The 141,926-nt window shown below is 54.8% G+C and overlaps 1 protein-coding gene, 1 long non-coding RNA gene and 1 pseudogene across 8 annotated transcripts; 2 read left to right on the forward strand and 1 right to left on the reverse strand.

Annotated features, from left to right (window-relative positions):
* Positions 1-13,320: 13,320 nt before the first annotated feature.
* PHF21B (PHD finger protein 21B) lies at positions 13,321-101,781 on the reverse strand. Of its 7 annotated transcripts, none has more exons than XM_055395696.2 (14): positions 101,306-101,781; positions 100,375-100,440; positions 43,428-43,493; positions 30,973-31,065; positions 29,496-29,846; positions 27,946-28,086; positions 24,161-24,212; positions 21,802-21,878; positions 19,559-19,613; positions 18,369-18,391; positions 17,181-17,339; positions 15,617-15,692; positions 15,154-15,257; positions 13,321-14,147 (listed from the first exon to the last, which is right to left on the reverse strand). In XM_055395696.2, the coding sequence occupies exons 1-14, from the start codon at positions 101,357-101,359 to the stop codon at positions 13,929-13,931; spliced, it is 1,536 nt and encodes a 511-aa protein (XP_055251671.2). In that variant the 5' UTR covers positions 101,360-101,781; the 3' UTR covers positions 13,321-13,928. The 7 variants fall into 7 exon arrangements, with proteins under 7 accessions (XP_055251671.2, XP_088693687.1, XP_055251673.2 ...); XM_088837561.1 differs by lacking the exon at positions 101,306-101,781 and adding an exon at positions 100,600-100,761; XM_055395698.2 differs by lacking the exon at positions 43,428-43,493.
* On the forward strand, positions 84,643-86,287 carry LOC148777747 (uncharacterized). Its single transcript, XR_016037725.1, has 3 exons — positions 84,643-84,768; positions 85,469-85,525; positions 86,150-86,287. It is a non-coding gene; the product is annotated as an uncharacterized LOC148777747 (long non-coding RNA).
* Positions 101,782-123,787: 22,006 nt separating the features above from the next.
* Positions 123,788-123,897, forward strand: LOC129537330 (small nucleolar RNA SNORA11; annotated as a pseudogene).
* The last annotated feature ends 18,029 nt before the right edge of the window (positions 123,898-141,926 follow it).

Below are 141,926 nucleotides of genomic sequence, written 5' to 3' on the forward strand. Positions count from 1 at the left end.
ACACAGACCCGCCAACGAAGGAGAGCTGGTGCCTGATGGGTCAGTGTGGGCAGGCCCCCACAACATACACCGCAGGCCAGGGTTTCAACAGCGGGCCCTTGTTTTCTTGCCATTGTGGAGGCTGGAAGCCCAGGGTCAGCGTGACAGCAGGCTTTATTTCTGGCAAGGGTGCTCCCCATGACATGCAGATGGCCATCTCCTCTCTGTCCTCAGGAGACAGAAGGGCCAGCTCTCTGGTGTCTCTTCTCATAAGGACACACGACCTGTCAGGTCCAGGCCCCACACTCATGACCTCATTTAACTGTACTCTGTAAGGAGGGCTTCCTTGGTGGCTCAGATGGTAAAGAATCTGCCTACAATATAGGAGACCTGCGTTCAATCCCTGGGTTGGGAAGATCCCCCGGAGAAGGGAATGGAAACCCACCCCCGTATTCTTGCCTGGAGAATCCCATGGACAGTAGAGCATGGTGGGCTACTGCTTATGGGATCGCAAAGACTTGGACTCAAGTGAGCAACTAACACTTTCACTTTATCTTCCCAGGTGGCGCTAGTGGTAATGAGCCTTCCTGCCAATGCAGGTGACACAAGAGAGATGCGGGTTCAATCCCTGGGTCGGGAAGTTCCCCTGGAGGAGGGCATGGCAACCTGCTCTAGTATTCTTGCCTGGAGAATCCCGTGGACACCTGGGGCTACTTCCCGAATATGGAGGGTGTGGGCGCCATGCTCACCTCCTGCTTCTTCTACCTCCACGTTCACTCCACTCCCACCTATGGCTGTGGTCGCCTGCCTGCCTCGTCTCTGTAAGGGAGGGGACATGTGCCCACTGAGCCGTCTCCCAGCGCCCGGCAGTGAGTGGGTGACACTTCGTTTCAAGGACTCAGCAGACTGAGAGCGGGGGAGCATCCTCTCGTTTCTCTGATGCGGTTCCGTGTCATGTCCAGGCCAGAGCACAGCGTCCCCAAGTCCCGGCCATTCAGGTGGTGAGGACATTGGTCCTCCTGTGACTTCTAGGGTGGAGGAGTGGGAGCTGGTGGCAGGTGCTGGAGAGGAGACCTTCCCGCTGACACAGCACGTCCTCCTGGGGAGAGGCAGGCCCAGCCCCAGCAGGGTGGGCTGTGGAGCCCCAGTCCAAGGTCACAGGTGCGAGGCCTTGCACCAAGGCCACAGACACAGAGCCCAGAACCAAGGTCACCTCTAGAACTGACTGAGACCCTTTGTAACTGCTGCCAAAAGCCCCCCGATCATCACCAGCCAGGTTCCTGACCCCAAGTTAGGCAAAAATGCCCACCCTGTGCTCACCCTATAGCCCCTAACCAATCACCTAATAACACCCGTCCAGCAGGAATTTTCTTTGTCTTGAGGCTATAAAAATTGGCTACTAACCCACAAAAGCTGTGACAAACCTAGACAGTGTATTTAAAAGCAGAGACATCACTTTGCCAACAAAGGTCCATCTAGTCAAGGCTATGGTTTTTCCATTAGTCATGTATGGATGTGACAGTGTGACTATAAAGTTGAGTACTGAAGAATTGATGCTTTTGAACTGTGGTGTTGGAGAAGACTCTTGAGAGTCCTTTGGACTGCAAGGAGATCCAGCCAATCCATCCTAAAGGAGATCAGTCCTGAGTGTTCATTGAAAGGACTGATGCTAAAGCTGAAACTCCAACACTTTGGCCACCTGATGCGAAGAGCCGACTCATTGGAAAAGACCCTGATGCTGGGTAAGATTGAGGGCAGGAGGAGAAGGGGACGATAGAGGATGAGAAGGTTGAGTAGCATCACCAATTCAATGGACATGAGTTTGAGCAAACTCAGCAAGATAGTGAATGACAGGGAAGCCTGGCGTGCTGCAGTCCATGGATCGCAAAGAGTCGGACACGACTTAGTGACTAAACAACAACTCATGAAAGTGTCGGCTCTCCCTGGAGCCAGCCCGCTGTTCCAACAGCATCCTGTCAGCTCTCCCTGATAGGTCAAGAGCTCGGCCTACCATTCTCCCAGTGCCCACATTGACTCTGTTCTTTGTTCTTAATGAACTCACTCCCTTCTGCAATGCTCTGTGTCTGGAAGTTCTTTTCTGACCTGTGCTGGGATGGCCACCACACAGACACGGTCGGAGGTTGAGCCGGGTCCCTCCCATGGGGCTCTGAGGATGACACACGGCCACGCGGGCCACACGCCAGGAGGAGACTTTGCCGTCCTCACTGGTCCCTGCGGTATGGGGGCTGCTGCAGAAACACCTCCCACCTGCCTCTGCCTCCTGGAGCCCAGCCAGGTGGGCGTTCACGATTGGGGTTTGAGCGGCTTTAAGTAACAGCCCTCTCCCTGCCCGGACTGAGAACATTGAGGAAAAGGCACTCAGGAGCCCCTCTGGGGGTCAAAGTGTCTGCTTTGAGCTGGCCAGGGCCCTTCCTGCCTGCGCTCTGTCTGTGGCCAAGGGTGCTCGCTAACTAGTCACCCTGATTTCGACAAGCACCGCCTGATCGCTGGCCCGGGCAAGTTGCGGGCCAGAGTCCATGTGTTCTGCAGGCAGTTGGCTCCAGACCTCCAAGTTCCATCATCATAATATTCCCTCCTCTTCCCACGGGAGGGGTGAGGGGGTGTGGAGAGAGGCCAGGAGGATTAGTCCTCCCTGGTGAAGTCACTCCCCAACCCGGGGCAGGTGGGACTACATGTCTACTCCAGTCATCTCATTTCTGATATACAGACGGGGACCTGGAGGACCAGAGAGGTAAAGGAACTTACCCTAAGTCACACAGCTTGCATGTGGCAGAGCAGGGATTCGGATCCATGCAGCCCTGTGCTGTGGGGGCTAAAGAGAGCGGCCAGGGCCTCAATCTCCCCACCTTACAGTGGAGGCGGTGTTCACGCTCCTCACTGCCCTCCAGCTGCCAGGACACCGGCCCAGAAACCACGAGACCTCAGACTGAATCAGCTCCACCGCAAGTCTGACCAGATCCAACCTCCTGGCCCGGCTTCCTGGACATCGGGGTTTGTCTGCCCAGTGTTGGCGACAGCCAAGACTTGGAAACAACCTACGTGTTCCTTGGTGGATGAATGGACCAAGAAGATGTGATTATGTATACAGTGGAAGATTATTTAGCCATAGAAACAAGGAAATCCTACCACTTTTGACAACATGGATGGACGTTAAGGATGCTATGCTAAGTGAAGTAAGTCAGGCAAAGGGAAAAAAAACAACCCTATGATCCCATTTAATATGGAGAACAAAAACCAAACAAAAACCACCACTGTCATAGAAAAAAGAGATCAGATTTGTGGTTACCAGAGACAGGAGGTGGGGAAGGAGGAATTGGAAGACAGTGATCAAAAGTTACAAACGTCAGCCATAAGATAAGTAATACTAGGAATATAACTAACAATTTGATGACGGTAGCTACTCCTGCTGCCTGATACACAGGAAAGATGTTAAGAGGGCAAAGTGTTCTCATTACAAGCAGAAATTGTTTTATTTTTATTGTATCTATATGAGATGATGAATGTCAACTGAACCTATTAGGATAGTCATTTCACGAGACACGTACATCAGACCCAAATGCTACATGCCTTAAACTCACCCAGTGGGTGGGAGGGGGTTTCAAGAGGTAGGGGACATATGTATACCTGTGGCCGATTCCTGCTGATGTATGGCAGAAATCATCACAAGAGTGTGAAGTAATTATCCTCAAGGGCTTCCCTGGTGGCTCAGCTGGTAAAGAATCCGCCCGCAGTGCGGGAGACCTGGGTTCGATCCCTGGGTTGGGAAGTTCCCCTGGAGAAAGGAGTGGCTACCCACTCCAGTATTCTGGCCTGGAGAATTCCATGGACAGTACAGTCCATGGGGTTGCAAAGGGTCGGACACGACTAAGCGACATTTACACGCACAATAATCCTCGACTAAGCGACATTTACACGCACAATAATCCTCTAGTTAAAAATGAAATTTAAAAAAGGAAAAGAAAAAAAGCTTCGTGATGTACATCAATTAGTTCTCGATAAAACCAGAGAGAAGAAAGGTTTGTCTGCTGCCAAACTGTATTTTGGACACTTCCTGGTTGGAAGTGTCATCTACAGCTTTGGGCTTAAAACAGGTCTTGGTCACCCAGGTGGCTCTCCACGCTCCTCCCCACCCCCCACCCAGCCCTGGGCACACCTCTTCAGCAGCCGCAGTCACCCTAAGTAGATGGCAAATGTTCACAAAAGCCATGGGAGCTCAGACCTTCCGAGCCCGGCAGCCTTCCACTCGGGATGGACTCCAGAGGCTGCAGCCCGTGCTTGCTCCATGCCAGCCTCCCCGAGCTGGGCGGCCACAGACTGTGCCCTCATGGCTCCGGGTTCCAGCCCCATGCCCTGGGCTCCAGGAGCCCCCGCAGGGCCCACAGATCTGAGCAGCATAGCCTGTCTCCTCCCAGCCCCTCTTTCTCACCTGTCTCTCCACATCCCCCGTCCTGGTTCCGGTCTGGCCCCCCACTCCCTCGTGGCTCAGACGGTAAAGCCTCTGCCTTTAGTGCGGGAGACCCGGGTTCAAACCCTGGGTCGGGCAGATCCCCTGGAGAAGGGAGTGGCTACCCACTCCACTACTCTTCCCTGGAGAGGTCCGTGGAGAGGGGAGCCTGGTCTACATGCAGTCCATAGGGTCGCAAAGAGTCAGACTCCACTGAGTGACTTTCACTTTCTCTTTTTCTTTCCCTCCATCCTTCTTTATCCGTCTTTGCTGTTCCTTCCAGCTTTCCCTCTCTCACATTGCCAAGTGCAGCCAGAATGATGCTCTTGGACAACTTGAAAAGTACCACTGTTTCTTTTCTACTCCCCTACAAAGCTCTGTTTCTTTTCTTGTACATCCTTGTTTTCTTTTTTTTAAAACACAACCTTCCAGATCCAGCCAACCACAGTCAGGCACGGGGACGGGGGGTGGGGCTGGGACCAGCCTGAGTGGGCTCCCTGCCCCCGAAGGGCCGGCCCCCCCCCACCCCCGGCCTCTGGAAGTGCGGCTGGCATCTGCGAAGCTCGCCCCCAGGAAGGCGTCTTGTTCTCAAACACTTCAGGACAACCCGAAAACAGCCTCAAGAGTTGTGCTGCCAGAAAAAGAAAAAGAAGTCTGAAATTAAAAAACTGATGGCTCCCTTAAGAGCACGCCACTGTGAACACCAGAATTAACAATGACATTAAATCAAATCTCATGCATTATGCAGAAAGGTTTACAGTGCGGAGCGCATTTGCGAAATATATGTTTCAAATTTTCTGACTCCGAGAGGTGGCCCCAAGACGCTCTCCCGTGGCTGCTTTGATAGCGGCCTCCCTTTCACAAGCGATAATTGTGGAATCCCAGCGCCAGCACTGCATGGTCCTGTCACCCTTCCCTTGTATCAAAGTACCATTTCCACGGCAAGAGAAAGCGATTACGGTGATAATGTGCTGGAGACCCACACGGCGCGTATCAGCCTGAAACAATGAAACATGATGCTGGAACTAGGGCCCCGGAGTGTCTCTACTGACAAGGACGTGTGAGATAAATCGCCCAAACATTCACTTTTGCAGAAATGACAGAGATTTTAAGTGACTCCAGAGATTAGGCAGGCTGCCCAGGACTTGGAGCTGACATCTACCAGGAATTAATGAACCCTGCCCCGAGGAGAAGCATCTGTAGGCAGAGCAAGTGGCCAGTCCATTCCAAAGAGCCAGACTGCCATCACGGGGGGAGCAGGCATTGGGTTCCCCGATTCTGGTACAGCTCAGACTCACAGACCTGTGACCCTAAGTGAGTCCTGTTGCCTAGCAAGGGGGGTTCAAAGTGAGGAGGTTCCAACTTGGGTTTCTGTCCTCCACGTGGGAGTGTGGTTGGGGTTAGTTCTTGGAGCTTTTTCTCGTTTGCCTAATGGGAAGAGCAGTCTCCACTCTGCGGGGCTCTGTGTGCTTTGCTGAATCTGTTTTGTGCCAGGAGTAACAGTTTCACAATTATAGAGGTTGGGTGTGTGTGTGTGGGGGGGGTACACTTCCTGCCTTCATGGGGCTTGCAGAAGAGCTGGGGAGAAAAGCAAATAAAAGCACAAATTATGCCTTTTTTTAAAATTATTTTTCACTTATCTTTTTTCTTCCAGTACCTTAAAACATTTATTTACTTAATTTTTTCCATTTTACTTATTTGGCTGCCCTGGGTCTTAGCTGTAGCAAGTGGGAGCTCTAGCTGTAGCATGTGAGCTCTTAGTTATGGCTTGTGGGATCTAATTCCCTGACCTGGGATCGAACTGGGGCCCCTGGCATTGGAAGCTCAAGGTATTAGCCACTGGACCGCCAAGGAAGTCCCCAGATATGTCTTTCTAGAGCTACTGCAATATGAACAGGACTCAGGCAGGTGCGGGAGAGAGGTGGGAGACAGGGGAGGGTCCTGGCAGCTCCCAGGCTTGAGTGATTTGGGCCCTGAAGTGGGGTCCTCCCCAGATATAGTCAGGGTGGAAGAGGCAGGGCAGGCCCTGCTGTTGGTTTGATAACAAAAAGCTTTCCTGTTCTGTTATCAGAAAAATAATTGCTCAGGGGAAAAAAAAAAATTCACTGACAGAAAGTGCAAACAAAGGCAGTGAGCATCATCTAAAATTTTACCTCCCGGAGAGAAGCAGTGCTAATATTTCGAGGAACTGGCACTTTCCTACACTACTGGTGGAGATGTAAATTGGGACAATCACAATTTAGCAAGCTGGTGAAGTTAAAGCTGATCCAGCAATTGTGAGCCGAGAGAAATAAACCAAAAAAGCGAGGTACAGAGCGTTACTGCAGGGCTGTTGCAGAACAGACAATCAGATGCGACCTGAGTGTGTCCATCAATAGAAGAAAAGGCAGATGAAGGAAAGTTACTTCCATGAGAGTGAACAGCATCCTGCAGGTAAAATGAATAAACTGGGTCTGTACGTTTCCATGTGGCTGAATCTCTGAGTATTATGTGGAGAGGGGGAGAAGTTGCAGGATGATAAATACAGGGTGCTATCACTTGTGTAAAGTTTTAAAATGCCCCAATCATATATGTAGTTTATTAATTGAAAATACTACACGTCTGTAACAGTATACGGAAGGCATTTTCAGATTTTATTTAATTTTTGACTGCACTGGGTTTCTGTTGCTGGGCTCAGGCTTTCTCTGGTTGTGGCGAGTCGGGCTACTAGTCTCTAGTTGTGGGGCACGGGCCTCTCACTGCGGTGCCTTCTCTTGTTTTGGAGCACAGGCGTTAACGCGCGTGGGGTTCTACAACTACAGCACATGTGGGATCTTCCCAGAGCAGGGATCGAACTGGTGTGCCCTGCATTGGCAGGTCGATTCTTAACCACCGGACCACCAGAGAAGTCCCAGAAGGAATTTTTTAAAATTGAGTAGGAAGGTGGTCTTTAACTTTTACTTTGGTCTAAGTTTTTCTAAGGGGCTTCCCAGGTGGCTCAGCGGTAAAGAATCCACCTGCCGAAGCAGGAGATGCAAGAGACAAGTGTTCGATCCTTGGGTCAGGAAAGATCCCCAGGAAGAGGACATGGCAACCCACTCCAGCATCCTTGCCTGGAAAATCTCCATGGACAGAGGAACCTGGTGGGCTACAGTCCACGGGGTCACAGAGAGCTGGACACAACTGAGCCACTGAGCACGCACACACATGCCTTTCTAAGGATTCTTAGTGTAGATAAGGGCTCTGCTTCCAGGACGGCTGCATAACTCTCTTGGGACTTGACTTTTCCACAACAACATCTGTAAACTCTAGACAAAGTACAAAAGAACACGGGTAAGCAAACAGAAAATCAATGATGTGAAGGCCCTGGAGGATGAGTGAGGACAGACTCTGGAGGGAGGTCTACTGGCACGGGATGAGCTTCCTTTGTGTGGCTTTTAATCTGATCTGGGCCAAAGTTGGCAATTCTGCTAGAATGGCTGTATCAACAGTAGGAAACAACAGTCTTTTTGGCTTAAAGAGCAGAGGATAGAGTTTGGGACAGTCACTAGAAGGTGGGTAGGAAATTCTGGACAGGAGAGAACCAGACAGGGAGAGTCTATATTTTGAGCATTTAAACTCCGTTTAAAGTTCTGCCTGATCGCTGAGCTACAAATGTAGGATAAACACCAGCTAATGATGAAAGAACTGAACTGGGGTTTGAGCCACCAACTGACAGAGTTCGCAGTTAGGGCCCACCCAAGTTCAATGCCTGCTAAAGCAAGCAAAAACCAGCACTCTTCAAAGGAGTATCACAGAACCCAGGGTCTCTAAAACATAATATCCACAACATCCAAGATGTAATTAGAAATTATTCATCATACATAAGAAACAGGAAAATGCAATCCAGTCTAAAACAATCAATGGTGCATGCACGGTAAGTCACTTCAATCGTGTCTGACTCTTTGTGACCCCATGAACTGTAGCCCGCCAGTTTCCTCTGTTCATGGGATTCTCCAGGCAAGAATACCTGAGTGGGTTGCCATACCCTCCTCCAGGGGATCTTCCTGACCCAGGGATCGAACCCATGTCTCTTATGTCTCCTGCATTGGCAGGCGGGTTCTTTACCAGTAGCGCCACCTCGAGAAACAATCAATAGAGACCGACCTGAAAATAACGCAGGTGTTGAAAACAGCAGTCAAGTTGTTAGAGCAGCTTTACACACACCCGCAAGTTCAGAAAGGAAAATACACTTAAAGGAAAAGAGAGGAATCACACCGCAAAGCAAAAATAGAAATCTTTAAAAACATGGAAATTCTGTAAGAGTGAAATACAGTATTTAAAACTACTTTTTACAAACAGAAAAGAAAAAGAAGCCCATTGGTTATGTTTAACAGGAGAATGGAGATGATCATACAGGAAATTTTATTATTTTTTTATTTGAGCAACTTCCCTGGCAGTCCCCTGATTAGAACTCCGTGCTTCCTCTGCAGAGGGTACAAGTTCTACCCCCGGTTAGAGAACCAGGTCCTGCATGCCACGTAGCCAGGTCAGGAAATAAACATGAAGTCAGTGACTGTGGATTTGGAAGTGACACAACGATTCTCTGGGGCTGGTGCAAGCCTGCTCTGACACCAGTGCCATGCTTCCAGAGGCGGCCCACCCCAGGCAGCCACCGTCCCCCTGCTTTCTGGGCAATGCTTCCACCTCGAGGAGCCCCAGCAGTGGAGGTGGTGGGGACCCCTCCTCCTTCTGACTTAACCCCGGGGGGGGTGGGAGAAGCTGGGGGTGGAAGCACCTCTGCACACACCCTCCTGGGGCCAGCCTTCCCTCGCCCGGCTTCCCGATCCCGCAGGGACCTGCCTGCTGCTACTGGAACCAGTGGGTCTCTGCCACCCGATGACAACAAGGACCCAATGAGAGCTGCCTGCGGGTAGGTGGGAGTCCTTCCGTTCTGCTTGGAAACCAGGGATTCTTGGAGTGGGTGCTGGGGCCTCGCCAAGCAGAAGCCATGGCCAGCACCTGGCTCTCTCTTCGGCCTGGTGTGGGGTCCTCCCAGGGGACTAGAGGCAGCGGGTGGGGGTAGGGTGAGCAGCAGCTGCCCAAAGCAGGACAGGTTGAGGGTGGGGTGGCCTGGCAGGGTGGTCTCACAGTCTCAGATTGCAGCCACCTGCTCAGACTTCTCCGTGGGGCATGCCTGGGGGTCCCTGGGGAGCCCCCCAGCCACAGCCTGCTGCTCAGGGGAAGGCAGGACATTGAGGTGGGGACCAGGAATCCCCGAGCGGCATTGCCAGACCTTGCAGGTGCTCTTCTCGGGGAGCCCTGGGGGGTCTGGGAGATGGGTGGGGGCACAGCAGAGTGTAGTTTAAGGAGCACTGCCCACCACCATGGGACCCGCAGTCTGGGCTGAAAGTGCAGGGAGGGCAGCATGTGGTCAGGAGCACTTGGCCAGCCTGTGCCCCTTCGTCTGGCCCCTCACGCTCGGTGGAATCACCCGAGAGCCAGGTCACCATCTGCAGCCCCCGACTGGCCAGCTAGCCAGGTCCGGAGGGCAAGTGCCTGCGACTTGGTTGGGGCGGCTTCCAGCCATCCACACGGGCCCCACATGACCGTGTCCAGCTTCCAGAGAGGCAGAGTGTCTGGGAACCACGGACTGGGATAAAGCCACCTGCTGGCTGTGTGCCTGGGTGTGTCCCCCTTTAGGTCCTAGCACTTCAAGTCCCCTGGGAGGGGCTGACGAGTCAGAGCAGGTCCCAGGAAGGAACCAGCTGGAGCGGGCACACAGTCGGCCGTCAGGGAACGGTGGCTTGGGCAGGACACCACTACGAGGGCTGTGTGGAGGTAGACAAGGCCAGGGGGGCAGCCCTGGGTGGTCCTGTGGGGAGAAACCTCCGAGAAGCAGATCTCAGAGGACCCATGGGAGGTGTCTGTTATGGATTGTGTCCCCCACAAATGACGCTGAAGTCCCTAGCCCCCAGTGTCTGTGAACGTGACCTGATTCTGAAGTAGGATGACACAGTTTATGTGTGATCACCAGGGTGGAGCCTCATCCTGTACAACTTGTCCTGATAAAAAGGGAAGATTCGGACAGACACCCACAGGGAGAAGTGTCAGGCGGAGCAGGGGACGGGTGATGAGTTTACAGCGGCCAGAAGCAGAGTCTGTCCTGTAGTCTCAGGAGCAACCAGCCCTGCCGCTGACACCTTCATCTCGGACATCCATTTCCGAATTCCCTGCCTCCATGAAGCGGACAAAAACCATATGAAGGTGACTCATGGCAGGTCATGAACATCCCAGGAAGGGGAGGAAATGCTGGGTCTTGGTCAGGGGGCCTGGGGACGGCTGTCCTGGGAGGGAACTGTGGTCAAGACCCCAAGTGGGGGAGATGCTTAGGGAGACCGTGGGGGGAAGGGGCACGCGGGTGAGCACATCGCATGTGCAAAGGCCCTGTGGCAGGAGCAGGTCCCGTGGGTTCCAGGCGGTTCACAGAGGCCAAGTGGCCAGAACAGAGCCGTGGAAGTGGAGTGGAGAGGGAGGGGACAGTGAAGGGGCCAGAGGAGGCGGGACCTGCGGCCTTGAGGACTTGAGCTTTTGCTGAGCGAGGAGGGAAAGCCAGGGTCTAACGGAGGTGCTGTCATACCGGCCACACGGGATGGAGGAGGTGACTGTGCGGAGGCAGTGGTCCAGGATGAGGATGGTGAGACCAAGGCAGCGGTATGGGTGGTGAGATATTAATCAGCACATCCTGCTAAAATTCTGAAAGCACGCCTGACAGATGGCCACTGACCGTGGTGGAGGGCCAGCCCACGTTATTAGGAAGGCTGAACTCCCCCGGGACAGAGGGGCTGGCCTGGTGGAGACCAGGCTGTCTGAGATGCCCGCTGACGTCAGTGGGGCTGGCGGTGGGCAGTCCAGTCCAGGGCAGAGGTCTGGGCTGGAGCGACGAAGGCTGCGGAGATGCCAGCACAGACACGGAAAGCCAGGAGGTGGGATGAGGCCCGTGAGAACTCAGGAGTGGGGGCCACACACACAGACCCGGGGCCCACAGTGTTCAGTGATTACCCAAAAGCAGAGCCAAAGCGGTCTGACCGGTCTGGGCCCGGGCAGGGGAGCGGGAAGCAGGAGGCGCTGGCTGCAGCAGACCGCACTGGGGACTCCAGTGGACAGTCACTTTGTCCTCCACCCCATGCTCTGGCCACAGCTGACTATCTGTCGATGGGCTCCTCACCCAGCTGGACCAACCAGAGGCCTCTACATCACATCTGGAGCAAAGATGCAGGCAGTCTGGCTTCCCAGTGTGACTGAGACCCAGGGCAGTGGTGGGACCCTGGGGCCACGCTGCCCAGGAGGCAGAGACAGCGGTCCTGTGGATCCTGAGAGGAGGAGGGGGAGGAGGGAGGGAACAGTGTGCACATGGCCCCTGGCTCCTCAGGGAGCCTGGTCTGAGCTTCTGTTACTTGCGATTGTCAATCCTGGCCCTAAAAGGGGTGCCTGCACCCCCCGGAGTTGGGGGATCTGGGCATGGTAGCCGCCCCCCGGGTTCTCTCTTCCCTCCTTCCCTTGAGGTAGGCTGAGGGCAGGACCCTGACCTTTACCCCCTCCAACCCCCACCTCCCTGCCCCCCCACCCCATGCTGCCCGAGGCCTCTCTATTGAAGGCAAGGAAACAAACCACAGGGCTCCGAAACCATCCATCGAGTTTAATGCATCGCACAGAAGGAAACTACATCGGCTTATTTAAGACAAACACTGCTTCTCTAGCCTCACTAGCCATTGGACGGTCCTTCCTGCTCCAAAAAAACTAAGTCTCAAGACACATTGGCAGCCACCCTCCCGGGTCCAACCTTTCACATCCTCCCATTAACAATTTTTTTTAAAAACATAATTCAATCCATCCAAGAAGAAAAACCAACCAACTAAATAAAAAAAAGGAACCTGAAGACATTTACATCGCAAGCCGCGCGGTAATGCATAATTGGCATCTAGAGTAACCAATATATAAGACGTGTGTCTCACAGTTCACTTTGTTCATCAATAAAAGAATATAAAAATCTTGTTCAACCCAGTGTTAAGTGTATTAAAATAGATCTGTATCGTACAGCACAGTTTCTCCCGGAGTCGTGGAAATGACAGGAGGGACCGTTGGTGGGCTGTGTGGGGTGCCGGCCAGCCTCCCTGCTGTGGACCTGGCATCGTGCGTGCCGAGTGTGCGTGTCTGGGGCCGCGTGTGCGTGCACTGCAATCGGCACCGTGTGATATGCTGGGGGTGGGAGCCCTGTGGCTCCCAGATGCTCATCCTGTTGTGCTAAGTTCTAAGTCCCTCGGGGACTGGAGAAGCTGCAAGGCTTGACAAGCCTGCACAGCCCACCCCAGATGCAGGAGCCCTTTGACGACGGCGGGCACCCTCCCTCCGCTTTTGGGGAGACTGCAAGAAGAGGGACCCTCCAGTCTCCCGAGGCCACTGGTCTCTCCCTCCCCCCTCCCCCCACTTCTTAAAAGCCCTCTGGGTCCCTCTGGTTTGGCAGCCTCCCCCTCCGCCCGAGGGGGCTTCTGTTCATCCCTGGCAGCGGAGACCCCGGTGAGCGGGAAGCGAAGTCACCAAGTCCCCTTCACATTAAATTATCTCACAATAAAAACGCCATACAAAAATGTAAAGTTATTTTTTTGGCATAGTGTCTGTACTGGCAAGAAAAGAGGAATGGAATACCTTATCGGCTCTTCGAAAGGAGAAAAGAAAAGGCTTCGGTCGTTAAATTGAACAATTCAACCTTAGATGGAAAACCTGCCAAAGGCCTCCCCAGCAGGGCTGCAGCTCCATCTTGCCCAGAAACTCCATGAGAAAAAGACACCAAGGGCAAGATGAATCCAAAAAGTCAGCAGAGGCAGGGAGGAGGCATGGCCAACAGCAGCGTCCAACCCCCGAGATCAGGGGCCAGACAGAGGCCCGGCCAACAGCAGCGTCCAACCCCTCGGGAGCATCCTTCAGGTTAAACAGCTGCGACTCTGAAGGCTAATAACACTGATGATGGGGGCCGGGCATCCGGAAGGCCGGGCGTGCCTGGCGGCCCCATGAGGCCAGGCAAGTGGCAGAGTCCACCTAGATTTGATACCCACCCTTCGCTCCAACTAGCTCTACTACTCAGCTACATCGTGTCCTCGGCTCCCCTCCCACAAGCACGTAGGGTGCCTCGGCCCTTCTCTCGGGCGCAGGGCTGACTCGAGGCTGAGGAGACTGCTGTGCCCAGAAACCCGAGGCCTGGAAAAGGCCCCCAGCAGCGGGGAGCTGACTCTGCGCCCCCAGCTGGCTTCCGGGCGTCCTGTCTGACGGGCAGCGGGCAGGACTCCATCCCCAGAGTCCTGGCTCTGGGGCTCTCATTCAGCTCCTCCTCCCTTCTTTCCTGTCTCCATCTGGTTCTAGGTGTGTCTGAAGTTCATAGTGCGTATGAATTAAGGCTGACAGAACCCTCAGGTCTGGTGAGCAGGGTCCCAGTGACTTTCCGCAGGTGTGAAGGCGGCTCCCTTGGGGGTCAGTTGTGCCCCTGGGGGTGCTGGAGGGCAGAGTGAATGGCCGCTGTTGAGGGCTTGGTCCAGGGCCCTGTCAGCAGTGGGGCGGGGCTGGTGGTCGTCATGGTGACCTGGAGCATCTGATCACCCTGTATCAGTCTCAGGAGGGCCCGTAGGCGGTCCAAGGATGACTGGGTGCCCCTCTGCCGGGCCAGCAGGTTCGTCTTGAGCTCCAGGCATTTCTGTTTGGGGAAGGTGTCAGAGAGAAAGGTCTCAGCATATAGCAATGCATGCCACCCGAGGCAGCCCCTTCTCCCAAAGTCCCTCCCTTCCCTCGCAGAGGCTGAAAGAAACCAGGAAGAGGGCCTCACACACCAGCCAGAAGCGAAAAATAGAATAAAATGACAGTCAGATCCACAGGAGAAGTTGGTTTAAAATTCGGGGCTGGAAATGGTGTGTGTGTGCAGGGACGTGGGGGTGTGCTCCCTTGTGGTTGGGGGTCTCTCGGCTGACCAGACCATTCCCTCCTCCTGCTGGAGGAAGCTCGGAGCCTGCTCTGGCTCAACTGCAGCCCCTCAGAAAGACCTTGAGCTTGCTGGCCAGTTCTCTGCTCTTTCTCTTGCCTGCTGTGTTCATGGCTTTTTCTAGCCTTTTAGGTTTCACGGCATCACAGTAAAGTGGTTAAGGATCGATGCCTCAAGTTAGAATCTGAATCATTTGCTGCTTGGGCAAATAACTTCAACTTCCTGAGACTTTGTCCAAAGCTCCAAGATAGGGATAATCACAGGGCCTCTTCATAGAGTTATTGAGAGGATTAAATGAAATGTGACATTCAAGGAGTTTTTACCAGGGCCTGACATTGCTGTCACCATCATCACTACCAAATTCATCACCATCCCCATCATCGCCACCACCACCACCACCATCAAAATCTTCATCACCACCAGTATCTCCACCACCATTCACCACCACTCTACAGAGAAGAAACCGTCGTGTTCCCTTTCTATAAGAAGAAACTGAGGTTCAGAGACAGGACCTTGCTGAGGTCACAGAGCTGAGGAGGGGCAGAGCAGATGTCCAGCGGCTTGCTAACTACGTGTCTACTGAGTCACTGAGCTGCCCTCTCTGCCTGCTGACTCCCTGAATGGCGCTGGTGAGTCCGTCCTCTCCTGGGGCCTCAGCAGCCAGAGAGTGCCGCTGTGCTCTGCAGCACCCGTGGCCCCAGGGCGGCCCCGCCACCCCGCGCACCTTCACGGCTGAGGCCAGGCGCCGGCCTCGCTCTTCCAGCTGCTGGTGCTCGCCCTGCAGCTCACCACCCCTCTGCAGCAGCTTCTGCTTCTCCTCTTCTTTGCCTAGGAAAGAGGAAGGACTAGGAAAGGGTCTGCGTCCCAGGACCCGCTGGGAACGGCAGGTAAGCCGGGGTGGGCCGTGGCTGAGCGGGAGAGGCAAGAAGGATCCTAGGTCCATCCCTGGGGGTCACTCTGGCTACATCCTCCTGCAGGAGCCAGAGGCTCTTGCCAGATGCTCAGAGGCTGAAATTCCACCTCTGCAGGAACTCCCCTGCACTCAGGATTAGTCCCAGGCTCCCTCCCTCTTTCCAGAGCTTTGGATCAGAACAGCCTCTGCTGGGCCCAAAGTGAGTCCAGCCGTCCTAGGGCAGGGTTGAACAGAAGGGCGTCTCTGCCCCTTCCCAGTTGCCCTGATGTCTCACCTGTCTTGTGGGTGACGTAGGAGTGCACGATGGCCAGCATCCCAGTCCAGGGCACACCTCCGTCTTTCTTTAAGGCCTGGAGGGCAGATAGGGGACTGAGCCAGCGGACAGCCCAGGGCCTGCCACGCTCTGGTTGAGGAAGCTGGGGCGGGGGACGGGGGCGACAGGGGCTCCGGCACGAGCTCTCTGGGCCGCCACACCCCCTCTCATCAGGTCCCCCATGAAACCTGGTATGATGGGAACTCAACGAGAGTGTTTTCTAAAATAAAGAGGATTCCCCATGGAAATAAAGAGGATTCCCCAATGATTTTACAAGTAACACATTCTATAGAAAAGTGTACTTTGAGAACATCGTTGAAACTTCCCACCACCCAGCCACACACAATGTTAACACTTGCAAGTTTTTTCACCCAGGTTTTCTATTCTGCACCCTGTTTTTCTCAGTCAGATGGCTGATGGTCAAACTAAACAGCAGCTACAAAACCTGTTTTTTTAATTTTTATTTTTTAAAAACGTAATCCCACATAGTGAACAAGTCCCAAAGAATTCCAAAATCCTTGTTAAAAAAAATCATTTTCAGTGACCCCATAATATCTCACTGAGTAAACTGCTGGAATCTATTTCACCAACTCTTTGTGGGGAAGTCAGGCTGTTCCTATTTTCTTTCCTTTTATAAAGAAGAGCTGAAGGACTTCTTTCTGCACAGAACTTTACCTGTATTGAACTATTCTGTAGGTTCTATTCCTCAAAGCGAGACACTAGATTTAAGAGGTGTACACATTTTTAAGGCAACGTCTAAGAGTGCTCATTTCACCACATCATTGCCAGAAGGGAATGTTATCATTTTTGCTAATTGGATGGTTTTTCATTTGCATGTTGCTATCAGTGAGAACTGGGTTTCCCTTGTGGCTCAGCTGGTGAAGAATCCGCCTGCAATGCGGGAGACCTGCATTTGATCCCTGGGTTGGGAAGATTCCCTGGAGAAGGGAAAAGTTACCCACTCCAGTATCCTGACTTGGAGAATTCCACGGACTGTATAGTCCATGAGGTCGCAAAGAGTTGGACACGACTGAGCGACTTTCTAACATGTGAACTGGTGCTATTTTTTCTGGTTTGTATTATTAGCACACGAAGCTGGAATCGCTAAATCAGCTGCAGAGGGACACCTCTGCTCGCTCGACACCCATGGTCGTCAACCGGCAGTGTCTGAGATGCCCACGACGGGGGCTGTGATTGGCATCTACTGGGCGGAGGCCAGGGACACCATTGAACACCCTAGAGGGCACAGGACAGCCCCCCACCCAACAGATTATCCTGTCCCAAAGGTCAGTTGTGCTGAGGTTGTGAAGCCCGGTTCTCCACCCAGCCCATCTTCTCGCCCCTCTGCCCCTCACCCCGCTCCAGCCTGGCCCTCCCCACCTCTGCTCACGGCGGGAATGACCCAGGAAGCAGGGATGGTTTCAGCAGACTCAGATGTTGTGCCCGGTGAGGAAGGGCCCTGCAGTTCAGGGAGAGTGTGAAGGTGAGGGTTGGGTCGCCCACACACGGACACAGCCTCCCGTACCTTCTGCTGGCATTTGGGGCACACCCACACGCCCTTGGGCGCTGTCTTGAGGGGTGGGTCTAGGCAGCTGAGGTGGTAGGCCCCCGGGCAAGTGCCGCAGGGCTGCAGGTTGGCCCCTCGCTTGCAGGCAGCACAGAGCTCATCGTGGGTGATCTCGTTCTGGAAGAGACGGGGCGGTGGGAGGAGGGTCAGCAGGCTGGGAGTAGGGGCGGGGGGCAGGCAGCTGCCATCCTGACCTGCCTGGGACCCAGCTCTTCCGCCAGGGTTTTCAGCAGCTCTGGAAGACAGGACTAAGCCCCGAGGACGGAGGATAATGAAGTGAGCACGGGCCTGCAAACCAGGAGGAGCATCCCAGTCTCCTGCCTCAAAGCTAAGGCCCCCCAGGCCTGTGGGCTCCAGGCAGCAGGACTCGGGCTCAAGGCACCTCTTATCCCCACACCCTGGCTGGCCAGGCACAGGGTGGCTGTGGACAAACGCTACCCCCGCTAGCATGGACCAGTGACACCACAGGGTTAGGGCTGCAAACAACACAGTCTAATGGAAATGTCATCACATGTTGCTTTTTAGTGACTTGACTGTGGCATGAAGCGACTGGAAATTTAGAATTAGGTCTGAAACTGAGTAAAGAAAAGCAATGAATAAACCCTGAAGACGTGCCCACAAGTAAGGTTGTGACCAGCAAGCATCCTGAGAAGCAGGGACGTAGTGTGTGCTTGCTGGGGGAGGGTTTCACAGGGTCACGGAAATGTAGGTATGTGGGGTGGGGCCCTGAGACCCGAGTCCAGTCCCTGATGAGGTGGGGAATGAGGCTCAGAGACGGCCGGCTCTGCCCAAGGTCACACCACAGGGCCAGACAGCCCACTGGCGCTCAGCATCAGCTGCTTCCACATGGGCTGTCACGGCGCCAGGGGTCCCTGTGTCCGGAGGGCTCCTGCCTGAACTGTGGGCTGAGCCCTGCCTGAACTGTGGGCTGAGCCCTGTGGGGTGATGCCCGACTCTGTGGGGCAGGCTGGAAAGTGGACTGGTGCTGTACAAAGCCCTCAGCACTAAGGGTGGAGCCCAAGGTCCTCTGCTCCATCTCACAGCAGAGGACATTGGGGCCCTGGCCCCTTGCCAGGAGTGACCCTACCTGGACTCTGTGGAAAGCATGTCCCACCCACCCAGGTGTGAAGACCAAGGGACACGTACCTTCCAGCAGGGGTCCTCATTGGCTAGCACAGGGAAGAAGGGCGGAGAACACGTTAGTGGCCACGGGGAGCACCGGTCAGGACTAGAGTCCACAAAGCCCAGTGTGTAAGTGGTGTGATGGGAGCCTGGGTCCTCACCTGGGGCATGCTGGGAGTATCTCGGGTCCCAGTGACTCCTGGATCCTCACCCTGGGCATACTGGGAGTATCTCAGGTCCAGGTGACTCCTGAATCCCCACCAGGGGCATGCTGGGAGTATCTCAGGTCCCATTGACTCCTGGATCCTCACCCTGGGCATGCTGGGAGTATCTCAGGTCCCAGTGACTCCTGGGTCCTCACCCTGGGCATGCTGGGAGTATCTCAGGTCCAGGTGACTCTTGAATCCTCACCCTGGGCATGCTGGGAGTATCACAGGCCCTAGTGACTCCTGGGTCTTCATCAGGGGCATGCTGGGAGTATCTCAGGCCCCATTGACTCCTGGGTCCTCTGGGCATTCTGGGAGTATCACAGGCCCTAATGACTCCTGGATCCTCACCAGGGGCATGCTGGGAGTATCTCAGGCCCCACCGACTCCTGGGTCCTCACCCAGGGCATCACGGAAATAAACATCTCTGCCCTGGTCCTGGCCAGAACCCATCAAGAAAGAGGTTCATCGTGGCCCCTAAGTTCCCTCAGGAGCATGGCAGCAGTGAGCTGTCCAGTGGAGAAAACATTGTTCCAGGGATCCCTCAAAGTGGCTCACTGTCAATTAATTTTCAACCATAGCCCACTTCCATTCCAGTGAGGGATGGCCAAACCACGTAATTTAATGATCACAAAAATAGTTTTCCTTCTAATTTCTGGAAGTTATATTAGTTAAGTGGGAAGAACAGCTCCTGTGTGTGCACCGCACTCCATAGTTACACAGAGCTGTCACGTTCACCCTGCTGTCCCCGGCCCAGCTTGGAGAGGCCGGCACTGTCACAGGCCGGTTTTATACAAACCGGCAAACCGAGGCTCAGGGAGGTAACATGCCAGGGAAGGGTGAGAGCAGCGGTGCGCAGAGGGCCCAGGGAGCGTGATGCGCTGCCCACGGAGAGCAGCTGTTTGGCCACAGCTGCAGATGGGGCAGGCCGGGTAGCCGGGCGGCGGCCAGCGGAGTGAGGTGTGGCCCAGCCCAGCCCCACAGCAGCCCTGCAGGAGAAGCACTTACCTCTTGCTGTGAGGAACAGGGGTGTGTTGAGATAGTTGGACGCCAGTCGCTTCCTCTGCAGAGACAGAAAACCAAACCGAATCACAGGGGGCCCTCCTCGGTTGACACAGACCCAGCCCAGGACTCACTCGAGATGGGGTCCCCACCCTGGGCTCTGGAATCCAGCTGGACACCCGAGACCAGGGGCAGAAACGGGGACAGACGTGGGCGTGGGGGAGGGGAGAGGCAGGTCAGTCAGGGCAAAAGCCAGCAGAGGCTCTGCCCGACAGGGCCATCCCGGCTCCCGTGGGCACTCCTGCCTCACTCAGGAAGGACAGCTAGAGATGTCCAGGTGGGGCAAATCAGTAATAAAGCAGACATCTGGCCTTCCATCTGTCTGCCTCCTGAGTCTTTCTCAGCAGCTTCTGGGCTCAGGTGGGGAAATGAGGCATATTAGGGACTGGCTCCCCAAATTCTACTTCTTAGCATGAGGTCCAGGAACCTGACAACAAAGAGTGACCCTTGGCTCATCACTTGTAAATGGAGGAAGTTTCCAGTACGTTCCAGAAGGTGACTTTAGTCCTGGGCTTTAGGAACTACAGGCCACGTGGGTTCAGACCTTGGTGGTTCAAGGTGGCTTTGGCTGTGGCAAGACGATGGCTGTAGACTTGAATGGGTTGTAAACCCATCTCTCTCAACATGGCTGGACCATGTTCAGAGTTGAGAGAGACCCACAGAACTACATGCTGTCAGGGCTCAAGGTCACAAGGCTTTGCATTAGCTCCTGATTCGCTAATCAGGTCATTTCTGGTCAAGGCCACAGACTTCGGAGACGAGGGTATGGCCTGGCCCGCAGAGCAGGGGGCGCGTCCATCGCAAGCACAACTAAGGGGACGGTGCCCGTCCTGTACAGAGGACACGCCGCTTCTGTGGCTGGAGCTGGAGCAACAGCTCGGTGCCTCTCACAAACAGGGCCCAGCGCTCAGAAAGTCGGGGAGGGAGGGAGCGGGTGTGAGCATGTGCTCTGAGCGGGAGGCAGGAGGGTGCCAGCAAGGACAGGCAGGTGGGCTGGAAGCAGGTGACAGGGACATAGGGCGCTCTCCCCACATGGCACCCACGGGCATCCCCTCCCGGCGAGGCCCAGCTGGCGAACCACAGGTGTGGGACAACTGGCCCTGATGCAAGAATTCCCCGGGGAGGTGAGCGCAGCATCTTCCTGTCCTCCTCCAGGCCCAGCAGGGCCTTACTGGCCTCCGCGACGTGCCAGGGCCTGGGGCTCTGCAGACCTGGTTCCACTTCAGGGGTCCGCCCCACTCCAGGGCCCTCATGAAACGGCTTCCCTTTCAGGGCAAGATTCCAGGGCCTCTTTCCCAGGAAAGCCCAGAGCATCTGCAGCCCCGGCAGACCTGGCTTCTGGGAGATGACATCTGGATTCAAGCCAAGAATTCTGGACTCTGATGTGCATGGGCAAGGCGATCCCACTCTGGATTCAGTTCCTCCCTGGGAATGTGATGCTGGGAGGGGCTGGGTGCTCCCTGGGCTGCCATTAAACGGCATCGCTGACTGGGGTTTGGTGACTCTCATCACCTCCTAGCAGGGATGCAGCCGACCTCGGGTTGGGGGTGGGTGGTGTGTTGGATCGGATTTGGATGAAGGGGGCAATCCCTCCTTTGGAGTTAACTGACACACCCTATTTGACCAGTTTCAGCTATCTGAGGGGAGTGCGCGCTGCCCACCATTAAGAAGCAGTCTTAGAGCTGGGGTGCCGCTACATGAAAGGAACTGGGGCTCAGGGGGTTAGGGGGAAGGGAAGGTGGGCACTCTCCTTGCTGGCCTCGTGTCTCCTTGCTGGCCTCGTGTCTCCACCCAGAGGGAACTCAGTGAAGTCACGGCCGCTCCCTCTCCTCCTCCAGCCAACCCTTCTCCCCAGCCTCGCTTGGCCCAGCCCCTCCTCTCTGTGGCCTCTCTTGAGTCAGGAGCTTGGGCTGAGTCCACTGGGGTCCGGTTGGGTCCGAGGGGTCCCAGGACGACCAGGGGCCAGCATTGCCTGCAACCAGACCTCATGCCAGATCACCGGGTCGAAGAATCAGGGAGCCGGCTACGACCTGCATCCAGCCCCAGCCCCGGGGCAGCCCTCCTGAGAACCTACGGTCCTCTGCCTCTCTCAGTAGATTCTGAACTGTTCACTGTCACGCCCTGAGCTCTAATCAGGAGGGGCAGTGAGGAGGCCGGCCCCGCGGAGCCGCCCTCTACCCCTCGCTCACCTCTGTCTCCAGGAGGCCGCTGTAGGCGGGGTTGGCTGTGCTTCTCCGCTTTCGCTCCTGGCGTTTGCTCTGGATCTCTGGAAAGGCCCAGATGCAGCGGTTATGGGAAGTCTTCCTGCCCTGGGAACCCTGGATGCTTCCTCTACAAACCCTGGGCACTGCCTCCTGCCCCGTAGCCCCTCTGCCCAGCATCTGGGCCCCAGAGTGGCCCTGAGTGGGCTGGGGGCCCCGGAATCGTTCGCTCTGAGGCAAGACAGAGCTGCTGGCCTCAGGGTGAAGGGCCGACTGGGTGGAGGGTGGGAAATACCCAGAGTCCAGGCATCTGCTCTCAGCACGGCCCCATGTGCTATCCTCCGGCCTGGGGAAGTCTCTCTTGGGACCCTTAGGACAGCTGGTGCCTGATGGTCAGACTGTGGCCAGACTGAGCTTCAGAGTGAGGCTAAGGGCTCCTGGGAAGGCAGGTGCCCACTCTGCTCAGCCTGCCTGGCCCTCATGACAACAAACATGGTCCTCCCTATGGGGCCTGGCGTGGCGAGCCTCCTGCAGTTAGAGAACTGGGTTCCCCCCCCCCCTTTTTCTTTTTCCCTTTTGCTTTGACTGCCAGGTGGGCCCTGTCTCTCTGTCCGTAGCTGTTTTGACATTATACCCTAGTCTCTGTTTCTTGGCTCTGATTTCTCCTTTGAAACTGTCCCAATATTATTTGTGTGTTTCCCGTAAGGCACCTCAGACCCTCTGCAGAAGAAGTTAGGATCCAAATAAACACAAATAAAAAACTGTTTGGGGTATCATGGGCAGGAGGGAGCAGAGTTTGCAAAATGAGGACTGTTTATACAAATTATAACAATTGCAAACGGATTCTCAGAGTGCTTTTAGCTCAGTTGCCATGACAACCCTGCAAAGTCCGAGGAAGTGGTTTTCCTCAAGTCGTAGATGAAGAGATTGAGGTTCCGAGTGGGGAAGGAGTTGGCCCAAGATTGCCCAGATGTAAGCAGCACAGCCAGGACTTGAACACGGGACTTCTGACATGACTGTTTGGGCCAGTTCCACCACCCCAGGCTGCCTCCACGGCCCCAAAGACAGAGCAGAAATGGCTCTCAAAGTCCACCACACACAGCCAGATTCCCTACACTCAAGTTTAAGCAGGAGGATTCAGAGATGAACAGAACTCCTTCCAAGAAGGCAAGGGGGCCATGAGAGGAGGGGTCCTCGCATGGGACATCCCCACCAGGGTCAGGTCCATGTAGCAGGGTATCTGAGTGGCTGGACCACGCCCCTGTCCCTTCCCACCACCTACACCCCAGCTGCTCCAGAGAGCAAGTCAGACCAGGGAACGCAAGGGGAGGTGGCCGTGGAAAGGCCTGGACCCACCTCCAGGACACGTTTGACTTGGTCGTGCACGGGGTGGCTTGGCCAAGGCCCTCCCCTCCCCCCGGCTTCACGTGCTGTCCTGCAGAGAACCTTCACCTGGGATGAGAGCCGGTCAGTGCCTCGGGCGCTGGGGTATTCAGTTCACTTCCTTCCGTCCCTCAATTTTAAGAAGGAAGAGCAATCTAGTTTTCCTTGCTGAATCCAGGGCTCCCTGGGGTGCACAGGTGTTCTCACCTATAGTCTTTAGCAGTGAGGTCGGAATCATGGAAAAACACTCTGGGTCACATGGATGCCATCCTGGGCCTGGTAGTGACCAGTTGTGTGACCTTGAACAAGTGAATCAGTTCCTCTGGCCTCCGCTTCCCCACGCGTGCCATGAGAAGGTTGGTTCTGTGCTTTCTAGACAGAGTCTAGACGATGCACAGAGCTCTTAGCTCGTCTGCGATCGCTCTCACCGGCAGAGCCAAACAACACCGATAGCGTCATGCTGGCCTGTCTCCTCAATGTGCTGATTTACCGACCGGTCTGGGGGCAGACATGAGTCCACAGGCCAACTTGACAGAAGGGGAGGGGGCTGCTGCTCCTCTTGGTTCTACCCAACAATCCCAGGAGGAAGAGTTAGCTATTAACCCATTTTATACATGGAGAAACTCAGGCCCAGAGGAGCTGGGTGACTTGCCCAAGCTTGAGGCGTCAGTCATGGCAGAGCTGGGCACCCCGATCTTATCACTTTATGGTGCTGCCTCCAACTGGGGGGCAGGGAACCCACAAAGTCCCTCCACTGACACACGAGGGTTCTGTGCAGAGTCAAGCCGGGAGAGCGGGTGGGCTCCTTGATCTCAGTGATAACAACCAGGCACCCAGCACCGACCTCGCAGAATGTGGGTCACATCTGGCCGGGAATCTGAGACCCACTGCTTCCATCCGATGCCACATCAGCCACCTGACCACTTGCCCGCAGCCAGGCCCACCCCACCACGAGGGTCCTCACCTTCAAGGTGCTCCGTCGTCACCAGGCCCAGCGCCACCATGAAGGCGATTTTCTGAGGGAAGGCAACAGAAGAGGGTTAACCCTCTTGGGGGTTTCCTTAGTTTTTATCTAATGCTCTTTCGCTGCTGTTCCAGGAGCCCACAGGGCACGAGTCATCCTGTCTCCTTGCTCCTCTGGGCTGTGATGGTGATCACAAACTACAAATTTCCAGTTTTACGATAAATAATGTACAGCATTGTGACTAGAGCCAACAGTACCGTACTGTCAATGTGAAGGCTGCTGAGAGTAGATTTGAAAAGTAAGTGCTCATCACACAAAAATAAATAACCATGGAGGTAACAACGGATAATACAACAATGGATAACTATGGATGCGCTAACTGTACTCACTGTGCTGCCCCTGCTGCAATATATACATATCTCAAATCACCGTGTGTGTGCACCTTAAACTTACGCAAGGTGATATGCCAATCACATCTCGATAAAGCTGGAAAGCATTTTTAAAAACAAGGCGGGGTGACTTGGTTATTTCTGGTGAATTATAGAAAGATCCTTCTAGCTGCAGAGAGGAACCATCTAGGGGCTGGGGGCCTGGGCAGAGGGGAGGCAGGGACGAGAGCTGTGGCAGCAGGGGTGGCGGAGAGGGAAGGAGCATCTGTGTGCATGGGTCTTGCCCAGAGAGGTGGTCCAAATGTGGCTGGGATGCGGCCTGGTCTGTGGCTGGGGGTGTGGCCTAGGCTGGGCCTGGGGGTGTGGCCGGAGCTGTGGTCCGGCTGGGACTGTGTCTAGGGCCAGGACTGTGGCTGTGACTGGGGTTGAGTTGTGACCAGGGCTGGGGCTATGTCTAAGGCTGGGGCTGTGGCCAGGGCTGGGGCCAGGCTGGAATGGGATCAGGACTCCTACTTTAGCTGCCATTCCATGAGGCACAGACTAATCTGAGGGTGACCAACTTGGTCAGATGCTGCCCGAGGCCAGGGAAACGAGTAGCACAGAAAAGGCCAGGCTCTGTCCTAAAGAAGCCAGGGGCTCTAGGACAGGATGGAATCCACCAAGCCTGGGGCAGGAGCCAGGCGTCCAGGGTCCGTCCCGGCTGAGTGCATAGCCCGGTGACTGCTCACACACCGACCTCTCTGAGCCCATCTCCTTGTCTTTACAGTGAACGCTGTCATTTCTGCCCCGTCCACTTTGCAGAGCGGCTGGGAGGATGCGGGCACGCAGGGGAGGAAGCGTAGTTAGTGATGGAGGGTCGCTCAGCAGGGAAGCGGGGTGTTACTGCACCGGGTCCCTTCGATGCCTTGTGTGGGTGCTGTCGCGTCATGTGCCTGAGCCCAGCTCATCTCAGAGGCAGCCATGGGTTCCAAAGAAAGTGTGTGTGCGGGTGTACAGACGCTGGTACCTCAACAGCCACTGCCCCGGAAGCCACCACATAGCTGAGCCTCACCAGCCCCAGTCGGTATCTCTTTAGCCCCAATCCACGCCCACCCCCGGCCCCCCGAGTCCGCGACTGGTGCATCTGGGGACATTTCTGGGGCAGCTGCTGTTCTGGCCTCCTGCGCTCTTGACTTTGGTTCTTCACAAACAGGTTCAAAGGCCACTGGGAAGCCTGCGTCTCTGCAACACAACAGCTCCCAGCGTTCTTCTAAAAGCAACTTTAATAAGGATTTTTACACCAGGACGTGTTGTAATTACAAGTTCTATTTAAGTCATTACATGTATTTACGCTAATTATGTAGTTAGATGTAATTATACTAATTGTATAAATGCACAATAATTGACTAAGATATACTTTGAAAGAACAAAGAGAAGCCACCCAGAAAACCTTCCTGAATATTAAGGGTGAAGAGAACCCCATCGGAGGACAGAAGGGTGCTCATGGGAGCTTGAGCTGGGCTGGCCCCTCAGCTCCACCTCGAATACAGGAGGTGCTCATTCATTACCACCAAATGGAGCGGACTGTCTCTCCTGAGACAAGATTGGTCCTGAAGCCACAGAGCAGACTGGCTGCATCTCAACCTTGGTAAGCAGTCCACTCTACCAATTCCCAGCAGGCTTTCTGGATGTGTCAAAGGACAATAACCAAGTCACTCTCCTGCTCAAAGACATTCCATGGCTCCCTACTACCCAAGGAATGAAGTTTCTCCTTGGCCACCTGCATCCGGGTCTTCCAGAATCAGCCTCCGATGTCCATCTTTAATCCCATGTGGAGAAGTTCTCAGTAGCATCACTGACTCAGTGGACACGAGTTTGAGCAAAATCTTGGAGGTAGTGAAGGACAGGGGAGTCTGGCGTGCTGCAGTCCATGGGGTCACAAAGAGTCGGACACGACTGAGCGACTAAAGAACAACGTCTAGAAATTCTCACCCACACGTGCTGCCCAGGGTCCCAAGAGACCGGCTGATTTTCCAGGGTGTGCTGAGTCTTTTTCCCATGGCCACGTGACAGCCTGGGTAGTGTCCTCCAGTTGACATGCCCTCCCCCTGCCACTCATCCTTCTCCTGAAACCCTATCTGTTCCCATCCCAGTGATCACACCCTGTGTGTTAAGTCGCTTTGGTCATGTCTGACTCTTTGCGATCCCACAGACTATAGACCACCAAGCTCCTCTGTCCATGGGATTCTCCATGCAAGAGGACTACAGTGAGTTGCTGTGCCCTCCTCCAGGGGATCTTCCTGACCCAGGGATCGAACCCACAGTTCTTGATTTCTTAAGCATTGGCAGGCGGGTTGTTTACCACTAGCAGCACCTGGACAGCTCTCCTTCTCCCTGGATCTCCCATAGCTCAGAATTTGCAATTCTCTGACGACACCTGCCATTTATTCTAACCCAGGTTCAAGTCCAAATGGCCGTGCCTGTGTCTGGTGGTAGGAGTGAGTGTCCCTCGTGCTCAGACTAACTACGTCTGCCCTGTCTCACTGTCCCCATCCTCAGCCCAGAGCCTGGCCTGCAGCAAAGGCTGAGATGTGATTGACAAATAAATGACTGGATGAATGGATGAATGACTTCTTTAGATGACAGTGCTCTGATAAAAAGAATCGACAGGAACTGGAGGAGCCCAGGGGGATCTGTTGGTGGTAGGTGGTCAGGGAAGGCTTCCTGGAGGAGATGGTTTCTGAAGGTGATCTTGTAAGACAAAGCAGTCAGTAGGGAGAGGAATGGGGGCCAGGTAGGGGCAGTCACAGAGAAAAAGGCCCAGAGAGGGTGATTTTGGCCCAGGACAGCTGAGGATGCCAGCAGAAACAAGGACGCCAGCTGCTGTGCTAAAAGTTCAATAAACAGTTGACTTTTAAGGCCTACAGGGTCCTCCTGGGCTGCCTTCAGCCGTTCAGTGAACAGTGGGGTGGCGGGAGGAGCAGTCTGCTTCAGGGTCACGTGCTGCCAAGAGCAGGGCTGCCCCCCAATGGGGGGTCCTGAGGATAGGGGGATGGGATGCGGGGACAGCCGGACTCAGGGGTATGGGGTAACAGCCAGCAGCGCCCAGGCATGCTTCCAGGACCTCAGCGGACACGGACCGCGGGATCCTCCCAACAACGCTGCCGGGAAGGCAGACTCACCCCTCCCTTCTCACAGACGAGGAAATGGACGTGATGCCCTCCCTCTATGGTACATCCGGACTGGGAGGCCAAGCCAGGCAGACCGGTCCAGGGTCAGAGCTCACCACTGCCCCACACGGCCCCTCAGCCGGTAAGTCTGGGACACGTAACAGCGGGACCTCGGCTCACGGGCCAGTCTCCACCTCAGTCCCTGCGGGGCACGTCCTACAGCGGTCCCCAGACCACCGCCACCCACCTCGGGGTTCTCCTGGCTCTGGGGCCGCTCTTCCTTCCTCTTGCTGCTGGCCTGAGCCCCCCGAGACAGCTCCTCCGTGGGCGCCCGCGACTCCGTGGTGTTCTCGGGCTGCGGCTGCACTTGAGACTGAATGATGATGACCTAAAAGATGGGGTGGAGGGGTGAGGGGGGCTGGAGGGGCCCCGCGGGCAGATTACAGGGTGGAGGGGTGAGGGGGGCTGGAGGGGCCCCGCGGGCAGATTACAGGGTGGAGGGGTGAGGGGGGCTGGAGGGGCCCCGCGGGCAGATTACAGGGTGGAGGGGTGAGGGGGGCTGGAGGGGCCCCGCGGGCAGATTACAGGGTGGAGGGGTGAGGGGGGCTGGAGGGGCCCCGCGGGCAGATTACAGGGTGGAGGGGTGAGGGGGAGCTGCCGGGCAGATTACAGGGTGGAGGGGGAGGGGGGAGCTGGAGGGGCCCCCATGGGCAGATTACAGGGTGGAGGGTTGAGGGGGAGCTGGAGGGGCCCCGCGGGAAGATTACAGTGTGGAGGGGGAGGGGGGAGCTGGAGGGGCCCCGCGGGCAGAGCTGCAGAACCGGGGGCCAGGTGTCTCCACCCACTTCGGGCACGGGGCCTGGAATTGCGGGATCATAGAGGAATGAGGACAGGAGAAGGCAATGGCACCCACTCCAGCATTCTTGCCTAGAAAATCGCATGGACAGAGGGGCCTGGTGGGCTACAGTCCGTGGGGTCGCTACTAGTCGGACACGACTGAGCAACTTCACTTTCACTTTTCACTTTCACGTATTGGAGAAGGAAATGGCAACCCACTCCAGTGTTCTTGCCTGGAGAGTCCCAGGGATAGCCGAGCCTGGTGGGCTGCCGTCTATGGGGTCGCACAGATTCGGACACGACTGAAGTGACTTAGCAGCAGCAGCAGCAGCAGCAGAGGAATGAGGAGGGGGGAATCACAGAGGAGGCAACCGGGGCCTAAAATGTCCTCTACTCCCTCCCTCCCTCAGCAGGGACCCTTCCAGCCACCCACTCGGCCACACATTTTATCAGCTAATTATTCCAACAATGAAATTCTTCATCCATCACGGCATTATTCTTTTCCCACGGGTGTTGATTCATTCGGCCACACGGTCTTTTCTTTCCTTTTTAGGGGAGGGGATGTACACCGCAAGGCGTGCGGGACCTTAGATTTTGACCAGGGATCGAACCCGTGCCGCCTGCAGCAGAGTCACGGAGTCTCGACCCCTGGCCCACCTGGAAAGTCCCTAGCCACACAGTCTCCCACTCACGCACTCACTCCCTTGCACCCCACCTTCTTCCCACACCGATTCACTCACTGGATCCCTCTCTCACGCACCATTCATCCCACCACCGACTCACTCATTCATGTATAACTCCACCCCCATTCATTCTTCTTCTGATCTGTTCAGTCTCACCGCTCACTCACTCCTCTGCTCTCACTCCATCCATTCACTTGGCCACTCGATCATTCCACCATTCGGTCACTCACGCTGCCCAGCCCCCCTTCACCTGGCCCTGCAGGGAGCCTGCCCTCACCTTGTTGTCGGCGCTGATGAGGAGGGGCTGGACTTTGACACTGTCGCTGACCACGGACACGGTGGTGCTGGGGGCCATGGCGGCGGCATTGCTGGGGGCGGTGGAGATGATGGCGTAGGCCACCCCAGCGCCGCTCAGAGGAGAGCTGACAGCGGCAGGCTCGGGCAGGGCCCGCGGCTGGCTGCCGGGCGCTGGCACATGGCTCACGGTGTTGTTGGCGGTGGGGAGCGCAGGGCTGGGGTTCTTGATACTGACCACGGTGGCCTTCTGGAATGTTGGGGGCTGCTTGGGTGGCCGGTCCCGGCCTGGGGTAATGGGGAGGCTATCTGGGATCAGAGTCTTTGGCCTAACCTGGGGAAGGGAGGGACGGGGACACGGTCAGACACACAGGCAGGGTGCTGACAGGCCCGGCCGAAAAGCAGTCCTGAGCAGAGCCAGGACTTGGGGAAGACTCCAGAGCAGGGGCAGGGATGTGACCTGGCTCAGAGACCCTCGTGTTAGAGGAGAGGGGATGGCGGTATAGAGACTGGGGACCTGCTTCCGGTACCATCTCCTCCAAGAAGCCCTCCCTGACCTTCAGGCAGGCTATGAAGTGCTATTCCCACAGCACCCCAGGAATCCTTCTAACTCAGGCCAGTCACTCTGGCTTCACAGCATCTTAACTCCTTGTCTGTCCCCCTCCTGGAGTCTGAGCGTGCTGGGGACAGGATCCTGGTGAATTCAGCACAGATGGGCATTCAGAGGGGCTGCCACGAGGACAAGAGGGCCTGGGGCCCCTGCCCCTCACTGAGCTCTGGCTGAGGGCATCTGTGCAGCCTGCAGCCCCAGGACAGGCAGGAGCCGGCATCACCTGGGCAACTGGCAGCCCCTCGCGGCTCAGCAGCAGGTGCCCCACTAAGCGAGTCCCCACCAGCAGGCTTCCGCTCCAGACCTGGCCCAGCTACAAAGGCTCTTGAGTCCCGATTCAGCCCTCGAGGCCCGGGAGGCACTGGCAACACCCCCTTTGCAGAAGAGGAGACTCCACCCAGGAAGGTCACAGGTCAGTTGACTCGTCCAAAGTGCTGAGCCCAGTCTCGGAGGCCCCAAGACTGGAACCAGGGGCACCTGGACCAGCGTCTCCCAAATGCACCTGCTCATCCAGAGTTTCTCACGCTTTTCTTAACCATGGCCCATACTCAAAAGTCTTCATTACATCGTGATCCAGTCCGGAAACAAACTCTGCCCACAGTGTTTCTGATGTGTCTGCTCTATTCTAGTCAAGCATAGTTTATTCCATTAAAAAAAAAAAATTCCTGGTCATGACCCACTAAACTGATTTCTCAGTTCTTTAGTGTGTCCAAACGTCTCCTCTGGAGGGTGGGCAGAGGAGGCAGGAGAAGAAAGGGACTCCCTTGTGGTTGCACCTAAAACCCCAGTGCTAAGGGGCTGTGGACAGACAGACAGACAGACGCCCCAGGGCCCGCCGCAGGCCGCTTACCTGAGGTAGCACCGCTGCTCCTTGCCCGGCCAACCTCTGCAAGGAGCTGACCTGAGGACCGGTGACAGGCACTGCAGTGACGGTTCCCAAAGCCTGGAAGACAGCAGAGGGCAGCACGCAGATGGGATGGGGCGCTGGGACATGACACAGGAGGAGATCTGGGGGCTGTGGGTCAGGCACAGACTCTTGGATACAACACCAAAGATACAGTCCATATAAGAAGAAATTAATCAACTGAACTTCAAAAACAACTGAAGTTGGAAAGACAGTTTTTAAGAGAATGAAAAAATGAGCCATGGACAAGGAGAAAAAAACACTCTGCCAATCACCTATCAGATAAAAAAACTTGAACACAGAATATATAAAAGAACTGCCAAACGCACTAATCAGAAAGCAAACAACCCAATTAAAAACTGATTCAAAGAGAACAGATCACTAAAGAAGATATACTAATGGCAAATAAGCTACTGAAAAGATACTAAATATCATGAGTTATTATAGAAATGAAAATTAAACGATAGTAAGATACCACTACACACCCATTCAGAGGGCGACGATAAGAAGAGCTGACCGAGTCCAGGGCTGGTGAGGACGTGACGAGGTCCGACCACCACTCTTGGGAACATAAACTGGTATAACCACACGGGAACAGTCTGACAGTTTTGTAAACAGTTGAATATATGTGTATCACTAGGGACTGAACGTCGGTGTCCCCCAGAACGTGCGCGTCAAAACACCAAGCCTCAGTGCGATGCGCTCACGGGTGGAGCCTTTGAGAGTGGCCAGGTCAGGAAGGTGGAGGCCTCTTGACGGGATTGCGCATGCTCACTGTCATATCTGACTCTCGGAGACCTCGCAGACTGCAGCCCTCCAGGATCCTCTGTCCATGGGATTCTCCAGGCAAAAGTACTGGAGAGGGTTGTGATCACCTCCTCCAGGGGATCTTTCTCAAACCCACACCTCCTGCATCGGCAGGCGGATTCTTTACCTCTGAGCTGCCTGGGAAGCCCTTCAGACAGACACAACAAGGGATCTAGCTTCTCTTCTAAACCTAGTCTTGAATCAGACGTCACAGCATAAAACTAACTGTAAATAACAATTGAAATAAGAACACTTTAAAGGCTTCGTTCCCTTTTTCCCCCTCAGCTTCAGGAATTAGAGATGGTCTAGATAAGCGCTCCAGAATTAGTGCCCTCGTAAGGAGAGATTTGAGAGGGTTTCCTTCCCCTCTCTGCCACGTGAGGACGCAGCAAGGAGTCCGCTGTGGTTTGAATGTTGAAAGTGAAAGTGTTTATCACTCCGTCGTATCTATTTGTGACCCCATGGACTGAAGCCTGGCAGGCTCCTCTGTTCACGGGATTCTCCAGGCAAGAATATGGGAGTGGGTAGCCATTCCCTTCTCCAGGGATCTTCTCAACCCAGGGATCAAACCCTGGTCTCCTGCATTGCAGGTGGATTCTTTACCATCTGAGACACCAGGGAAGACCTTGAATGTCAGCGTCCCCTTAAAATTCACTTGTTCAAATTCTAATGCTCGAAGTGATGGGGTTAGAAGGCAAGGCCTTTGGGAGGTGCTTCAGCCAGGAGGGTAGAATCCTGATGAAATGAATGGGATTTGTGCCTATAAAAGAGGTTGCAGTGACTCTAGCGCCTTCCCCCAGGCAAGAAGTCTGCAGCCGGAAAAAGCCCTCACCTGGCAATGTTGGCACGCTGCTCTCCAACTACCAACCTCTAGAACTGTGAGCAATAAGCTTTTCCTTCTTCCTTTTTTTTTAATATCATCTCTGCTGGATGTCTCAAAGGCACTTGGTGAAGTTTAATACTCATTCATTAAAAACACTTGTTTTTTTTTTTCAGGTTTGGCTGCACTGTACAGCATGTGGGATCTTACTTCTCTGACCAGACCAGGGATGGAACACAAGCCTCCCACATTGGAAGGGCAGAGTTTCACCCACCAGACCACCAAGGAAGTCCCAGTAAGTTTCCATGTGCAATAACCACCCAGTCTGTGGCATTTGGTTCTAGCAGCTGACATGGACAAAGGTAACACCCATCTGCAAATCAGGAAGAGGGTTTGCACCGCAAACCAGATCAGCCAGCACCTTGATCTTGGACTTCCCAGCCTCCAGAACTCTGAGAAATACGTGTCTGTTGTGTAAGCCCCCAAGTTGATGGTGTTTTTGTTGCAGCAGTCCCAACTAAAACATTCTGCCTCTAGACATTACTCAAGGGAAATGAAAGCACATGTCCATAGGAGGCTTGTTCAGGAACATTCCCAGCAGCTCTACTGGAAACAGCCTAGATGTTCATCAGCGGGTCCACAACAGGTCCACAGATGAGCAAACTGTGGCATATCCACCCAAAGGAATATTACTCAGCAATGAAAAAGGAACGAGGACCGAGCAACTGATATGCACAGCATGGATGAGTCTCAAAGTGGTTCTGTGAACGAAAGGAGCCAGTCAAAAAAGGGGGCACATATTATTGTATGATGTCACTTATGTGAGATTCCAGGAAATGCAAACTCAGCTAAAGGGATCAGAGACTGTATCGAGATGGGAGATGAAAGGAAGGGACTACAAAGGCCTAGGGAAACTTGGGTCAAGGGTGTATTTTCTGTCTTGATTCTAGTGGTGGTCTCACAGATGGATGTCTATGTCAAACATCTTGATTCTAGTGGTGGTTTCACAGATGGACACCTATGTCAAACATCCTGCACTTTTTAAAGATAACACTTTATTGTATATATTATTCTAACAAAGCTGCTAAAAATAAACTCCCTCCCTATTTCCCCCCTTAAAGCTCTCTGTCCCTGGAAGGAGTATCATCCTTCCCCAGATAAGACAACAGAGGCCCCACAACACACACAGCTTACTTCTCCTGGTTACGATGGGGTGGTCCCTCCCTCCTCTGGAATTTCCCACTTGCCCCAAGTGGACAAAGCTCTGAGGTTCATGTCCTTCCAGCCAGCTGCCTGCCTCTCTGCATGGAGCCAAATTATCCACATTTAACTGGAAATTCACCATGGACATTTGCTGGAATAGAGCTTTATACGCAACGCAGAGAGCATCCAAGCAAACACGGTCACTCTATGAGGGAGCGTCTCAACCCACCGTGCCGTTTTTCCCTCTCCAGCACGGTGTAGCGAGCCCTGCCCAATGCCCGTGTCTTACAAGATTCCGCCTGCCTTTTGCAGAGGGATGCACATAGAAGGTGGTGCCCTCAGCTGCCCCTGGACCTGCTGTTGCATCCAGCATCACCTGTGGAGTCTGTCTGCTGTCAACCCCTGGGCCCCAGCCCAGAGCTGCACAGGTGAGTGGCAGGCACAAAGGGAGCACCATTTGATTAAATAAACTCCCAGGCAATTCTGCCAACCTGGGGACTGTGGGCCGAGAAGAAACCAGCCTATTCCTCCAGCAGGTTCTGCAGCAAAAGGCCCAATGGGCACTTGGCTCCATCCGTGGGTGGGGCCGTGCTGCCCCCGGGAAGCGGGGGTTCCTGCACAAAGACCCCAGGGCCGCAGGACCACAAGGGCAAATCCGTGCCCAACACGCACAGAAGCCAGAGAACAGGCGCAAAGCTGCTCTCCCTGGGGACTCCCTTCTGGCTAAGATCCCCAAACAAGCCATCAGGGCGAGTGCTGCACGCCATCTGTATGCTTTTCCAGTCCAGGCATATCTGCATGGAAAGGCGTGAGGGTTGCTGTGCGTCCGATTGAGTGTGGTACTGCACCAGCTATTTGACTCTCTGGCGTCCACTTGGGCACATGCGTCCTGTGTTTTTAGATGAATCCTCTCTGGGTTCCTCTTCTGCTCTGTGTCCGTGTCTCACAGGCGCCACCGTCCATGGTTCTACGCCTTCACTGCAGGTCGGTGCTCAGCCTTCTCTCCTGACCTGAGACATACCGGTGACTTCTGTCCATGCACCGAGAAATTCACAACCAGGGAGGGGACCTGGGGGAGGGGACCCCGAGGGGGAGGCATGGGCAGAGGTGGCTGGAGGGGCAGAGTCCCCGAGGCTGGGTGAGTCTGAGGGTGAGGGAGACAGGGGGAGCTTTACTTTGACCTCACTTTCAGATACTTTCAGACTCCCCGAGTCAAAGCCCGAAGCCCTAGCCTTTGGGGAGGAGTTTATCAAACAGGCTGCTGAGCAGTTTTCCAAAAAACGCGGGTTTCCTCCAGGAACACCAAAGCCCCCTTCTTCCCCTGTCCATCCTCCCATTGCCAGGTATCTGTTCCCCTTCACTCCAAGGTTTAGCCCAGAGCGCGTTCCTCCAGGTCCTTATAAACCTTTAATTAACAAGCTGAAGAGACATTTTACCTGGCAGGGGCTGACCTTTCTGCTCCGTGTCGGAATTTATCGATAGCAGCAGAATCAATCATCTCAGGGGCTATTCCACCAGCCCTGGATAGTTTATGGCCACACTCTGGTCAAGATAAATGAGCTCCTTATGATGACAGTTACAGCCTTAAGCACTTTAATAGGGAAAAAGGGGCCATAAAAGTTAAAGATAACTTGTTTTCCTGCATCAGTGGCGTCCCCGGGGCAGCCTGGGAAACCTCGGACAAGCTCAGTCCCGGCAGAGGCAGGTCGAGGCGCCCAGCAGACAGGTGTGTCTGACGGTACCCGAGCTGGGGACAGATTGGGCTCGGCTCTGGCACCAGGTGCATGTGGCCCCCTCTCTCTCTGTGCCCAGTCTTCTCGTCCATGACGGGGAGAGTTTCTGCAGCAGGGGGCTGACGGGAGTGGGCACCCAGGGTCCATGCGAGCGCCAGGTAGAGGGAGTGGGTCAGACCTGGCTGGGTCGGTGCCTGGAACCCGGACACCAAGTGTGGGAGGGAGGTACAGCCTGGTACCCCAGCAGGGACAGCCTTGGGTCAGCCCGTCCAGGAGCCAGTCCTGCAGAGGCCCCTCTGCTTGGGCCGGCCTTCGGAAGTCCACTCTGCTCTCCAGCACCGGTCTCCGGTCTCTCCGTCTGGCACACGAGGAACACGTGCTTGTCTCCCCGCAATGACGAGAGGCAAGTACAGGAGCGTGAAGAAGCGTGAGGACGCAGAAAAGGAAACCAGAGCCTGGTGTCCCGGGCTTCCTGCTGTGTTCGCTTCAACAGCTCTTCCTCCGCGTCAGGGGACAGGCCCCAGAGTGTCTGGGACAGTCTGCATCAGGGCTCCCGCTGAACCCCAGGCAGCCTGCACGGTCTGGGAACTGGGGAGCTGGGCAGAACGGGAAGCTCTCACCCAGACCCCGACCAGATGGATCAGAACTGGCCTTTCTCAGCTCTGCGCTCCTGCTGGACAGTGGCTCCAGGAGGCCGCAGTCAGGCTGAGACCCCTATGGGTGCTAGAGTCCAGCCCTGGCCCAGCCCAGGCGCCAGCTGGCTGAGGTGTCTGATGGACGTTGTCAGATGGCCCTGCCAGGAGATACTCAGGCAGCCGCCGAGGGCCGGGGAGCAGGATCCTTCAATCCCGCACACCCAGAGCCCTCGCTCCATGAGGCAGGCCTGCGTGTACCACCCCAGGGGCAAACCTGACCCCGCCCCCTTGGCTTGGTTCGAGCTCCTGCACCAGAGTGAGTGACGCCAGACCTCACCCAGCCGCCCTCCCAGCGGGACCCTCGGTGTGGGTGCAGACAGGCCCAAGGGTGGTGAAGCGGGCTCATCCTGTCTATGTTAACGTGTTCCTGAAGAAGACAGAAAGTCAGCGTGGGGCCCGGCCCGTCTCCGGGACCGGATGGGATAACCCCACGCGGCTCCCCAGCCAGGGTCCACACTGGTCTTCATCGGCCATGTCTCCGGCACTGTCTGTGGGCCTCCGCCCGGGGCTTTCCCAACAGGTCTGCCCAGCTCCGAGTCCAAGGGCCCCGCATCCTGCATGGTGACGGCAAGGAGACTGGCAGTCCCAGCCGGTGGGACAGAGAGCGCCAGGACCAGAGGGCACGCGGGTCCCTGGGACGCGCAGCGGGGCAGGGAACTCAGTCCTCTTTCCTGGCGGCAGGTGGGCGGGAGCAGGGTGAGGGTCAACGCGAGCCCCACGGTGGGACAGAGTGCACAGCGTGGGGATGAGGGAGGGGGGCGTGCACCCTCTGAGACCCCACCCAGATGCCCTTTTCCAGAACTTTCTCCACTCACAGGACTCAGCTCAGGGCTGACCTTGACCCTGAACTCAACCTCCAACCCTGAGCACCGCAGGGTGCTCCTAAGCCCGTGTGCCTCAGTTTCCACAACTGCCAACCGAAGACAACCTCACAGACCCCCTCCCAGGGCGGCTGTCAGTGTGCACAGCGAGCAGGAAGGCACCGGCTAGACCAAGCTTAGCCCTGGACTGAGCACGCCACGCACGGCCCCTCCCGAAGCCCGCAGTGAGCATCCACCCCCAAACTGGAAATGTTCACAGGTTTCTGATTCAATGCCGGCCACACAGAGGGCTTCTCTGGAGTGTGAGTTCAGGAGGCCAGTGGGTGGGGAGGGTGGGTGCGTGGGAGGTTCCTACAGACCCTTCACATGCCTTTCCCCAGCCTGAGCCCTCAGACCCAAACCACCAACCCTCAGACGGGGCCCCAGAGATGACCCAACCCTGCCTCCGGTTGCACTCAGGACATCAGAAGCTATTTTTCAAAACTCCTCTTGCTCCCACTCAGGACCGGCAGGGCTGGCCTCACAGAGGGGCCTTCTCACGTGACAGCACCAGGGAGGGGTTGCCATAGCAATGGCTCCTGGGGATGCTATGAGGGGCGGATGGCTGTGTGAGTACACGTGTGATCTTGCACTGCCTTCTGCCGGACACTCAGCCCTCCTGCTTCCCGGGGGGCCCTGGGGTCCTGTCCAAACCTGGAGGGGGCGGAGCTCAGCGACCCCACAAGCTCCAACAGCAGTGACTGTCCTTTCCCACGGTCACCAGAGAGACACGCCTGCCCTCTGATCCCCCACCTGCATGTCAGGACCCAACCCCTGGGCACAAAGGGCCACAGGCCACCGCTCAGAGGCTGCAGGCCCAGGGTCCAGGGAGCTTTTTCTATGTTAAAAAGTCTGAACCCGGAGGAGAGAAGCTTTCCAAGTCAGTTGCTCAGGGGACTTGCAAAGGGAGCTCCGCTCTCCCTCGAGAGAACTGACCGATGTGAAGGGAATGTCTGAACCTGGCAGCGCGCAGTGTCCCCTTGGGTTACCGACGGAGCCATGCGGCCCAGAGGCTGAAGGCGTTTTCCCCTAAGGCCACGCAACTCTCAGCTGAAAGCTCATGTCTCTTCTGGGTTTTGCTGGCCCAGAGCAGGTGGTGCCCACAAGGAGAGAAGGAACGTACCTCTGCAGCAAGGCTGGGCTCTGCCCTGCCCCAAATGGGCCACGCCAGGGTGCACGACACACAGGAAGCCACGCTGGCTCCTCGCCCGCTGACCCCACTCAGACCCCGAGCGCCTGCAGACCCAGGAAGCAAGGCCTCGGGAGGCCACGATGACTGGCCCAGCGGTGGATGACTCAGGCCTCAAGCGATCAGCCAGACAAGGAGATGCTCAGGGTGGGGATGGGAGGAGCCAAGGAAGGCTGTGCAAGGCCCGCTCCCACAGGATGATCCCAGGTCCTGGACACGAGTGTTCAGCTAGGCCAGATCCCTCCTGAAGGACTCCCGCGGAGAGGGTGAAGCCTGCACTCCCGTCCCCCACCCCCAAGGGCTGCCCAGGTGACCTGGGACTCAGTTTCCCCATCACAGAAATGGAAGCATGGCCTTTCCCTCTCATCGGGCTTCTGAGGACTTGCGAGTGATAGCTGTCAGTGCTCTGAGAGGGTCCCAGGCTTCTGCGGTGGCTCAGGCGGTAAAGAACCTGCCTGGAATGCGGGAGACCTGGGTTCAATCTCAGGGTCAGGAAGATCCCCTGGAGAAGAAGTGGCCACCCACTCCAGTGTAATCTTGCCCGGAGAATCCCACAGACCGAGGAGCCTGGAGGGCGACAGCTCATGGGACTGCAAAGAGTCGGACACGACGGAGCGACTAACAGAAATGTGGGCCCCCGGGCTCCCCCGTGCCGGGGCAGTACCAGCACGAGTGTGGTGATGAAGCCACAGAAACTGGCCCCCCGGGCGTGGGGAGGGCACGGACTGGTCAGTCGGCCGCAGCTCAGCGCCCCTGGTCTCCAGAGCGCCCCACCCCAGGCCACCGCCACGGGACACTCAGGACAGCCGGATTTCTCTGCATCTGTGTGAAGACCATGCTGACATCCATACAGACATGCAGATGGAACTCTAGAAACACCGACAGGGGAGCCCTCCTAAAGAAATGACAACCACACGACGTGTTTCTTGTTGAGAACAAGGTGGACACGGCTCCTTAGAGGGTTCACCTGCCGCCACCGCGGGGTAGCCCACGGTGCATCTCTGTCCACCGAAGCCCCGAGACTGGACAGGGCACCGCGGCTCCACTGCTGACCCAGAGCATTTGCCCTTCGCCGAGGAGTTAAGAGGAGGTCCTCTGTGTCCCCAGGGTCACACCAGGATGCGGGCCCCGGTTCCTCCAGGAAAGCCTGCACTCCAGGCCAGGGAAAGCAGCCGCTGGGCTGGCCACCTTCAGTCATCCCCCCACCTAAACTTCCAGAAGCTCAGCCCCAAATCGGCAGCCGTGAGAGGTCTGCATGCTGAGTGGCTAGGCATACGGTCGTGTGCTAGGGAGCAGCTTATCAATTGCTGGGTCCAAGCAGCAGTGTTTTCGTCCAAGCTTGGCTAGGGCAGGTGCTGGGCCAGGGCTTCTGTCTCCCTGTCACCCACCAGGAAGGAGACGCACAAGCTCACTGTGGCTACAGGGAGCTGTGCAGGTGTGGCCAGGTCCCCTCCCAGTTGCCAGAACATTCCACCAGGCCTCCCCCCACCCCCACACTGAGGGATGAGATGGGGGCTGGTGTCACATGGCCAGCCTACAGTGGGACCCGGCTCTCGCCACGGCCTGAGCCCTTGGCCACCACGTGCGAAGTCAGACATCTTGCAGGGCGGGGGGTGGATTTCTGGGGCCACCGTGTCCTGAGCCCCTAAACATCCCCATAGACCCACCTGCTGGCTTCATCCTGGGGGCTGCCGCCCCTCCCTCCCATGGCCCTGCTCAGATCCCCACACACACCCTTGTGATGCGAGCTGAGTCCTGAGCTTAAACTCTGAACCAGAGGGGAGGGTTTGGGACTCGGAGTTCAGGATGTAGGAGGGGCCAGCGAGCTCGGCCTGGGAGCTGGGTGCCCACAGCCTGACCGGAAGCCGCTGGAGGGTCTCCAGGTTGGGCGGGGAGAGCCCGACCTTACGGAGCTCAGACCCCAGCACTGCAGTGGCGGTCCTCGAGGAATGCGGCTACCCTGTTTCTAAGCACACGTCTGTCTGTCTGTCCGTCCCCTCCATCTGACCTGGGTGGCTGGGCTCCAGCCAGCACCGTGGACACAGAGCAGGAGTTGCCTGAAAGCCAGGCTCCCAGCAGGAGGAGGAAGCGCCCTGTGTCCGGGCACAGTCCCTGTGACCTCGACGAACATTGTCTAGGAGGCTTGTGGGGGGTTCTCCGGACGCTCGCTGTTGGCTCTGTGGGGGCTTCGAGAACTGTGTGGAAGGGAGCATCCGCTTCCCCAGCCCCTCCTCCCGGCCGGGAAAGTGTGTGCTGAGCTGACCAGAGTGGGTGCCCCTGCTTTCTGCATCCCGTGAAGCTCCCTCCTGAAGGGGGTGCAGCAGCCCCAGGCCTCCGAGAAGCATGAAGGGTGCCCCGGAGAAGGTGGCCAACTGCCCGCTCTGTGGCAGCCAAGCGGCTTCCCAACCTGCAATTTTCCTCGCATCTTTATGGAATCGCTATGACGTGCGGCAAAGATAACAACGGAGTCCCAACACCCGTAAGTGCCAATAAACATTAACGTCACCTAAGCACCACTTTTACGGTCGTGCAAAACCACTTTGTTATTCGCAGATGAAATCCGACTGCTGCCTCCATCACCGTCGGGAATGCCGGAGACGTCCTTCCCTGTGCTGAGGCGAGCTCTGCCAGCCCCAATTAGCACCCCCGAACCCGCGGCCCACCTCCCCTAACCCCGAGCTCGCCCACACAGGATCATTAGGGGGCCTTCGGGGGTGCCTGTGAAAACCCAGGGGGAACCCCCGCCTCTGCTGTCCCATGTCTCCTCCCAGCCCACGTCCCGTGTCTCCAGCTGGGACCCAACACATACCCGGAGCTCCAGTTACTGGGGCGGGGCAGGGTGGGCAACCAACCTGCACTCGAATTCCACTCCCCTGCTGGCCTGGGTCACGTCAAGCACCCCATCCCCACCCCCGAAGCTGGGGCATCGAGGACCGCCTTTCCTGTTCCTGGGACCACTCTGTTCAGACACGGAGAGGCATCTGGCACTGAGCCGCCCGTGTGACTCACGCCGTGGGTCCCCCGGCTCACACACGCACATCAGGGACCAGGTGTGGTGACACGGAGGGGGAGGGAAGGATTGCAGGGGGACAGGGCTGGAGAGGGGACAGCGGGGACTCCTGGTGCAGTGAGGATCAGCAGGTCCCCGTCTGGGTATGCCCGGGGCCACTGGGCTCACATGCGTGGGCACCAGTCAGCGCCTTTGATGGACAAGACTGGGAAGAGCCGACAGTCGGTCTGCAGGGGACAGATGGACGGGAATGTTCAGAGGACGGGAAACCTCCCGGCTTCCCGAGTGCGTGAACCACCGCACACGTGTCTCCATGCAAGCAGGGCCTTGGATCCCCACCCGGAGCTTCGCTGTTCCCTGAGGCCAACCGGGAGCCCAGGCAAGCTCCTGGCTGGTGTAGCTGGCCAAGCAGAGCTGCTGTGTGCAGGCAGGACCTGAGGTGCCCACTGTGGGCCAGGCAGGGAGTCCTCTGGGGGTGGATTTTCACCGCCTGAGACGTGCCAACTGCCTCCTGGAGGGGCAGGGTGTCCAAGTGGCCCATGTGCCGCAGAGACCGGGTGATCTCCCCTCCTGGGGCTGGCCAAAGTCGCGAGGCTGTTGCCCACAGGCACCCACACCCGCTGGCCCCCCTGCCCTGAGCATCCTGCTCCCTCCTGGGCTCCAAGGGCCAGTCCCCAGGCACTGCAGCTCCTCAGGGAGAGGAGGCTACACCCTGGGGTCTCTCAGGAGACCACAACACCGGTTCTTTAAAACAAGAACCCAAAACCTGTGTCCTCACGCCCCATGAGGGGAGTCATTTTCTGAAGCCCTGTTGGGAGGCTCTGCAAATGCCCACCTCGAGGCAGAGCTGTTGACCGCGTACTCCTGGGGAGATCAGCTGCCGGTCCAGGTGCTCCAGCCAGGCTGGGTCCCGGTGACCCCGACCGCGCGGGGCTGGCCGAGGCGGGCTGCCCGGGGGCACTTAACCAACGCAGAGGTCTTTACAGGCAAGGCCATCCTTAACCAGAGAGCCCCAGAGAACACACGCGGCTGCTCCGTGCTGACATTTAAAACACCCTTTCAGCAGTCCCCAGCATGGCAAAGTGGTTTAATTAACTTGAAAGGGTGTAATTTTATGCTATTTAGTAGGAAATACACACGCTAAATGGCATCGTGGACTAAGTATCGGGGGCTGTGATCTTGAGAGTGCGGGAAAAGAACAGCGCCGAGTCCCTGGCAACTGCAGGTGTGGGGTGGGCGTGCGGGGTGGGGGCTACGCCGTCCGTGTCCCTGCAGACGGCAGCGTCTGAAGCCACACGGGATCCAGGGTGGGAGGCAGTGTCCACAAGGCCAGCGAGAACAGTCACCTCCCATCATCTCAACTGGGAAACCAGCGCTGTGTCTGAGAACTGAACGTGGGGGAGGCTGGAGCCGGTCAGGGCCCGTTCCCCTACTCGGGCACTCTGGGTGCTTGCACCCCCGTGCTGCCTGGCTCTGTCTGTGGACACATCCAGAGTCACGGGGAGGAGGCAGTCCTGGATGGCCGCCCCCTGGCTGGAAGCTCCCACCACCACCATCCCCAGTGAAGGGGCTGCCTCTTCTAAGGAGGCGCCTTAGGGAGGAGGCCAGACCCTCGGCCCTGAGGATGGATGGGTGAGGCAGTGTCAGTGCAGAGGACCCAGGTGCTCCGGCTGCGGCCTCGGGGACACCCTGGAAAGACCCTGCACCAGCTCTACTTCCCCCGACCGTCCCCTGGAACGATGGAGCAAATCCTGTAGGGAAGGATGTGGGCTCGTGTCCAGGACTGTAGGAGGGGCGTGGGCTCATGTCCAGCGCTGCAGGAGGGAGGCATGGGGTCACTTCCCTTCCAGCGCAGAGGGGCCGTCTCCCGGGCCGGGGGTGAGAAGTGGGCAACATGCTGGGCTCCTGCCTCCCCCGACTCCCAGCCCCCATGGACCACCCGTGCCCCTCGCCTCACGCTCCCCAGCTCCCCCTAGACTTGGGGCGCAGTAGTGTCTCTCCCCCTCAATAGGAGGCCCCAGAGCTGCTCCCCAGCCCCCGGGTCCAGAGGCCGCCACGACCCGCCGTACACCTTTAGTACCAACCTGAGTGATAGGAAGACGCCATCCACAGGTGCGTCCTAACCGCCTCCCGCCACCGACCCCGGGCCTCTGGAAAATAAACAGTCATTTAGGAAATCTAATTTCCACGTGTGATCGGCGGGCACCCGCACCCTCTGGCCCCAGCCTCATCAGCCTGCCACCTCCAACGCCCTGGAATCTAATTTAAGGGGAGCGTGTCTGCACAGCGCCCCAGGGAGCCCGCTGGCAGCCACGACACGCTCCCTATGGGGAGAAGTCCCCTGCGGTGAGCCTCCCATGGGTGGTGATGGGGAGGGGCGGGCTCCAGGACCCCAGAGGCGCCTGGCGCTCCCGAGAGGCCCCCATCCTGGGAAGACGGAGAAACAGCTGACTAACAGTGAGCACGAAACTTGAGCGTATAGCTTGATGATTGCAACACACATCTACAGCAAGGTCACCAACACCCAGGTGCAGGTACAGAGCACTCCAGCGACCCCAGAGGCTCCCAGCTCAGTTCAGTCAGTTCAGTCGCTCAGTCGTGTCCGACTCCTTGCAACCCCATGAATCACAGCACACCAGGCCTCCCTGTCCATCACCAGCTCCCGGAGTTCACTCAAACTCATGTCCATCGAGTCAGTGATGCTATCCAGCCATCTCATTCTCCGTCGTCCCCTTCTCCTCCTGCCCCCAATCCCTCCCAGCATCAGAGTCTTTTCCAGTGAGTCAACTCATTGCATGAGGTAGCCAAAGTATTGGAGTTTCAGCTTTAGTATCAGTCCTTCCAATGAACACCCAGGATTGATCTCCTTTAGGATGGACTGGTTGGATCTCCTTGCAGTCTAAGGGACTCTCAAGAGTTTTCTCCAGCACCACAGTTCAAAAGCATCAATTCTTCGGCGCTCAGCCTTCTTCACAGTCCAACTCTCACATCCATACATGAACACTGGAAAAACCATAGCCTTGATTAGACGGACCTTTGTTGGCAAAGTAATGTCTCTGCTTTTTAATATGCTATCTAAGTTGGTCATAACTTTCCTTCCAAGGAGTAAGCGTCTTTTAATTTCATGGCTGCAATCAGCATCCACAGTGATTTTGGAGCCCAAAAAATAAAGTCTGACACTGTTTCCACTGCTTCCCCATCTATTTGCCATGAAGTGATGGGACCAGATGACATGATCTTAGTTTTCTGAATGTTGAGCTTTAAGCCAACCTTTTCACGCTCCTCTTTCACTTTCATCAAGAGGCTTTCTAGTTCCTCTTCACTTTCTGCCATAAGGGTGGTGTCATCTGCATATCTGAGGTTATTGATATTTCTCCCGGCAATCTTGATTCCAGCTTGTGCTTCCTCCAGCCCAGCGTTCCTCATGATGTACTCTGCATATAAGTTAAATAAGCAGAGTGACAATATACAGCCTTGACATACTCCTTTTCGTATTTGGAACCAGTCTGCTGTTCCATGTCCAGTTCTAACTGTCGCTTCCTGACCGGCATACAGGTTTCTCAAGAGGCAGGTCAGGTGGTCTGGTATTCCCATCTCTTTCAGAATTTTCCACAGTTTATTGTGATCCACAAAGTCAAAGGCTTTGGCATAGTCAATAAACCAGAAATAGATGTTTTTCTGGAACTCTCTTGCTTTTTCCACTATCCAGCGGATGTTGGCAATTTGATCTCTGGTTCCTCTGCCTTTTCTAAAACCAGCTTGAACATCAGGACTGGAAAAGGTCAGTTTTCATTCCAATCCCAAAGAAAGGCAATGCCAAAGAATGCTCAAACTACTGCACAATTACACTCATCTCACACGCTAGTAAAGTAATGCTCAAAATTCTCCAAGCCAGGCTTCAGCAATACATGAACCATGAACTTCCAGATGTTCAAGCTGGTTTTAGAAAAGGCAGAGGCTCCCAAGAGCCCCTCAAAGAGGGTCTGGCTGGGAGAGCAGGGTCCTGCTCTTGGCAATGGGCTCCTGGCTTGATTTCCTGAACTTGTAGCCAAGAGGAAAACAGGATTAACCCCCCACTACCTTTCTGACCAGGTAATCCTAGTGGTAAAGAGCCCACCTGCCAATGAAGAAGACTTTAAGAGACCCGGGTTCGATCCCTGGGTGGGGAAGATTCCCTGGAGGAGGAAATGGCAACCCACCGCAGTAGTCTTGCCTGGAGAATCCCATGGACAGAGGAGCCTGGCGGGTTACAGTCTCTGGGGTTGCCAAGAGTTGGACACAACTGAAGCGACTTTAGCAGGCATATACTTTTCTGACCCGTGGGCAGTAACTGGGCTCAGCACTGTCTATCGAGAGCCGTTCTGTGCCAGGCCCCATGTGGACAGAAGCAAGCAAGGCAAGGTGGCTGTCCCTGTCTTTGGGGTCAGGCTCCAAGCAAGTGCCAGGCCAGGATGTGAGGATGTGAACTGGGATCTGACGCGGCTCAGACAGCAGAGACGCAGGTCCCACCAACACAGAAGGGCCAGGGGTGGAGTGCTGTCACTGACAAAGCACCACTGTGTCTAGGTGGCTTCCATGCTTCTGGGAGGTGAGTTCAGGACCCCAGCGTGGACAACGGAAGTGGCCTGCCCCAGGGGAGCAGCTGGGGAGACGCCAGCGGGCGGGGACCCGAGGGCGGCCCTGTCCTGCGGGATGAGACGCGGCAACGGGAAGGGGAAGGACACACAGAGAGGCACACCAGGTCCCCGTGGGGCTCGGCACGGCGAGCTGGGCCCTGCTGTGTCCCAGCCCACGCTGCCCAGCCCACCCGGAGCAGAGCAGAGGGGACTGCGACGCCTGGCAGTGCCTTGGGACCTGGGGGGCAGCGGCCATGGTTGGTCCCGGGGACCCCTCTTCTGCACGTAGTCCTGTGGGGAGGAACCACACTCAGCTCCGGAGGGGAGGGCCCCAGCACCAGGCAGCACCCCCTCCCGCCCACGTGCCAGAGAAACAACCCCAGACTCTGGACCAGCGCCTTCATCTCCGGACTCAGTCTCCCCACTTCTAGGACGGAGCCAACAGCAACCAGGGGGAGACGGTCAGGCAGGTCCCTAGAAGGTATCTTCAGAACTTGACGCTGAGATGACCCAGGCCCACAGCAGGGAGTGTGGAGGAGGCCACAGGAGGCTTAGCCGCAGGGCGCCCCGTGTGGCAGGCGCTGTGCCGACCCGCTCATTCTGCAGGAGAGAAACCCAGCAACGCTCAGTCTTCCCCACGAGGCTGCTGGAGGCCAGACCCACCTTATGCTGGGGGTGTGGGGTCTGAGAGCTCGCCTCTGGGAAGCGTCCCGGCCTGGCTGCGATTCGCACAGAGCACAGACGAGAGGCCATGGGCAAGGGCAGCCACGGTGGAGCCACGCGGTCGGATGCTGGCCGGCTCCCACCAGAACTCGCCTCTCCACGTCCTCAGGGTGACCGTCTGCCTGGGGCAGGTTGGTCACGTGGCCACAGGCTCAGGGTGGGAGGAGGCGCCTCTCAGGGAGCTTCACCAGGGCCAGAGGCCTTGCTGCCAAGCCTCCTCGAGGTGCTGCCTAACAGAGCCTGGCCCAAAGGGCATCCCGGGAGCACTGACGACCCTGCAGCCCTGCAGGCAGCATGAGGGGCCAAGGCCACCTCTGCGCAGAGAGACACGCGCCCAGACACAATGCGCTTTCCTGAACGGCTCCTTCCCCCACCGCCGGGTGGATGGCTGAGCAGACATTTCAGGACCTCCCCTCTGCCGTGCATACCCTGGTTCACCGTGGCCAGGCTCCACAATGCCCTCAGGGGCTGTGGTCTGCTCCATCCCGGTGTAAGTTAGTTACCTGCGTGTATAAACTGTCAAAACTCATCAAACGGTACAATGAAGACCAGTGAATTTCAACGCATGTAACTTATATCTCAAAGCAAAAAGTTATATATTAAAAAAATGCAAGAGCTGCAGCGCCAGCCCTTATGGGAAGAAAGGGAAAGGGGGGCCTCTGGAGGGGTGCCTGCGGGAGCCCAGACCCACCCCCAGAGGAGGAGAACCTGGACCAACACCCCATCCTCCTGCCACCTTTCGGCAGCGCCAGAGCCAGCGTGCTGATCTGGGACGGGGATCCGTAGTCCTGTCCACGTCGGTTAAGGCTTGAAGAGCGTGTCCCAACTCCAGGGGGCTGGGGGTTGCGGGGAAGGACTGAGATCGGGAGAGAAATCGGTATGATCTCTGGGTAGCACTGAGCCAAGTCCTGGAATGGACAAGGTCGTTTATGGAAATAAAACGGATTACAGGCCTCTCCATCGTGGACGGGCTTTGTTATTGTCCTGTTACAGACTTCTGTCCTCACATCTCTGAAAAGCACCTGAAACTGCAGGGGAGTGGTAGCCCGCTGAGGGCTACAAGGGACAGAGGACGTTCGCTCACCTCGGTCAGGCTCCTGGACCTGGGGCCACGGTGCCTGCAGCAAACGCACAGAGCTGCACCTGTCAACGGTGGTAAGCGACAGACCGGCAGCCTGGAGATTCGAGAGGGACCAGAAGTGCACCAGTGGAGGCAGGGAGGCCAGGCAGGGAGTGCAGGGGGCTCCAGGGAGGCCACGTGATGTGAGGGACAAGGCGTGAAGACAGGGACGGGGGGGTTTAATCAGGACGCGACACGAGTCATGACAAGCCCGGAGTTCACTGGCGGGGCTTCCCTGGTGACCCAGCGGTCAAGAGTCCGCCTGCAGTGCAGGGGACACATGTTCGATCCCTGGCCTGGGGAGACCTCACATGCCGCAGAGAACCTAAGCCTGTGCAAAAACCACTGAGTCCGCGTGCCTGGAGCCTCTGCTCCACAAGAGAAGCCACTTCAGTGAAGCCCGTGCACTGAGAGAGGCCCCCAGTCGCCGCAACTAGAGAAAGCCTGCCCACCGCAATTAAGACCCAGAGCCGCCAAAAACAAATAAATAAACAAACCTTTAAAAAGGAAAGAGGTGAACTCTGTGTCCTCAAAAAACACATAACCAGGGGCTGGGGGATAGAGAGCGTGGGCAAACTCCCACCCTTCTGAGGCTCAGTCTCCCCGTCTGTAAAAGGAAACCATCATGGTAAAAACGCAGATGAGTCCAAAACACTGCTCCGCCAGCCTCCACCAGGCACACTGACATAAGATCATGAGGAGATTCACAGCTCCTCATGACAACAAGCCTTGATCCTGTAGCCGGCATCCGGGCAGGCCTGCTCTAGGCCCTCTGGTAGGTTGGCTGAGTTATTTCCAAAAAGGAAACTCAGCCCTTAGAATCCAAGGGAGCCTGCGTCCCTGTGTGAGCTTAGTCACTCAGTTGTGTCTGACTCTTTGAGAGCCCGTGGACTGTGGCCCACCAGGCCCCTCTGTCCATGGGGATTCTCTAGGCAAGAATACCGGAGTGGGTTGCCATGCCCTCTTCCAGGGGATCTTCTCAACCCATGGGTCGAACCCAGGTCTCCCTCATTACAGGCAGATTCTTGATTCTTTACTGTCTGAGCCACCAGGGAAGGCCCTGCCTCCCCAGCGCAGTTCTAACTACCAGCATTACCACTGCTGATACCCGCCTGCTGCAAGTGACTTTCCAGGCTGCGTGGTCCAGGCCACACCCCTGGGTCAGTGAGCCGCAACAGTGAGGCCTTGCTGAGCAGCAGGCCCACAGGATAGAGAGATATCTAATCTCAGATGTGGGGTCTCGAGTTATGAGGGACAACCAGAGGAGCAGGACAACCCCTGGGGGCTGAAGCAGGAGGCTGAGACACTGCCAGGGTCAGTCAGGCTGCCGAGGACGGCGCAGACCAGGCTGGGATGTGGGCAGGGTCCTCAGGGTGGGGGAGGCGTTTCTGTTCAAGCCGCACAGGCATGTGGGCCTCTCACCCCACTCCTGCCCTGGGTTTGCCAGAGAGGCACGGCTCACAGGGAGCCCATCTCATGAGCCCTCACTTGGCAGGGAGAAGAAGGGCAGATTTCAGCCACGAGCCCCCACCCTTGGCCAGAAGCCCCTCTGAGTGCACCCACACCTGTCCCCAGTGCAGATGGCGGGCGCCCTGGAGTCCCCTGGAGTGCCGAGAATAAAAACAAGGAACAAGCAGCACTTGAGGAAGGAAAATGTCTGAAGGGAGACCAAGGTGGAACAGGCAGACCCCCACATGAGGCCTCCGAGCACCTGGACATCTGCTGAGGAGCCCTTGGCTGGGCAGGGGCAGCCACAGACACATGGGCTCCCTGCCCTCAGGGGTCATGGGCCTCCGCCCACCCACACCAGCCAGGCCGAGGGTGGGGTGGGACAAACCAGGGGCCGCATCCTCCAGGGAGGATGACTCATGGGTCACCCGAGGGCCACAGGCACAGAGGGGTGGGGGGTGGGGGTAGAAGGCGTCCACTAGAGCTATGAAGTGGCAGCTGGCCAGCTTACTGCCACTCGTGGAAGTTAATTTCCAGCATTACGATGTCTTCCCTGATGGCTCAGATGGTAAAGAACCTGTCTGCACTGCAGGAGAAGCAGGTTCAATCCTTGGACCAGGAAGACCTCCCTGGAGAAAGAAATAGCAACCCACTCCAGTATTCTTGCCTGGGAAATCCCATGGACAGAGGAGCCTGGCAGGCTACAGTCCATGGGGGCGGCAAAGATTTGGACACAACCGAGTCATTAACACTTTCCACTTTCACATGTCAACTTCTAAACATTCCAGCTCATTCCAGTTTTTAAAAGCTCAGCAAATATGTGTTGGATGAGTAGAGGGATTAGAGAATGATGACTCCAGCATTATCGAGCCCCTGCCACGTGCCACGTGGGCCTGACTTTAATTGACTCCTTCAGCACCCTGGACAGAGCTCACAGCTACTATTGCCTTTCAGGCAGGAGGACTGAAGGGCTGAGCGACCTGCCCAAGGTCAGTCAGCTTTGAGCCTGTGACCCACGCGAGGGAAATCCCTGAGACTTCGGTGGGGAGGAGGGGAGTCACCAGGTCCTGGCTGGGGGTTTGCTTCCTGACCACTCCCCGTGTCCCCAGCCCCAGGCCTTCCCACAAGCTGCACAGCACTGGGCTCACAGTGAGTAAGGGCCGGGACGGGCAGCGACCTCGGCTGGCAGGGGCCATCCGCCCGTGTGCACCAGACCAGCCTGCCCCCTTGTGACTCAGGCCCTGCTCCTGCAGATTCACCCCCCTCTCTCCTGCAGCTCTGCTCTTCATAACTGCTCAGAACAATGGCAGACCCAGGCGGTGGGGCCAGAAGGCCCTTAGAATTACAGATCCCATGGAAGCTGAGAATGGCCTGGTTTTTGTGACCTGTGGTAGGTGAGAGTGTAAAATGGTGAAACGTAGCCAAGTCCACCATCCAGGCTAATGCTGGGTGGGAATGTGCCTTCTAGCCTGGACTTTCAGAACCATTCTCCCAATCAAAGACCTGTACTGCCCACCTAATGTGCGTCAGACCTGGGGGTTGAAGGCGGGTCTTTGGTCCAGTCGGTGGTGACAGGCCCAGTTGAGGGCACTGGAGGCCGTATCAGGGGCAGGGAGGAGGCCGCCCCCCAGCCTTTGGAGCTGTACTCACTGCTTTATCCATTCCTTCCTTTCACCACTCAGCATTTTGTTCCAGGCATGAACCTGTGAGGCCCATCTTGGGGAGTTCGCAGTTCAGTGGGGACAGACTGTCGGCCCTGTTCGTGGACGGGGGGGTGGTACAGAGCAGGCAGGTCAGCTTCTAGAGGAGACGACCCTGAGCCTGACCACAGAAGAAGAGAGCCAGGTGAGCAAAGGCTTGGCCAGGAGGAGGGGCCTTGGGGATGGGGCCTGACGGAGCCAGAAAGGCCACACGTGTGCTTGCACAGCCCGGGGGTTCACGCCCCTTTCCCAGCTAGACTCCAGAAAGAGGCCAACGCTCACCTGAAACCTGGCCACGGGACCTGATCGCACAGAGCCAGCACCAGCCAGGAGGGGCAGCGGGCCACCCCCACGGGTGCCCTCGGCCCAGCACCATGGAACACAGAACTGGAGGCAGAACAGCCACAGGGACAGCAGCCCAACGGTGTCCACAGGGACACTCGGGCCCGCGATAAGCACAGCTGGTCTCACGCCGACAGCCCCGTGGGAACTCCTCCGCACAGATTCTGCCCCACGCGACACACAGGAAACTGGGCTGGGTGATTTGTCCAGGTTGGGAGGGGAAGGGGGCGGGGTCTGAGCCGGTGCCTGGCCACAGGGCCTGAGCTCCAACTACTGTGAGGAGTGTGGAGCCCAGAAAACACGCGGCTCACGTCTCCGCGGGCTGCCTGCAGCTCAGCCTGGCCCGGCCTTTGAGCTGAGACCTGGGCAGCAGCAGACAAGCTGCAAGGAGGGCAGGAGCGCCCAAGCTTCCGGGGAGGTTCAAGTACATCTCTGGAGAACACCCAGGGAGGAGGTAGGCATGCAGCGACCCAATTCACGTCTACCAAAGCCCTGAACGTGGCTGGACCTCAGGTCCCCTGCTTATATGATGGGTGTGGGGCTGGAGTGGCCAATGCCTGAGGTCCAACGTGAAGGCTCAACACAGGAGGAGGGTGTGCCGGGCTCCCCGTCCACCCTCTGTCCCCCAGCATTTCACCTTCGGTAGGTAACAGGCTGAGACCCTTTGAGCCCCAGTTTTCCCATCTGTGAACTGGGAATGAGTGACACCACCACCCTCTGGTAGGAATCACATGGAGATGGGGTTTGTGAGGATGTTCTGTAGCCTGTGAAGGGCTGTGTACCCAGGAAGCTTCCACTTACTGCTTGCATCACTGGGCTGCAAAAACCCAGCGAATGTGCTCAGAAACCACATCTCTGTAAGGGAAGTTCAGGGAGGAGACGGGCTTCATTTCCACGTGCATCTCACTCCAGGCCTCGGTGGCGTCAGGGACAGCCATACCGTGGCCAGCGGGGAGGTGAGGGACTCCAGCCTGTGTGTTTGCCTCTAAAATCCACTTGAAGCTGTTCTTCCTCCTCCCCAGTCACTTAAAAGGCTCTCTAGATTCTGGGAGTGGCCCTGACTTAGTGACGGCCACCAGGAGGCCCTGACATGCGCCTGGCCATCAATAACATGTTTGCGTTCTTGCCTCGGCTCAGGGACAACCTGGGGACCCACAGCAGGCACCAGCAGAGCTGGAAGACATACTGACCGCCACCCAGGAAGCCGAGCCAAACCCGGCCCCTGCCTGCCACATCGGGAAAGCGTCCTCAGGGCAGGGGAGGAAGACGTGGGCAGGGCTCCTGAGAGCGCTGACTCAGGGATGGTGCCTTCTGAAGCCAGAAATAAAGCTGTGGACCCGGAAGGAAGCGTGTGGGGAAGAGCGTGTCAGGCTCGGGGGCTCACTCTCTACCTCCCTGAGGCTCAGTTTTCCTCTGCCGTAGGTTGAAGCAGGACGCTCACCCCATAGGGTGACAGGTTTCTGCATCAAGGGCTGTCTGCGTGTCTAGAAGCTGCTTACTAGTGGCCTGCTCCCTCCTCCTGCCTTAATTCCTGTAAATTGCCAGTGACAATACTTGAATAGACATAATAAGCGCACAAGCCCTCAGTGTGTGGAAAGGGCTGCGGGAGGAGGGCTTTTATCAAGCTCCAGTTCACAAGCAAATTCTTTCATATTTCTCCCGCATCTTAGGAGGCCCGTGGGCTCCATGCTTCCCCAAGAAGAATGGGCAACCTGGCTTTCACAGGAGCCAGTAGCTAGAAGGTGAGAGAGAGACAGGGGGCTGACCTGGCTTCTTATCCCACCACCCCGTGAAACAGGGCGACTTCATTCCAGCCAGACAACGTGGTATCCGGCGCATCCCATGCAGACACACGTCTAAATCACACAGACACATGCCTAAATCATGCAGACACACACCTCAATCACGCAGACACACGTCTAAATCCACACCCTTTCCACTCCCGAGAGGGAACGCAGAGCTCGCGAAGCTTCTGCTTTCTACGAACCCCCTGCTCCATGAGTGAACGTGGGCTGGGTCCCAGGACAGCGGCCGGCAGCCTGGGTTTTTTCCTGCCCATGACCCCAGCCTCTGATCTTTGCTGTACTCAGGGTTCCTGCACCTCGGCTCCTGCCGAAGTCCCTGGGAGGGCAGGAGCAGCAGTACAGCCAGTGATGGGGGTTCCAGGCATCCTCTTGTCTCCTGCCACCCGACAAGGCTCCCCCCAAATGCCTATGGCAGGATGGGGGTGGGTAATCAGTTCTGGCTTACTGGACCTTGGCAGACAGCTGCGGGCAGGCACAGGAGGACACACCTGAACCCTGGGCTTCTACCGAGGGCTGACGGTCCAGGTGGGACCAGGACGCTCCGGGTTCCAGCAGCAAGCTTGGGGGGAGGAGATGCTGTAGCCCCCTCCAGAGTCACAGATGTCTTCTGCCCCTTCACTCCGTCCTCCCCCTCAGCCTATGTCACCCACTGATTCAATCCACGAGGTGGTGGGCTTGGTCTTGGGGACCCTGCACCTCTCAGGGCCCCCTTGGTCAGTCCTCGGGAGGACTGACCAGATAGTGCTCAGACTACTGACCTGGACCCTGCCCCCCAATTCTGGAGATCCTGGGGTTTCTTCTGTAGAAGCTCGGGGAGGCTGGGAGGTGGGTGGATTGGGTGTCAGGAGCCCACCTTCCAGGCCTGGCTCTGAGCTCTGGAAGCAGAGGAGACAGGCCCCACCTCGCCCTCCGGAGGGACCATGAGGACCCCCACTAGGGAAAGTCGCTGCTCCCCGACCCCAGACAGGAGGCACTTGCTGGTCTGGGTGTGGTTTCCCAGTTTGTTTTAAGCAGAAGCTCAACCAGTTTGACATTTCCAGTTTGACGCTGGAAACCATAAAGTGCAGCGGCTCTACCTTGGAAGCTCCGCTGGCCTGGCCCGTCACCCCCAAGTCTCTGCAGACCGGACCAGTCACATGCACCACTCGGCTTTCCTGCTGTGACCACGTCTTGCTTTCCCAAGTTCCCTTTATTTCTTCTGCTCCAATTTATGAATTAGCCTCTGCTCACAACACAATCCCAGCCCTGGAGTGGATCTTCTAACCCAGCCTTGGTCTCTGAATGTGTTCTCTTCCAGTGCGTCCTGGAGGGGGCGGGGGAGTGGAGTGGGGGTCTTCCTGCTAGGATGGAGCATCCCCAGGGAAGCCCATCTTGCTCCTGAGGCCTGCAGCTCCCAGGTGTGCAGGTTTGGTCCCAGCGGTTACACCACCTCTGAGCTCTGACTTTATTGTATCTGGTTTGGAACAAAGGCTCTAACGGTGCCCAGCCCCCATCAGCTGGGGTTCCCCACCAGAGCCGCCACCCCTGCCTCCTCCCGGGGACTGGCCCTCCTCCCAGGAGTCAGGCTGGGTGCTCCAGCTTCAGTCTATCTTCTGAAGGAGCCTCCCCAGCTCAAGACCCCACCCCAGTGGGCGTGAGCTGCAGCTTGCTCGGCACCTGGAGGGGCCCCGCTTTTGCAGGGGGGTGTGCAACAGACAAGGCTAAAGCAGCGGGCCAAGGTCTTCTCTGAGTGCACTGACAGCTACAGTTTGTTTCTCTCTTCTCAAATCCCCTTGGAAGACACTCTCACAAGTGGGCAGTGCTCATTCGGCACTTTCCAGCCCCCGGAAGAATCCGCAGCCATTATCGGCTCCCCTCCCCTGTGCCTGAACACCTTCATCTTGAGACCCCCGCTGCCTTCCTGAGCCCCTCCTCCTGTGTTCGAGCGACTCACCTTTCCCTCTGAGCCCCCCACACACTGGATTCTTGCTGAATTCTTTCCTTCCATCCTGGGAAGATGCCAGTTATACGGTGTCAGGGAACAAAGCTGCCCCCTCCCCAGCAGAGTCTCGGGGGCCTAGGATCTCTGGCACCAACCCAGCCAACCTGAGCCACTTGGGCTGTATCTCTGTGCTGGGTACCAGCTTTCCTCCAGTCACACCTGAGTCCCTGCAGGCACCCATCTGGCCTCTCTGGGGTCACACCTGTGTCCCTGAGGGCACCTGTCTGGCCTCTCTGGGGCCATGCAGGTCTTCACATGACCTGAGCAGCAAAACCACGACCCACAAAACCATCCCTGCACCAACAGCAACATCTTTCCATTGAGTTTATTCCCCAGTCAGGTTCAAACCCTCCCACAGTTCACCTGCGGACTACACCCAGGAGAGCGAGGGACCCTCAGTCTGATCTGCTCCTTCCATCTTTAACAAGAGGGTCCGGCTCCCCGGAAGGCCGGCGGGCTTCTACGGCTCACTGGCCAAATCGAGCCCATTGCCTATTTCAGTACAGCCCACCAGGAGTGGAGATCAAATAGAGTATAACATCTTGTGTCGTGTGGAAATCACATGACAGTCACACGTCAGTGTACAGGAGCGAAGTCGCACTGGAACACGGCCGCGTCCGTTCCCTCTGCACCATCCACAGCAGCCCGACGGCAGCAGCGCTGGGTGGTTACAGCAGACACCCTACGAGCCACAAAGCCCAGAAGATGCACCGTCTGGCCCTCCCAGGAAGCCTGTCGAGCCCCTAGCTAAGCAACAACAAAGGCCGTGCCCGGAACCAAGTGTATATATACATGTGTGGATGGTGTGTTTCTTCCTAGGCCTGCCGGTGCCCCCAGAGGACACTCAGAGGTCACACGAGGCCAAAGTTCATGTCACTAGAGTTCACTGTCCACCTCATGAAGGAGGAAGGGCCTTGACTGGACCAAGGGCCCCAGAAAGGGCACCCAGAGGGACAGCTCTGCCACAGTGCAGGTGCAATTACACGAAGCCCAGCTGACTCGAAACCCAGGGCGCTAGGTGTGGAGGAGGGACGTGAGGGGCGCATTTCGAAGGCAAACACCAACACGGCTGATGAAGCTGGAAGCAGAGGCGGCTCCAGAGAAGAGGAGGGTGGCGGTCTTTTCACACGACGGGGGCAGCTGGGACCAAGAGGTGCGGGGGCTCAGGGCACAGGCTAAGCATCCCACGGGCCCAGGTCTGAATCCCAGCTCTGTCCTTTGATACCTGTGAGACTCAGAGGGGGCACATACCCTCTGGACCTCATCTCCCCCAGCGTCTACTCTGAGGGCTCTGGTCAGGAAGAGAAGGTTTGCGAAGCAGCCAGGACCGACTCCAACGCGGGGCACGTGCTCAGGACGCTGTGAGCTGGGTAATTATTTGTTACCGAAACAGAACGGACACGTGACGCTCCATTAGTCTCAGGTGTACAGCAGAGTGACTCGGTGTTTGTCTGATCGTGGAGGGATCAGCAAAATGCCTACTGAACACCTGTCACTACACGGCCACAGTTTCTTTCCTTGTATCTTACAAGTTACTCCTGTCTTTCCTACTCGGCTCCTCTCCAGCCCAACTTGTGAAGCCTGGTCCTCCTCCTCCCAGGAGATGGCACCTCAGTGTTTACCTGAGAGGAGCCTGGGTCTCCGGGCCTCGGGGCCAGCCTGTTGGGACGTCGCTTCAGGACATACACGGAGCCTCTGTTCCCGTTTCCACTTTTAAGATCCACTCAACTGACATCTTTCATATATACCATACAATACCAGCATCTTTTCAAATAGACGCAGAGGGGTGGCGTGACCTGCCCGGGGCCACCCAGCAAAATGCAGCCGACCTGAACACATCTGGGCCTTCTGACACCAGATCCGTTAACGCGCTTGCCCTGGGGAGGCGGCCTTCCACCCCCACCGGACGGCTGGTGGCAGAGCCGGCCTCCTGGAGGGTGGGCACCAGATCGAGCACTTCAGTCGGGCTTTGAAGAAGGGGCCGATCTTGACAGAAGGTGCGGGGGCTACCCTCCAGGGACAGGCAGAGGAAGTCCAGAGCAAGGTGGTGTGAGCAGCACAGGGGGGACAGCAGGGTCACGGGGGTGGTGGGCAAGCAGCCGGGGTGGAGCTTCCAGCCCTGCAGCCACAGTCACACTAAGCTCAGAGCGACCCCTGAACAGACCAGCGATCCAGCTGGGGGTCAGGCTGCTTGGGCACAGGGTGGTGATGTGGTCCCTGCTCAGGAGCAGTGGTGGCTCTGGGCTTAGACGGCCTGGCACAGAGTTCTGTTCGCTCCTCCTCGGCTGTGTGACCTCGGGAAGGTCCTAAACCTCTCTGGGCTTCAGATCTGGGTAATCAAGACCGGTAGCCACTGGACGTTTGTGACCACGAAGTGCGATGATATGGGAAAGAGGAGCAGAGGCTCCGTGTATGTCCCGAAGCAATGTCCCAACAGGCTGGCCCCGAGGGCCGGAGGGGGGAACACTGAGGTACGGTCTCCGGGAGGAGGAGGACCAGGCTTCACCAGCTGGCCTGGAGAGGAGCCAAGCAGGAATGACAGCGGCCCCAGCCAGCCCAGGCACCAGATTGATGGGGCGGAGGCCTGACCCGGGGCCGCAGAGTCGGGACGTGTCAGCATCGCAAGGGCATCTTTTCCTCATCACTCAACTCCTAACGGGATGACAGCTGGGATTCAATACAAAGTCATCTCCAGCCCCATTACGGCCCCAGCAAGATGGCTCCAAATTAAATCTAACAGTCAATGAAATCATCAATATTTAATTTACCCATTGCAGGGGGCAATTCAGCCTCACAACGCTATTGTTTAATGGCAGAAATATTGGGATTTATCACGCATTACGGGACTCTGAATTGCCGGGCTCTCTCAGTGAGGCCGCCGCCCAGGGGGTGGAGCCCTGGAGGACCCTCCATGCAGGGCCACTGCTGGACCCTCCCAGGGCAGGGCTTCCCATTTCCGAATCCACTGGGCCCTTTTTTGGGAAACCAGAAACTTGGCAAGAATTAAGGGGTGGGTGGTCCCTCCTGATCATCTCACCCACCGCCCCCATCCCCTGGCCTGGTCTCCCCAGAGCTGGGAGTGATGGCAGGAAATGCCCTCCTGCGGGCAGCATCCCAGGTGCTTGTAGCATCTCTTCATCACCCCGCACTCTGCTTCTCCAGGTGGGAGCCGTACCCGGAGGCGCTGCCCCCCCGCCCGGCACCCTTCCCTACATCCTTCCTGCCCCCTCCCTCCCTGGGCTTCCTCCCGCCCTGCCCACCACCCAGGCCGCGTCCCTGGACCTACAGTCACCTCCAGGTCCATCTCTGCCTTTCTGCAGAGAGACCACATCCCACTTCCCCGGGTTGCGAGCACAACTAAGTCCCCATCAGCGCTTTCGTGGGTCAAGCACAGGACTGAGTTCTTTACAAGGATTAAAGTGAAAGTGAAGTCGCTCAGTCGTGTCCAACTCTATGCGACCCCATGGACTGTAGCCTACCAGGCTCCTCCATCCATGGGATTTTCCAGGCAAGAGTGCTGGAGTGGGTTGACATTTCCTTCTCCAGGAGATCTTCCTGACCCAGGGATCGAACCTGGGCCTCCCACATTGCTGGCAGACGCTTTACTGTCTGAGCCACCAGGGAAGTAACTCTCTAACAAGCTTTCCCCCCAGCTGCGTGCGTGGATGTTCAGTCGCTTCAGTCGTGTCGGGCTCTCATGTGACCCCATGGACTGTAGCCCGCCAGGCTCTTCTGTCCACGGGATTATCCCGGCAAGAATACTGGAGCGGGTTGTCATTTCCTCCTCCAGGATCTTCCCGACCCAGCGATCAAACCTGAGTCCCCTGTGGCTCCTGCACTGGTAGGTGGATTCTTTATCACTGAACCACCTGGGAAGCCCTTCCCCTGACTACTTGCACAAAAAACCTTATGGCCCAAAAGCAGGTTCACGCAGGGAGTGATGGGAGTCCGGGGAAGGGCTAGTGTGCAAGGCCCCAGGCACTTTGCTCCTGCTCCTCCACGCCGTCTCCAGGGGGAGTGTCTAAATTAATTTCTGTTGTGGTCTGGTCGCTAAGTGGTGTCCGACTCTTTGCCACCCCGTCGGCTGTGGCCTGTCAAGCTCCTCTGTCCATGGAATTTTCCAGACAAGAGTACTGGAGTGGGTTGCCATTTTTCCTTCTCATCTCCTGCATTGGCAAGAAGATTCTCTACCACTGAGCCACCGGGTAAGTCCCCCAAATAAACCTGTATTCGCATTTAAATAAATTGTGTCCGTAACCAACAGTCAACTCTCCCTCTGTCACAACTGCTTTTTTCTGCCTTGAGTTTTCACTGACTTGGTTTTCTATGATCCTCTTGCTACTTTTTCCTAAATTCCCTGACCAAATTAGAAAACCCTTCTCTGTACAACCAGGTGCCAGTTTCTTTTTTTTCCACCTGGAAGCTTCCATCTCCTGCTCCAACCAAATTGGGCTTCTTTCTCCCGAGATTACGGGGCCCCTCTCCTGCATGAGGAAACTGAGTTCTCTGGTTGGAAGTTGCTCACTCCAGGCCTCACCTTATCATAGAACTGAGGTTTAGCTCGAAGCCAAGCTCCCCCTCCTCGGGGACCCTCTGCCAGCCCCTGCTTCATCTGAGGACGAGAAGGGAAGGGTCATGTCAGCCTGGACGTGGCCCAGGGAGTGAGGCAGCTGCGGATGAGCAGAGGGTGGAGGTCACAAGGGGACACGGCCACGCAGGGCACTCTGGATACAGCAACTCGCTGTTCCAGCACTGATGGATTTGTTTGCATCCAGCAGGAAAGTAACTGTATGAAAGCGCCTGCAGGGAGCTGGTCTGGTGGCCCCGAGGTGGCTTGACGGGGGTTTTTCTAAGCCTTTCCTGGCAATCACAGTCATCATCACCATGGCCGCCGTCGCCCCGGGTCAAAAGGGCAGGTCAAGGAAAGACTGATACCAAGGTGCTTCCTAAGCAGCCAGGCAGAGTTCAGTCACTACCTGCTCGCAAAGCACAGACTTCACTTTAATTTCAGTGCCCAAGGCCTTTCCCTGACGTCAGGACCATCGCAGGGGGCGGGGGGACACAGAGGGGGGTTTCTGACTATGTCCCTCCAGGCCCAGGCCCCAGAAACCCTTACGAGGGCAAACACACCCAAAGTTCAAAGAGGGCCCCCCAAGCCCTCTGCTCAGGGCTTCTCTCTCCACGTGGAGTAGGACGCAGAGGGCCAGCCCCACAAGGCATTTTCAGAGATTAGTTTTGTGAACGTAAGGGTGACCTGCCCTCAGCTCAACTCTCTGGATCCCTGGTGATGGAGAAAGACCTGGCAGACCGAGGGCATCACAGTCTCTGAAAGGGCACGGGCTCCTGCCTTGAGCCCCGCCGTGTCTGGCTGTGAGTGTCAGAACCCGGAGGCCCCGGCTTCTCTTTGGCACCAGGAAGTCAACAAGGAGACATCTGGCCAGACTGCGGCCGTATTCTGCGCTTCCTGAGGCGGTCCCGGCTCCTTGTTCTCCCTACACAGTGTTTTCCATTATTTTCCTTAAAACTCAGACCCCTCCCCCCCGCCCCCGAGACACTCCCCACGGTCGAGCCCTGCTTCTAACGGGCTGCCCCCGCCCCGAGAGAAGGCGAGGACCCGATGTGGCCCACCCGCAGGCCCCATGAACCGCCCACCCTCCCCACCACCCCGGCCCTCCTCACCAGGGCTCAGGCCCGACCCTTCGGCGTTCCTCCCATAGCCGCCTCTCCAGCAGGAAGACAACACCCCCCCGCTCACAGAAGAGCCATGTTCACTGTGCCCACATTTAAACGAGCCCGTGATACTGATGTCAGCCGTGACATTTTAAATGGAGATACCTCCCAGGGTGAGATCTTTGGGGGACAGTTCTTGCCTGGAGGCAAAGTTCTAATGTGGTTTTAGACAGGAAACGGGTCTTCTTGATTTATTCATTTGTGTGGGAGTAGGGGGGTGGATCGGAGAAGGCAATGGCACCCCACGCCAGTACTCTCACCTGGAAAATCCCAAGGACGAAAGAGCCTGGTGGGCTGCAGTCCATGGGGTCGCGAAGAGTCGGACACAACTGAGCGACTTCACTTTCACTTTTCACTTTCACACATTGGAGAAGGAAACGGCAACCCTCTCCAGTGTTCTTGCCTGGAGAATCCCAGGGACGGGGGAGCATGGTGGGCTGCCGTCTATGGGGTCACACAGAGTCGGACACGACTGAAGCGACTTAGCAGCAGCAGTAGGGGGGTCGATAAGGGAGATGGCACCCCACTCTAGTACTCTTGCCTGGAAAATCCCATGGAGGAGCCTGGTAGGCTGCAGTCCATGGGGTCACACAGAGTCAGACACGACTGAGCGACTTCACTTTCACTTTTCACTTTCATGCATTGGAAAAGGAAATGGCAAACCACTTCAGTGTGCTTGCCTGGAGAATCCCAGGGACAGGGGAGCCTGGTGGGCTGCCATCTATGGGGTCACACGGAGTCGGACATGACTGAAACGACTTAGCAGCAGCAGGGGGAAATAAAAGCCTCCGGCATTCCTGGCTTTGAGCCTGAGTCATCTGTGGCCCCCAAGGAGAGACCCGCTGGGCCTTTTAGAGATGCACCGAACGCTGAGCTTGAAGTCGTCTCTCTGGACGGTTCTCACAGCACAGCCTGTAGTCTGCGCTCACTGCTTTTTGCTGTGTGAGCCTGAACAAGTGCCTTCATCTCTCTGATCTGTTTCCTTTCCGTATGCTGGAGACGAGGTGACTGGGAAAGGATGCACCCACACCCCACCCCCAGCTGCCCCCCACCCGACACACACCACTTCCTCCCATGGGAGCGGGAGCCCCAGCCAGGAATCTAATTTCCAAGGGCCTCGCTTCCACGGGCCCGTTCACCTGTCCATCAGGAAGGCAGACCTGTCTTCAATGGAGCCAAGCCGCACGGGGCCAGGCTGGGCGATTCCAGAAATAACTTCACACGGCCTTTGAGGACAACCGGGCAGGTGTTTTGGAGGAGGCTCTTTGTCTGGGGTTTGTCTGCTCTCTCTCTCCTCTTTTGATTGGGGTCCCAGGTATTGGAGGGACGAACAGAGATGAGGTGCCCTTCGCATCCCCTCCCATCAGGCACGCGCCGTCAACCTGACCCAGCTCTGTGACGCTGGCCTCGCGCACCTGGCTGAGGCGTGATTGTCCGGTGTCCGCGCTGCAGAATCAGGAAGGGTCACGACACCTAGAGCTCACACTGTTAAGGGGTGGGGGTGGGGCCCACCTCCTCCAGGGCAGAGGATCGATGTAATTTACTTGGCGTTCTTCTGCCTGGGGCAGAGTTGTCTCTTCCCGTTCATTTTTTTAATCTTTCTTTATTTGGCTGCATTGGGTCTTTGGCGTGGGGCACAAGCTTTAGAGCGTGGGTTCAAAAGCTGTGGCTCTCAGGCTTACTTGCCCCGTGGCACGTGGGATCTTCCCAGGTCGGGATCAAACCCGCGTCCCCTGCATTGGCAGGCAGATTCTTAACCACCGGACCACCAGGCCAGTCCCTCTCCTTCAGTCACTTATTTAGTCACTCCTTAACATTAGCACAGACTGACATTTATTCCACACTGAGGGTGTGAAATGGGGTTTATGATCCCAAAACCATATTTTGTTGCTCAAACTGCCCCAGCAGTAGCCCCAGGACGCTCTGAATCGGCTCCTGCATCCCCTGGACACACCCCCATCGTGACGCTGTTTCTGAGACTACACGATGCTCAGCTGCCAGGTACCCATCACCAGATGCTCTGAAGGTCAAGGAAACTTGCTGTGGTCCCAGTCACCCCCGGCTTCATGGAGGCGACGGACAAGGGTCCGAGCTACACGGGCTCCACGCAATGGCTGTGTGGTCTGGCCCGGCTCCCGTCACGTAGCAAGAGACCTCTAGACACTGGGTGTCTCCAGCACCAAGGACACCCTGCAGGCAGTGGCACCAGCTGATGACTGAGGGGTTCCTGCCCCCTTGGATCCCCCACTGCCCACAGCGCCTGTTCCGTCACAGGTCGGACATGGCACACGAGCCGTGGAGTCAGAGGGTCCAGGCTTCAACCTCCGGACCTCTGCTCACCACCAGCAAACGGAGCTGCTTGAGGCTGACAAGAGGTCAGCGTGATGGCCGGGGAGCCAGGAGGAGCCTGATGGGAGGAAAGTCCAGTGTTTGCGTGCCATGCGCACCTGTGTGGGGTGAATCTCCACCGCCTCCTTTGTTCCTTGCCACAGTCCCACAGAGCAGGGGTCCCCGACATCTGGGGTCTAACACCTGATGATCAGAGGCAGAGCTGCTGTAATAATAATAGAAATAAAGTGCACAACAAATGCAATGCACTTGAACCACCCCCAAATCAATGCCCCCCATTCCCAGTCTGTGGGAAAACTGTCTTCCGCAAAACCAGCCCCTGGTGCCAAAAGGGTTGTGGACCAATGCTGCAGAGGCCAAGTTACAGAAAAGAAGTGGAGACACAGAGAGGCTAACTAACTGGCCCAAGGACATCCCTCTACTAAACGTCACAGCTGAGACTTGAACCCTGCCTCGTGTCTCTGTGACCCCTGGAAACCGTTGGCGTCACGACTCTGTGGCCCTCACATACCCTGGCAGCACAAGCATCTCAAGGAATCGCAGGAAGTGAGCTCTGCAAAGGCCCGGAGACCAGAGCCCTCCCAGTGTCTGATACTCAGGAGCCCAGAGACATTGTGCAGCCAGCCCGAGGGCACCCAGCCAGCACGGCAGAAAGACGGCGGGCACGCCTGCCTCACCACTCGGCACACTCACCTCTAAGAGGGAAGAGTCAGTTCAGTTCAGTTCAGTCGCTCAGTTGCGTCCAACTCCTGGTAACGCCATGAATCACAGCACGCCAGGCCTCCCTGTCCATCACCAACTCCCGGAGTTCACTCAGACTCATGTCCATCGAGTCGGTGATGCCATCCAGCCATCTCATCCTCTGTCGTCCCCGTCTCCTCCCGCCCCCAATCCCTCCCAGCATCACAGTCTTTTTCAATGAGTCAACTCGTCACATGAGGTGGCCAAAGTATCAGAATTTCAGCTTCAGCATCAGTCCTTCCAATGAACACCCAGGATTGATCTCCTTTAGACTGGACTGGGTGGATCTCCTTGCAGTCCAAGGGACTCTCAAGAGTCTTCTCCAACACCACAGTTCAAAAGCATCAATTCTTCGGTGATCAGCTTTCTTCACAGTCCAACTCTCACATCCATACATGACCACTGGAAAAACCATAGCCTTGACTAGATGGACCTTGGTTGGCAAAGTAATGTCTCTGCTTTTTAATATGCTATCCAGGTTGGTCATAACTTTCCTTCAAAGGAGTAAGTGTCTTTTAATTTCATGGCTGCAATCAGCATCCACAGTGATTTTGGAGCCAAAAAAAATAAAGTCAACCACTGTTTCCGCTGTTTCCCCATCTATTTCCCATGAAGTGATGGGACCAGATGCCATGATCTTAGTTTTCTGAATGTTGAGCTTTAAGCCAACTTTTTCACTCTCCTCTTTCACTTTCATCAAGAGGCTTTTTAGTTCCTCTTCACTTTCTGCCATAAGGGTGGTGTCATCTGCATATCTGAGGTTATCGATATTTCTCCCAGCAATCTTGATTCCAGCTTGTGCTTCCTCCAGCCCAGCGTTCCTCATGATGTACTCTGCATATAAGTTAAATAAGCTAAGCAGGGTGACAATATACAGCCTTGACGTACTCCTTTTCCTATTTGGAACCAGCCTGTTGTTCCATATACAGTTCTAACTATTGCTTCCTGACCTGCATACAGGTTTCTCAAGAGGCAGGTCAGGTGGTCTGGTATTCCCATCTTTTGAAGAATTTTCCACAGTATATTGTGATCCACACAGTCAAAGGCTTTGGCATAGTCAATTAAGCAGAAATAGGTGTTTTTCTGGAACTCTCTTGCTTTTTCCATGATCCAGCGGATGTTGGCAGTTTGATCTCTGGTTCCTCTGTCTTTTCTAAAACCAGCTTGAACATCTGGAAGTTCATGGTTCACGTATTGCTGAAGCCTGGCTTGGAGAATTTTGAGCATATTAAAAGGGTCCTAATGGCAAAAAGATCGGCAAATCCTGACCCACCCCATGTTCAAGTCCCTGGACTCCTTTCCTGCACTCTATTTTCTCAGAATGGACTCCAGCAGTCCCCAGTCCACTCTGAAAGGCTACTGGGAAGAAGCTGGTACAACTCCAGAGTCAGCATCTGAGACAGTGAGGGCAGGGCTGGGCAGGGCCAGGTGTTTGGGGAGGCAGCTCCCCCCCCGCCTCGCCTGCTGCATAACCACCAATGACTCACCAATGCTGACCCCTCAGGTCAACTCAGGACGGCACCTGCAGGCCACATCTCGCTGCACAGACAAGCGACCTCTGCAACGTTGCCACGCTCAACAGCAGCAATTGCCCCGCTGGACTCACGCGCCCTCCCTGCAGCTGTGGACTCAACAGGTAAGGGTGGGCTGGGCACCTGTGTGGTCAAGGCTCCTCCAGACGCTCTGATCCACCCACTCTCAGAGCAGCTCTGGGGACCACGCTGGACTTCTGAGCTCCGCCTCTGCTTCAAGAGTTGCCCGCCTCGCCCTGGGGGCGAGTCAGGACGGAAGGCGCTCCTAACAGCCTGGGAGCCCTCATTCACCGCGTTCCCTCATTCAGCACCCCCACTCCGTGCCCCAAGGCCCATTCACCGTGGGTGACTCTCAAGTCCCTGGGAAATGGCTCCCCTCCCCGCACTGTGGCTGGTTTCAGGATTTCAGCCTCTTGCAGGGGCCAGTGAGGGCTGGCCGGCCTGGGGCGGCGCTGGAGGCAGTGTGTCTGAGGTACCCTGCGCCAAAGGCAGGCCCTCCGGAGTCAGGAGGATGGAAAGAAGGGGTGAGCCGCCCTGGGCGGCGAGTCCACTTGTGTCCACCACTGCCTCCCGGAGCCCTCGGGGGCCTCCAGGACCAAATATAGCCCTGATCACCTCCAGGACGCAGTGTCTTTGGGGAGTCTGCTCCCCTCTGCTGGAGAACATAGGTCCCTTGTGTTTCTGTCTCAAGAAACCCGTTCTCTGCCACCATATGCCCAGTAGACGCTCTGTTCCCTGGGTCACTGTCCCTTCCGTCTGCATTGACCCTTCCCACACAGGGGCCGGGTCTGTCTCCCTGGCTGGACCGAGGGTGCCCCAAGAGGTGCTCCATGCTACATTCCTCGCGCCCCACCTGGGCCCTGGACAGGCACCCCGCAGCTGCTGACACACAGAATCTGCGACGCTAAGCGTTGCCAGGTGAGAGTGGGGTGGGGGGCGAGGGGGACGGTCCAGTGGGCTTGCAAAGGGGGCTCCCACCCTGTGGCAATGACCGCTTTGGAGCCCCGATGCCATGGCGTTCACGTTCTCCAACTCCCTGAAGGACTGGGGCAGCCAGTGGGGTCTTAGGGGAGCCTGCAGAGCAGAAAACATTAATGAGAGAGAAAGGCTGGGCTTTGAAATTCAAATGCCTCTGCGTTCTTCATCAACTTCTTCCAAGATGACTATGATTCAGATTGCTTTTTCCAGACCTAATCGCTTTGATGCTGTTAATGAAAATATGAAAAGGTGATTAAGGAGAACTCTTTTTTTTTCTCTCGTTTTTTTTTTTTTTCTCTGGGAAAATGTATAATGAGTTCTGGATGTGGGCATATTTTGGTCTATTACGCATTTCATCATTTTGTTAAGGGGGGTAAAAAAATACAACCTTGAAAAGCCAAAGAAGTGCGGGACCTAGTCCTGGCTGGGCTGACTTTCTGAATGGAGGGAGGAGACGGGTGGGGGCTCTTAGGACCACTGAACACAAACTCCTCCACATGGCTCAGCTCAGGACTGCTCAAGCGAGTCAGGACAGAGCTGTGCAAGCCTTCAGTCAGTCAGTCAACAAACACTGAAGGAGCACTTCCTTGGTGCCCGGCCCTGGTGGAGCTGACCCCCTGGGACTAAAACGATCCCAGCCCTTTCCCTCTCCATCAGGACACACCAGAGCTGTGTGGGTGTTTGCTTGTTCCGACAGACAGGAAGCTCCTTACTCAGCAATGATGGTGTCTTTGCTCAGACAACTGGGGCCCCAGGAGAGGCTGGGCCCTGACAAGTCAAAGGATGGGGGCAGGGCACGGAGACAGGAGGCTGCCTGGACAGACAGACAGGTGGCTCCAGAGAATCACGGCTTACCAGGAACAGAAGCTGGACAATTGGTCACTGGCAGGAACACTTAAATGGTTAACTTCAACAAATTGCTGGAGTCTCAGTGGAGAAGAACTTGAGAGAGAATTCCTGGGGGCCAGCCTAAAAAGGGAGGTCCCATATTTGGGGTTCTACCTCCAGGAATCCCATCAGGTTCTCACAGTGAACCTGAAGAAAAATCCTCTCACACCTGGTGACGGGAGGGGAAAAGTAACTATCCTGAAGTACAACATATATCGAGCACCTACTAAGTTCCCAGCTTTGGCAAGGCATCTCGAGAGGGATGGAGCATCATGGGAGGATGTGGCCTCTGCTCCTAGAGCCATGCAACCAGTTGGGGAAGACCTAGCCCAGCATGGTGAAGTCAGGGAAGCCTTCTTGGAGGAGGTGCCAAAGTCAGTTTTTAAAGGGTCAGCAGGAAAGTTGGAGGAGGAAGGAAAGGGCGACACAGGCAGAACGAGCAGAAACAACACCAGGTGCGGATGTTTTGGACGCTGAGGAGCCATCCAAGGCGCCTTGGCAGGAGGAGCTGTGTCCCTGGAGCCCTGGCCTAAGCTGACCCCTTCTTGCCCAGAAGCACCAGAAGCAGTGGCTGGGGTCACAGCAGGTGTGAGAGCAGACAGGCGTGAACCATCAGCGCCATCCTTGGCCCCACAGTGTTGGTGTGCGATGGTGTAAACACACATGTGTGTAAGGACACGGGGTCTCGTGAGCATGCCCGGATGTGACCCACACTCACACTCTCCCAGACACAACCTGCACACCCAGATGTGCTGGTGCCAAGCAGGACGGACCCCCACAGCCCTGGACTCAGGTTGAGTTTTGTCGCCAGACAAACGCACTGTCCCCACAGCTGGTCACTTCTAGCCCTTGTCACCACCTCCCCAGCTTTGACTCCAGTGTATGTCACGTCAGGCTAGAAATCAAGGAGAAAGAAGGCTAGTTCTTCAAACAGCGGGAATCCTTCCACCCACGCTGGGCTCACAGTGCGAAACAGAGCTGCCCAGTGTGAATGTGACTGAGACTTAATAAGGCCAGGGTGGATATGGAGACGGAGATGCCAACCCATCTGTTTCAATTAATGGTATGTGTTCCTTGTTATCCAGAGTTTAGATCATATAACACTCCCAGTACCCAACCGCTAAACAAATAGAAAAGAAACATATGTTAACAAACGGGTGTGCCTGGGACTAGAAGCAAATGCCCCAGAATTTATTTTAACTTTTTGGCCACACCACGCAGCATGCAGGATCCTCCGACCAGGGATTGAACCCACAGCCCCTGCAGTGGAAGAGCAGAGTTTTAACCGCTAGACTACCAGGGAAGTCCCAAATGCCCCAGAATTTAAAACTGAGACAATCCTCTCCTGCACGGATGACTCCCCACACGCACCTCTGTCCTCAGACCTCCTCCCAGCCACACAGAGGACGGAGAGCTTGCTTCTTCGCTTCACTAAGAAAAAATAGAGCTTTTCAGAAGTCGTTGCCACCATCAGCACGTGCATCAAGCCACCCTCTCCAGAGTCTGAGGGTCAAGGGTCCGAGCTCTTAGCTGAGACACCTCTGCTCCCAGTACCTACCCCACACCTGGGACAAGCCTGAAGTGATGCTGCCACCTGCTTGGCCTTGCCCTCCTCTGGCCACCCTGAAGCTGGTCCTGAGCAGGAAGTGCAGGTGATGGACGGGCCATAGTGGGGTTCCTGTCTGCTCGGCCCGCTGTGCCAGCAACCTAGGAAGTGTGTGACAGGCCTGGTGACATCAGTCACCTCTCATGGCACCCGCTCCCCCCTGTGACATGAAACCCACAAGCAGGACGAATCTGGCCTCTTCTACTCTGACCTGCCCACCACAGCCCCCTTGACCATCCTGCAACCTTGACCACCCCCAGAGCACAAGCTGGGGACCACGGTAGTAGGCTCCCTGCTCAAAGCCACCTACCAGGAAGACAGGAGGGAACTGAGGCTTCAGGGCCCTGAGAATACGCCCGAGCCCACACAGCTAAGAAGTGCAAGAGGCAGGATTCCAACCCGGGTTCCCAGGCTCCAGCCTCCTCCTCCCGCAAAGCGGCCCCACCCAAAGCGGCCGCACGACGGCTGTCCGCGGTGCTGAACCAGCGCAGGCACGGCCGCCCTCCTACCGGGCTTGCAAAGGTTCCTTCTCACCTTGCCCAGGAGGGGGCGCTAATCAGTTTTGCTTCATTTCCAGAATTCCTGTTGGTTAAACGTCTAAATTGTGGACTTCATACTACTTTAGGAAAAAAAGCAAACTTATGACTTACGTACCACCACAGGGCAGGCGCCCCACAGCTGGCTTCGTACACTTTTGACCATTCTGTCTTATTTCCAAAGTTACACAGTGTTTTTCCTCTAGTAACCAAAAGCTGCCCTGTTCCCAAGGTTTCATGGCCAAGGACAGCCCTGACCCCTGTTTCCCTAAGCTCAAAATCTCACAGTGGGTTTGAGGTAGGAAGCCCCATACAGCAGTACACGTTTAGAACACGTGGGTGTTTTTATTAAGCACTGAAAAGATATTAGAAATAACAAAATGTGTGGCATTTAAACAGTATCATATGTGTACAACATCCCAGCTTTAAGAAAAGGAATACCAGTTCTGAAATACTCCTGCCTGCCTTCCCTACTTCCTCTCACATCTGAGTAACTACTATTTCATATTTATCCTTCCCTGGCTTTTCTTTAGAGTTGAACAAATACATTTATTTAAACATACATATATTGTTTTGCATGTTTTGAACTTTCTATAAATGGACTCATACCAAAGCATTTTTCTGCAACGTCCTTTCTGGACTCAAGTATAAACGTGACCTCAAGTACAAATGTATTCTTGCCTGGAGAACGCCATGGACAGAGGAGCCTGGCGGAGCCCGCTACAACCCATGGGGTCACAAAGAGTCGGACACGACTGAGCATCCGCATGCCTTAGTTCACTGTTGTCACTGATGGCCTGTGGTCCACGGGAGACAGGGAGGAGCTGCGGTCTGGGGGCTGCCTCTCTGGGTGGGTGCTGCTGCTGAGGCCAAGTCCACCTGTGATGCAAGGGAGAGGGGGCCCCACTCAAGAGGCCGCCATGGCCTCCAACATGCCTGGGTAGCCTGGAGGTATCAGGGCAGCCTCCCCGCCCGACATACAGATGGCACACACTGCCCCGCCCTGCAGTCCCTGGAGAGCAGCCAGAGGCAGACAGGAAGCATAGTCTCACCGCTGCCCACTTTCTCTCCACCTCTTCTTCACCATCCCCCAAGGGCTGCCCTGCACCCGAGCCAGGATCTTCACTTCGCCCCAGGCATCACAGACACGCCTCTCCCCTCCTCACCCTTCTGGCCCCTTCCAGCCTCAGAAGCAGACTCAGCATCCAGGATCATCTCCATTTACCAGCTCTGAGTTTTCAGAAACTTTGTCTCACTACAGAAAAACTTATTTCACTAAATTCTCTGAGATGCACCCAGTTTACAGTGTCTGGGTTTCCAAACTCTCTTAGCACTTTGCTTTTTTAAAAAACTGAGGTGAAATTGATAGAACAAAAAAATAACCATTTTAAAGTGAACAGTTCAGTGGCATTTAGTCCGTTCACAGAACTGGGCAACCACCACGTTCCTCCGGTTCTGAAACATTCTCATCATTCACCACGACGCCCTCGGCTACTCTGCAGAATGGATGCTTGTCTGGAGTTCCATCGAAGTCCGGAAACTCCTAGAGGACGGGGAGTGTCAGTCATTTCCATTCCATCCTCCAACCTTGTTCAAAGTCACGGACAACACACGCTCAAGTCAACTAACTTGCAAACACGTGGTCACACAGTTTCAAGTGTCTCCTGAGTCTATGCCAACACGGTAAGGCACTATCGGCGTACACCACTCATTAGCAAAGTACCCCGGGGGTCCCTCGCTGCAGCCCTGGCTGGGCCTGGTCTTGGGGAGAGAGGCCACAAGAAAACCTCAGTGAACAGGGCTGGGAGGGGCTGTGCTAAATCAAGGACCTGTAGACAGATGTCAGGTGTACAAGGCCAGCCACTGCTGCTGTCATCAGCCGTGCCGACTCAGGGCAGCCTAGGAGGGGCTCAGGCTCCCCAAAAGTCAAGCCCACTGCCCCCAACATCACAGAGTCGCTTTACATAGTACCAGCAGGACCCACACACACGTCTCTGTGATCCGACTACTCAAGACTTGCCGACTACCCAAGACTTGCTGACAATAGGGCTAGGGTCTCAGGCACCACTCCCCCCCTGCCCCACCTCTGCCCTGGAGCTGAGTCTCTTCACAAGGGTAAAAGTGCCCTCTCTGTCTAACCCGGGACCAGGAAGCAACATCTGTCACCCGGCACTGCCACCCAGAGTCATCAGCACAGCTAATTACCACTAATTGTAATATCGTTTCTGTCTCGCTGCTAATACATTTAGACTTGCTAATCAAATCAAACCATTCCACCTTGCCGCGCTGCTTGCCAATAAACATTTCTGCAAAGCAAGAAAGAACTCCCAAGCTTTATTCTCTCCTCTCTGTAGCCACTCTCTGCAGAGGCACGGCGGGGTAGGGGGGAGGTCATGCATCTATCTCTGGGACCAAAGGCGCGGACGGGATCGGAAGTGGAGCCAGCCTTTACTGTCCGGAGCCTCCAAAGAGAGAGGGAGACAGGGGAAGGCAAGCCTGGGGAGGTGGAAGAGCAGGCGGGAAGCAGACACTGGGGAGGTGGAAGAGCAGGCGGGAAGCAGACATGGAGACAGGGAACACGGGAGGAGAGAAACTGTCACACCGGAGTGGCACGGTCTGTTCCCACGCCACCTCCTCCCTCCGGGGACGCAGTCTCCTGCCATCCCGGACTGGACCAGTGGCTCCTTCTCAGGACCCCCTCAGATGTGTAAGCCCCCCTACTTCCACTCACCAGGCTGGGGTGCTCTGATCTGCCACCAGGCCTGCCCGTGAGTTTGTCAAGGGCAGGGGCTCTGTGCTGCGGGTCTGTTTCCCCAGGGTCTCACATCTCAGGAAACACTCAACACACGGCCTCACGAGGAGACAGGTGCCACTCTCCTTGAGGCGACCGAGGCTCAGAGGATGCTAAGCACCCGCTGAGCCCTCTGTGGCCAGTAAAAAGCACGACCTAAGAGTCAGTCCTGGGCCTGTGCTCCTCCAGGAAGCAGGCCGGGGAGGAGCCTAAACAACAGCTACACGGGCAGCCACGAGGAAATGCGCAGAACGCAGAGCTCTCCACTCAAGGACGTGCCGGAGCCAGTCAGAATTCTGGAACGGACACTGACAGGAGGTTGACCGTGAGCGCAACTTACAAACGCGTCCAGTTACTACAGCAATCACGCAGAAGAATTTCCTCGCCCTACACGCTGCCCCCGTGCCGAGAGAGGGGCTTGCTCCAGGAGGGCAGGCGATCACAAGCTCTGCCAGCCCCCTTCACCTCGGCGAACACCGACCCTGATTGCCCTGCCGGCCTCGAGAGCACAGCGGTGGGGGAGCAGCGAGGTGGAGACGACCCTCGTCCAGGTCTGCAGGCCTGGACCAAGATGCCTCCCCACCCCCAGGCCAGTGCTTCTGCCCGGATGACAAGAACTGCCTGGCGCCCCTGCCCTCTGTCTCCTGTCCGCTTCTGTTTATCTGGTGGCGGACACGACTGAAGTGACTTAGCAGCAGCAGCAGCAGTGACGGAGAGAGGGAGTGAATGATGCAACTCTGGCAAGGCTGGTTTGTGGAAGGGAGAGCGACGGGGAAGACGGAGGGAATAATAAACCCTGAGTGCTGACTTCGAGCCAGCACACCTGCACCATCATGACCAGCGATTCTGGGAGGTGGTTGTTGTTAATAAAGGGCTTTCCCGGTGGCTCCGCTGGTAGAGAACCCGCCTGCTGATGCAGGAGACACAAGAGACCTGGGTTTGATTCCTGGGTCGGGAAGATCCCCTGGAGAAGGAAAGGGCAGCCCACTCCAGTATTCTTGCCTGGAAAACTCCATGGACTGAGGAGCCTGATGGGCTACAGTCCATGGGGTCACAAAGAGTCAGATATGACTGAGTGCACACACACGCACACAGTTCAGTTCAGTCGCTCAGTCGTGTCCGACTCTTTGCGACCCCATGAACCACAGCACACCAGGTCTCCCTGTCCATTACCAACGCCCGGAGTTCACTCAAACTCATGTCCATTGAGTCAGTGATGCCATCCAGCCATCTCATCCTCTGTTATCCCCTTCTCCTCCTGCCTTCAATCTTTTCCAGCATTAAGGTCTTTTCACATGAGTCAGTTCTGTGCATCAGGTGGCCAAAGTATTGGAGTTTCAGCTTTAGCATCAGTCCTTCCAATGAACACCTAGGACTGATCTCCTTTAGGATGGACTGGTTGGATCTCTTTGCAGTCCAAGAGACTCTCAAGAGTCTTCTCCAACACCACAGTTCAAAAGCATCGATTCTTTGGCACTCAGCTTTCTTTATAGTCCCAACTCTCACATCCATACATGACTACTGGAAAAACCATAGCTTTGACTAGATGGACCTTTGCTGGCAAAGTAATGTCTTTGCTTTTTAATATTCTGTCTAGGTTGGTCATAACTTTTCTTCCAAAGAGCAAGTGTCTTTTAATTTCATGGCTGCAGTCACCATCTACAGTGATTTTAGAGCCCCCCAAAATAAAGTCTGTCACTGTTTCCCCATCTATTTACCATGAAGTGATGGGACTAGATGCCATGATCCTAGTTTTCTGAATGCTGAGTTTTAAGCCAGCTTTTTCACTCTCCTCTTTTGCTTTCATCAAGAGACTCTTTAGTTCCTCTTCGCTTTCTGCCATCTGTCATCTGCGTATCTGAGGTTATTGAGGCACAGTTACTAAACCCATTTCACACATGAGAAGCCTGAGGCTCGGAAGGTCATCCAACAACCAAAAGAGGAGGCGGGGCTGCCAGCCAGGTCAGGGCAGCTCCAACCCGCCTTCTCCCCGCTGCTGCCCAGCGTCCTCCAGCACCCCGTTCCTCCTCCCACCTGGAATCTTCGAGCCACAGCTTCGGCCCGAGCGACATCCACACACGGGCTCAGACGCATGGCTAAAACAATGAGAAGCACATCCTGCCTCCAGTGAGGCTGTCGATTTTAATTAATTTCAGACTTTGTGTGTTTCTGCAAATTATTGGTAACAAGGTTTACAGAGGGCATTTAAAATTCATTGTGATTTTTATCTAGAAATCAGTGCTGATTTTTTTAAGTAGCTCATCAGGGGTCAGTATGTATTACAGGAGCGGCAGGCTTGGTGGCAAGAAGGAGGCGCCTGGGGTGAAAGAGGGGCCGCCAGCGGGAGACACCACAGCTGCAACGACAAGATCAAAGCCGGGGGGAGCAGGAGATGAGGTTCTGGTGGACAAAACAGAATCCAATTCAGATGGGGCCAAGTGGGCGGAAACCCATTTAATAACCTAAAATGGGAAAAGAGAACCAGGCTCCTTCTACTCCGTGGCCTTGGCTGGTGATTCCTGGGCAGGTGCAGCCACCCAGGCCACTCAGCCCGGGGAGCTCGGCGACCCTGGACACCATCAGCAAGCCTGGAAGAGCCAGGACAGGGGACCAGGGACCCAGCCACAGGGCAGGTGATGAGGACTCTGAGATCATCTTCTGCCCTTTCTGGGATTTTTTTTTTAAGTTTTAAAAGAAACATGCGTTAAAATTCATCCTGAAAGGACCAATGCAGATGAAAATGTCTAAATACATCAAATATAGGTGAAAACAGCCTGACACCAGACTATTCACCAACTGTTAGCCCTCCCTCCGCCTGGACATAGAGAAGTCACAGGACTAGAATGCAGTGTCATATTCTGAGTTTAAATAGTAAAACCGCTGATATTTGCAGAGGCCTTACAGCCAGTAAAGGTATTTGCTGCTTCCACTCCGCAGGCAGGGAAAATGAGGTTCGGGAAGTTTCCGTGTCTTACCCAAGTGTGTGACGTGAGTAATTGGGGCCAGGTCTCTCCCTCCAGGCTCCAATATCCTTAATCTTTCCCTCAGGTTAGCAAGGGCTGACAACCACCACCACCAGCATCACAAAATCACTGTCACCACCACCACCATTATCTCCTCCACCATCACCACAAAGAAGAAAAGATTCAATAAGGGCTGAAGAGGTGTGCCGGCCATCCATTTCCGCTTGGTCAGGTGGCCAGGGAAAGGGTGACCTGAACTCCAGGGGCCCCAGAATCTCGCGGGGAGTGTGCCTTGGGCCCAGTGGTGGAGCTCCTGGTTCCACAAGTGTGGGTGACACCAGGTTTCTGCTGGCAAACGAGCTCCTGGGAGATGCAGACGCAGACGCAGACGGTCAAGGGGCAGCCTCTGAGGACCCTGATTGAAGGTACAAGCAGGGCCCGAGTCTCTGAAAAGTCTGAAATTACTAGTGCAGAGGAAAGGGCCACCTGAGAGTTTAAAAAAATGTATGTTACGTGGCCATTACATCCGTGCAAGTACTTCACACATACACTTATCTATCTTAAAACTTGCTCCACAATTTATCAAGCACATTTTTAAGGTGGCAGGATTACTTATCTTGTCGTTTTTCATTTAAAGTTTTAAATTCCAAGAAAAATCATGTACCATGTCCAGCACCTGTGATTTCCTTCCCGAACATCAGTGGTACCCACTGGAGGCCAACAGAACATAAGAGGAGCAGACAGCTTCCAAGAGCTGACCCGGGATGCTCAGACCTACTGAGTGACATCAGATGTCACAAAAATAACTTCCTGGGAAGATATACGTGTACGGAAACGTGGTATCTGAGCCTCACAGTTTTTAAAAGTAGTGTCAGCAGCATTTTGTGCCATCTTGTTATCAGCTCTGTACGGGTTCCCAGCTGGGACACAAGGTGCTCTGCTGTTTGGGCGCCAACTTCAGGAACTGCAAGACTTTTAAAGCTTTTTACTTCTTCTTTACACAAGCATCTTGTCTTCCCGTCTTTAGGATATAACAGTAAGAGCGTGTCCATCACATTCACAGTTTCCAAGGCACATCCCCTACCTATAACTCAAACGTTACTGCTGTGAGCCTGTGTGACACACAGACACGACTGAGCAGCACTGGCCCCGATACACGTCTCTGCTCCTCCAGGGCGTAGTGGGGAGGACGTTTCCTCACAGAGACGTGTTGTGATGGTAAGTTAAACTGGAAACACTCAGGCCTGCCAAGGAAGTGGCTGAGGGTGAAAACCACGATCATCACTGATGCCATCGTTATCACCATTACCATATCATCCCCATAATCACCACAGCCTTTACCGTCACGAGCATCATTAGCATCCTCACCACCATCACCACCCTCCCCACCATCACCCTTATCACCAGCTCCACCATCATGACTTCCATCACCACCCTCACCCTCACCTCCACCCTCACCTCCACCCTCACCCTCACCTCCACCCGCACCCTCACCCCCACCCTCACCTCCACCCGCACCCTCACCTCCACCCTCACCCTCACCTCCACCCGCACCCTCACCCCCACCCTCACCCTCACTCCCACCCGCACCCTCACCCTCACCTCCACCCTCACCCTCACCTCCACCCTCACCTCCACCCGCACCCTCACCTCCACCCGCACCCTCACCTCCACCCTCACCTCCACCCGCACCCTCACCTCCACCCGCACCCTCACCTCCACCCTCACCTCCACCCGCACCCTCACCTCCACCCTCACCTCCACCCGCACCCTCACCTCCACCCTCACCTCCACCCGCACCCTCACCCTCACCTCCACCCTCACCCTCACCTCCACCCGCACCCTCACCTCCACCCGCACCCTCACCTCCACCCTCACCCTCACCTCCACCCTCACCTCCACCCGCACCCTCACCTCCACCCGCACCCTCACCCTCACCTCCACCCTCACCCTCACCTCCACCCTCACCTCCACCCTCACCCTCACCTCCACCCGCACCCTCACCTCCACCCGCACCCTCACCCTCACCTCCACCCTCACCCTCACCTCCACCCTCACCTCCACCCGCACCCTCACCTCCACCCGCACCCTCACCCTCACCTCCACCCTCACCCTCACCTCCACCCTCACCTCCACCCTCACCCTCACCTCCACCCGCACCCTCACCTCCACCCGCACCCTCACCCTCACCTCCACCCTCACCCTCACCTCCACCCTCACCTCCACCCTCACCCTCACCTCCACCCGCACCCTCACCTCCACCCTCACCCTCACCTCCACCCGCACCCTCACCTCCACCCTCACCTCCACCCGCACCCTCACCTCCACCCGCACCCTCACCCCCACCCTCACCCTCACTCCCACCCGCACCCTCACCCTCACCTCCACCCTCACCCTCACCTCCACCCTCACCTCCACCCGCACCCTCACCTCCACCCGCACCCTCACCTCCACCCTCACCCTCACCTCCACCCTCACCCTCACCTCCACCCTCACCCTCACCTCCACCCGCACCCTCACCTCCACCCGCACCCTCACCTCCACCCTCACCCTCACCTCCACCCTCACCCTCACCTCCACCCGCACCCTCACCTCCACCCGCACCGCCATCTCTATACTTGTCACCCCTTTCTTCCCCATCATCATCCTCACCACCACCACCATTACCACTGTGACCATTACCTCCAACCTAAATGAAACCAGAGGTGTCTTTCTCAAGGGTAAGGATCTGACCTGGGCTTTGGGGGATGAGCAGTGTCTTGTTCAAGAGCAAAGCGTTAGTCCAGGCAGGAGCAATGCCCTAGGCTAAGACCAGTGACCCACAGGCACTTAGTACGTCTGGGAAACAGTCACCAGCTTTGTGTCAAGAGATGAGGTTGAAGAAGTGATCTGAACCCAGAAAATGAAAGGTCAGACTATTGACTATAAAGAATTTCTGAATCTTCTTCCTTAAGGCACGGATTTACAGAGCCCAGGTGGTGCCCAGGGTGTCTCCCACCTGCCAGTGGTCCTGGAGTTGAGGCCAGGGGGTAGACTGTAGGGTGGGGCTCCAGACCTGGCCCCAGCTTCAGCACAGCAGCTCCTCTGACTCAACTCATTGGGACAAGAGGCTAAGGCAGATGTAAAGCTCTTGCTGTGGGCGGTGGGGACTGGGAGATGGTTTTTAAGCACAGAAACGTCATGTAAGGGCTCTACTTTAAAAAGACAACGTTAGTGCTGGTATGGAAGACAGACCCTAGAGGCAGTCAGGAGGCTGCTGACAAGTGAACCAGAGGCGCAGAGGTGGAGAACAGTGAGGGAAAAATTTAGCAGGTGAAATGGGCGAGGCGATGGTAGGGAGCTGGGGTGGGGATGAGAGCTGAGGCTAGGGGCCCCCAGAGAGTTGGGTGTCTTGGAAGCTTCACAGTGGAGGATAATGGTCTGGCCTCAAGACACAGAGGGAGAACTCGCCTCTCTGGAGCCCCCACCATGCACCAAGCTCTGTGCAAAGCGCCTACCACCCTTCACTCTGCCTCATCCTTCAAGTTCTACAAGCAAGTGTTCGATTACCTCCACTTCTCAGGTGAGTAAAAAGGAAGCTGAAGGAGCATCAGTAACTCGCTCAAGATCATAGGATGAACGAGGGTCAGAGAAGGGATCTGACAGCTCAAACCACAAAGAAATTTTCAGGGTCAGAGTTACTGTAGAAAACAGAACACAGTCATCTGCACAAAAAAACAAACAAAACAAACAGAACGCTGGCAGATGTCCTTCAATATCGTTAAACTAGTCACAGCCAACTGCAGTTTTGTCCACTACTCCTTATGTCATTTTGTCCTCTGTGAGAGCCCAAACAACAAAAGTTTAAGAAATATTAATACCAATGCCAGGAGAAGTCTCACTAAGAGTCTGCGGATTACTACTCTTCTCTGCACCAAAGGAGGAACCTGGGTTGATGCTGGCAATGAGGACCTCACCCCAGGGCCAACCTAGACCAGCAAAGAATGGGAACCTAGCCCGAGGAACTACTCAAAGAGCTGTTTAATTAGCAGACTGGGGGAGCCTTTCAACAGACATCCTTGAACCGTTTTGGTCAGGGGATGAGGAAGACTCGGACATGGTGGGGGAGTGGGTGATAGTGGCTCCAAGAAGCAGCCTCCCAAGCCCACAGGACCTCCTGTCTCTGGGTTCTCATCCATGGGGCCTGTGGAAACGGCTTTTTCACCCGTGAAACATGACCTTCCAATGGGTTAACGTATGTGGCAATACCAGATACACAAAAATGCCGCTATGTAACATAAGTTGTTAATGAGTGAAAGAACTCCGGGGAATTGGTGCCACATCTGCACTGACTGGTCATCAAGAGATAAAATGGAAAATAAATCACACACTATAACACTACAAGGTCTGGACAAACTAACATAAGCAGGTTACATTGTTAATGCCCACGTTTTTAATGGCAACACAAAACTCTTGCGGGAGAAAGTCTTGCAGCTGTGCCTACCCCCTTGTAAGGGGGTATATGAAGTAGCCAACAGGCTTGGTGGATGCTTCTGCTGCGTCCACGTGACCCACACCCGTGTCCACTCACGCCCACACCCACAGGGCAGAGGTCTGTCAGGAGCTGGGAAGCCAGCAGGGATACCACAAGTTCCCTGGAAGGTGATGATGTCAAAACTAGGGATCCCAGGGTCACGGATGTCAGTCTGACGGAGGGGGCTAACCCTAGACTGTCTCCACTCGGGCATGACCTGGGATACCCCGCAGGCTTCTCTTTGCCACAGGCCTGTCTAGGGTGTAAAACAAACGTCCAACCCAGCAATCCCACTTCTGGATATGTGTTCAAAATAAGTGAAAACAAAGACTCGAACAGACACCTGTCACCCCCCTTCACAGCAGCTTTATTCACATGAGCCAAAAGGTGGAAATGACCTCACTGTTGATCAAGGGGTGAGTGGATAAGCAAGAGGAGGCGTATTCATAGGTGGGAATGTTATTCAGCCATGGAAAGGAATGAAGCCCCAACAGAGGCTGCAACATGGATGAACCTCAAGGACACTGCTCAGTGAAGTAAGTCAGGTACAAAAGCACAAGCACTGTAAGACCCCACTTAGATGAGGGACCGAGGGCCATCGGTTTCAGAGACAGTAAGTAGAGCGGTGGCTGGCAGGGGCTGGGGGAGGGAAACAAGGAGCTAGTGTTTGTTGAGTAGGGACAGAGTTTCAGTCCTGGAGAAGGGGATGATGGCTGTGCAACGTGGGACGCACCCAATGCTACTGAATCGCCCACTGAAAAATGACTGAGATGGTGAGCTTTAGGTAATACGTACTTTACCACAATAGAAGATCCAGTGTTACTTAACAAATCTGTGCTGCGTTAAGAAAAGAACAAGCAAAAGTCCTCTAACTGTTCATCCAAGAAGAGCTCTGTGTGCCCCCGAATGGAAGCTGCAACAGTCAACGGAGAGGCCAACAGAGGCTCCTGCGTCCAGGCCGGGCCGTCGCAGGGGACCTGGCCCCGCAGGCCGGGGACAGCCTCGGCCACTGTCCAGAGCAAAGCAGCCGGGCTTTACCGCAGCCAGGGCACAATTCAGTCGTGAATGCTCGAGCCTTTCCCCTCTGTGCACCGAGGAGGCGAAGTGACAATCAGCAACCCTTCCAGAGGAGAGAGCTGTCCCGGGGCTGCGTTCTGGCTGTGCTCTGCACCGCCGCTCACCGCCTCCCCCACCTCCACGACATCCGCGGCCTCCCTGACCGCCCCAGCTCCATCGCCTCCTCCACCTCCATCACCTCCTCCACCTCCATCGCCTCCTCCACCTCCATCCCTCCATCAACCCCCAGCTGCATCACCTTCCCCAGCCCCATCACCTCCTCCACCTCCATCGCCTCCTCCACCTCCATCGCCTCCTCCACCTCCATCGCCTCCTCCACCTCCATCCCTCCATCAACCCCCAGCTGCATCACCTTCCCCAGCCCCATCATCTCCTCCACCTCCATCCCTCCATCACCTTCCCCAGCTCCATCACCTCCTCCTCCACCTACATCACCTCCATCAATCCCCAGCTCCATCACCTTCCCCAGCTCCATCACTTCCTCCACCTCCATCAGCTCCATCACCTTCCCCAGCTCCATCACTTCCTCCACCTCCATCACCTCCATCAATCCCCAGCTCCATCACCTCCTCCACCTTCATCACCTCCTCCACCTCCATCAATCCCCAGCTCCATCACCTCTCCCACCCCATCACCTCTCCCACCCCCATCACCTCCTCCACCCCCATCACCTCCACCACATCCTCCCCCTCCATCACCTTCCCCAGCTCCATCACTTCTATTAACCCCCCGACCTTTACCACCTCCTCCCCCTCCTCCATTCCCTCCTCCTCCCCGCACCTCAGCTGGGCCCCATTTGGCCCCTCCTGCGGCCTGCCTCTTGGCTCTGCTGGCCTCTGCGCTGGCACACAGCAGGAGGACTCATGTGGGGAGATGGAACAGCAGCCCCATGGGTTTTTCTGAGCTGGCTAGGGGGTGGATGGGGTCTGGATGGGGAAGGGCTGCCAGAACCCTGAGCTTCACCTCCTTCAGGGCCTGCCTTCCAAAATGCCCTTCATAAACGTGTCAGTGAGCAACCTAAACGAGGGAGCTGCAGTCAGGTCACAGGACAGACTGCTGGGCCGAGCTGGAAAGGCCGACTCCTGGGCAAAGGGGACCCCACTTGGCCTGGTGTAACCCCCCACATGCAAACACCCCAGCATCCCTCACTCCCAACGGGAGCTTGTCACCTCCTGGGGCAGTGGGCTCTCTCCACACACTCTCCTGATCCTTAGAAAGTGCTGGAGGTTAAGCCAAAATTCAGCTCCATGTAACTCCCTCCAGCCCCACGCCCTCTTCGGTCTTAGGAAGGAAGCACCCACTCCAGGGGAGGATTCTGCAAGAGTTTGGACGGTGCTGCCCAGTGTCAGACTTTGTTTTTTTGGGCTCCAAAATCACTGCAGATGCTGATTGCAGCCAGGAAATTAAAAGACGCTTGCTCCTTGGAAGGAAAGTTATGACCAACCTTGATAGTATATTAAAAAGCAGAGACATTACTTTGCCAACCAAGGTCCGTCTAGTCAAGGCAATGGTTTTTCCCGTGGTCATGTATGGATGTGAGAGTTGGACTGTGAAGAAGGCTGATCGCCGAAGAGTCGATGCTTTTGAACTGTGGTGTTGGAGAAGACTCTTGAGAGTCCCTTATACTGCAAGGAGATCCAACCAGTCCATTCTAAAGGAGATCAATCCTGGATGTTCATTGGAGGGACTGATGCTAAAGCTGAAACTGCAATACTTTGGCCACCTCATGCGACGAGTTGACTCACTGGAAAAGACTCTGATGCTAGGAAAGGTTGGGGGTGGGAGGAGAAGGGGACGACAGAGAATGAGATGGCTGGATGGCATCACCGACTCTGTGGACATGAGTTTGAGTGTACTCCGGGAGTTGGTGATGGACAGGGAGGCCTGGCGTGCTGTGATTCATGGGGTCGCGGAGAGTCGGACACGACTGAGCGACTGAACTGAATTGAACTGAACTGCCCTGCCTGCTGAGTCAGAGCAAAGGCTCAGCAGGGCGGTGGCAATGGGTGCAGAGCAATGCAAATGAGCCAGGCCTGAACCGGACTCTGCGAGCTGGGGGGGTTGGGCAGTGGGAGGGGAGGGAAATAGGCAGCGGGACCCCGACCCGTAATCCGAGGAAGGCGTGACTAGCTCCCGCTGACGCCATGGGTCAGTGTCCACCCAGAACCTCGGAGTCTGACCTTCTTTGGGAATCAGGTCTCTACACATATAATTATTTTTTAGTTGAGATCATACTGGATGGAGGGACCCAAAATGTAATGAGTGGGGTCCTTGCAAAAAAGTGAAAGTTGCTCATTCGTGTCCAACTCTTCGAGACCCCATGGACTATACAGTCCATGGAATTCTCCGGGCCAGAATACTGGAGTATGGAGTCTTTTCCTTCTCCAGGGGATCTTCCCAACCCAGGGATCGAACCCAGGTCTCCCACATTGCAGGTGGACTCTTTACAGCTGAGTCACCAGGGAAGCCCCCTTGTATGAAGAAACGACACAGACTCAAAGAGAACTTGGCCACGTGGAGACAGACGCAGAGACCAGAGGGCTGCCGTTGCGTGCCCAGGAACATCTGGAGCCCCCAGAAGCCAGAGGGGCAGAAAGGATCGTCCCCTGGACTCTGGAGGGAGCACAGCCGTGCTGGCACCTTGATTTCAGACTGCTGGCCTCCACGTCGTGAGGGAGTACGTTTGACCTGCCTGCCGTAGGGCGCTGTTACAACAGTGGCTGCAGGAGTCTCACCCAGCAGACAAGAGACTCAAGACTCGGGAAGGGAGGGAGCCAGCCGAGGTCCCCGGCTCAGGAGCAGCCAGGCTGGAAGGTCCCTACCCTGGCCCTGCTTCTGCTCCTTGCTGGCCCCTCCCACCCCCAACCCACCCCCCCGCATCTAGAACACTTCCTACCTCCACTCAAGAGGCCTGCTGATTACAAGGAAAGATCTGTAAATGTCCCCACTTCCGCTGTAGCCAAATTAGTGTCATTACAGGAAAGAAGTCCAGATAAAAATACCCAAACCCAGGGCGCACCAGGGAGAGCTTCAGCCCATCCCCAGGGCAGCCTGCAGCACCCGATCAAGCTGGGCAGCCGCCCACCTTCCAGGCCGGGGCCACCGTCCCCCTCCTGCCCGCCAGCAAGGCTCCCTGCACCGGGCACCCCGTTAGCCTTTTCCATCAACTAAACAAAGCACAAGAGATGCGAACACAGCCTTGGAAAATCGGGTCAGCACATTCCTCTCTCCAGTCACCAAAGAAAGTCGGAGTGGGGGGTGGGGGAGAGCTGGGGGTGGATAAATTACTGTGCCCGAGTCCAGATGCACCAGGATGTAATAAAATGTGTTGCTAAGATACAAGTGCCAAAGAAGTTCATTAAAGGACACTTTAAACGGAGCTGCCAGACTCTTCTCCCTTTAAATGCTGCTTATTTGGTACCGTCCCTCGTGTTTATAATTAGATCCACAATATGAGAGCGTGGCCTCCATTCAGGCCCACTCAGCAGACTCATTAATAAACTAACTTCAACAAGCCACCAGCTTCGGCCAGGGCTTGGTGGGGGGGGGGGGCCGGGGTAGGGGGGGGCTGCTTTTATTTACAGAAATAGATTTGAGGGCCACTTTATCTAAATGAGAAATGAAGGCTCTTAAGGAACCTCAACGGTCCTCCAGCCCCACTATCAACTGTTTTGTTCTAACAGCGCTGGGAGCTCCAGAGTGGGAGTGTTGTGGGGAGCAGGCGGCTCAGGGCCGGGGGTTCCAGGGTGGCAGGCTTGCTGGACCTCAGGGCTCACCATCAGATGCCAACTCACCCCAGAGCTCTGAACGTCAGCATCACGCAGGAAATGACTAGGTCACGCCCCAGCCTGAGGGAGCCAGCGGCCAGACGCCAGATCCCGCTGGGAGGTCAGGACAAGTGCCTGCTTTGGCTGGGCCTGGACGATGAGGGATGAGCCACGTGTCCAGGGCCTGGGGAGGGGCCGCAGAAGGGCAATCCGAAGAGGTGGGTTTGGTCCAGCCTGTGGGAGTGTCCTTCCTGCCAGAGCACTTAGAAAAAGCCTGAATGTTCCGCCCACATCTAAACTGCAGATTTCTTCTTAGCATGGGTTTCTGCCTCTCTTGGGGAGAAGGAAATGGCAACCCACTCCAGGGTTCTTGCCTGGAGAATCCCGTGGACAGGGGAGCCTGGGGGGCTGCTGTCCATGGGGTCGCACAGAGTCGCACGCGACTGAAGCGACTTAGCATGCATGCATGTATTGGAGAAGGAAATGGCAACCCACTCCAGTGTTCTTGCCTGGAGAATCCCAGGGACAGAGGAGCCTGGTGGGCTGCCATCTATGGGGTCACACAGAGTTGGACATGATTGAAGGGACTTAGCAGCAGCAGCAGTTGCTTCTCTTGGAAAAAAAATGTAAACAGCAGGCTGCCTGGGGCCCACACCACATGACAGGGGTGCTGCTGGGCCTGGCTGTCCTTGGGCCCAGGTCGCTCACTGGCCCGCCCACAGGGTCAGGGTCTTCAGTCCTGCAAGAGTCAGGGCATCTCAGGTGGTGACTGGGCCAGGACAGAACTCCAGATGAGCCTGGGTGTTTCTGAACCATAGAACCTCAGCACCAGCCCGGCTCCCATCCAGCCACCCCCGCTTTACTATGAGGTGCTGGATGGGTGGTCGAAGGTCTCAGAACAAACAATTTGATCCTCAGGCAGAGCCCTCAAGAAGAGAATTCTCCAGCCTGGGAGTTGAAATCAGCCTTCTGAAGGTACCTTCCACGTTCTACTCTACATCCTGACCCTTGAAAGGGCCGCTTTGGGACTTCTACGGTGGTCCGGTGGCTAAGACTCCATGATCCCAGTACAGGGGGCACAGGTTCAATTCCTAGTCAGGGAACTAGATCCCACATGTTGCAACTAAGACCTGGGACAACCAAACCAACAAATATTTTTTGAAAAGAAAGAAAGAAAGAACCACTTTTTGTTCTTCGTGGTGACCAGTCGGTGTTTAAAGGCAGGGACAAGCTGTCTGGAGAGGTCAGTCCCCACCCTGTTCCATCCGCTCCGGGACCTCCTTACTTAGCTGTCACTGATTCGCCTGGCGACACTGGCCTCGACTAGAAACGCCCGGCACAACCCATCTCAAGGCCTTTGCAGAGGCTATTCCCTCTGCCTGGGACACTCTTCCTGCAGAGAATCACGAGGGTCCATCCTCCAGCTTCTTCTGTAGGCCTTGAGCCGCACCTGAGGGCCATCTCGACCACCCTATTTAAAACAGCTACCTGCCTGCCCCCCTATCTCCCCCCCGCTCCCTCTGCCGGAGCACCCATCACCTTCCCACCGACTGGGACCCGTTTATGATGTTTCCTGCCCGTTGTCTGTCTCCCTTCTAGGACTGTGAGCACGCCTCTGTCCACTGCCATGTCCCCAGCGCCCAGCACTGAGTGGGTGCCCCGTAGCACGTGCCAAACTGTCACCACCGGACCCTGAGCAGAGGCTGCTGCCCTCACCATTTGAGCTTTCTCTTCTGCACGTGCCAGTGGGCACGCCCCGGGAGAAAACGCCCACGAGCCCAAGACGCAGGGCTCTGCCCCCGTTCCCTTCCAGCCCCAGACGCCACACCTGCCTGCCCCCCAGGTCCAGCTCCTATTCTTAGCCCCAGGCAGGGGCCCCCTGCAACGTGCCCGCCACCCAGCGCCTGCGGCTGTAACAATGTCCAGGGTCCCCCTGACCTCTGTCCACAGAAACACAGGCGACTATTCTGCCCCCTCTCTTGTCCATCCAGGACAAACGAGCCCTGGGAAGGACCTTCCTGAGCCTGTGTCCCCTTCGCAGTGACAGCTGGGAGAAGGAGGTGGGTGATATAAGCAGATAAGGCTCGGTGAGGGCTGTCAAACTAGCTTAAGGAGTAATCCTGCGTTCATCTGGGTGCATTTATCACTCTGAGACACATTCATCAGAGAGGAGAGTTGGGACCACTGATTGCAGGGAAGGCGGCTTGTCTCTGGGTAACCTGCATCTCACATTAAATTCTGGATCACAGTCTCTAATATGTATATATTTTTAATTGCATTTTCAAGTTCATTTACATGTGCAGATTGGCTTTCTGCCTGAGTGACATCAAAGGGAAACACAGTGCCCTCCATTCCTCTCCCTCTCTCCCCCCGCCATTCCCTGCCTTCTTTCCTGGGGCAAAAAGCTTCTCCCCAAGTTGATGATGGCATTCCCCATGGACAGCCTGCTGGTATGCAGCCCCCAGGGAGGCCCCAAGAGACACCCCACATCTTCCATTTCAAGAAACTTTCTGCTGCCTCCACCTAAGAGATAGAAAGGCAGCCATTATTTCCCCTGAAGACTGAGCTACACCCCCCTCTCCAAACTACTCCCTTTTATCACCTTTTCTATGTTGGAGGGTGACTTGGCAGACCCTAACAGACGCTTTCCTGTCTGTGAATGCTACAACCTTGGCCGTACACATGCCCACCACCAATCTCTACTTCCAAGAGTGGAGCCACGTGCAGGCATGGACCTTTCTGCAATTTACCTCCACCTACAGATCAAAGATCAATCTGATGGAATATGTCCCATAAAACAGACCGTTCCAGAATGCACCGTGTCCTGCAGAGCAACTGCTCTGAAAGTCTGATCACCTTTTGAACACCACCGCCTGAACACCACCGCGTCAAGCACCCCTCAGCCCTGCTGCTGGCACAAGGACATCATGTGTGGGACCCCAGAACATCTCACCCAGCAGCCACTCGTGTGGGCAAGCCACCTCTGAAACAGCAGCGAACAGAATTCAATGGCTTAAACAAAAACAGTGGGCTTCCCGTGGGGCTGCGCTGCAGTCAGGAAGACGGGGGCCCTGGGGCCCCCGAGTGCCATCACCCCCCTGACTCGGGGCTGAAGTTTCAGCTGGGAGAAGGGGGCTTGGGGAGGCACCCTGCAAAGGCCCCCTGGTCTTGCCTACCCTATGCTGTACGCCGTCAGACCACGTCTGGGGGGACTCATGCCCTCAATCTCTACCAAATCCCAAGTTTCGGGCCCAGTCCCAGCTGTGGACACACACAAATCCCAGCTTTGCCCACGGAGACAAAGCGCAACTCAGGGCTTCTGTGCCAACAAAAAGACACAGGTGCTCGGTTACTTACCCAGGCAGTAGCATCTCGGGGACACCACCAGATTCCTGCTTCTCATATGACTGTTAATACCCTGTTGATAACATCTCCCTCTAACAGCTGTCCCACTACAGGCGGGAATCGCACCCAGCATGCAAGACACGTGCCCTCACGACCCTCAGAACAGCCCTGCCTGGGAAGCAGCATCACCCCCACTTTAAACCAAGGACCCAGACAACCGGCTCCTCCTAGGCTACTGGGGGCTGACGACCACTCAATTCTAAACAAAAAAAAGAAAAATATCCCCCATGGATGTACTTCTTTCTGTTGCGCTTTAACAGGACCAACAAAGGTGCCAAGCCAAAAAAAGACTAAAAGCAAAACGCAGCCCATCTGAGGCTTCAGGGACACCCGCTGGTGGCACTCAGAGGTCATCACGGGAAGGAAGCCGTATCAGCAATTTCTTACCACTCTCAGGAAACTGCAACACTCGGGAAACAATAAGTAATGAACCCAAAGCCGGGAGGACCCAACTCAAGGAAGCATGTTCATTCCCTTGGAGAAGAGAGGCCATTTCAAAACGAGAAGAAGCCTCCCCCTTAGAAAACAACAGCTATAATATTAAGAAGGAAAACGGAGGCGGCCAAGCAGGGAGGGGCTCAGGCCACAGCAGGATGAGAGGGCGAGGCCGCAGGTGCATTTGCTTCGGGGTCAGTCCGAACCTCGCGCCGTGGACTCAGTTTCTCCACTGCGGAGACCCCTCTCTGTAGCCAGCCTACCCCAGGCTCCTCACCTGGGTGCCCGGCCCCTCCAACGCTCCACGACCTTCCACCACAGTGTGAAGCTCCCACTCGTCATCACCAACAGCTGAGAACTCGCAGGCGGCTCCCTCTGATGTCCTCACCCCATTTTCTTTTACCGGGACCTGCACCCAGGCATGGCATGACTCCAAACTCTTCAAACACAGAGCCAGAAGGGCTGTCCAGCATGGGGGCTAAGACTGTGAGGCCACAGTGACTCCGAGCTGGCCTGCAGTTCCTCCACTTGCCAGCTGTGTGACCTCGACAGGACATGCAACCTCTCTGGGCTTCCGCCACCTCCCAAACAAAAAGGCAGGACCCCCCCCGACAAAGAGCGGGGCGAATAGGGACCCAGTTGGTCCCTGGAGACCACTGATAGGGCCTCATCCAGGGTCAGCATCAGATGGGAAAGCTGTGACCTGTGACGCCCAGGTCCCACTTGTTGAGGACTCGCCGTGGCCAGAGCTTCACGTCTCCTCTCATTTAATCGTGGCGGGTGCCGCGTCCCGGTTTCCGTAGAGCTCCCCACCCTCCAGCACGTGGCTGCCTCACGTGCTGCGCATTGGTTATTTCATTTTGCAGCCTTCGAAGCACGGAGCTGGGTTTACAACTCCAGCCTGCCCTGTTGTAGAGCCTGTGCTCAACCCGTTTCTTACGGGCCTCTCGGAGACAAAAGCTGAAGTAAGGACTTGCCTGGCAGCCCGGTGCTTAAGACTCCGAGCTTCCACTGCAGGGGGCACAGGTTCGATCCCTGGTTAGAGAACTAAGATACCGCAGGCCACTGGGTGGCAAAAAAAAAAAAAAAGCCTCCTTAGCGGGACTAAAGAAACTCAGAGACTGCAAGGAAAATCAAATCCAGGGTCCTATTTCCTTAAAAGCTATAAATTCCAAACGGGGTTGGGGAGGTGAACAGTAGCTGCCACCCTCCCCAGAAAGCTACCTGTATCCCCAAAGTCCTCCCGTGTCTGGGGCAAGGGTCTCGGAGCTCGAGCCAACACACCACCCTCAAGCTCCCCGTGTGTGACCAGGGCATGCCTGAGTCGCTGCCCCTGCGGAAGGGCCCCCACCATGAGTGCAGCCCCGTGACGGGTTTCAACAGGCAGATCAGGCGGCGGCCGCGTTCAGCATCACTCACGAGTGGGGTGAAAACCCGCAGCGAGCCCGCGATTCGGTCCTGGAAGGACAAAGGCGCTGGAGAAAAAAACTTGCTAAACCACAGAGCTGATCATCGTAGCCAGCAGCTCTAATGAGGCATCGTGGGATTACCAAAGTTATTATCAGAGTCATCGTGGTGAAAAAAATTCCGAGTTAACTGAAATCAATGGTACCGTTCCGACAGCAGGTGTTTTAAGAGGCTCACGCATCACAGGCGACTCCTCGGGCTGGGACAGAAGACGGAACCGCCATCGTCCACATCTATGAGGACTGACGAGCAGCAGCGCCCCGACGGGGTCCAGCAGCAGAGACGGGGCCCAGCAGCAGAGACGGGGCCCAGCAGCAGAGACGGGGCCCAGCAGCAGAGACAGGGTCCAGCAGCGCCCCGACGGGGTCCAGCAGCAGAGACGGGGCCCAGCAGCAGAGATGGGGCCCAGCAGCAGAGACGGGGTCCAGCAGCAGAGACGGGGTCCAGCAGCAGAGACGGGGTCCAGCAGCGCCCCGACGGGGTCCAGCAGCAGAGACGGGGCCCAGCAGCAGAGACGGGGTCCAGCAGCGCCCCGACGGGGCCCAGCAGCAGAGACGGGGTCCAGCAGTGCCCCGACGGGGCCCAGCAGCAGAGACGGGGTCCAGCAGCAGAGACGGGGCCCAGCAGCAGAGACGGGGTCCAGCAGCGCCCCGACGGGGCCCAGGAGCAGAGCCAAGGCTGCAGCCCCGCAGGCACAGGGTAGGTGTGGCAGGCGCGTCCTGGGGGCACCAAGGCCGCCTACGCGTCCTGAGTCATTTCAGTTGTTCCCGACTCTCTGCGACCCCCTGGACTGTAACCGCCAGCCTCCTCTGTCCATGCAATTCTCCAGGCAAGACTACTGGAGTGGGTTGCCACGCCCTCCTCCAGGGCATCTTCCTGACACAGAGATCAAACCCAGGTCTTCTGGCAAGAATACTGGAGCGAGCTGTCATTTCCTTCTCCAGGGGATCTTCCGGACCCAGAGATAGGATCTTACACCTCCCTGCATCAGCAGGTGGGTTCTTTACCACTAGCGTCACCACAGCCAACACAATTCTCTTCCAATCAACCCCTTCGCTCTGCTTGGCAGTTTAGATTTCTTGCTCATCTATGATCCGGATTCATTTCGACAACCCGGCGAGGCACACTACACCTGCTTTATAGAGGACACACAAGGACTTGCTGGAAGCTCCTCCTCCAGAGGCAGGGGGCTGGGAGAGGGCTGGTGTCACCTCCAGACCTCTGCTCTCCCAGCCACACCATGTTCTACTCCAGAGGCAGGGGGCCAACTAGAGGTGGGGCAGGGGCTGAAACAGAGGGCACCCTCTCGGGACCCCGAGCCATCTGACCTTGGGGAGCTGCCCTTCTCTGACCTGCCCCACAGGGAAGACCCACCCACCCAGCCTGAGTCAGGTCATGAGATGATCCCGACAAATCACATCTTGTGCATCAAAGAAGTGTCGGAACAGGCTCACTGGGGAACATGGGTGCTGAATACAGCCGAGTGCTGGGTATGCAATCAGACTCTTGATTCTCACAGACTCGGATGTCACCTTCTCAGGGTAACCCCAGGCACCTCATCACAGCACATCGCCGCAGGCTGAGCCTGCTGCGAAGCCTCTCCCGTGCAGCGAGCTCACGGGACAGGTCACGGGGGTTACACCTGTCTCCCCAACTACCTGTGAAACTTCGTGCGAGCAGAGACCCAGTGAAACCACTTTGGAAGGGAGAAGCCTCACACCATGAGATGTCACTGCTACTAACAACAGCACCCCCACACCCCCACCAGGCAGGGGCTCGTGAAACGCTTGTGGAATGAAACCGAGTTGTTTCCAAGAGGTGCCCAGCACATAGTGTCAAGGGTAACAAGCAAGTGTAGCGGCAGTATACTCAGGGGCCCACGAAGCGTGTTTCTCCACGTGACACACGCTGCGTGTGCACAGACCACAGCCTGAGAACGCCCGGAGCCAGTGCTGCTCTGGTCCACGGGCCCGGAGCAGGCAGAAGAGGGATCACGGTCCACCACCCTCACACCTGCGCTGTGAAGCTTTCCCCCAGCAAGCAGGTGTTGCTTTTACACTGAGAACTTTGTGAAAAAGAGAATTCTCCCTGAGCTCCTAATGTTACAGAAATGATAGGAAGAACGTTAACTGCTGCCTCCCTCAGTAAGATTCTACTTTAGCGGGAGAAAGGTAAATTATTTTTCTTCAACAAATCCTTCCTTTCATGTCCATAATATAACCCTGGACAAATGATGAACTGATTTTATACACACTGCATAGATACCGAGCATATTTACTGGCACAGATCAATATACAGTTGACCCCTGAACAATGTGCGTTTGAACCGCGCGGGTCCGCTTGCACACGTATGTTTTTCAGTAGTAAATACTGCAGTCCTACGTGATCCACGGCTGGTTGAACCCGAGGATACCGCGTCCCTGTCTTATATGGAGGACCGACTATATGCACGATGTCTGCATGGAGGGTCATCACCTCTGATGCCCCTGTTGTTCAAGGGTCAGCTATACTGTTTCTTATTATACAATTTATAAATAGTCTAAATAAGATCAGTAATAAAAGTGTAACCACGTGTTATGTACACACATGCACACTTTTCTTCCTTAAACCAACTGAGCAGAGTTGCCCCAAGTCACCTCCTAGAAGCTTCTAGAAACGTTCCCCACTCATTTCTCAGCTGTAAGGAGCTCTGTGGAAGGCAGGAGGAGAAGGGTCAGCACACTGCCCCCTGCCCTCAAGCCTGTCATGTGCCGGTCACCCAAGTCCAAGAGCCTCCTCTCCACATCACACAGGGGCGTCCCTGTCCCTGCAAGAACCTCCCACACAGGTGACAGACACCAGGGAGCGGGTCTGGCCGGCCGGACCACACAGGGAGTGAGTTCGGCCCTCCTTCACCCTCTTCCCGACTTCCCTTGGGGCTCAGATGGTGAAGTATCTGCCCACAGTGCAGGAGACCTGGGTTCGATCAGGAAGATCCCCTAGAGAAGTGATCGGCTACCCTCTCCAGTATTCTTGCCTGGAGAATCCCATGGACCGAGGAGCCCGGCGGGCTATAGTCCATAGGGTCGCAAAGAGTCAGACACAACTCAGCAAGTAACACACCTTCTCCCTCCTCCTCCTCCTAAGCTGCCCTCAACAACTAAAGCCCCAGGTCATCTCCCAGACCTGGCACAAAACCCAGGCCCTTGGCTCGGCTTTCAGCGCCTTCCTGGTTGCAGCCCCAGCCTGCCTTCTCTGCTGTCTGCCTGTCTCTCCCTCTTCCATGGTCCAACTGCTAGAAACTCACCAACCCCAGCAGGTTTTCTTGGGCCATTAGCCCTCAGCTGGGACACCAGATCCTCCCGAGCATGACCCTAGGCATCCTGGAAGCCCCTTCTCCCCAGGAAGCTGTCCCTCATCTCCAAGGGCCTGCACAGCGTGGTTTTCACAGAATTTTCCGGAATCCCCTTGACACATGGTCCTCTGTACCTCACTCCCCTGTGAGGCTTCAGAGCCCAGAGGAGCTGCTAGTCTCACCTCTGTGCTGCTCATTCCAAACGCAGGATTTTAAAAATCTGTTTACTGCCCGCCCACAGAGGACAACTCCCAGGCTCCTCTGGGCTGGCTGCTGCTCCCCGCCAACCCGCACACCCACCTTCTCAGTCATTTGCCCGCTCCACCAACACGCATCTGGCACAAGGAACTGCTCTCGGAACCCGGGGGAGGGGGTGGAGAGTGCAGCCCCCGCCCCTCAGGGAGCTTCTGGTTGAGCAGGGACAGTGGACTTCCATGAAAACGGTAATGGCCAGCGGTCTCCAGAGCAGAAGATGCTCATGGTACCTGAGGCCCCTGCTGCAGAGCAGCCGAGGAGCAGCACTGTGCAGGGGCGGGGGGCAGGTGAGGGTTCCAGCGCAGAGGCCGAGCAGGGACGCAGGGCCAGCCCCCCCACAGAGCAGTGGGAGACCACCAGAAGGGCTGCCAAAAGGAGCAGTGTGATCACGATCCGGTTTCAAGATGCTCACGCTAATGGAAGATGAACCAGAGAGGGGCAAGGAAATGTAGTACCCTGTTCCCAATGCCCGTCAGCTGGTGAATGGGTACAGGATGAGATCTCCCGTACGATGGAAGGTCACTCGGACATAAGAAGGAGCTAAGTATGACACGCTACAACTTGGGTGGACCTTGAAGCATTCTGCTCAGCGACAGCGGCCCAACAGACAAAACCACACGACACGACTCCACTCGCGGGCAAGTGCAGAATGGGTGACTGTGCAGCGACAGAGACCGAATGAGTGGACGCCCGGGGCCTGGGGCCGCGGTGGGAGCGGTGACGCCCAAAGGCTTTCTCACTGAGAGGGTGAAAATGTCCTCAACGTTTGCTCTTAATTTTTATTATAGTTGATCTACAATGTTCTGTCAGCCTCTGCTGTACAGCAAAGTGAATCAGTTATGCTGCTTTTGTGGTTTAGTCGTCGCTAAGCCGTCTCCAACTCTTGTGACCCCGTGGACTGTAGCCCACCAGGTTCCTCTGTGCAGGGGATTTCCCAGGCTAGAATACTGGAGTGAGTTGCCATTTCCTTCTCCAGGGGATCTTCCCAACACAGGGATGGAACTCACGTCTCCTGCATTGGCAGGCAGATTATTTACCAACTGGGCCACCTGGGATTCAGTTTTACACATATATATATATACTTTTTTTTATTTTCCCACATAGGTCACTACAGAGTATTGAGTTCCCTGTGCTATACGGTAGGTCCTGATTAGTTATCTATTTTATACATAGTAGTGTGTTGGAGAAGGAAATGGCAACCCACTCCAGTGTTCTTGCCTGGAGAATCCCAGGGATGGGGGAGCCTGGTGGGCTGCCATCTATGGGGTCGCACAGAGTCAGACAGGAATGAATCGACTTAGCAGCAGCAGCAGTGTGTACATGTCAGTCCCAATCTCCCAGTTTATCCCACCCCTCTGCCCCCACTTCCTTCTCTGGTAATCATAAGTTTGTTTTCTACATCTGTGACTCTATTTCTGTTTTGTAAAGAAGTTCATTTGCACCGATATTTTAGATTCCACATATAAGCAATATCATATATTTGTCTTTCGACTGATTTTTCAGTATGACGATCTCTAGGTCCATCTGCGTTACTGCCAGAGGCATTATTTTGTTCTTAGAGACATCACCTTACCAACAAAAGTCCGTCTAGTCAAAGCTATGGTTTTTCCAGCAGTCATGTACAGATGTGAGAGTTGGACCATGAAGAAGGCTGAGTGCCAAACAATCAATGAACTGTGAACTGTGGGGCTAGAGAAGACTCTTGAGAGTCCTTTGGACAGCAAGGAGATCAAACCAGTCAAACCTAAAGGAAATCAACCCTGAAAATTCACTGGAAGGACTGATGCTGAGGCTGAAGCCCCAACACTTTGGCCACCTGATGCAAAGAGGAAAAGACCCTGATGCTGGGAAAGATTGAGCGCAGGAGGAGAAGGGGATGACAGAGGATGAGATGGTTAGATGGTACCACTGACTCCATGGACATGAGTTTGAGCAAGCTCTGGGTGATGGGGATGGATAGGCAGGCCTGGCGTGCTGCTGTCTGCGGGGTCACAAAGAGTCAGATACAAGTTGGCAACAGAACAACAACAATGGCTGGGGAATACTCTGAAGCAATATTCTGGCCATGTGATACGAAGAGCCGGCTCACTGGAAAAGACCCTGATGCTGGGTAAGACTGAAGGCAAAAGGAGAAGGGGGTGGCAGAGGATAAGCTGGTTAGATAGCAACACCAACTCAATGGACATGAATTTGAGCAAACTCTGGGAGACAGTCGAGGACAGAGGAGCCCGGTGTGCTGCAGTCCATGTGGTCAAAAAGAATCTAACACAACTGAGAGACTGAACAGCAATATTCTGAAAATATTCTAAAACTGATGGTGGTGATAGGTTGCAAATATCTGTGAAGGTATAAAAAATACTTGACTGTACACTTTAAATGGGTGAAGTATGCAATATCTGAATTCTATTTCAATGATGCTTTTTAAGTGGATGGAGTGAGAAGGCTACTGCAATCTTCCAGCTAAGAGATAATGGGGGAGGGACCAGAGGGGTGGACAGATGGAGGGGAAGCGAGTCTCCAGGAAAACGTGGCTCGGATAAAAGTGTGGGTCCTAGAGACTGGCTATGGCGGGGGTAAGGGGGGGTTAGGGGTCACGGCCAAGCAGGGGGCACTTAGGGCAAGCCAGGACTGAGCCCCTGCTGTCTCAACCCTGTGCTGGTTTCCAGACTATGAAAGACGGAGAGAGCATCAGTTTTCTCCTTCCCATGTAAAGGTGCTGTTTGAAGAATGACATCTTGAACTCTAGATGAGGAAGATTGACATTTAGCCTCCTGTATTCAAGCAGACGCGGGGTCAGAGCCTGGAGAATGGAACATCCTTTAATGGAAGGACTGAAAACAACTGGGGAGCGTTCAGAATAGACCCACCCTGCGGTTCTGTTCGGTGAAGGCTTCCACTGTGGGACCCCTCGGGTGTCCACCGTAGCTAGTGAATCACAGTGAAGACGTGATTCAGCGCCTGAGCGAATGCCACATACATAATACCTTTCAAGAAGACATATTTTTATTGCTGCACTTGAGGACAGCCCCTCGGAATCCAGGGTTCATCAAATCGATGCATCAGGCAGCATGCAAGGCCCCAAGTTCACTGGGCGGTGGGGTGGGGGGAAGGGAGGTCTCTGCCAGACCAGCACGCCCTGCAGTTCATACGGGAGGTCCTCTCACTCCAAGGTGAAGCTGAACTTGCGTGAAGATGCCTGCTTCACATGGCGTTTAAGTGTTGCGCTGAGAACTCCAAAGAGGAAGAAAAAAAAAAAAAACCCTGCGGTATTTATGATGGGCCTGTTATTTACACGGAAGTGCTTGTTGCTTGACAATTTAGATAAAAAGGTTACTGCCTCTCTGCATGTGCTGCAAATTCATGGCGTAAAACCGCTGGAGCAACTAATGGAGTCTTTACACATCATATCTTGTTAAAGACGAGGGGTCCTTCTTCCATTGAGGTCACAGCCCAGTGGTGAGGGGGGGCCACCCCGGGAACACAGCCTGGCCACAGAGGGCTGCTGACCAACGACCCACAGCTCCTGCTTTTTTTAAAAAAAAGAAAAACATGAACTCTGTTTTCAAATAGCCTGGCCACTAAGGGCTACTGACCAACTCCTACAGCTTCCTCTTTAAACAAACAAACAAACAAAAAAAGGTGAACTCTGTTTTCAAACAGCAAGGTCCTACAGATGCTGGTTTCCCATTTATCCCCTAGTCCAGCAATGGTGGAAGAAACACTGGACGCTCATACACAATTTGTATCTCTCTACTTCTGACCAACAAACAACCTATCTACTCCTAGGAGTCCTGGAAAAACATCTCCAAGCCCTCGTCCCTGTTTCCAGAAGTAACTGAAAAAAATTCCAGTGCCAAGGGCACAAATGGAAAATTGATGGCTAGGCACCAGAAGATATTACTCGCTGCTATTGTATTTCTAACAAATGTGGATAATGAGGTCATCCGTCCATTTTACTATGCAGTTCATCACCTTCACGTACACTTTTAATTGAAACTTAACCTTTATATGCCATCGTCCAAGCGGCAGCAAGACAGAAACACATCTCTGGAGGGGAAGACGGTGTGAGTTTTTCCCCCAAGCAAATCTCTCAAGCAACACTACCCTTACTTTTCTGTTGAGTTGAAAGCAAACTCTGAAACACTACTGGCTTTTTCAGCTCGGATCGTCCATTCCAGCTCCTTGGGCAGGTGCTGGGATAACCAAGCAGAGCCCATCACCCCTCTTCGAGAGACCCCCGGTGCAGCCCTTAATCACCTCCAAGGGCTCATTCCTCCGACCCTTTCCCCAGCCAAGCTGCCAATCTCCACCAAACTCTCCCAAGGAGACAGAGGTGAGTAAATGTTAAGTCTACCAACTCATTTCATAGGTGACCTCTGAAAGATTCCACCGCGGAGCTCGGGAGAGCCGAGGCAGCTTTATTAGCATGCTACACCACGGCCCCAGCTCCCTCCCTCCCTTTTATGAGCCCCTGCTATATAAAATGCCACAAAGGAAAAAGGAAAAACAACACGCTCACAGTGACAAACACAAGTTCCAATGGCCAGGACAAACGCTGGCCGCTTCCCAGACGTTATTTTTAGTCATCTCAGAGAGAAATATTTTTAAAAGGTCAGGGAACAAAAGTTTCCCTTGTTCTCTTTCTTCCTTTTTTTAAACACACACTCACACACACAAAAAAGATGGAGGTACATTCCGTTCAGCAGCATCCTTCTCCGAGTTCAGATTTAAAGGCAAAGGCAGACCGGAGTAGGACGGCTCCTCCCCCCCCCACCCGCCCCCGCCAGCGGCACCCGCAACCTTCAAACACGATTTTCAAATGTTTCTCTCCCCGGCCTCATCTAAATTCAGGCATGGCGGATAATAAATAGCTACTCATTTACTATCATCATAAAAATTTAAACAGCCTGGAAATAGTTGCTACAATACAGAAAGGAGCAAACCTAAGCTCCGAAAGCCACTCCAAATAGTAAAACTATTGCCATGTATTGTAGACGCACACATAAAGAGACATTGTTGCGAGGAGAGCTGCCGGCTTAGTGGAATTTTCTCTTTTAAATCTTCTACTCGGAGCAGAAGAGTCAACAACTTGCCGTTTTACCCAGTGGGGGGAAAAGGGAGCTTAGGAACCCTCAGCTATCACACGGTACCAGATTTGGTGATGGATTTTTTTTTTTAAGTATCTGATTTGATTTCACACAGTGATTAAACATCTTTGTGCTCAGCGCAGAAGGGTCTCCCAACCCCTCCCCCTCCAAAACTGGCATCAAAGCAATCAAAATGGTAATGCCGGGCCTGGGTCCCCTCCCCCGCCCCCCCCCGCGAACTCCCCGACTTCGCCCGAGCCGCGCGCCCCCCCTCCTCCGGCGGGAATGGAAGCTTCCACTCCCGGGCGGGAGCGCGCGGCCGGGGAGGGGGGCCGCGGTACCGCGGGAAAGGGGTTAAGGCGTTCGTCCACACCCGCGCGTCCAGCCCGACGCCCCCGACTAGGCGCCGACCCGCGGCCACAGCCGTCTTTCTTTCCGCAGCCCCCGGCCCCCTCCTTCTCTTCTGCACGCCCCCCTTCCACCACTTTGCAACTTTAAAAAGACTCGAAACGCACACCCGGCCTCCGAGTTCTCCCTCGCCGGGGTCGCCGCCAACCCCCGCCAGCCACGTCCACGTCTCTCCCCTACACCGACCATTCCTCCGGGGAGGGGGGGGTGCTTCGGGTCCTCCCCGCCCCCTCCCCCGACCCGGAGTTGAGGGAGCGAGAAGGGGACCGGATCGGGGGGCGGGGGCGGGGGCGGTGCAAGTTTGAGGCTGACGCCCGCGGCCGGCATTCCGAAGGAAGCGCGATCGAAGGCCCGGGGGCCGGGAGGGGGGCTCGGCGAGGCGGGGCGGGGGGAGCGGGCCCGCGGGGCGGACGGAGGGAGGGGAGGAGGGGGCCGCGGGGACGGAGCCGGCGCCCCCGCCCCCGCCAGCCTCGGAGCCCCGAGAGCGCCATTGGCTGCGCCGCTCAAAGTTCTCCGCTTGGGGAAGGGGCGGGGGTTCGAGTGCGGGGAGGGGGCGTGGGGGGAGGGGCGGGGAGGGGGAGGGGCAGGGAGGGAGAGGGGGCGGGGCGCGCGGCCGGCCGCGCTCCGGCAGCGGCGGCGGCGGCGGCCTCTGTTCGCGGTGCTGAAACCCCTCCAGCGCTGAGCTCCGCGCAACTAAGTCACAATGGACAACTTTTCCTCGCCGAGGGAGCCGGGAGGGGTCGTTGGCCGGGCCCCCCGCCACCCGTCCCCACGGCGAGCAGCTCCTCGCGGGTCCCAGTGGACGCCCGGTGCCCGGAGACCCAAAGTTGGGCAGAACCGAGGGGTCCCGGTGGCGCCTTTCTTTTGTTCCCCGGGAGCTGGCTGGCGTCAGGTTCCGAGAATAAAAGTGATGCCGGAGAAGCGGGAGGGGAGGGGAGAGCCCGGAGGAAGAACCATTTCTTTAAATTAAGATTTGCGGCGTAAAGCCCCCCCAAAAAATCCACTTCCAAGGAGTTTGGTGTCCAGGTCCGAATGACCGACCCCTCTCTCCGCACCCTGACGTCCGCGGGAGGCCGAGGACCGGGGCGGTTGGTGGGGGGGGACACCGAGCCGGGAGAAATGTCCACATTCCAAAAACATGTCCACCAACTCAAAATGGACGCCGGGCTGCTCGCCGCCTTTTAAGGGCAGCTTCTCTCCTTCGGCCACTGCGGGAGCTGCGCTGCCCCCCGCCTCGGCCTCCAAGACCCTGGCCCCTTCTTCCCAGAAGCAGGGGGTGGGCGGGTAACTTTGAAGACCGCAGAGACTCCTTAGGGAGTCTGAGCGCGCGGCGCCGAGGTCAGCACTTTTTAGGGTGCTACCCAAGTGCCCGGCGACCCCTCCTAGTTTCCCCACCCCGCCAGCCCGTACGGGGGCCGGCTCCGGCTCGCTTACTTGTTTGTCGCTGAGCGCGGCGATCCGCGGCTGCCGCTCGTGCAGCTGTTTCTTAAGGTCGCCGTTCTGCGGAAACACGGAGACGCGGGCTCAGGCCGGCCGCCCCGGGGTGGGGGATCCAGTGCGCCCGGGGCCCCGCGGGGCCGCCGCCACCCCCCCGCCCGAGTTCCCCGGGCCGCGTCCCGCACGCGCGGCGGCCGGGCAGTGCCGCGCGGGTCCGCTTACCTGTGGCTGCCGCCTCATCGGGGCAGCTCTCGGGGCGGGGCGGGGGCCGCGGCCACCCGGCGGCGCGCCCCGAGCCGTGCAAGTTTGCAGGCCGGGGTGCGTGTGCGAGGGAGTGTGAGTGTGTGCCGGGGGGAGGGGGGAGGAACAAAGAGCCAAGTAAACACGGCGAGTCCGTGTCGAGCAAAGCTCATAAATATTCAAGTCGCGTCCTAATCTCCCCAACACATACACACACACGCGCGCGCGCGCGCACGCCGCAACACCGCCCGGGCTCCGGCCGCCGCGCCGCGGCTAGCCCAAGCAACAATCGCCAAAACTACTTTTGCAAACTGTGCAGGATTGCACCGGGGGGGGTGGGGGAGGAGGGGGTGGGCGTACACACACACACACACACACACCAGGCAAGCGCTCGCAGGGGGCCCTCTCCCGGGACTCTAGTCCTGAAGATCCTGCCCGAGAAAGAGAAGACACTGGGCTCGAGTCCCACGCGCCCCGATCCCTCAAACTGTGCAGGATTGCACGAAACGGAGGGGGCGGCGCAGAGGGGAAGCCCAAAGGGGAGTCCGTTCCTGTACACACTCCCTCCATCCCTGGGGCAGCAGGCTTAAAGGAGGGGGCGTCTCCAGCTCTGCGCGCCCTGCGACGGAGAAGAGGACGCCGGGCTCCGGACCCCGGGCCCCGGGGCCAGCAGCCCCCTACCGCCTACCTGGTGGCGCGCGAGTTCCACGGCGAGCGCCTCGGGCCGGCTCTGCAGCTCCATCTCGGCAACTTGGGCAGCACTTTGCGATCACTTTGGCCCCGGCTCCTGGAGAGTTGCGCGGTTCCACGGGGGTCGGGGCGGACGCGGGCGGATCGGGTCTCCCTAGATGGTGCGGGGGGACGCGGGGGGTGGACACGAGCCCCCTCCCCCACGGCCGAAAAGCGAAGGAGCGGGGTCTGGAGAGTGGGGGGAGAAAGACGGCCGCGCGCCCCGCCAACTCCTCAGGCAGCCCGGCAAGTTGCGCCGGGTCCCCGGGCTGCGGGAGCGGCCCGGCGCATGGCCCCTCCGACCCCCGGCCCCGGCGCCGGGAGCCCCAGCGCAGCCCTCGCGCGAGCTGCCAGGCGGCAGGGACTATATTTCCTCCGGCGCGCGCCTGGATCTCGCTGGGGCCTCGGCAAAGTTGTGCCTCGGCACGATGCTAATTCGGGCAGTGCCCGGATGCAGCGGGCCAGGGCGGCGGGGGGCGGGGCCCGAGCGCGAGCCCGCCCCGCCCCCGGCCTCGCCCCGCCCCCGGCCGCCCCGCCCCCGCCCCTCCCGCGCTTGCGCACTGCCGTCCCGCAGGGACCCGGCACCGGGAGCGCAGAACAAAAGTGGGTCCTGGCGGCTCCCCCGGTCGCTCCTCTTCCTCTCCGCCTCCACCTCCAGCCAAACCCGCGGGAAACGAATGCCCACCACGTCAGCCCGGCGTCAGGGACACTTTCCGATGGGACGGGAGACGGCCCACTTTCCCATTCCTGGTCCCCTCTGGCTCTCGCCTCACCCCTCTTTGCCCGTCTTCTTCATTGAAGTTGTCTTCCATCCACTCCTGCCCCCTGTAAACTAAGCGCTGCCACTCAGGAGATTAACTTAGTCATGTCCCCAGATTCCTCCACCGCCTGATGGCCACCGTGTTGTTTAACCAGTCTGAAAATTGATCTCTTGACTGTGCCTTTAATGATTTTTTTTTTTACACTCACAATTAAACTCGCAACAGCTGTCATTGGAATTTTTTAAGACTGGTGTTAAAAATCGTAGACGTGACCGGTCAATGTGACATGAAACTATTATAACCACAGCTGCGGAGACTGCATTTTAGAACTCCCAGCCCAGCAGCTAGGAAGTTGACGTCTCCGAGTGCATATAGTATCGTGGAGTTACCATCTTCATCAATTAACGTTGGAAAGCTTTGTGCCCGTGCTGGTAGCATCCTACTATGTTTAAGAGAAGCTGGGGAGAAATGGTGCAACCATATTACTCAAACTAAACTGTTAAACGTTTACAGTGATAAATTACTGTAGGTTCAGATTCCTCTGCAGCACACAAAATATCCCAGCAAACGCAGGCAACAAATGCGCCTTTCAGCATATGCCAATATGCCGCTCCCTTGCTTCTACTGTCAGCAGAAGTTGTTGGAATTTTTTTTCAGGTCAGGCCCTACTGTCCTTCTGGCCTCCTATTCAGGGCATTTGGCGGTGACTTCTGTGTTTGTTGGGCCTCGAAAGACTGGGGGCTTCTTCTCCCCAACCCCAGCACTAGCCTTTCAGTTCAGTTCAGTTCAGCTCAGTCGTGTCCGACTCTCCGCGACCCCATAAATCACAGCACGCCAGGCCTCCCTGTCCATCACCAACTCCCGGAGTTCACTCAAACTCATGTCCACAGAGTCAGTGATGCCATCCAGCCATCTCATTCTCCATCGTCCCCTTCTCCTCCCGCCCCGAACCTTTCCCAGCATCAGAGTCTTTTCCAGTGAGTCAACTCGTCGCATGAGGTGGCCAAAGTATTGCAGTTTCAGCTTTAGCATCAGTCCCTCCAATGAACATCCAGGATTGATCTCCTTTAAAATGGACTGGTTGGATCTCCTTGCAGTATAAGGGACTCTCAAGAGTCTTCTCCAGCACCACAGTTCAAAAGCATCAATTCTTCAGCGATCAGCCTTCTTCACAGTCCAACTCTCACATCCATACATGACCACGGGAAAAACCATTGCCTTGACTAGCCTTTAGGAGGCCCTTAAGTGAGAAGAATTGATGCTTTTGAACTGTGGTGCTGGAGAAGACTCTTGAGAGTCCCTTGGACTGCAAGGAGATCCAACCAGTCCATTCTAAAGGAGATCAATCCTGGGTGTTCATTGGAAGGACTGATGCTAAAGCTGAAACTCCAATACTTTGGCCACCTCATGCAACGAGTTGACTCACTGGAGAAGAGTCTGATGCTGGAAAGGATTGGGGGTGGGAGGAGACGGGGACAACAGAGAATGAGATGGCTGGATGGCATCGCCAACTGGATGGACATGAGTTTGAGTGAACTCCGGGAGTTGGTGATGGACAGGGAGGTCTGGCGTGCTGTGATTCATGGGGTCGCAAAGAGTCGGACATGACTGAGTGACTGAACTGAACTGAACTGAAGTGAGGAATCGCTGTGATTACTTTGTGAGCTTTGCTGAAGACTCACAAAACTATGGCCTGTCCTAAGTACCATCATGGGTTTGGTCGAGCAGGGCTCACCAAATGCAATCCAAAAAGGCTGGCTCTGGCTCCTTCCATTCCACGTTCAGCCCAGCTTGGATGGAGTCCCCTTTACCTAGCGCTTTACTTGGGCAGCCAGGTAAAGTGGACTGCCCAAGCACCTGTGTTCCCAGAGCCAGAGTGACAGGGTTCCTACTGTCATCTGTAAATGTCACTGGGTTTTAGTAAATTTCATAATAGTGCATTGGGCATGTATGTAACCAAATCAGCAGAGAGGCTGTTCACGTTGCCCGTGGCCTGCACAGACTCAGGGAGACGCTGGTCCTGTTTACAAATTCACAGTATTTAATCCAAGTTACCGTGATGATCCCGTACATGCCCCTCTGTCGTTGTCAGAGTTACCCAGGTCCTGCGCCAGCAACATATGCCAGGGGCTGGGTGCTCTCTGAGAGAGAGGAAATTGGTTACGTGGAGGGAGAGAAACTTAGCAGGAACCCTTGGCCGCTGCTACAGATGCACTTTACCTTGAAAGTGACCAGCACGCGAGCCCATCCTCCCTGGGCCCATGTTACACCCTCCATCGGAATGCCCTTTTTCTCAGAACTCGCCTTTTAAAGTCCTCTTGGTCCTCCAAGGTTGACCTCAAACGCTGCTTTTCTGGGAACTTACAATTTCTACACATCAGCTCTTTACTTCTCCCTCTAGAGACTCACCATGAAGAACTTAAGTAAAAGGGGGACTTCTGCCCCATAATCGAGGTCATGGCTTCCCTGCTGTGGCCTGAGCTGAACCTGAGCCTGGCTTGTTTGTAGAACACAGTACAATAAGCCCCTGCTTAAGAACCTCCATGATGTGAACTTTCAGTGAGGTGAACATGCGTTCCATCAGGTATGAGCAAAATTGCAGCTTGCCCTCTTCTCCTTTCCCGGGTGACTCAGTGGTAAAGAGTCCACCTGCTAATGTAAGAGACACAGGAGACTTGGGTTTGATCCCTGGGTTGGGAAGATTCCCTGGAGGAGGAAATGGCAACCCATTCCAGTGTTCTTGCCTGGGAAATCCCATGGACAGAAGAGCCTGGTGGGCAGCAGTCCATGGACTCTCAAAGAGCTGGACACAACTGAGCAGGCACACAAGCCTCTGTCTCCTATTGCTGACGATCCTTCAGTTTCACCATCTTACTCTTCTTGACTGTTCGATGCCAGCCCCTGTGTGCCAGCTGTTGTACTGTACTACTGTACTTTTCAAGGTACTGTACTGTAAGATTAAAATTGTTGTTATTTTTTGTTTGTTTTTAATGTATTATTTGTTTAATAAGTATTATCAACCTATTACAATACAGTACTATGTAGCCGATTGTGTTAATTGGGTACCTAGGCTAACTTTGTTCGACTTACTAACAAATTGGACTTACAAACATGCTCTTGGAACATAACTCATTCATGTGTAAGGGACTGACTGTATATGGATACTGAAGGGAGGAATAGAGAGTAGGGGCTAGAGTCAATTAGATGCACCTGATGAATAAGTGAGTGAGAGGATGAGTGAATGAATGAATGATGAAAGGGGGACGTGCTTAGTTGCTCAGTCATGTCTGACTCTTGCGACCCCATGGACTATAGCCAAGCAGACTCCTCCATCCACGGCATTCTCCAGGCAAGAATACTGGAGTGCGTTGCCGTTTCCTTCTCCAAAAGGGAGATTCATTTCATTTTTGTAAAGGTGGGCTATTAACCATGACCACAGACATGAGCAGTGTTTGCAGTTCAACCTGGCATCCAGATGTCTTTTCACTTGCATTGTGGTCAAACGTACTGGGCGCCTGAACAGGAGTTTGGATATCTGGGTTTGAGACTTGGGTCTACTCCTTAAGAGCCTCCAATCTTGGGTGAGTTTCTCAACATCTCCTAGCCTTCGTAACCACAGCTTACCCCCAGACCCACTCAGTTCCTCCTGGCCCTGGATGTTGGATGCTTGCTCATTGGAAAGCCCCAATCACAGCCCTCACCCCTTAACTGGCCTTAAAGTGAGAAAACAGAAAGAGAAATTAAGGAAACAATTCCACTCACCATTGCGACGAAAGGAATAAAATACTTAGGAATATATCCACCTAAAGAAACAAAAGACCTATATATAGAAAACTATAAAACACTGATGAAAGAAATCAAAGAGGACACAAATAGATGGAGAAATAGACCATGTTCATGGATGGGAAGAATCAGTATAGTGAAAATGAGTATACTACCCAGAGCAATCTATAGATTCAATGCACTCCCTATCAAGCTACCAACGGTATTTTTCACAGAACTAGAACAAATAATTTCACAATTTGTACGGAAATACAAAAAACCTCGAATAGCCAAAGCAATCTTGAGAAAGAAGAGTGGAACTAGGGAAATCAACCTGCCAGACTTCAGGCTCTACTACAAAGCCACAGTCATCAAGACAGTATGGTACTGGCCCAAATACAGAAATATAGATCAATGGAACAAAATAGAAAGCCCAGAGATAAACCCACGCACCTATGGACACCTTATGTTTGACAAGAGAGGCAAGAATATAAAATGGAGAAAAGACAGTCTCTTTAACAAGTGGTGTTGGGAAAACTGGTCAACCACTTGTAAAAGAATGAAACTAGAACACTTTCTAACACCATACACAAAAATAAACTCAAAATGGATTAAAGATCTAAACGTAAGACCAAAAACTATAAAATTCCTAGAGGAAAACATAGGCAAAACACTCCCCAACATAAACCACAGCAGGATCCTCCATGACCCACCTCCCAGTGTATTGGAAATAAAAGCAAAAATAAGCAAATGGGATCTAATTAAAATTAAAAGCTTCTGCACAGCAAAGGAAACTATAAGCAAGGTGAAAAGACAGCCTTCAGAATGGGAGAAAATAATAGCAAATGAAGCAACTGACAAAGAATTAATCTCAAAAATATGCAAGCAACTCCTGAAGCTCAGTTCCAGAAAAATAAATGACCCAATCAAAAAATGGGCCAAAGAACTAAACAGACATTTCTCCAAAGAAGACATACAGATGGCTAACAAACACATGAAAAGAAGCTCAACATCACTCATAATCAGAGAAATGCAAATCAAAACCACAGTTCAATTCAGTTCAGTTCAGTCACTCAGTCGTGTCCGACTCTCCAGACCCCATGAATCACAGCACGCCAGGCCTCCCTGTCCATCACCAACTCCCGGAGTTCACTCAAACTCATGTCCACAGAGTCGGTGATGCCATCCAGCCATCTCATTCTCTGTCGTCCCCTTCTCCTCTCGCCCCCAACCTTTCCTAGCATCAGAGTCTTTTCCAGTGAGTCAACTCGTCGCATGAGGTGGCCAAAGTATTGCAGTTTCAGCTTCAGCATCAGTCCTTCCAATGAACATCCAGGATTGATCTCCTTTAGAATGGACTGGTTGGATCTCCTTGCAGTCCAAGGGACTCCCAAGAGTCTTCTCCAACACCACAGTTCAAAAGCATCAATTCTTCGGAGATCAGCTTTCTTCACAGTCCAACTCTCACATCCATACATGACCATGGGAAAAACCATAGCCTTGACTAGACAGACCTTTGTTGGCAAAGTAATGTCTCTGCTTTTTAATATACTATCAAGGTTGGTCATAACTTTCCTTCCAAGGAGTAAGCGTCTTTTAATTTCATGGCTGCAATCAGCATCTGCAGTGATTTTGGAGCCCCAAAAAATAAAGTCTGACACTGTTTCCACTGTTTTTCCATCTATTTCCCATGAAGTGATGGGACCAGATGCCATGATCTTCGTTTTCTGAATGTTGAGCTTCAAGCCAACATTTTCACTCTCCTCTTTCACTTTCATCAAGAGGCTTTTGAGTCAAAACCATGAAGAGGTACCATTTCACGCCAGCCAGAATGGCTGCTATCCAAATATCTATAAGCAATAAATGCTGGAGAGGGTGTGGAGAAAAGGGAACCCTCTTACACTGTTGGTGGGAATGCAAACTAGTACAGCCACTATGGAGAACGGTGTGGAAATTCCTTAAAAAACTGAAAATAGAACAGCCATATGACCCAGCAATCCCACTGCTGGGCATACACACCGAGGAAACCTGGATTGAAAGAGACACGTGTACCCCAATGTTCATCGCAGCCCTGTTTACAATAGCTAGGACATGGAAGCAATCTAGATGTCCACCAGCAGATTAATGGATAAGAAAGCTGTGGTACATACACACAATGGAATATTACTCACCATTAAATAGAATACATTTGAATCAGTTCTAATGAGGTGGATGAAACTGGAGCCTATTATACAGAGTGAAGTAAACCAGAAAGCAAAACACCAATACAGTGTACTAACACATATATATGGAATTTAGAAAGACGATAATGATAACCCTGTATGCGAGACAGCAAAAGAGACACAGATCTAAAGCACAGACTTTTGGACCCTGTGGGAGAGGGCATGGGTGGGATGATTTGAGAGAATAGCATTGAAACATGTATATTATCATATATGAAACAGATCGCCAGTCCAGGTTCGATGCATGAGACAGGGTGCTCAGGGCTGGTGCACTGGGATGACCCAGAGGGATGGGATGGGAAGGGAGGTGGGAGGGAGGGTCAGGATGGGGGAAACATGTACATCCATGGCTGATTCATGTCAACGTATGGCAAAAACCACCACAATACTGTAAAGTAATTAGCCTCCGATTAAAATAAATAAATTTAAAAAAAACAAAAAACAAACAAAAAATAAAGTGAAGGCTGGCCTTCAGCACAGCCTCCTTTTGTCCCATAGGACAAGCTGCAGTGTTTTGTCACCATGTGGTCCAACCCTGGGTACCCCAGGTGACCCTGCAGCTCCCACCTCTTCTGGCTTTTGTTGTTTCTTTTTTTTTTTTTTTTTTTCAGTTTGAAACGATTTATTAAAACATGAAAACATTTCCAGGAAAAGATCCAATTTGGAATATGAAAAATATAACCAATGGTAAGGAAAATACAATTCATACACTGAACAGAGGAAAACAGAAAAGGCAACCACAGTTTGTAGAAATCAAGACAACACCATAGGCTTATAAGAACTCCCTAAACATGTCCTGTATTATCATGTGTAGAAAACTGTAATTAAAGTAAGGTAGTTTTTCTTAGTTGTATAATCTAAAAGTATGAGTACATTTTGGACTTTATCTCCAAAAGGGCCTCACAGTTGTCACTGGAATACACATTTCTTGAGACACTGGGCAGAGTTCCCATTTATGGGAAATACATTCTTTTTTTCCACACAGTGAAAATGAGAAAAATTATATCAAAGAGAAATGTTTTTCTCTAATCTCTTTCAATACCTCAGAAAGGCAGTACTTGGGAAATGTAAATTTTCAACTCAGACTTGAAAAGTCTTATTGCTTGGCATCAGATTTTTCGAAAAGTGACGAACTATTTGAACCACCTTACTATCCTCAAATGCTGTTTCGAACTTTTTCATATAGTGCTACTTTTATTTTGTGAGGGTAAACTTCAATCTAATGACAATCTAGACTGAACCCTGCAATGCACAAGCAAGTCACAGCACACTTCAAGCCAAAAGAAATGATCAGTCTTCTGTTTATGCCAAAATCATATGAAAATACCTATAAAAACTTAACTAGGATTTATATGTACCCAGTGAAGGACCCACAGAATGTTGTCTTATGGCATTCTTTGCAAAGTCTTGGTTCCTTCTTTGCTTTCAGCTGCCTCCTCTGATTTTTTTGGGGGAGCCACACTGCATAGCTTCTGGGATCTTAGATCCCCCACCAAGTGTTGAAACTGGAACCCTGCAGTGGAAGCACGGTGTTCTAACCACTGGAAAACCAGGGAAGTTCCAAAATCTCCCCTTTGCATTAGAGTATCAGTCATGTTAGATCAGAGCCTTCCCTAGTGACATCCTCAGTTCAGTTCAGTTCAGTTCAGTCGCTCAGTCGTGTCCGACTCTTAGCAACCCCATGAACCACAGCACGCCAGGCCTCCCTGTACATCACTAACTCCCGGAGTTCACTTAAACTCATGTCCACCGAATCGGTGATGCCATCCAGCCATCTCATTCTCTGTCGTCCCCGCCTCCTCCTACCCCCAATCGCTCCCAGCATCAGAGTCTTTTCCAGTGAGTCAACTCGTCGCATGAGGTGGCCAAAGTATTGGAGTTTCAGCTTTAGCATAAGTCCTTCCAATGAACACCCAGGATTGATCACTTCTAGAATGGACTGGTTGGATCTCCTTGCAGTCCAAGGGACTCTCAAGAGTCTTCTCCAGCATCACAGTTAAAAAGCATCAATTCTTCTGCGCTCAGCTTTCTTCACAGTCCAAATCTCACATCCATACATGACCACTGGAAAAACCATAGCCTTGACTAGACAGACCTTGGTTGGCAAAGTAATGTCTCTGCTTTTTAATATGCTATCTAGGCTGGTCATAACTTTCCTTCCAAGGAGTAAGCGTCTTTTAATTTCATAGCTGCAATCAGCATCCGCAGTGATTTTGGAGCCCCAAAAAATAAAGTCTGACACTGTTTCCACTGTTTCCCCATCTATTTCCCAAGAAGTGATGGGACCAGATGCCATGATCTTCGTTTTCTGAATGTTGAGCTTCAAGCCAACCTTTTCACTCTCCTCTTTCACTTTCATCAAGAGGCCTTTGAGTTCCTCTTCACTTTCTGCCATAAGGGTGGTGTCATCTGTATATCTGAGGTTATTGATATTTCTCCCAGCAATCTTGATTCCAGCTTGTGCTTCTTCCAGCCCAGCGTTCCTCATGATGTACTCTGCATATAAGTTAAACAAAGAAGGTGACAATATACAGCCTTGACGTGCTCCTTTTCCTATTTGGAACCAGTCTGTTGTTCCATGTCCAGTTCTAACTGTTGCTTCCTGACCTGCATACAGGTAAGAGGCAGGTCAGGTGGTCTGACATCCTAAACCTGTTCATTTCTGAAAAGACTCCATTTCCAAATAAGGTCACATTTTGAGGTCCTGGAGGTTAAGACTGCAACATAGGAATGGCAGCATGTCTGGAGCTCTGCTCTCTGAGACGGCCAGCTGCGTGCTGGCCTGTGGACGCTCTCTTCATTCACTCACAGAGATTTGTTAGGCCCCTGTGTCCGGTGCGCTCATTAACCTCGCCTTCGTTCTTAGTCTGCATGCCTGAGTTTGTGTCTGGGCCCGTGAATCGTGCCCAGGATGTGCAAACGTGTTTTTGTTTGGGCCTTTTGCTAATTTCAGTTGGATTCTGCTTCCTGACCTCCACTCCCCTTCTCTCACTTCTTTCTATTCTGAAACAATGCATTTCACATGATTTATAACAATAATTTCCCCAGTAGCTCAGTGTCAAAGGATTCGCCTGCAATGCAGGAGCCTCAGGAGACACGGGTTCAATCCCTGGGTTGGGGAGATCCCCTGGAGAAGGGAATGGCAACCCACTCCAGTATTCTTGCCTGGAGAATCCCATGGACAGAGAAGCCTGGCGGGCTACAGTCCACGGGGTCGCAAAGAGTCAGAAACAACCGAAGAAACTGAGCACCGATAACAATAAAGCTGAGCGCCGAAGAATTGATGCCTTTGATCTGTGCTGCTGGAGGAGACTCTTGAGAGTGCCTTGGACTGGAAGGATACCAAACCAGACCATCCTAAAGGAGATCAGTCCTGAATATTCATTGGAAGGACTGATGCTGAAGCTGAAGCTCCAATACTTTGGCCACTTGATGTAAAGTACTGACTCTGGAAAAGACTGATGCTGGGAAAGACTGAAGGCAGGAGGAGAAGGGGACGATAGAGGATGATATGGTTGGATGTCTTCACCGACTCCATGGACATGAGTTTGGCAAGCTCTAGGAGTTGGTGATGGACAGTGAGGCCTGGTGTGCTGAAGTCCATGGGGTCGCAAAGAGTCAGACACGACCGAGCAACTGAACTGAACTGACTGAAGATACTCATCAGAGCCCCCTAGGCACTGAGGCCAAGATGACACCTTGAAGGCTCTGACTTGCACAACATCTCTAGGTATCCTTGAGTGACTATCCTCTGACCTGTAAGGGTCCTTCCTGTACCAACTCTCAAAGGAAATCCTCGCTCAAGGTCAGGGGAGCTGGCCCGGAGCTCTGTCCTCCTGGGTTCCGCTCTCAGATATCAGCCAGACATTAATTGACTACAGTTTGACATTTTTGTTCCAAATATGCTTATTGTAAGAAGTCTCAAAGCTTTTGCCTGCAGAAACTTTTGCTGATCCCCAGTGGAGCATCTCTGCACCTCCTCCCAGCACGAAGTTCTCTGGGAAGGACAGAGTGGGGAGGTGATAACTGGCCATCTAAGAAACCAGTTTCAAGGCCTAACAGGTGCCCACAGTTTCCTGGTTTCACCTCTGGGAGTTTGGGGGGGCTTCCCTGTTGGCTCAGATGGTAAGGAATCCGCCTGCAATGCAGGAGACCTGTGTTTGATCTCTGGGTTGAGAAGATCCCCTGGAGGAAGAAATGGCAGCCCATTCCAGTACTCTTGCCTGGAGAATCCCGTGGACAGAGGAGCCTGGCAGGCTACAGTCCATGGGGTCACAAAAAGTCAGACATGACTGAGTGACTTTCAAGTCACACTTCACTTGGTAAAAATGGCTGAGGTGGCATCAAATGAGAAAGTGGCCGGGGAAGGACAGAGTCCCCCGCCCCCGGGTGGGTCCCCGATCGCCAGGAGCCTCACTGTGGGTGCCCTAAGGCAAATTCCACCCTCAACAGGAGTCGAGTCTCAGCCCCACTTGAGAGTGCTTCTGTCCCAGAGCTTCTGTCACTGGCGTCCATCCTAATTAGTACTTTGACACCCACATCTTCAGAGGCTCTAAGTCAGCTGCATGGTTCCTGTTGGAGACCACGTTGGTGTGCTGCCCATGCGTGAAGGATGCCCTTTATAAGGAGGAAGGGAACACACAGCATGGCGGTGGGCAGGAAGGGGGAGAAGCCCCTGGTCTCTCTCACCGTTGTGCCCGGGAGACCCAACAAACCCAGGAGTGGAATTGGCTCTCTGGCTTCCTCTCATTTGGTGAGAGCTTTTGACAATTACTTGTTTATGGTTGCGTGCAGTCTTACTCCAGTTGCAAAGAGCAGGGTGCACTCTCTAGCTGCATCGCAAGCGTTTCTCATCGCAGTGGCTTCTTTTGTTGCGGAGCACAGGCTCTAGAGCGGGGGCTCAGTACTTGTGGCTTAGTTGTCCTGTGTGCCCTGCACGGGCAGGTGGATTCTTAACCGCTGGACCACCAGGGAAGTCCCTGGTAATGGTTTTACTTCCAGACTTCTTAGCCAGCAGTGATTCTGAGCCTGGAAACTTTCTGCAGAGAAAGAATGGAAGTTATTTTTCACTTGTCTGACCCCAAGTCTGTTTCCTCTCTCCATGCACAAGCTGAAGTGCACCCAGGGGAGTGAGGGGTGATTACTGGGGAACAGAGTGGGAAAGAGCTGGGTCCTGCTCCACGTGACAGGGGTTGTGAGGGAGGGATGACACTGTCAGCCCACCACCCCACAGGAGGTTCCACAAGAGATGCTGGAAGAGGTATATGCAGGGTGGGGAGCGCCAAGGAGGGAGCCCCTCCTCCCCACTGCTGGGCTTCACACTCTGTCATCTCATTGGCCCCCATGAGACCCTGGGGTGGGGGTGGAGAGATTGCTATCACCTCCACTATACATGGGGAAGTGCAGTTCAGTTCAGTCGCTCAGTTGTGTCCGACTGTTGCGACCCCATGGACTGCAGCACGCCAGGCCTCCCTGTCCATCACCAACTCCCAGAGTTTACTCAAACTCATGTCCATTGAGTCAGTGATGCCATCCAGCCATCTCGTCCTCTGCCGTCCCCTTCTCCTCCTGCCTTCAATCTTTCCCAGCATCAGGGTCTTTTCAAATGAGTCAGTTCTTCGAATCAAGTGGCCAAAGTATTGGAGTTTCAGCTTCAGCATCAGTCCTTCCAATGAATATTCAGGACTGATCTCCTTTAGGATGGACTGGTTGGATCTCCTTGCAGTCCAAGGGACTCTCAAGAGTCTTCTCCAATACCATAGTTCAAAAGCACGGGGAATACATGGGGAAGCTGAGTCTCAAAGCAGCTGGATCACTTACAAGTCACCTAGTTGGTAGATGTCAGTGAGGATTGAGATCCTTGAGTCTGAGCTCTGTTGCTTTCCTCTTGTAGCTCTGGGGGCAGGACCTCACAGGGCAAGGTCCCCAGGGAGCCCTGGAGCGGAGGCAGGAGTGCACAGGTAGGTGCGGGCACGGGCACACCGGGAGAGGGTGGAGGTGGCAGCTTAGCTTGGGTTTGAGCCAGAAGCTGACCCTGAACTAGGATTCCCATGAAGGAGTTGAGCAGGGAGGTGCTCCCTGGGGGGTGATCCGCCAGGGATGATCCCCGGAAGTGCCTGTGGGGCGTGGGAAGGAAGCCTAAACAAGGTGACTTAAGGAGCAGGTTACTGTGAAGGGCCATGGGGCTCCCAATGGTGAGAGAGCAAGGCAAGCCCACAGGTCCCGAGACAGGGGCCTCCCAGATGATCACAGAAGCCTCGGGTGCACGAGAGGGACAGAGCAGGGTAGCATCCTCCCATCCAGGGAGGATCAGAGATGCACCAGGAGCAGAGGCAGAGGTCAAGCGCTTCCCAAGCAGCTGGGACGGTCGGCAAGCGATGGGGAGCCGTGGACACAAGTGCGGTGACATTGTCGGTGTCTGCAGATTCCAGATGTGGGGAGATGCAGGCCAGGTTGACTGGTGAGGAGCTGCCCCAGGAGGATGGGCCAGTCCCGGCCCTGCCCGAGGGGAGTGGCAGGCAGGTTGAGGATGGGGTGGGGGTTTAGGGCAGAGGCCACCCAGGCCACCCAGGCGAGACTGCTAGGACAGAAAGGGCTCCCCAAGACTTCTGCACATCCAACCTGTGAGCCTGGGAGAACATTGACTGTGAGACAAAACGGGCTGACAGGCTGAGGGGCAGGTCTGGGAGGGACTGCGGTCGAGGGGGGACCCGGGGGGGACCCGGAGCAGCAGCTGCAGGTCTGAGCACACGGAGATGAGCTCAGCGCATCTCCATGGCCCCTGAAGTGCTGCCCCAAGCCTGCCCAGACGCTGGCTCTCGGAGGCTGATGATGGGGCCCCACGATGACTCTCTGGGGTCCCTTGCCTGTCTTTCCTGAGCAGGAAAGGGAGTTGGGTAGCCCAGCTGGCTGAGGTTGTGTTTTTGTTGTGTTTTTTTTAGTAAGTCTTTTTTTAAGAAGAATTTTTTTTTTAATGTGGACTATTCTTTACTGAATTTGTCATAATATTGCTTCTGCTTTATATTTTGGTTTTATGGTCTCATGGTATGTGGGATCTTAACTCCCCGACCAGAAATCAAACCTGCACCCCCTGCATTGAAAGGCGACGTCTTAATCACTGGAGTCCCCTGAGGTTAGGGGTTTGGGGGCTTGGCTGTCACCCACTGGCTGCATGGCATAGTACAAGCTATTGCTCTGAGTCTCCCCCTCCATGTAAAACGGGGCTCATTCACTCGTAGACAGTTCCAGAGTGCTGCGTGCCAGCTGAAGGGAGTATAAAGTGAGTGAGCTTCCTCCCTATTGGCAACACCAGTGAGCCAAGTGGCAGGTGCTGGGACAGACAAGTGCCCGGGGTGCCGTGGGGAGAGACAGAACCTGGCCCCCCCGAACTGTCAATGCTGGGTTCAGCTGGGTCCCTACCACCCACAGGACGCCCTGGCAAAGCAGCCACCTGGAAGAGTCCTGACACCAGGCACCAAGAGGAGGGGCCGTGAAGGTTTGGGGCGAGGAGCAGCCAGTCATCAGTAGTCACTCAGCCACCACTGGATGCAGGGGTCTCAGCCCCCGACCCTGGAGGCTGGGACAGTGACTCAGGGTGGAGCCAAGCCGTGGGACCCTCAGGGTGGGAAATGTGAGCTTGTAATGCAGGTTGTCAGGGGAGGGGAGGGGGGTGAGGGAGAGGAGGGCATCCAGGGCAGCCTCAGGTTTCCGACCTTGGGGACTGGGAGCCAGAGTCGGGTAGGGTGAGCCGGAGAGGGGAGGTTGGGGACATGACAAGGCCCCACCTTCCCCCAAGCTTGTTCTGGGGACACTTGTAAACCCTAAATGGCCAGGTCCAGTGCAGGGGCAGGCAGGGGGAGTGAGGCTTGTGCTCAGCCCGTCTCGATCTGTCTCCCTTCACTTTCCTTCCTATATGGGATTAGATACATCCTTGAAAAATTCGCAACCTCCCCAGAACCTCAGAAGGTGACCTTCTTTGGAAATTGAGTCACTGCCCATCTCACTAAGTTAAAATACTGTCATCCCAGGGTAGGGTGGGCCCTTCGTCCAAGAAGACTGGTGTCGTAATGAGAGTGGGAGAGACACAGAGACACACGCTGAGAGAATGCCACGTGACCATGGACCTAGGACTGCCGGCCACAGGGAAGCCAGGGGGAGGCATGGAGCAGATTCCTGCCTGGAGCCTTAGGCAGCACGGCCCTGCCAGTGCCTTGATCTTGAACATCTGGCTCCCAGAACCTTGAGAGGACACATTTCTGCTGCTTAAACCTGCCCAACCTGGGACTCTGTTAATGGCCACCCCAGGACACCAACATGCTCCCCATCTTTCCTTCCTTGTTCAGGCCTCATCCTATTGTGAATTCCACCTCTTTCTCGGAGCCACCCCGATGCAAGTCTTAAATCTCCTCAATTGGAGGGTTGAGGCTGGACCTAACTCTCCTAATTAGTAGCACCCCAGCCTGACTCCGTCTTCCCTGCTGGCTCAGACGGTAAAGAATCTGCCTGTAATGCAAAAGACCTGGGTCTGGTCCCTGGGTCAGGAAGAACCCCTGGAGAAGGGCATGGCAACACACTCCAGTATTCTTGCCTGAAAAATCCCGTGGACAGAGGAGCCTGGTGAGCTGCAGTCCATGGGGTCGCAAAGAGTCGGACGGGATTGAGCAACTAACACACACGCAGCCTGGTTTTATCAGATGGTGCTTCCCTTGTTCCCCAGCGAGCTGAGTTTCACATTCTGTCTGGTGGTGATGGGGAAAATCCATCTTCAGCCTTCGTGCTCCATTGTCCTCAAATCTGACTGCCTCTGCCTCCAGCGGCTGGTGTTTGCGGCCATAGAAAGCGAGCTCAGTTATTCATTTCCATGTTTAGCACGGATTTTTTTCCTTAGTTCATTGAAAACTTTCAAGGACTTTCAAACAAACCTCTTTTATTCTCCACCCATTCAGTTAGCTGAATGCCAGAGCAGCAGCAGAGTGCCTCGCTTCCCACCCTCCACCCACCCTGCCTCCCTGCATCTCATCTGAGCCTACAGAGTCCCAATCAGAGAGTCCGTGCCAGCACCCTGCACGCACCAGGTGCCCGACAGGCGTTTCAAGTCAGAATGACAAGGGGCTCGTTGAGCACATGCATATTAAATGGAAGACATCAAGATAAGGGCTTTCTGTGCTGTCTCATTTTAATCCTTCACCCTTCAATCCCATTATATAGATGAGGGAACTGAGGCCAACTCCTCTAACAAACTTAGCTAAGGAAGTACAGCTGATGCGTAATGGTTTCTAACCGAAACTAGACCAGGTTCAAGCTTGGTGTCCAGCTGCCCACACCACAGCTCTGCTGAGCTCGCAAAAGATGCCCAGTAATGATCTATATGGGAAGAGAACCCAAAAAAGAGCGGATGTATGCATACGAATGACTGACACACTTTGCTGTGCACCGGAAACAGCACAACATTGCAAGTCAACTAGACCTCAATAAAAATGAATACAAAAATAAAGAGATGCATTCCCCCACAGAAGATGCCCGACAAATACTGGCTGGGACGCTGGCCACTGTGGCCAGTGGAAAACACTGTTGGCTGGGAGGCAGGGTTACAGGCTTCTAGGCCCAGCTTTGTCACCCTCTGTGGAGGACACAGGTAAAAACTCTTTCAACTGTCATGTGGCTGTCACTGGCGAAATAGTAGTTAAGGAATTATAAGTTATTAATAACATTTCCAATGATAAAATGAGGATCATTACTATTGCAATGAGAGAGGTCAAGAACCAGTGTTAATGGCAATAATGACTCCTTTATTGGGGAATTAGAAGATGGTTCAAGGCTTGTAAATCAGGGAGGAATAAGAAAGGTACGTATGTAAGAAAAATGGAATTTGAAAGTTCTGAAGATTTGCCTGATAGCGGCCAGAGAAGAATTTCAACACAGTTGTTGACCCAGGGCTAGACAGCTGCTGATGTATCCCATCTCCTAAAAATGCAGAACAGGGCTTCCCTGGTGGCTCAGTGGTGAAGGCTCCACCTGCCCACACAGGAGACACAGGTTCGATCCCTGGTCCAGGAAGATCCCACAGGCCACAAGGAAACTAAGCTCGTGTGCCCCAATACTGAGCCTGTGCTCCAGAGCCCGGGAACCACAACTACCAAAGCCCATGCACCTTCGGCTCATGCTCCAAAACAAGAGAAGCCAGTGTGATGAGAAGCCACGCACTGCAACTAAAGAGTAGCCCCCACCCTCTGCAACTACAGAAAAAGCCCACACAGCAATGAAGACCCCACACAGCCAAAAATTAAATACATTAATCAATCAAATTTAAAAAAAAAAGAATACTGGAGCAGGTTGCCATTTCCTACTCCAGGGGATCTTCCCAACCCGCATCCAGATCAAGCCCGCATCTTTGGCGTCTCCTGCATTAGCAGATGCATTCTTTACCACTGAGCCACCTGCTAAGCCCTTATTTTCACTTGAGGCTCTCAACATTCTGTGAGGTAGGGCATCTGGAACACTTGCCTTCTACCTTCCTGCCTCATCCAAGGGCACCGAGGTCCTGGGAGCTTGACACCTCCTCTCAGTGAGCGGATGGTGGAGCTGAGCCAGGATCTGGCCTCCCCGACCCCACACCCCTCTCCTCCCCTTGGACCTCCCCCCGACTAACATCAGCCTTCCCAGAGCCTGGGTGAGTTTCCTAAACTTCCAGCCCAGTGTCCACTCCTGCAAAATGAAGTCAGTGGGCAGGGGGCCTGTTGCATAAGAGGGTCTCATCAAAATGTTAGCTTCGTCTCCCTTTGGGGGAGGGAGTGGTACTGAACCCCATGGCACTCAAAAATGTGGAGCAGACGCTGAATTCACATCCTGATGCCTAGTAAGGGGGGAAGAAGAACTGGGAGCTGAGCCAGGGCATCTCTGGTGCCCGTGTTCACGGCATCTGTAGGCACTTCTCTCACCCAGCCATGGGGGGGGTCTCACCTGGGGGCCAGGGCTCCCAGCTGCCCAGGACACTGTGGGAACTGGAACAGGAGCCTCCTTGTCAAGAGCTCTTTCTGCTCAGTGCACAGAAGGAAAGTCAGCTCTTTCCGCATCTGCAAATTTCCTCCAAGGAAGCCGGATCGCTGGCCCCACTTCCCGTCCATCTCCAGTCCGAGCGCCAAGAATACTCCTCAGCAGATGCACACCGACCGCCATTCCAGGCCCTCTAGAGAACGGCCTTGATCTGGGCCGTGTGTCCAGGCAGTTTTCCTTGGCGGCCACAGAATGCGCGTCGCATCTGCAACTTGCGGGGCGGCTCATCCTGGGTCTCCTTGACCTGTGGTTTGCAAGCAGAAGAGAACACTCTGGTTTGCCAGGGACACCTGTCTCCCTCGGGAACAAACGTTTGCATTCTCTCTTGTTCGATTGCTTCTAATGGAGGACACGGCCAGTCCCCTAGTCCGGGCTGAGTGCTCCAGAAGCCAGCCCCTGAGCGGAGGACTGGACGGGTTTGGTCTGGAAGAGGCGCCTCATCTGGTCTGATCCCCGCATGACCCTGTGAGGGCAGTGGAGCCAGAGGGGCCTCTGAGCCTCACTGACCAGGTGAGAGCACCGAGGTTCAAGAGGTGCAAGTGTCTGCCAAGGTCCTTGCCCATAAGAGGTGCAGGGTGGAACCATGTCCAGCTTCTGCCAGCTCCAGGCCACCATACCTCCCCCTGCAGGATGCGGCTGAGGACAGAGAGGGCTCACCCTGGGCTCGCGCGCCCCCTCGGGTCCCTGCACCCTCCTCCCCAAGCCAGGCTCCCGTCTGTAAAATGAAGGAGAAGGGATCTCGGCCACCAGCCTCCCCTTGTCTATAGCCATCCCGCCTTATTTTCCCAGACCAACCTGCCCCCCAAACCCACCTGCACTCCAAAAATCACTGGCTGCCCCCTCCCCAGCCCCAGAGGCCAGCCCTTTATTTCTCTCACTGCCTGGTTAATGATGGGGAAACTGAACTCGGGAACTGCCAAGGGACACCTTGTGTTGGCCCAGTGGGACCCACAATAGCTACTTTTTAAAAATGTATTATTCAATTTCATTTTTACAGACATCATTGATTTCTTTTTTTTTAATGTGCTTATTTTTATTTGGAGGATAATTGCTTTACAATATTTTGTTGGTTTCTGCCACACATCAGCATGAATCAACCATCGGTAAACATGTGTTCCCTCCCTCTTGAAACTCCTTCCCATCTCCCACCCCATCCCACACCTCCAGGCTCTCACAGAGCACCGGTTTGAGCAGAGTCCCACTGGCACTCTGTTTTCCATGCGGTAATGTGTACGTTCCCACGTTATTCTGTCTATGGGTCCCACCCTCTCCTCCCCCACTGTGTCCAAAGTCTGTTCTCTGCATCTGCATCCCTATTCCTGCCCTTGCACATCGGTTCGTCAGTACCATTTTTCTAGATCCCATATATACGCATTAATATGCGATAGTTGTTCACTGATTTCTTCTATCAAATTCTGGCCGCCCTGAGTTTTTTTTAAGTAGTTAACTATTTGGGGCTGGGCCTTCATTGGTGCATGGGGCTTTCTCCAGTTGGGTCAAGCGGGGACGTCTCATTGCAATGGCTTCTCTTCTTGCAGAGTGTGGCCTCTAGAGCAGCAGGCTCAGTCGATGTGGTCCTCGGGCCTCGTCACCCTGTGGCACATGGAGTCCTCCTGGACCAGGGATCTAACCGGTGCCCCCTGCATTGGCAGGTGGACTCTCAATCACTGGACCATCATGGAAGTCCAGCAGCTATTTTTGAATGAAAAAGAAAAGGGAAAGACACCACCCACCCTGTCCCCAGAGCCAAGGAGGACAGCGCTGCTCCTACCCTCCTGCGTCTCTGATGATGGACGGGCTGTGGCCAGGAGTGGTCCTGCCCACGCAGGTGAAGAGATGGACCGCCTTGTCCCCTGGCGTCTGAGGGTCCCACCCCATACAGTCTCCCTGGGGATCCTCTGTGAAGGCTTCAATGGTCAGCCACGTGCCAACATCCCTCCAGCCCGCAGAGAGCCTGCTGCTAACCATCTATTTGGATGTCCTACGCGCATTTCAAGGCCAACCCGTCCTAAGAAACCTCTTTTCCCTTTGTGTCTTTTCTTTTGTGCCGGGTTCCACTGGCAAGTGATGCTTCATCCACGGGTGGGTGTCAGTGATCTACTCGGGGCAGTGGTCCGCTAATGCTGGCAGAAGTGACCAGTGCTGGAAAGGATCCTGGCTGGCCCTGAATTGGACAGGCTCAGCCTGCAGTCCCACTTACCCCACGTGACTACAGATGAGTGAGCCAGCCTCCTGGCCTTTTACATGAAGATGGTGATGCCAGCTCACCCAGGTGATGATGGGCCTCAATGGGGGAGTCAGCAGGGCAGAGAGAAGACGTTCCTGCAGCTGGGCCTTCTGCTGTTCCACGATCTGGCCTGGCCGATGGGGGTGTGGCCCCAGGAGCTACCCTGGATGCAGAGACAACTCGGGCGGCAGCCTGCACTGTAATTTATACAGCAGTCACAACGGGGCCATCAGACGGGCACCTGCCGAGGGGCACTGAACAGCCCTGCTGTGCAAGAGCCTTGACTTTTAAACTGGTCTCTTCCTCTTTTTAAAATTTTTATTTAAAATTTTTTTTGGCTGCACCACAAGGCTTTCAGAATCTCAGTTCCTCAATCAGGGATTGAACTCAGGCCATGGCAGTGGTAGTGAGGAGTCCTAACCACCGGGCCGCCGGGGAGCTCCCAGCCTGGTCTCTTCTATTGTCACAGCCATGGGCTTCTTCCTGACCTTGACCGTGGACTTGCTCCAACCTCCGTCCCTCCCCAGCCTCACTTCCCATCTTCCCGAAGTGTGTCAGTGGCCACAAACCTCCCTCCCTCCGGGCCTCTGCTCCTGGCCTGCAGGGTCTGAGAGCAGCCTCCATGCCACGCTCACCCAAGCAGGTCCATGCCCCGCTCACCTGAGCAGGTCCATTCCCTCTCACCCGAGCAGGTCCATTCCCTCTCACCCGAGCAGGTCCATGTCCCCCTCACCCGAGCAGGTCCATGTTCCCCTCACCCGAGCAGGTCCACTCCCCCTCACCCGAGCAGGTCCACTCCCCCTCACCCGAGCAGGTCCACTCCCCCTCACCCGAGCAGGTCCATTCCCGCTCACCCGAGCAGGTCCGTGTCCCTCTCACCCGAGCAGGTCCATTCCCGCTCACCCGAGCAGGTCCGTGTCCCTCTCACCCGAGCAGGTCCATTCCCGCTCACCCGAGCAGGTCCATTCCCCCTCACCCGAGCAGGTCCATACCCCGCTCACGCGAGCAGGTCCATTCCCCCCGCCAGCCCACATGCCTCAGCCTGTCCTTCCTGCCGCCTGGCTCACCCAGTTTCACATTTAACTTTTCTCTCCTCACCTTCCTCCCGAGTAGTGTCCCCTGCCCCCACGCTGGAAGCTTCCAGCAGAATCAGCTCTCAGAAGCCTCCTGGGACCGGCCGGCTCTCTCTCCCGGATCCTCGTGTCTGCGCCTGGTCCAAGTGACTTGCCTGCACATTCAGCCATAAACCTTCCGTCCAGTTTTTATTTGGAGTAGGAAATGGTAGGATCCACTCCAGTCTTCTTGCCTGGGAAAGCTCGTGGACAGAGGAGCCTGGTGGGCTACAGTCCACGGAGTCACAGGAGTTGGACGTGGCCCAGTTACAAACGGGTGACCTTTCTCAGGGTACCTCCCACCCCCGTCCCCCCTCATTCCCGCTTTGGTGCCCTTTGTGATCCCTCCCAGGGCCTCTGCCTGCCTGGGTCCACTGCTCCGCTGTCTGGCGGCTGTTGCAGTGCCTGTCTGCCGCCCGCAGCTCCGGGATCCCGAGCTCTGATCTGCCTTCCCGCGGGCAGTGATCTTCCCACCTCGTGGCTCCGGGGCTGGCACGCCTCTCTCCTCTCTTGCCCAGGCCTGGCTCCTCAGACCAGCAGGAGGGCCCTTGTTGTGCTGTCAACCAGGCCTCTCCCCTGGGGACCCTCCCCCAGACGCAATGCCCAGGGTCTTCCCAGAGTCCCCGCCTACCTGCCCACCTGCAAACCTCAGCCCCTTCAAGGATCTTCCTGTCCCTGGAATTCCCATTCCTGCTGCTGCTCCAGGGCATCCTACTGGATCCTGTCTGTCTGCATCTTCACTGCTTTGGGTGACCCCCCAGCAGGCAGAGCTCCTCCAAGAGGGACCACCTTCCCCTGCCAGACACAGTCCCTCCTGAACCCTGCGGGGCTGGCACAGAGCAGGGGCTCAGGGTGTGCTGGTTCTATGAACAAACCTGAGAAGCCTGCGTGTAAATAATTTTTAATATGTTGAAACACATTAAAAATGCATTTGGAAAGCTGGCTATTTACAGAATTCCGTACGGAATCCTTTTCTGAAAACAAGAACCTCTTCTTAATGGGAATAATCATTCCCTAATTCAAACGATGCTTGTGTTTGAATCTTCATCGACAATATTGCCTCTCTTAATAAAAAGAACATCTTACAAGGACGTTCTTTGTTGCCAGAAACTTTATTCCCAGGGCAGTAATAATGCCTTTGAATGGTTAGGCCAGAAAAATACAATGAGATATTAGCTAAAATTATGTCAAGTGTCCAAAAAACTATGAAGTCCATTTCTAGGTGTCTTTGCTGGAGGTAAGAGGTTAGGACTGAGTCAGAACAAGCTCCTAATTTAGAGCTTGGGACAAAATGAAAATGCGAGCTGCTTGTTCAAAAATGATAAAGATTTACAATACACTCAACAGGAATCCGGGTTCATTGTAACAAGGGGCACAAAATTTGTGGGCTTCCTACGAACAAATATCCAACACGTGTCCCTCTGCCCCTCCACATGGCTGCTAGGTGGGGCCAGTGGAACAGGGCTCAATATTGAAAGGGTTAAGTGGGGGAATTTGCCACTTAGAGCTTGTATGGTGGCATGGGTGGACCAGGAGTGGTTTTGTAAAGGATTTGTTCCTTTGTGGCTCAGCTGGTAAAGAATCCACCTGAAATGTGGGAGACCTCGGTTCGAGTCCTGGGTTGGGAAGATCCCCTGAAGAAGGGAAAGGTTACCCACTCCAGTATTCTAGTCTAGAGAATTCCATGGGCTGTATAGTCCATGGGGTCGCAAAGAGTCAGACATGAATGAGCGACTTTCACTTTGCAAGGAAAAAGAAAAAGAAAAAAATAGGTTCCAACTATATTCCATTCTGGAAAAGGCAAGTCTACGGAAACAGTAAAAAAGACCAGTGGTTGCCAGAACTTTGCAGGGAGATAATACACAGAGTACAGAAGTTTTTATGAGCAACGAAAATACTTCGAATGACATTATAACGAATGTATGTCATTATACTTTTGTCCAGACTGATAGGGATGTGCAACATTACCATCTTCGCCACCTCCTGCGACGAGCTGACTCACTGGAAAAGACTCTGATGCTGGGAAAGGGTGGGGGCGGGAGGAGAAGGGACGACCGAGAATGAGATGGCTGGAGGGCATCACCGACTCTGTGGACATGAGTTTGAGTGAACTCCGGGAGTTGGTGATGGACAGGGAGGCCTGGCGTGCTGTGATTCATGGGGTCGCGGAGAGTCGGACACGACTGAGCGACTGAACTGAACTGAACTGAACCGAAGATGAAAAAGACCGATAAAGAATTTCACGACAGTGACAGCAGAGTTCAATCCAGGGTGGACTCCTTCTGAACGCCAAAGCCCATACCACTGTCCAGGGCATGTACCCATGAGGCAGGCCATTGGCCAAGAAAGGAAGAGATTTTTTTTTTAAGTCTGTATTGAATTTGTTACAATATTGTTTCTGGGTGTTTTTTTTTTTTTAATGTTTTGATTTTTTGGCCACAAGGTATGTAGGATCTCAGCTCCCCACCCAGAGATTGAACCTGACCCTGTGCATTGGACTGGACCACTAGAAAATCCCAGGAAGAGATTTCTTCCAGGGCCCCAAGAAGGGAGCCCTGCCATGGCTGGGAAGCTGCCGTAGGCACTCTTCTGCAACTCTCAACCCTAGATTGTGATGATGGCGAATGTCGTGTGCCTTGAGATGAGAAAGGGGTCCGAGCGGACAGCCTTGCCGACGCCTTGCCTCTACGCAGTGAAACTGATTTGACTTGTGGCCTTCAGACCTGTAGGAGAATATATTCGTGTTATTTTGAGCCACTATTTTGGATAATATGCTACAGCAACCGTGTTGTTGCTGTTCTGTCGCTCAGTCGTGTCTGACTGTTTGCGACCCCATGAATCACAGCACGCCAGGCCTCCCTGTCCATCACCGTCTCCCGGAGTTTGCTCAAACTCACATCCATCGAGTCGGTGATGCCATCCAATCGTCTCATCCTCTGTCGCCCCCTTCTCCTCCTGCCCTCAATCTTCCCCAGCATCAGATTCTTTTTCAAACAGTCAGCTCTTCAAATCAGCTAGCCAAAGTACAGCAGCCATAGGAGATGAATACAGAGCTGGGGTCAGGACTGGACACTGGCTGTGTGGGCCCGTCTTGATTTTAGGGTCACTCAGGCAGCTTCTCCCTTCTCAATCACCAGTCTCTGCCTTTGGATGCTGAAGTGACTCTTCTGTCCCAGGTTTGCCAAATGACCCGTTTGCTGCCAAATCTCTCTCTGTGCAGGTGGCCTCCCTGACCTGCCCTGTCCAGGTACCAATCTGTGAGGTCATCCACCAAGAGAAGCGAACAGAACAGCATGTGTCCAAAACAGAACCCCTCCCCCAACGCCCTCTCCTCCCCCTGCATCTGGGGGCCTGGGTGAATGGCCCCCCACCCATGCTGCTCTCACCCCCACAGACAGTCGGTCCATGGGCCCCATGTGTCCACCACTACCTGGGCACTTCTCCAGCCTGGAGACCTCCTGTGGTCCTGCTGCCCTGGCCCCGCCTCCTTTCAGCTCATTCATCGAACAGGCACCTGTCCCTCCCCGGCTCAAGTCATCAGCCAACAGCCCCAGGATGGAGAGCTCCTGAGAGCTGGTGCCCTCCCTCCCGGCCTCCAATCACTAGCCACATGGAACACCAGCAGTCCCTCACGGTCCCCAAGCTCACCCGTGCTCACCCCTGGGCCTTTGCACTGCCTATCTCCGTCCCCCGCCTCCTGCCTGCCTGGCCACTTCTATTTTTTTTATTTCTGGCTAAAGGGGTGGTTTTGTGGCAGAGCACAGAGGTCTGGGTAACCCGACAGCACGGGAGTCTACCGGAATCTATTCTGCCTGCTGGAAGGGCTGTGAGCACCCGTGACATCAAGGTGAAGGAGACACCAGGTGGTCGGCAGGGGCGCAGAGTGGTGGCGGGAGCTGTGGGGGTGACACTGGTGCCCCTGGCCGGCCTGCTCATTCTGCAGACCTTCCTGGCTGCAGTCTGTCCATTTCCAGGCATGTTCCTTCCCCCCCTACACACACGCCCAGCAAGTAGGTCCCTGCTGGCCGAGGTCTAGCCTTTTTTCCAGCTGGCCGTCACCCCCTCCCTCCCCTGGCCCCCCCCACCAGAGCGCAGACAGCCCCATCCTCATTTATCCTGCAGGGCGCCCCTCCCCCAGGACTCTAATTCCGCAGGTATTCTCTGCTTCCCTCAGGCCCTGCACATCCTTACCTGCGGGTGCTGGGGAAGGGAGGACAGATGCAGAAGCTAAAAAGAAATGGTACAAATGAACTCATTTACAAAGCAGAAAGAGACTCACAGACTTAGAGAATGAAATTACGGTTACCAGTGGGCGAGGGTGGGGCAGAGGGACAGTTAGGGAGCTTGGGATGGACGTGTACACACAGCTATATTTAAAATGGATCACCAACAAGGACCTGTAAAGCACGGGGAACTCTGCGCAGTGTTATGTGGCGGCCTGGATAGGAGGGCAGTTTGGAGGAGAATGGATGCATGAATACGTATGACTGAGTCCCTTCGCTGCTCACCTGAAACTACAAAATCATTAACTGGCTCTTCAGTTCAGTTCAGTTGCTCAGTTGCCCAAAGAGTCAGAAAAGACTGCAGCACGCCAGGCCTCCCTGTCCATCACCAACTCCCGGAACTTGCTCAAACTCACGTCTGTCGAGTCAGTGATCCCATCCAACCACCTTATCCTCTGTCGCCCTCTTTTCCTTCTGCCTTCAATCTTTCCCAACATCAGGGTCTTTCCCAATGAGTCAGTTCTTGGCATCAGGTGGCCAAAGTATTGGAGTTTCAGCTTCAGCATCAGTCCTTCCAATGAATATTCAAGACTGATTTCCTTTAGGATTGACTGGTTTGACCTCCTATACTCCAATATAAAATAAAAGTTAAAAAAAAAAACAAACAGTGAGGATGTGATTAAGGTCCTTCCCAGCTCTGAGATCCTCGAATCAGAGCCTCACTGGGGGATGGAGGAAGCATGGGCTGGCAGGTTTAGTTCAGATCCATTCAACTGTGTGACCTTAAGTAAATTATTTAACCTCTCTGAGATATCCATCCCCAATCTCTCTCAATCTCCCCCTACCCCAGGAATAATAATCCCTGGCTGGCAGAGGAGTTCTGGGAAGCAAAGAGAATGGCTGTGAAGAGTCTAGGAGATTACTGGTACTAACTAAACAGCAGTTATAATTACAATCATTATAAGAATTCTGAGCTATTTCAACTCCACAGTTAAAGGCGGACATTTTAAAAGTTCAAAGCCCTTTAAGATGAATCAGGTACAATGCACACTGCCACTGTCTCCCAGGGTGAATTATTTGCCCTGAAAGGGGTGATCAATAGAGATTACTGGCTTGCAGAGGGAAATAAGTTTCAAAGAACCCCATCAGCAAGTCTACTCTTAATTGGGTGCCATTTTTCTCTGTTCACCTAGAAAGAACTAACGCCTGGGTTTTCAGGAGCGAGGTGGATTTTGAGGGGGCGACAGCTTAGAGGGTTCCTGCAGATTACAGAGAGAGGGAGACGGTCAGTGGGGAAGCGTCAGGAGGAAACGCTGATCTCCTCCAGGGGCGGGTGCTCCAGCCAGGCCAGCGTCGTCCTCCCGTGTCACCGGTGGTCGGAATCACCTCTGTTTTGGACATCACTGTTTCAGACTCAGGCCCAGGCTCTGCGACGTGCACAGTTTGCAAGCCCCTTGTTGACTGCCGACTGGCGCCTGAGGTCATGGGCACCCAAAGCCTGGGCTGCAAAGTAAGCTGCTGGCACAGCGGTCAGGCAGCTCCGAGTAGGAGCTGGCAGAAGCCTGTGGACAGGAGGGGTTTCTGTCTCTTTCACCGACATCTGGCTCCTCCACTTTCAGGGCCATTCTTCAGCACCTCCCTCACCCATCTCCTCGGGTCGCCTTCATGGCCTCCCAGGAAAGGGACATGCCCCCTTTTCAGCGCTCGGGTGCGCCTGTGTCTCCCTGTGTGTGGGGGGGCCTCTCGTGCTGTCCTTCATTACCCCACCGCAACCCCGTCAGCCACACCAGGCTGTGGACCCCTGGAGCCCAGACACTGTCTGCAGCCCCTGGCCCAGGGCCTTGAATGTTCCCAAGGGTCAGAGAGGGTTTCCCCAGGGGAGTGGCATGGAAATTGAGATTTGAAATATGAGAAGTCTGGGAGAGAAGTTCTGAGCAAAAGAACAGAAAAGGAGGACTTCCCTGGGGGACCAGGAGTTAAGACTCTGAGCTCACAATGCAGGAGGCAAGGATGCCATCGCTGGTTGGGGAACTAAAAAAATAACAAAACATAAAGAACATAACAATGAAATTCCGAAGTGAAATTGAGAATGAGGGTTTAGCAAGGAAAAACACTGTGGGTTGTGGGGGTAGGGGTGGAGCTGGGAAAAAGGAGAGACTGGACCCTCGTCCTAAGGCTGTGGACAGACCCTGAAGGGGACAGAGGTTCAGGATGTTCAGAAAGAGGGGCACTGGGAGCATCAGAGGCCGGAGGGGTGGGGGGGGAGGGTGGTTCCAGGACCTCCAGGTGGAAGAGGCCCTGCTGAGGGGCTGGTTTTCCAGCAGGCAAGAGACAGGACCCTCCCTGCCTCCTGAGTCTAAGATTCGACAAGTTCAGATCCCTTTACACACTCAACTGTGACCACTCAACTGTGGTCCATCCTGGGGACCCTCTTGTCTATGAGTAGAGCTCCCCTGGGAGGATATATAGTGTTGAGAGTGCTGAGGGCTTCAGAAAATCCCAGAGGAGTCTGCAGACCAGGACCACCCACAGCTCCGGTACAGCAGGGCCTTTGCTCAAAGGGTAACATTAGAAACACATCCATCACCTGAAACAAAACCTCAGGTCCCCCAGCACCTCTCCCCGCAGGTGTGCCCTGGGGCATCTTAGTACATCCACATGGAGTTTTTATCTCTCCTGTATCTCCCTGCGACTCGCCCACCAGGTCAAACCTCAGGCGCTGGAGTCCTTGAGTTAAGACCACTGACTTTGCCATATTTAAAAGGAAATGAAATTGGTTTTCAAATAACACTGTTAGGGGTTTTATGAAGATCACACGCTACAGCACACATTAGTTCTCTAGGCTTCCAGGGGAATAAAAACACCCGAGGGGGCTGTGCTTCGCCAGCTCCCCAAGGTGGGGGTGGCGGGGTGGGGAGCGAAGGGAGAGCAGAGGATAGTGGGGAATGCTTGCTCAGTGTTAGAAGCGAGGAGATAGCACGCTGACTCCAGACCGGCTGCACTGAGCGAGTAACAGCTGGGTGTGCGGGGCTCTGGGATTCAGACCTTCCTGTGACCCACAGGGGAACTTCCCAGGTGGCTCAGTGGTGGTAAAGGTAGTGATATAACGTGATATAATATCTCTGGGCAGTGGTAAGAATCCACCTGCCAGTGCTGGAGACGCTGGTTCTATCCCTGGGTCAGGAAGATCCCCGGCGGAGGAAATGGGGTGTTGCCGGAAAAATCCCAAGGACAGAGGAGCCTGGCAGGCCCACAGTCCACAGGGTGGCAAAGAGTCAGGCAAGACTGAGCAACTGCGCACACACGTGGCCCACGGGAGCTGCCCAGGCAACCAGGCTGCCAAGGGCCTGAGCTGGCCACTGCCTGGGATGCTGCCAGCCTTGTGGGGAGGTCACACACTGCCCTGCGCTGAGCCCACCATGCAGGGCCCTGCCTCTCTGCACACACGCCCCCCTGCCCCTCCCCAGCGTCCTGGGATGCTCACTTTTCTTCCTTTCTCCTCCTTCTGTCTTCTAAGGCCCAGCACGCACATCACTTGCTCAGCTGCAGGCCCCCGCAGGATGGCAGAGCAAAGGGCCAGTGGTGACCAGCCCCTGCACACTGTTCACCCTTGAAGACCAGAGGGAAAGGAGGTAACTGGGGTGAAAGGTCACTGCGTAGACCCGTCTGTGGTGCCCAGGGAGGCAGGTCACAGGACACACTTCCAGGGCCCAGGGAACAGCCTAGTGTCAGGGTTATCGCCAGAAGGGAACCCCAGTGGAGCAGTGGACCATTCAACCCACTGATGTTCAAATGGACGGAGCCACCACTAGCCGAGAGTCTGGACTGGTTCATTGACTGACCTGCTCCTGCTCCTGTCTTTCACAAAGACACATGTGGCAGTATTGTGTGTGTGGTTAGATGCCAGGCAGGGAACGTTTTCTCCTCTAGTCCTGAAATTTCCACCACATCGTAAATACATAACCAAGATGTGTAAGGACCAACAGTGTTTTCTTTGCAACCCCTTGGACCTTCACCTTGGCAGTCTCCTGAAGCTTGTCCCAATCTGAACACCTGGGTTTTTCTGCAGCAGATTCTAGCCATTGGCAGAAGCACAAAGATATTGTATCAGTAAAGAAAGAAGGATTCCAAGCTGTCCAAGTCCACTAGCAGGCAACCTACTGGGCTGGTATGGGCCTGGCCGTGACCACCTGTTCACTGTCGTGTAGACTGTCTCACGATGAGCCTTTGAGCACCCTGGCAGTCGATCCACGGCAGGAGGCTTGCCTGACAGCTGGTCTCTGCGTGCCAAGCGCCGACTGAGGATTCATGGCAATCGTGACAACAACCATCCCGTGTAAAGAGGTCCTCTGTGGACTTCCCTGGTGGTCCAGCCTTTGAGAAGCTGCCTACCGGTGTCGGGGACATAGGTTTGATCCCTGATCTGGGAAGAGACCATATGCCAAAGGGCAACTAAGCCCATGTGTCACAAACACCAAGCCTGTGCACCCTAGAGCCCGTGCTTAGCAGGAGAGGAGCCCCTGCAGTGAGAAGCCTGTGCGCCCAATAAAGAGCAGCCCCGCTCTCGGCAAACAGAGGAAGCCCTTGCACAGCAATGAAGACTCAGTGCAACCGAAAATGAAATGCAAAGAGGTCCTCTGTCCCAGCAACACCAGACAGACGCAGGGATGACCCCACCGATGGTAGGAACCCAAGTGCCAGGGAGGTTTAGCGATTACCCAAGGACATGAAGTGAGTACGACAGTGCAAGCCCAGGAGTGGAAGTTCAGTGTCTTTAACTCTCCCCTCTCTGCTCTGCTGCCCTTTCCACCAAGAGGCTCCACTGGGAGGGAGGTGGGTGTGGGAGAGGAGAACAGTGAAAGCCCCACGGGATGGGGGCGGCGAGGGGCCTGAGAGTGAGGCTTCATGGCGGGGAGGCAATGGAGACACTCTGCAGGCGAAAGAATTTCTGGACATGAAAATAAAACTCGCAGAAACGTAAGTGAAAGCTGCTCAGCTGTGTCAGACTCTGTGACCCCATGGACTGCAGCCTGCCAGGCTCCTCTGTCCAAGGGATTCTCCAGGCCAAGGGTACTGGAGTGGGTTGCCATGCCATCTTCCAGGGGATCTTCCCAACTCAGGGATTGAACCTAGGCTTCCCGCATTGCAGGTGGATTTTTTAGACACTAAGCCACCAGGAAAGCCCAAGAATACTGGAGTGGGTAGCCTATCCCTTCTCCAGGGGATCTTCCCAACCCAGGAATCGAACCAGGCTCTCCTGCATTTCAGGCAGATTCTTTACCAGCTGAGCTTCCAGGGAAGCCCAGAAACATAGGTCTCCTTATCTCCTAAAGAAGCTATTTAGAGGGCTTTCCCTGAGGAAAATTCAAAGAAAGAAAAGGAAAAAAATCAAGGAAGACATAAGCTGCAGGATTTTCACCATGGCACCATCCTGGGAGCTGAGGGAAATGCCATCTTTTAAGCCTGATTTACAAACTGTGGCTTTTATTAACCAAAGAAAAACACACTGAGATCAGAAATGGTACCTGTGAAACAATGCTTGCATATGGACTTCCAAAAATAGTATAATGAAATACAGAAATACCAAGAATCTGCTGACAAACTCTAACTCATACATGTAAAACAACGAGGTTAGAAATATACAGTCCTTTTCAAAGAACAAAATTTGTTTTAAATCAAAGGAGATTTTTCATCTGGAATTTTTACCGAAGGAGACTCAGGAATGAGTGAAGGGGACAGTGGTGGATGCTTATGTATAGAGATGTGAATTACCAAGGTCACGGCCTGGAAATATCCAGAGTGCAGAGCCATGTCCTTCCGGTCTGATTGTTGAAAGTTAACCACAAACTATAAAGTGTGGAGTTCACAAAGCTCTGATAGTGTCACCCCGGCCCCCAAGCCTAGCAGGGGGCCTCCACCAACCTCCCCAGCGTGGGAGACTTCGACAAAAGCCAGGGGCCAAGCAGAGCAGGACACAGGCCTGGAGCCCAGCGAGCTGACCCAGATCGCAGCCCTGGAGAGCCGGGGCTTCTCTCAGCCCAAGGGTGATGGGGAGTTGTTTGGGCCTCAGTGTCCGCGTCTGTCCAGTGCAGCTGGTAGCAGCCTCCAACCTCACAGGAGAGTGAAAGGTTGAAGGAGTGATTTCATATATGGGGCGTCGATCCGGGCCCCCTTCACTGTCGGCTGCCACGGTCACTGTCAGCGTGTTCACTTTCTTGCTGAAGGTTTCAATAATCACTTTTTTTTGGCGAAATCAGGCAAGTAAACAGAGGTGCAGAGCAGAGATTCCCAGCCACCACCCCCGTCGCCTCCCCACTACACACACATTTGGTAACCAGCTCCTCCCGTGACCTCCCAGGATTTATATGGAGGCAAATACGGACACCTACGCCCCTTGTGGAGGAAGTGCTGGCCTTCGCTCACTAGTCCTCCGTGATGAATCCCACAAACTTGGCAGAGATGCTCGGCTGATCATTTCACAGTTTCTGTGCGGGAGGAGCCAGCTCCATGGCGGCGCGGGCGCTGTAGTTGGGTCTCACTGGTGCTGCCCAGCTGCCCGCCAAGCCAGGGCCCTCCTCCAGGCCCATTCAGTGCTCTGCAGTTGTAGAACTTGCATCCCGTCTTCTTGTTGGGTCTGCTCTCAGCTCCCAGAGGCCCCTGCCCCTCTTACCACGCATCCCCCTGCAGACTCTCTCAACTCAGCGACCTGTTTCCCCAAGGCCAGTGGGGGGAGGGTCTCCCACTGCCTCTGCCTGAGGGGGTCTCAGGCAAGGGGGTGCAACCCAGGATCATCCCAGCACCTTGACAAGTGGCTGTCTGGACACACCAGGGACATGGGCTCCTTTGCCATATTCTGGAGAGAAGTCCAGGACACAGCTACATCCAAGGAGAGGGGATCACACTGGGCGATCCCACTGGGGTCCCCTCGGGGGAGAGGGTCCCTCCTTGGTCATGCTGTGTAGAGTTGTACACCTTGAGTTCCTTTCCCATCTACATTATCCCATTACATTATCTACATTATTTATTCCCCCAAGTCACACCTACCCTCCAAAGAAGACCTGACCATGAACAGACCAACTGAATATACTGCAGGCTCTGTATGGTCCCCTGAGCAAGAACAGAGGTTGGTGTGTGTGCATGCGGTTGTGTGTGTTTGGGGGTAGAACGGATCTCAGTGGCCCCCAAACTTCCAACTTGGAAATTCCAGGACTCCGAATTGCCAGTTTCTGGTCTGGAGTGTAAACACCTTCCCTTCGCACGTGCAGAGCTCATTTTAATGCCATGCGTTGTGTTCTAAAGGAGCTGGCGTACTTCAGAGAAAGGGTGAATCAGGGCACAGAAGACACAGCATCCTGTAAATAGTGAGAGCCGTTGACAGTGCGAGTGCCACAGGGACAATGCCCCTCACCCCAAACCCATCAAGCTGGGCCCTCCGACCTCTGGCAGCCCTGGCTCTCCTGCCCTGAAAGACCTGCATGGGGGCTGGATGGGCGCTGGCTGCAAAGGGGGAGCCAGGCAGGCCCCCTGGGGCCATGTCAGAGGGGTCCCTGCTGTCACCAGGTGGTGAAGCAGGCACTGGGTCCCCCAAAGGGGACACGTTCACATAGAGGGGAGAGGACCCCCGGATTTTTTCTTCTTTATCTTTTAAATACAAGTATCAACACACAGAGCTTCCCAGGTGGTGCCAGTGGTAAAGAACCCACCTGCCAATGCAGGAGGCGTACGAGACGTAGGGTTCAATTTCCCAGGAAGATCCCCTGGAGGAGGGCACAGCAGCCACTCCAGTATCCGTGCCTGGAGAATCCCATGGACAGAGGAGCCTGGAGGGCTACAGTCCATGGGGTCACAATGAGTCAGACACGACTGAAACAACTTAGCACACAGGCATCAACACACAGGGAAACACACAGATCTTAAGGGAATGGTACTATGAGTTTCCACACTTGTGGAATCCACACCTCAGTAAAGACCTGCAATATTTCCATCATCCCAGAGAGTTTCCTTGTGTTTCTCAATGCCAGCCCCCACCCCCAAAGAGGCAATCACCGTTCTGATTTCTGTCCCCATAGATTAGTTTTGTTGTTCTGGGAAACTCACATCGATGAATAAAACAGTACCCACCCTTTTGTGTCTCGTTTCTTTCATCTGACATAATTTCTTGGAGATTTATCCATGTTCTTAAGAAGATATTTAAATCTTTTCTTGAGTGTGTTACAACATTATGATCTATTGAGTATAAAATTCTATTATCTCATGGTTCTCAGAGTCTAATGTGAACAGACTTTTTTGAAACTAAGATTTGAAAGCACCTTAATGCTCTACCAATTGTCAACAGAAAATCTCACACCAGAGTGTGACATGCTCAGTCGTGTCCAACTCTTTGTGACCCCATGGACTATAACCCACCAGGCTCCTCTGTCCATAGGATTTTTCCAGGCAAAGATACTGGAGTGGGTTGCCATTTCCTCCTCCGTGGAGTGCTACAAGACCTTCAAAATCTGTGTGTCCCGACTGGACGTATCCCTCACCAAATATTCCTGCATCCAGGAATGGTGCTGCCACCCAAGCCCCGGCCCTCTTGGTTGGGCACCCATGCAGGAGGCACCCCATACACAGGAGCACCCACTCCAGGGCACGGATCCAAGCTCATGCCACTTCCACGGCCGCGCCCTGAGTCCAGCCTCCTCCATGGTTGTAAGCGACAGTAACATCTGAATCAGGGTGTCCACTCCCCACCAAGGACCAAGCAGGGGTGTCTCTAGTCCAACTGTCAGCCAGAGAGGGACCAGAAAGGCACAAGCAGGGCTCCCGGGTGTGGTGGACCCACCTACCCAATGTGCAATGGGAACAGTACCATCTTCCCCCATGAACTCGACCAAGAGTATGATAATGTGGTGTGGAAGGGCTTTTACACGGCATCAAGAGATACAGACCCTCCTCGACCTTGTGTCCGTTCATGGGACAAATGTTCGCTTGGCGTTTGCAGGTACCAGGCACTGTCCTAGAAAGAAACAAACCCCAACTGGGACTCAGGACAGAAGAAATAAGGGGCTACCGTGGCCAGAGGAGGGCCAGGGACCAGCTTCAGATCCACACTGGCTCAGCCTCAGGCCCTCGTCACTTCACATCCTTCTGCCTGGCCTCCCCAGCGTCCCCAGCTTTCAAATAAGAGGGGCCCGGGCAAGACGCTCTCCTAAGGTGCTGTCCAGCCTGGTCCCCAGCTCTGCTGCTGTCTCTGAATCTTTAGAGCTGTATCTTTTGTTTTTAAACTGAATTCAATGGCTGTGAGACCAGTCCATCCTAAAGGAAATCAACCTGAATATTCACTGGAAGGACTGATGCTGAAGCTGAAGTTCCAATACTTTGGCCACCTGATATGAAGAGCTGACTCACTGGAAAAGACCCTGATGCTGAGAAAGATTGAGGGCAGGAGAAGAAGGGGACGACAGAGGATGAAATGGCTGGATGGCATCACCGACTCACTGGACATGAGTGTGAGCAAACTCCAGAAGACAGAAAAAGACAGGGAAGCCTGGCGTGCTGCAGTCCGTGGGGTCACGGAGTCGGACGTGGCATGACTGAGCGACTCAATAGCAACAATGACTGTGAAGCGGATGCGGCGACGTCGACGCTCACGGTGAGCAGCGTCGGATCCGCAGTACGGGGAGCAGCGTCGGACTCTAAGATCTTAGTTACGGGGAGCAGCGTCGGATTCTAAGATCTTAGTTACCGTGAGCAGTGTCGGATTCACGATCCAGAGAAGGCATTCAGTTCGGGGCCAGCGCCCAGGTCTGATCACTCAAGAGCTTTCGTATGGCAGAGTGTTGTTAAAGTCAGTAAAGGACACAGAAAGCTTCTGACATAGACCTCAGAAGGGGGATGGAGCGTGCCCCCTTTTGCTAGCTTTAGCAAGCTGTTTTATGTATGTTCAGTTCAGTTCAGTTCAGTTCAGTCGCTCAGTCGTGTCCGACTCTTTGCGACCCCATGAATCACAGCACACCAGGCCTCCCTGTCCATCACCAACTCCTGGAGTTCACTCAAACTCATGTCCACAGAGTCGGTGATGCCATCCAGCCATCTCATTCTCGGTCGTCCCCCTCTCCTCCTACCTCCAATCCCTCCCAGCATCAGAGTCTTTTGCAGTGAGTCAGCTTATCTCATCAGGTGGCCAAAGTATTGGAGTTTCAGCTTTAGCATCAGTCCTTCCAATGAACACCCAGGATTGATCTCCTTTAGAATGGACTGGTTGGATCTCCTTGCAGTCCAAGGAACTCTCAAGTCTTCTCCAGCACCACAGTTCAAAAGCATCAATTCTTCTGCGCTCAGCTTTCTTCACAGTCCAACGCTCACATCCATACATGACCACTGGAAAAACCATAGCCTTGACTAGACGGACCTTTGTTGGCAAAGTAATGTCTCTGCTTTTTAATATGCTATCTAGGCTGGTCATAACTTTCCTTCCAAGGAGTAAGCGTCTTTTAATTTCATGGCTGCAATCACCATCTGCAGTGATTTTGGAGTTAGAAAGCTATTAATCAGATAAGGGAGGCACCTCAAGGCTAACAGAGCTTCACCAGGCCCCTCTCCCACAATATGCATTTTTGAGATAAGGATGAGATAAGGTGTGTCATCCCCCAGCCATAAAACAATTGATAAGAATACTGGTTTGTTGAGCTATTATTAGCCCAAGGTTTGAGAAAAGTTAGTCTTTAGGTGGAACCATTTTGAAGAAAGGCAGATTCCAAAGCAAATACATAGTTTCAGTCACATAGCTTAAGAAAAACATTTCCACAGAGAAACCTCCTTTCAGTTTTGTGTGGAGAAGGGAAAACCTCTGACACTTGTAGTTTGTTTCCTCCTGCTGCTTAGGGAAAGATAAAAAATGTCTGACACTTGCAGCCTATTTCCTCCCTTTGGAGACCCCTGGCCTTCCTGCCTGTTACCCTCTCAATACAATAGTCAAAGCAGACTAAGAAAATCCTGAGTCTGTTACTGATCAAATAAATAAACCCACAAGAAAGACATTCAAGACTTCCCTGGTGGTCCAGTGGCTAAGTCTCTGCGCTCCCAGAGCAGGGGGCCCAGGTTCAGTCCCAGATCGGGAGACTAGATAGATCCCACATGCAACTAAAGATCCCGAGTGCCACAATGAAGATCAGGCACAGCCAAATAAAGAAATATTTTTTTTTTTAAAAAAGAAAGACATTCATATTCCCATCAACTACATTGTGGAGACTGAAGTTTTAGAGGAGAAGTTTCTGGAAACCAAGAGATAATGATTTAGGCTGCCTCCTTTTCTCCGTCTCACGCACATTCTCTCTCTCTCTCTCTCTCTCACACACACGATCTAACACTCAGCCACTAACCAACAGAATGATGCCGGACAATTCATTTCATGTCTCTGAGCCTGTTTCCTCATCAGCCTAATGGGGGTCACAGTGGATGTGGAGGTCACAGTCAGTTCAGTCCAGTCGCTCAGTCGAGTCTGACTCTTTGCGACCCCATGGACGACAGCACACCAGGCCTCCCTGTCCATCACCAACTCCTGGAGCTTGCTCAAACTCATGTCCATTGGGTCAATGCTGCCATCAAACCATCTCATCCTCTGTCGTCCCCTTCTCCTCCTGCCCTCAGTCTTTCCTAGCATCAGGGTCTTTTCAAATGAATAAGCTCTTTGCATCAGGTGGTCAAAGTATTGGAGCTTTAGCTTCAGCACCAGTCCTTCCAGTAAATATTCAGGGTTGATTTCCTTTAGGATGGACTGGTTGGATCTCCTTGCAGTCCAAGGGACTCTCAAGAGTCTTCTCCAGCACCACAGTTTGAAAGCATCAATTCTTCGGCGCTCAGCTTTCTTCATGGTTCAGTACTTTATTCGACCCTTTATAAGGAAGGTCTGTGCTGGCAGGGTGCTTTGTATTCCCACATGTCCTGCCCCATGGGGAGGACCGAGGTTGGCAGGAGCCCCTTCCATCTCCATGAGGAGAGGACGCGATGCTGTCCTCAGACCCAAGGTCAGGGAGCACCCCGAGGTTCCCATCGGGGTGGGGATGGGGAACGTGGGCAAAGGACCGCTCCCTGGGTGACGTGGCAGCCCCCACTTCCTACCCATCAGATAGGTCCGCAGTCAACGACAGGACAGTCGTGGTAAAGAAGTTTACAGGCGGGGGCTGACAACACGTTATTCCTCCTTCACAAAACACATCCACCCTGGAAGGCAGCCTGGGGCCAGACTGGAGGCCGCTGGACTGTACGTGGCATGTTCTACATTGCACAGTCGACCTGCCACGTCACCATGAACTCTGCCACGTCACCCCGAGCTCATGCCGCCTTCAAATGGGAGGGACAGGCCTTACCACGTGGAATGGACCGGGCTCCAGCCACAGACACCCATCACGGGACCCGAGGGCCTATGGGTAACGAACAAAGACAGGCCTGAGATTGCTCATTCCGGGAGAGCCTTCTCTCTGACCACAAATAATCTGTTGCTTCTTCGTTTTGCTCGCAAGACGGCTGTTCCCCGGGCCAATGTTCCTTTTTTTTTTTTTTTTCTTGGAAAGTTGGGAGGTGGGTGGTGACATTTTCAGCTGCTATTTTCAAGCATCATTCTTAGTCACTGTGGGCAGCTCAGAAGCCAGCAGAAAGCCTTCCCACAGCCTGGGACTGGTTACTCCCAACTCCCCGGGGCTGGCTCCACTGCCAGCTGAAATCAGGCATGCGTTCCTCCTCTAGGGGCCCATGAGGACAGGGGCCGGAGCCAGGCCTCCCAACGCAGGCTCAAGGCCAAGCCAACCCCTAGGGACCCCTGGCCTCGGGAGACCCACCACGGGCTCCCTCACTATCTAGAACATCCTCTAGAACCAAAAATAGCAAATACAGTTTCCTAAACATCCAAACACATGCCCACCCCCAAACTTCAAGACTCACACATACAACTCACAAGAGGGCTCCCCCCTCCGTTGGCTCCTACTCTAAGCATTTACTTTTATTTTGGATGTACTTTAACAGCTCTGGTCTTTTCGAGGACAGCAGTTTTCCCAGGCAACAAATCTTAATGCGATGGCCCTGCACGCCCGCTGAGGAAGAGATGAAGTCTCCAAGTGAGCGACTGTAGCAGGCGCTTCCTGGGTCCCTCACTGCACGTGTCCTCGGCAGACGTCACGAAGGAAGTTGACACAATGCACAGAGTTTTGTAACTCGTTTCTCACCCCCCAGCGAACCGAACGTTTCCACAAATACAGCTTTGATTTCAGGGGCTTATGCACTCCCTTGTCTTCTCTCTCCCTGCTTAATTTTTTTTTTGTCTTTCTAGAGAGACAGTTTGGTTCCACCACACCTGATATAAACCGCGTGGCTTTGGATTCATCATCTAATCACTCCAGGTTTGTCGGCTGTTTGTAGAGATCCGTGCAGCCAGCAGTGCTGACTGAGCAACCACTATGTGCCAGGAGCCCTTCCAGTCCCCGAGGACGCGGGGCAGCATCCATGGGGGCAGCGGGGCGAGAGGATTTCAGGGAAGAAGGCAGGTCAGTGTGGAGGGAGAGGGTCAGGGCGGCGGGGCCGAGCCGCGGTCACAGTGGTCAGAAGGAGAGCTGGGGGCCTGTCCTCCAGGCAGATGGTCAGCAGGGTGAGAGCGAGTGTGGGGTGTGCAAGGAGGAGGAGTGAGCTGGAGGAAGGGGGAGGAGGGGAAAGGAGAAGCAAGGAGCACACAGCCTCCTGAAGACACCCGCCCAGAAGCCCCACCCCGTCCAGCTGGCAGGGGCAGGGTGGACCTCAGTGTCCAGCCTCTGAGATGGTGGCTGCCCCCGACACACCCCCGGGGAAGGCACCCTTTGGCGGGTTTTGCAGGGACAGGTGGCAGTGGCAGCTGTAAATGGTTCTTCTTGGCAGTGTCTCCCTGTGTTGGGGGGTGTAGGGGGTGTATGTCTGGTCAATGTCCTTGAAGTGGCAGAAGATGAGCCGGAGAAGAAAAATCTGCTCTGGGCAGGAGTTGTGGGGTTCCGTGGGGACAAGGGGTGAAGCCATGTGGGCTGCCCAGGTTTCCAGGAGAACCTCTACAGTGCTTGGGGAAGGGAGCCTCTAGGCAGGAGTTTGGTCCAGTTTCTAGAACCAGGATAGTTCTAGAACCTTCCACAGAGTTGAGGTGGTTCCTTAGCAAAGCATGAGGCCATCAGAAACACATAGCTGTCCCTATCTTCCTCCCAGCTCTTCTCTGTGACCAGCAGCCCTGTTCTTTCTTCCAATGGCCTCAGGACAGAGTCTCAATTAGGTGTTCCTCACCTTGATGCTTCCCTGGTGGCTCAGACGGTAAAGCGTCTGCCTGCAATGCAGGAGACCTGGGTTCGATTCCTGGGTCGGAGAAGGAAATGCCAACCCACTCCAGTACTCTTGCCTGGAAAATTCCATGGATGGAGGAGCCTGGTAGGCTACAGTCCATGGGGTTGCAGAGTCGGACACGACCAAGCAACTTCACTGGTTCTCCTTGATGCTATCACAGTCCTTCTGGAATAAGGGCTGGGACCCCTCCCCCCTCCCACTCTGCCCCTCACTTTTGTGGGGGTTGAGGACACACCCACTGAGTCATGAACCCCAGAAGCTTCACAGCTTCCTCTCCATTGTCTCTTTTTCTAGTCTTTGTGGACTGTCTCCAAGACCGCCCGAAACCAAGCTCGATGCTTTCCGCCCATCACTTCTGCTCCCTCCTCCCCTACTCTTCCCACGTCGGTTAAATGGAGTGCCACCCACCCAGTTACTCACGCCAGAGTCATCCTGACAAACTCCCTCCTGTCCCCTGCACGGCTCCACCGAGCCTAAATGACCCTGGGATCCGCCTGCTCCCCACCCGCCACGGCCGCCCCTCCCCCAGTACACACCGCCCTCCCTTATGCCCTCCCCCTGTCCAATCTGGTCCTGTCCACTGCAGCCAGAAGATCTTGTTGAAGACCCAGGAGGGCCTTGGAAGAGGCCACTGAAGCTGACGTCACACTTCAGAGGACCTTCCCCGAACACCGAGGACGCCCCGACACACACCCCAGGCCACCCCATCCCCAGCTGAGGCCTCTGCACACCTCCTTCCTCCTGCCCAGCTTCGCTCAGGCTGTCTCTCTCTCCACTTGCAAGTGCTACAAGCGGCTTTCTGCGGTTAGTTGTTTTCTCCCAGTGAATGCTTACGACAGTCCTGCGGGGGCGGGGCGGGGCGAGGCGGGGCGGGCTCTGTGATCGTC

Source organism: Moschus berezovskii, chromosome 6, assembly GCF_049115385.1.
Source record: "Moschus berezovskii isolate FMDL1 chromosome 6, NW_MosBer_1.0, whole genome shotgun sequence".
In the NCBI taxonomy this organism is placed as follows: Eukaryota; Metazoa; Chordata; class Mammalia; order Artiodactyla; family Moschidae; genus Moschus; species Moschus berezovskii.

What these genes read in the sequence shown, in the direction of transcription:
- PHF21B (XM_055395696.2), bottom strand. Translation starts at nt 101,359, where the DNA reads ATGGAGCTGCAGAGCCGGCCCGAGGCGCTCGCCGTGGAACTCGCGCGC. An exon ending in CCTGTTCCTCACAGCAAGAG is followed by an intron (nt 18,392 to 19,558) that starts GTAAGTGCTTCT and finishes TCCCTGTGCTAG; the next exon opens with CCAATGAGGACCCCTGCTGG. An exon ending in CTACGTCACCCACAAGACAG is followed by an intron (nt 15,258 to 15,616) that starts GTGAGACATCAG and finishes CCTCTTTCCTAG; the next exon opens with GCAAAGAAGAGGAGAAGCAG.